At 44.7% G+C, this 142,304-nt stretch overlaps 4 protein-coding genes and 1 pseudogene across 52 annotated transcripts; 1 reads left to right on the top strand and 4 right to left on the bottom strand.

The window, feature by feature from the left end:
- Gm14843 (predicted gene 14843) lies at positions 15,707-16,098 on the bottom strand (annotated as a pseudogene).
- Itgb1bp2 (integrin beta 1 binding protein 2) lies at positions 29,246-46,280 on the bottom strand. Of its 7 annotated transcripts, none has more exons than XR_003953009.1 (12): positions 46,132-46,280; positions 45,858-45,907; positions 45,707-45,763; positions 45,482-45,627; positions 43,687-43,781; positions 43,524-43,582; positions 43,344-43,414; positions 43,154-43,253; positions 42,781-42,894; positions 37,561-37,619; positions 31,289-32,228; positions 29,246-30,716 (listed from the first exon to the last, which is right to left on the bottom strand). XR_003953009.1 is itself a non-coding variant. In XM_030251354.1 (11 exons), exons 1-11 carry the CDS (start codon positions 46,193-46,195, stop codon positions 32,174-32,176), a joined length of 870 nt encoding a protein of 289 aa, XP_030107214.1. In that variant the 5' UTR covers positions 46,196-46,280; the 3' UTR covers positions 29,246-32,173. The 7 variants fall into 7 exon arrangements, 4 of the variants coding, with proteins under 4 accessions (XP_030107214.1, XP_030107215.1, NP_038740.1 ...); XR_003953011.1 differs by having other exon boundaries at positions 29,246-31,488; positions 32,066-32,228; XR_003953010.1 differs by having other exon boundaries at positions 29,246-31,488; positions 32,074-32,228.
- A 494-nt stretch (positions 46,281-46,774) lies between these two features.
- Nono (non-POU-domain-containing, octamer binding protein) lies at positions 46,775-65,808 on the bottom strand. 4 transcript variants are annotated; one of them, NM_023144.2, is made up of 12 exons: positions 65,606-65,717; positions 64,816-64,875; positions 57,991-58,159; positions 55,688-55,881; positions 53,551-53,852; positions 52,343-52,438; positions 51,877-52,073; positions 51,007-51,091; positions 50,578-50,680; positions 50,034-50,073; positions 49,140-49,249; positions 46,775-47,774 (listed from the first exon to the last, which is right to left on the bottom strand). In NM_023144.2, the coding sequence occupies exons 3-12, from the start codon at positions 58,148-58,150 to the stop codon at positions 47,640-47,642; spliced, it is 1,422 nt and encodes a 473-aa protein (NP_075633.2). In that variant the 5' UTR covers positions 58,151-58,159; positions 64,816-64,875; positions 65,606-65,717; the 3' UTR covers positions 46,775-47,639. The 4 variants fall into 4 exon arrangements, with proteins under 4 accessions (NP_075633.2, NP_001239447.1, XP_030107241.1 ...); NM_001252518.1 differs by having other exon boundaries at positions 64,816-64,872; XM_030251381.1 differs by having other exon boundaries at positions 46,777-47,774; positions 50,551-50,680; positions 65,606-65,808.
- An 8,174-nt stretch (positions 65,809-73,982) lies between these two features.
- On the top strand, positions 73,983-90,984 carry Zmym3 (zinc finger, MYM-type 3). 36 transcript variants are annotated; one of them, XM_030251413.1, is made up of 25 exons: positions 73,983-74,284; positions 76,416-77,095; positions 78,038-78,081; positions 78,393-78,459; positions 78,907-79,201; positions 79,430-79,607; positions 79,962-80,180; positions 80,470-80,620; positions 80,831-80,946; positions 81,107-81,193; positions 81,314-81,464; positions 81,707-81,879; positions 82,091-82,256; positions 82,893-82,990; positions 83,074-83,230; positions 83,411-83,523; positions 83,662-83,836; positions 84,009-84,155; positions 85,208-85,311; positions 85,588-85,756; positions 86,063-86,214; positions 86,777-86,891; positions 87,909-88,163; positions 89,349-89,463; positions 89,565-90,868. In XM_030251413.1, exons 2-25 carry the CDS (start codon positions 76,429-76,431, stop codon positions 89,755-89,757), a joined length of 4,107 nt encoding a protein of 1,368 aa, XP_030107273.1. In that variant the 5' UTR covers positions 73,983-74,284; positions 76,416-76,428; the 3' UTR covers positions 89,758-90,868. The 36 variants fall into 36 exon arrangements, with proteins under 36 accessions (XP_030107273.1, XP_006528228.1, NP_001171458.1 ...); XM_006528165.4 differs by having other exon boundaries at positions 74,113-74,284; positions 78,387-78,459; XM_006528162.3 differs by lacking the exon at positions 73,983-74,284 and adding an exon at positions 74,688-74,828 and having other exon boundaries at positions 78,387-78,459; positions 85,588-85,735; positions 89,565-90,984.
- Positions 90,985-109,738: 18,754 nt separating this feature from the next.
- Gjb1 (gap junction protein, beta 1) lies at positions 109,739-118,992 on the bottom strand. 5 transcript variants are annotated; one of them, XM_030251227.1, is made up of 3 exons: positions 118,009-118,096; positions 111,526-111,863; positions 109,739-111,216 (listed from the first exon to the last, which is right to left on the bottom strand). In XM_030251227.1, the coding sequence occupies exon 3, from the start codon at positions 111,198-111,200 to the stop codon at positions 110,349-110,351; it is 852 nt and encodes a 283-aa protein (XP_030107087.1). In that variant the 5' UTR covers positions 111,201-111,216; positions 111,526-111,863; positions 118,009-118,096; the 3' UTR covers positions 109,739-110,348. The 5 variants fall into 5 exon arrangements, with proteins under 5 accessions (XP_030107087.1, NP_001289425.1, NP_032150.2 ...); NM_001302496.1 differs by lacking the exons at positions 111,526-111,863; positions 118,009-118,096 and adding an exon at positions 118,956-118,992; NM_008124.3 differs by lacking the exon at positions 111,526-111,863 and having other exon boundaries at positions 118,009-118,133.
- Positions 118,993-142,304: the final 23,312 nt, after the last annotated feature.

The following is a 142,304-nucleotide window of genomic DNA, read 5'->3' as shown; positions in this document are numbered from 1 at the left end:
AAAAAAATGTTGGTAAGTTTGTGGAGAAAGAGGAACTCTCACTGTTGGTGGAATTGCAACCTGAAGAAGCTACTCTGGAAATCGGCATGGATAATTTTTAAATAACTAAGAATAAATCTACTATGTGAACCAGCTATACCACTCATTAGCATCTGCGCAAAGGACTTGACATCCTATTCCACAGACACTTGCTCACCCAAGTTCATGGATGCCCTATTTTAACATCGTGGAAATGGAAACAACCTAAATGTCCTTCAAGTGACAGATTGATAATGAGAATGTGTCTGTAAAAATTGAAGAGGCTGGAGAGATGGCTCAGTGGGTAAGAGCACTGACTGTTCTTCCAAAGGTCCTGAGTTCAAATCCCAGCAACCACATGGTGGCTCACAACCATCCGTAATGAGATCTGATTCCCTCTTCTGGAGTGTCTGAAGACAGCTACAGTGTACTTACATATAATAAATAAATAAATCTTTAAAAAAAAATTGAAGGGTTGGCGAGATGGCTCAGAGTACTGACTGCTCTTCCAAAGGTCCTGAGTTCAAGTCCCAGCAACCACATGGTAGCTCACAACCATCTGTAATGAGATCTGACGCCCTCTTCTGGTGTGTGCGAAGACAGCTACAGTGTACTTATTTATAAGAATAAATAAATCTTTGGGCCGGAGAAAACAGGGACTGAGCGAGCGGGGCTGACCAGAGGAAGCAGAGGTCCTAAAATTCAATTCCCAACGACATGAAGGCTCGCAACCATCTGTACAGCCACAGTGTACTCACATACATAAAATAAATAAATAAGGGGGCTGGTGAGATGGCTCAGTGGGTAAGAGCACCTGACTGTTCTTCCGAAGGTCCAGAGTTCAAATCCCAGCAACCACATGGTGGCTCACAACCATCCGTAACAAGATCTGACTCCCTCTTCTGGTGTGTCTGAAGACAGCTACAGTGTATTTACATATAATAAATAAATAAATCTTTAAAAAAAAAAAACAAAGGAGGAAAAAAAACCTCACTCTACATTTAAAAAAAAAAAAATTAAAAAAAAAATAAATAAATCCTTTAAAAAATGAAACTTGCAGGTAAATGGGTAGACATAGAAAGATCATATTGAGTGAATTAACTCAGAGACCTAGAAAGATAAATGTCACATGTTCTCTCTCATTGTGGTTCCAAGTTCCAAACCCTCAGATGTGAGTACACAACATGGAATACTGACAGAAACCAAGAGAGTATAAAGGGACCAAAGGGGTGGTATGTTGGGCTTGAGAAGGGAATATCAAGCCCGGCAGTGGTGGTGCACGCCTTTAATCCCAGCACTCGGGAGGCAGAGGCAGGCCGATTTCTGAGTTCGAGGCCAGCCTGGTCTACCTAGTGAGTTCCAGGACATCCAGCTATACAGAGAAACCCTGTCTCGAAAAAACAAAAACAAAACAACAAAAAAACAAAAACAAAACAACAAAAAAAAACAAAAACAAAAAAAGAGAGAGAGAAGGGAATAACAAGACACAGCTGATATGAAATATGAAACAAACACTAGGAGGATGAAAGAGGGAAGCCAATACAGAGGGGAAGGAGGAATGATGGACCAATAACACCAAAGCTGTTGATGAAGCCTCAAGAAGCTGGGTGGTGGTGGCAGTGCATGCCTTTAATCCCAGCTCTTGGGAGGCAGGGGCAGGCGAATTTCTGAGTTCGAGGCCAGCCTGGTCTACAGAGTGAGTTCCAGGACAGCCAGGGCTATACAGAGAAACCCTGTCTCGAAAAAAAACAAAAAATAAAAAAATTTTAAAAAGCATCAAGAAAACATGTAATTTTATATTTACCTAAAATTATAACCAATAAATATAAATATATTCTATTCATATATATATATATATATATATATATATATATATATATATATACACACATATATATACAAGAAAGGAGAGAGACAGATAGAGAATATTTTTTTTTCAGGATAGTTTTTATATATAGTCCTGGCTATACTGAGATTCACTCTGTAGACCAGGGCACTCTCAAACTCAGAGATCGCCCACCTCTGCCTCCTGAGTTCTGAGACTAAAGGCATGTGTCACCGCTGCCCGTTGTGTGTATATTCTAGAGGAAGTTAAGCCCCTAGAACTGACAACGTGCTAGGATCCATGAATCACTGAAGAATTATACCCCAGGGGCTGGAGAGATGGCTCAGAGGTTAAGAACACCGACTGCTCTTCCAGAGGTCCTGAGTTCAATTCCCAGCAACCACATGGTGGCTCACAGTCATCTGTAATGGAATTTGATGCCCTCTTCTGGTGTGTCTGAAGAGAGTGAGAGTGTACTTACATATATAAAATAAATACATCTTAAAAAAAATAAGGGGGAACCCTGTCTCGAAACCCCCCCAAAAATAATAATGATACCCCAGACTCAAATAGGGAAGAACATTCATTCCTGCATGTAGGGGCCCAATTCCATCAGGACAGAACTAGCCCAACTGAATTTGTAGATTCAGTTTTAAAGCCAAAAAGAGGAACATTAGAGAGGGGTAGATGATCTATATCTTGATTGGTGGGTTCTATCTCGATGATTCAGACTAACTACTCTTGTTTCATGCCCAGGAGGGGTACCTCTTGACCTCTTGGGTGCAAGTTTGGCTTACTGTCCTTTTACAAACTGAGGACAAGTTGCCTGTCATAGAGTCAGCCTGGCTCAGTCCAATTCACTCCCTTCAAATGCTCCTCACAAGAATTTAATTTTTTAAAAAATTATGGGCTGGAGAGATGACTCGGACATTAAAGAGCACTGGCCACTCTTCCAGAGGATCTAGGTTCCATTACCAGCACCCACATGACAGCTCACAACTGTCTGTAGTTCTAATTATAGGAGAATTTGGCACCCCAATTCACCTCTCCAGACATACAGTCAGGCAAAAACATCAAAATACATTAAAAATAATTTAAAAGATGTATTTTATTACCCTTAATTATGAGTGTGGGTATATGCACATGAGTACTGGTGTTTGCAGATGCCAGAGGCACCACGTCTCCATGGAACCGGAGTTATAGATGGTTATTAGTCACCTGATGTACGTGCTAGCAATTGAACTCAAGTCTTCTGCAAGAGCAGTATATGCTATTAACCACTAAGCCATCTTTCCAGCTTTAAGAATTTAATTTTGGGCTGGTGAGATGGCTCAGTGAGTAAGAGCACCCGACTGCTCTTCTGAAGGTCTGAAGTTCAAATCCCAGCAACCACATGGTGGCTCACAACCACCCGTAATGAGATCTGATTCCCTCTTCTGGTGCGTCTGAAGACAGCTACAGTGTACTTACATATAATAAATAAATAAATCTAAAAAAAAAAATTAAAAAAAAAGATTTATTTATATAAAAAAGAATTTAATTTTATAAATCTAGAACTAAAACTTCTAAATACTAGGTGGTGGCTGCACACAGCTTTCATCCCAGCACTTGGGAGGCAGAGGCAGGTGGATCTCTGTGAGTTTGAGGCCAGCCTGCTCTACACAGTGAGTTCCAGGACAGCCAGGATGTTACACAGAAAAACCCTGTCTCAAAAATCCATCCAACTGTGACTGGAGAGATGGCTCAGGACATGAGTTAAATTCTCAGAACACACATGGTAGCTCATAGATGTCTGTAACTCAAGTTCCAGTGGATCTGACTCTCTCACACGGAAATGCAAGCAAAACACCAGTGTACATAAAAATAAAAAATAAATTAAAACAAACAAAACCTCAAATGATTTTATAAAAACATTAGAAATGGAGAAGAAATTAGTGCAAAATGTAAAATCAACCACGAATCTTAGCTAGGGAATGGAAAAGACTATACACATAGAATAAATATTATGTACAGAAAAATATGTGGGTTTTTTTTTTGTTTTTGGTTTTTTTTTTTTTTGTTTTGTTTTGGTTTTTGATTTTTCCAGACAGGGATTCTTTGTATAGCCCTGGCTGTCCTGGAACTCACCTTGTAGACCAGGCTGGCCTCGAACTCAGAAATCTGCCTCCTCTGCCTCCCAAGTGCTGGAATTAAAGGTCTGTGCCACCACGCCCGGTGAAAAATATGTTTAAATGATTATTTTAGTTAGGGTTTCTATTGCTGTGATAAAAACCGATACCATAAAGCAAGTTGGGTAGGAAAGGGTTTGTTCAGCTTACACTTCCAAATTCTAGTCCATCAGTGAAGGAAGTCAGGACAGGAACTCAAACAGACAGGTACCCAGAGGCAGGAGATGATGCTAAGGCCACAAAGCAGTGCTGCTTACTGGCTTGCTCAGTACACTTTCTTATGGAACCCAGGACCACCTGTTCAGGGATGGCACTACTGACATCAGTCACTACTAAGAAAATTTTCAGGCTTGCCTATTGCCTGGTCTTGTGGAGGCATTTTCTCAGTTGAGGTTTCTTCATCTCTGATAACTCTAGCTTGTATCAAGTTGACATAAAACTAGCCAGGACAATTTTTTTTTAAAGATTTATTTATTTGTATGTAAGTACACTGTAGCTGTCTTCAGACACTCCAGAAGAGGGAGTCAGATCTCGTTACGGATGGTTGTGAGCCACCATGTGGTTGCTGGGATTTGAACTCCGGACCTTTGGAAGAGCAGTCGGGTGCTCTTACCCACTGAGCCATCTCACCAGCCCCCAATTTTTTTTTTTTTAGAATGATATAAAGGTAGTAATTTGTTGACTTGGAAGAGCATCTAAAACTAGAGAAAAAAAGGAACAAAGACAATTTGATCAGTCAAGCAAAAGTTAGGGGACAATTTTTTTTAAAAAGTCAGAGCATTGCTGGGTGTGGTGGCGCACACCTTTAATTCCAGCACTTGGGAGGCAGAGGCAGGTGGATTTTTGAGTTTGAGGCTAGCCTGGTCTACAGAATGAGTTCCAGGGTAGCCAGGGCTACACAGAGAAACCCTGTCTCGAAAAACTCAAAAAAAAAAAAAAGTCAGAGCATCATACACTGAAGATATGAGACAAGATGGTAATAAAAAAACAACCCTGTCAGGCAGTGGTGGCACACGCCTTTAATCCCAGCACTCGGGAGGCAGAGGCAGGTGGATCTCTGAGTTCGAGGCCAGCCTGGTCTACAGAGTGAGTTCCAGGACAGCCAGGGCTATACAGAGAAACCCTGTCTCGAAAAACCAACCAACCAACAAACAAACAAAAAAACAACCTAGACCCTAAACTGAGTCTACAAGATGGTCAGCAGTAGAAGCACTTGCTGCACAAGCCCAAATGCCTGAATTCAGCCCTCCAGCCTCATGTGCTGGGGGACTGACTCCTGCATACTGTCCTCTCCACCAGCACCCCATGACATGAGTTCAAACACCGACCAACACACGAACATAATTTGTAAATCTAATTATTATTTTTTATTAAAAATGTCAGTAGTGGGCTGGAGAGATGGCTCAGCAGTTAAGAACACTGGATGTTCTTCCAGAGGTCCTGAGTTCAATTCCCAGCAACCACATGGTAGCTTACAACCATCTGTAATGGGATCTGATGCCCTCTTCTGGTGTGCTTGAAGATAGCAACAGTGTACACACATACATAAAAATAAATAAATACATCTTTTTAAAAAGTCAGTAGCAACACACAACAAGGAAAATAGACTACAAAAGTAGTTTATAGCAGTCACAAATGGCTGTAACCTTAAGCAAAATCCATTAATACCTGAAGAAGAGGAGTTAGCTTTCCAGAGCTACTATAATAGAATACTTCCAACATCCAGATTTCAAAAAGAAAAGCAGCCAGACGTGGTGGCGCACGCCTTTAAGCCCAGCACTCAGGAGGCAGAGGCAGGCGGATTTCTGAGTTCGAGGCCAGCCTGGTCTACAGAGTGAGTTCCAGGACAGCCAAGACTACACAGAAAAACCCTGTCTCCAAAAACCCAAAAAAACAAAACAAAACAAAAACAAAAACCCACAGTGAAAAGATATGGCAGAATTTATAGCAGAGGCAACCTAGAAAATTGAGATTACAGTGAAACCTATCAAATCAACTGCCTTAAATGTGTTCCGTGAGCAGAAAGAAGCAATGGACATCAGTCAGGTCTGGTGGTACAATCCTAGTACTTGCAAGAGCTCAGAAGGGAGGCCTGCTACACAGCCAGAGTTGGTTTAAAGAAAGAAAAGGTAGAAGCAGCCATGGTCACGCCAGCCTATAAGCAGAAGACGGACCTGAATGAGCACTTCTGTAGAATCCCCTTGAGATTTCAGATGAGAAGCGACAATGTCTGGCACTCAAAATCCATTTTAATATGCCAATGGATTAGCCTGGAAAACATTGTATTTACAATAATCTAGAAGGGTAAGTAAGGGATGGGAGAGGAAGAAAAATTAGTCTTCTATAATGTTTTTGTGCAAGGTGTGTTAAGAATCAGAAACCAGAGCTTTGTACATGCTGGGTGACTCTCCTAGCCCATCTTCGTTCTTTGTTTCTCTTTCTAGGCAAGGTGTGCCTCGGCCCAGGTTGGCCTCAAATACCCTTATGTAGTCAAAGATGACCTTGAATGTCTTCTTTTTCCTGCTCCCTGTGCTGCAATTATAGGGGTACACCACCACAACGAATGTATGAGGCAGTGGGGACAGAACTCAGGGCTTTGTGCACGCTAGGCAAGCACTCTACCAACAGAGTACATTTTTTTTTCTGAGACAGCATCTCATTATGTAGCTCTGGATGACTTTGAACTCACATGCCTCTGCATCCCATCCCGAGAGTGCTGGGACTGAACATGTACCAATACGCCTACCAACTCTTGTTTTCTTCTGTGGAGGCCAGAAGAGGGTACTGTATCCCCTGGACCTGGAGTTACTGATGGTTATGAGCCACCATGTGAATAAGGTGCTAGGAACCAAATCTGAGTCCTCTGAGAAGGTGGTTCTTAACCACCGAGCCATCTCTCAAGCCCCACCTCTTGGTTTGTTGCTTTTTTGTTGTTGTTTTGTTTATGTTTGTTGGTTTGTTTTTTAGACAGGATCTTACCATGTAGCCCAAACAAGCTGCCCTCAAACTCAGAGACATTCAGCACCAGCCTGCCTCTGCCTCCTGAGTGCTGGACTTAAAAGTACGCACCATACACAATCTGCTTTTGTTTTGTTTTTTGTTTGTTTGTTTTTTCAAGACAGGGTTTCTCTGTGTAGCCCTGGCTGTCCTGGAACTCACTCTGTAGACCAGGCTGGCCTCAAACTCAGAAATCTGCCTGCCTCTGCCTCCCAAGTGCTGGGATTAAAGGTGTGCGCCATCATGCCCGGCACATAATCTGTTTTTTGTTGTTTAGTGGGGTTTGTTATTTTATGTGTGTTTCTGTTTTGCCTGTTTGTATGTCTATACACCATATATGCCTGGTGACCATGGAGGTGGTGAAAAGAGGGCATCAGGCTGGACATGATAGTGCACACCTTTATTCCCAGAATTTAGGAGGCAGAAACAGTTGGATCTCTGTGAGCCTGGGCCAGCTTAGTCTACACAGTGAACTTCAGGACAACCAGGGCTATATAATGAGATTCTGCCTCAAGAGGAGGAGGAGGGGGAAGAGAAAGGAGTGGGCAGAAGGAAGCAGTGTGGGTTTTTCTGGAACTGCAGTTATATATGGATGGCTGTACACTATCATGTGGGTGCTGGGAATTGATCTTGGTTCCTCTGCAAGAACAAGTGCTTTTAAATACTGAGCCATATTCCCCAGAACCCTTTGTTTTCTTTTCCTTTTTTTTTTAAGAGTAGCATGTGCTTTTTTCTTTGAGGTTTAATTATTTTATATATGTGTTTACACTGTAGCTGTCTTCAGACACTCCAGAAGAGGACATCAGATCCCATTACAGATGGTTGTGAGCCACCATGTGGTTGCTGGGATTTGAACTCAGGACCTCTGGAAGAGCAGTCAGTTCTCTTACCCGCCGCTGAGCCATCTCTCCAGCCCCGTATCCCTTGTTTCCTTAAGGCATAGTCTCACTATGTAGCTCACATTGGCCCTGAACTTGCTATGTCTCCCTGGCTGGCTTTAAAGTCGCCTTTATTCTGGTGAATTACTATAACATATTTTGAAGAGAGATTTTTTTGTGAACTGTACTTAGTACTTTAAAGATTTGTCCATTAGCGGAGCATGGTGGTGCACGCCTTTAATCCCAGCACTTGGGAGACAGAGGCAGGCGGATTTCTGAGTTCAAGCCTGGTCTACAAAGTGAGTTCCAGGACAGCCAGGGCTACACAGAGAAACCCTGTCTCGAAAAACCAAAAAACAAAAACAAACAAACAAAAAAAACAAAAAAGATTTGTCCAGCAGGACATGGTGACAGAGACACTGTCTCAAAAAAAAAAAAAAAAGATTTTCTTTTTTTTTTTTTTTTTAAAGATTTATTTATTATTATATGTAAGTACACTGTAGCTGTCTTCAGACACTCCAGAAGAGGGCGTCAGATCTCATTACGGATGGTTGTGAGCCACCATGTGGTTGCTGGGATTTGAACTCCGGACCTTCAGAAGAGCAATCGGGTGCTCTTACCCACTGAGCCATCTCACCAGCCCAAAAAAAAAGATTTTCTAAATAAAGGTATTTTCTCAGGCCTGTTTAATGCCTGTTTAATTTCTATTTCATTGTCATCTGTGCTAAGCGCTGCATTTCAGCAAGATGACCGCCAGAGGGCGTAGGCACACAGCCACGCTGAACAGCTGGCTTCAGGCTGAATTTGGCAGAGGGTAACAGTGGCAGAAGACTGGCAGGAAGGAGGAAGGCAAAGCAGCCTGTTCCTTTCTCTCCCCGTCTTCTTTCCTCCCCCCTCCAGCTGCAGACAAAATTGCTACGTGGTGCCAGCTCTTTCATTAATTCTTAGCTTCATTCGCAGTCCCCTGTTGGGCTTCTAGGTGCCAGTCACTAAGTCACCACTACAATTTCTCTGTGGTTCCTATTTTCTAGGTTGAAATCTGAGTGCTATTTCTAGTATCATGCCAGAAATTTACCAGTCGTTATTTCTTTTGAAGTAGATTGTATTGCCTATATTTTAAAGAAGTTACTGGGGACAGGGGGGCAGGGTGTGTGTCAAAGGACAGCGCACAAGAGTCAGTTCACTCTTTCGACCATGTAGGTCCCAGGGCCCACATTCAGGTCACCAGGCTTGGCAGTGAGTGAATTTTACCTGCTAAGCCATCTCATCAACCCAGTGCTCACATTTCATGAAACAAACTGCTGAGATTTAAGCTAAATTACTAGGCAGGTGCTGAGGCATATGCCAGTAATCCCAACTACATGGAAGGGTGAAGCAGAGGGATGAAAGATCCAAGTCAGCTTAGACAACATGATAGAGAGACCCTACATCCAAAAGCCAGGGTTAAATTACTCACCCGAGATAATAGAACAAGAACTTATTTTGTTAAATCTAAGATGAATCTGACATGATGGCACAAGCCTGTATATTCACATAATGGTTCAAAGCATCCATAACTCCAATTCCAGAGGCTCCACTAGCGTCTTCTGACCTCTGAGGACATCAAAGGCACATGTGGTATGCATACATATAGGCAAACACTACACATAAAAAATAAATAAAATGAGGGCTCAAGAGACGGCTCAGCTGGTAAGAGCACTGACTGTTCTCCCAAAGGTCCTGAGCTCAAATCCCAGCAACCACATGGTGGCTCATAACTATCTCTGTAATGGGATCTGATGTCCTCTTCTGGTGTGTCTGAAGACAGCTACAGTGTACTCACATATAATAAATCAATCAATCTTTAAAAAAATAAATTAAATTAAAATGAATAAATCTAATTTGAAGATTAAAAGTAAGCAAATCTCCTTTTTCTTTGAGATAGGTTCTCACCATGTAGCTCTGGCTGTCCTGCAACTCACTATGTAGACCTGGTTGGCCTCGAACTTACAGAGATCTGCCTGCCTCTGCCTCCTGAGTATTGGGATTAATAAATCTTTTTTTGGGGGGAGGGTTGCTGTAGTGATATCTCCCTAATTAAAAGAACTTACTGTAGGTCAAGTTGTGGTGATGGTGGTGGTGGTGACACACACCTTTAATCCCAGCACTCAGGAGGCAGAAGTAGGCAGCTCTCTGTACTCTCTATAGGCTCAAGGCCAGCCATGGTTGTAACACTAGAAAATCCTGTCTTCAAAACAAAACAACAAAACCAAACAAAAACCAAACCAAACCACTTACTGTTCTTGCAGAGAACCTAGGTCTGGTTCCCAGCACCCTGCCTCTGCTCCCAAGTGCTGGGATTAAAGGTGTGAGTATAGCCACACCTGTACCCTCAGCACTGGGAGTGAAGTCAGGAGAATCCCTGAGGCTTGTTGGCAGCCAGTCTAACTCTAGCTTCGGTGACAAAGCTTGATTCAAGGGAGTAAGTGATGAGTAATAGAACAGGACAACCAATGGCATCTGCACAAACATGGGTACATAAATACACACAAATGACCACAATGATGACGATAATCAAGAATAGGGCTAGCACCAGGCATGGTGGCGCACGCCTTTAATCCCAGCACTTGGGAGGCAGAGGCAGGTGGATTTCTGAGTTCGAGGTCAGCCTGGTCTACAGAGTGAGTTCCAGGACAGCCAGGGCTACACAGAGAAACCCTGTCTCAAAAAAACCAAAACCAAACCAAAACAAACTTTGGGCTAGAGAGATGCTCTTCCAGAAGTCCTGAGTTCAATTCCCAGCAACCACATGGTGGCTCACAACCATCTGCAATAGGATCTGATGCCCTCTTCTGGTGTCTCTGAAGACAGTGATAGTGTACTCATATAAATAAAATAAATACATAAATATTTAAAAATGATTAACAAACCTCATAACATACAGAATATAACAGAGTATGTGGTCAGCATGACCCTGCTCTGAGTCAAGTTATTTTTCTGTGTCAGTGACTGGCAGGCATATTACAGCAGAACAAGATGGTTACAGCTAGGATAGGTGGGCAGGCCTCAGCACAAACAGATAGATAAATAGACAGACAGACAGACAGATAGATGGATGGATTGACAGACAAATGGAATTAAAACACAAGAACTGACTGGACAGTGGCTCAGCATTAAAGAGCACTGGCTGCTCTTTAGAGGACCTTGCTTTGATTCCCAGTACCCATATGGTTGGTTGCTCACAACCATCTGTAACTCCAGTCTCAGAGAATCTGACATCATCATCTGGCTTCAACAGGCATGCTTGCACATTGTTCACAGACTGCATGCAGACAAGACTCCTGAACACATAAAAATAAAAGAAAATAATTAAAGCTTAGGTTTGACTCCCAGAAGTATAATAATAGCAACAAAAATTAACTGCAGATCAGATCAGTAGCGTGTACCTGCCACATACTCAGGAGACTGAGACAGGAGAATTGCAAACTTGAGACCAAACTGTAGAACTTAGTGAGATGTTAGGGATGTTTTGTGCATTGTGTATTCAATTGCTGATTTCTGTACCCAGAGATCTAGTTGCAGTCAGTAATTTGGTATTATTATTATGAGGCACCCCCAGACTCAGTATTTTGTAAAACATTTTTCTCTATCCCCTGATTGGTCAAATAAAGAGCTCAACAGCCTATAGCTGAGCAGGAGAGGAAAAGGCAGCACTTCTGTGCTTAGAGAAAGGAAGAGGGTCTCAGGTAAGACCAAATGAAGGAGGGGGACTAAGATGACAGGTAAGGGACCATGCAGCTGGGAAGTTGGCTAGCTTAGAATAGTGCCAGCTATAGTGCTAGCTTATTCATAAATATAAAGGTCTCCTTGCCAAAGCAAGGATGGGCATAGAAAAGCCTCTTACTTTTACAGTGAGGACCTGTCTCTCTCTCTCTCTCTCTCTTTTTTTTTTTTTTTTTTTTTTTTTTTTTTTTTTGGTTTTTTGAGACAGGGTTTCTCTGTATAGCCTTGGCTGTCCTGGAACTCACTTTGTAGACCAGGCTGGCCTCGAACTCAGAAATCCACCTGCCTCTGCCTCCCAAGTGCTGGGATCAAAGGCATGCACCACCACCGCCCTGCTTGAGGACCTGTATTGAAATAAAAAAGGGACCGGTAATGTAGCTCAGTGGTAGAGTGCAGGGCCTTGGGTTCACTTTCCAGTATTGAAAAAGATCAAATGGTAGCCAGGTGAGATGATGTTCACTCGGACATTCAGAAGACTATGGCACAATTTCTTGGGCCAGTCAGGGCCAAATATCTTTTTCTTGTTTTTAATGTTTTTTTAAAAAAGATTTATTTTATGAATGTGAGTACACTGTTGCTGTCTTCAGACACACCAGAAGAGGGCATCAGATCCCATTACAGATGGTTGTGAGCCACCATATGATGGCTGGGATTTGAACTCAGAACCTCTGGAAGAACAGTCAGTGCTTTTAACTGCTGAGCCATTCTCCAGCCCCCATTTTTAATGTTTTAAAACAAAAAAATTCTCACATTCATTTAGTGTGTGTGTATGTATGTATGTATGTATGTATGTATGTGTGTGTGCACACACATATGTCTACATTTGTGTTTCCACATACAGTGCACATGTTGAAGTCAGAGGGTAACATGTAGATTCTGTGTATCAAACACAGGTACTCAGACTTGGCAGGAAATGAACCAATATCCACTGAACCATCTCCCTGGCTCTGTTTTTATATGTTAGCATTACTTTGTTTTGTTTTTGAGACACGGTCTTACTATGTAGCTGTGGCTGACTAGAAACACAAAGCAATATTCCTGCCTCAGCCTCCCAAGTGCTAGGATTATAGTGTACAACCCTATGGTCACCTAGCTCAAATCCAGGCTCTGTATATACAAAAGTCTGTGTATATGTATGTTTGGTGGTATATGTTTACATAGGTTTGTGTATAGGATACACATACATGTGGAAGTTTTCCCCTATTGCCTTACACCTTTTCTTTGAGACAGGATTTCTCACTGAACCTGAAGCTCACTGATTGAACTAAACTGTCTGGCCAGTGAGCGAGCCCCAGGGATACAGAGATCTGTAACTCCAGCCTAGCAATGGGGCTCCAGATATATGGTGCTATCGCCAGCTTTACGCAGGTACATTTGACCCAGAGAACCATCTCCCTAGATCACAGATCCAGTTTCTTTTCTTTTCTTTTTTTCTTTTGAGACAGGTTCTCTTTGCATAGCCCTGGCTGTCCCAGAACTAGCTCTATAGACAAGGTTGGACTCAAATCCATAGAGATCCACCTGCCTCTGTCTCCCAAGTGCAGGAATTAAAGGGGTGTGCCATCATTGCCTGGCTGGATCCAGTTTCTTTTTTAAAGTGTGAATGCATTTCTATTACTGGCAGTGAAAATTACAAAAGCCAGGGGATCTGCTAGCCTCTTCTGGCTTACATGGGAACTTCAGGCACATAGGGCAGATACAGAGATGCAGGTATACATACATACACATGTAATATATATTAAAAAGATGCCTCATCATAGATTGAAAGGTAGTGTATAATGCCAAGTTCTGCTTGGTCATACGTAAGGGACTGCATTGCATGACTTGGTTCCTGTCCCTGGAACAGAGCAGCAGGACCCAGAACGATCCAGACCAGACAGGCAGATTCCTGAGTTCAAGGTCAGCCTAGGTCGAGGCGTGGTTGGAATGGTAATTCCAGGGCTAGGTCCCACTGAGCTCTCTAATTGTCTGTGTTTCGGTTGCTGTCTCTTCTTAACAATCAAGGGGCTAAGGTCATGGAATGCTGATTCCTGGGATGGTCAAGAGGGAACCTGGAATAAATAACCGGATTGATATGTATTTGAAAACTGGGCTTTTAGTCTGTGTTGGGATGAGCTAGCAGAAAGTGACGGCAGTTCCTGTTTAGAATTTGTTTCTGTAGAAAGCTGAGGTATCTGGGAAGCTCTGCAAACACGGTTCTTCACTATTTTTTTTTATAACAGAATGTCTGATTTTGGTCAGAAAAATCCATGGACAGCAAGCACAGCTCTTTTAGAATTTTTCAAAGCTCTTTTAGAATTTTTTTCTAATAGGATTTCTGACCTCAAATTCCAAGAATTACTTAGAGAGCTCTTTCAGAAGGTTTGCTAGCAGCTATCCAGAGAAGGCTGTCTGAAGACTGAACACAGATCTTTTAGAATGTTTTCTGGCTTTCTGATTTTGATTGGAAAACCCAAGAATTATGTTTAGAATTTTTCTAACAGGATTTCTTAATTGGTCCGAAGATTCAATTTTTTTTTCCTTTTTTGGTTTTTCGAGACAGGGTTTCTCTGTATAGCCCTGGCTGTCCTGGAACTCACTTTGTAGACCAGGCTGGCTTCAAACTCAGAAATCTGCCTGCCTCTGCCTCCCAAGTGCTGGGATTAAAGGTGAGCATCACCTCCACCTGGCAAAAGCCTGCTTTCTTATAGAACCCAGGACCACCAACCTAGGGATGGCACTACCCACAATAGGTTGGGCTATCTCCCATGGATAACTAATTGAAAAACCACCTTACAGTTGGATCTCATGGAGACATTTCCTCAACTGAGGCTCCTTCCTCTCTAACTTGTATCAAGTTGATAGAAAACTATCCAGTATACCCTGTCTCAAAAACATGTTGTTATAAAACCCACCCTAATAATAATACAGGGTCCAAAGGAACCGCAAGTAGACAACATACTACTAAAACAATAAAAACCAAAGAATGTTCAGAGGACTTACTTATGGATTTCAAAACTCACTGCAAAGCTTGAGTAATGAAAACTGTGGTCCTGATGCTGGGGATGTAGCACCTGTCAGTGATACAGTGTTTTGCATGTGACAAATCCATGCTACTAAAGCACTCCATCACTGTGCTACACTCTCAGGCCTCCTAACCATTTGAAAATGTACAGTACACTATTGTTTACTATATTCAACACACAATATATATCTCAAAGAAAATTAAACATATTCATTCTACTTCAGACCATTGCCTATCATCTCCCCACTTTCTCTATGCCTCGCAGAATCCACTTATCACCATTCTGCTCTCTGCTTCATCAAATTTAACTATAATTGAGAAAATCCAGTAATTGCAGCACTACTCACAATAGCCAAATTGTAGAGCTCAGCCTAAGCACACATGCACAGATGAATGGATAAGGGAAAAGGTAATATGTGTGCACAGAATGAAACCCTATTTAGGTTTGAAATAAGAACCTCTGGGGGCCAGTGAGATGGTTTAGGTGGTAAATGTCTTTGCTGACAATTCAGACAACCAAGTTCAGTCCGTCAGACCCACATGGCTGCAAGTGAGAGCCAACTTCTGCAAATTGTCCTCTGACCTCCACATGCATACTGTGGCACACATATGGTGTGTGTGCACACACACAAAATACATATGATAAAAATTAAATTTTGTCATTTGGAACAACAAAGGTGGCATTAGGGAACATGAATCAACCTTGAAACAGGCTAAGTGAATGAAGTCAGATACAAAGGAGTCCACTTAGAATAGGCAATGTCACATAAGAAGCTGCACTTTGTGGCACTGACTCCAACTTACTAAAACAGTACACTGCCCGAGAAAAACACTGTTTTATCAAAAGAGGAATTTAGGTTGTGTGTGGCACACTTTAATCGTAGCACTCAGAAGGCAGATGTAGGGAGATCTCTGTGAGTGGAGAGGAGTGGGGGAAGACATACAGAGACGAGACAGAAACAGGGGGGCAGGAGAGAAATATTCAGGAAACATTTCAATCTATAAAGGTCATCCTTAGAATTTTCCTAAGGATTTTTTTTTTTTTTTTTTTTTTTGCTTTTGAGTGTTGATTTATTCCTAAAGATCTGCATTTGGAGACAGGAAACTGTCTATCCACATATGTTTGAAAACTCCATCCATGGGAAGGAGCCCGGCATCAGTTTCTGGTGGGTGGGACATTCTTGTGGAGGCCCTGTAAGGCCAGGTCTGTCCACTTAATCTTCTGTTCTTTCACAGACTCTGTGGTGCCGCCGTTGTCTTGCTCGGGCTCAGTGAAATGGTGACATCCTCTTACGGCAGCTTATTTTCCCGCCAAGCATCATTAATCAGGTCCAAGATCCTTCCATCTTACTGTACCTCACTGTCCATCCTCCTGCAGCTTTGATCTTGTCAGGCCCACTGCCCACACGTCAGCTTCCTCCCGGCCCCGCCCTTCCTCAGGGTCACGTCGGATTTTTTTTTTAAGTAAACAATATGCTTAAGCATAAAGAAGAAACAAAACTGGACAGAGGTCATGAATGGCATATATACTCACACAGGAATGAAGTATGCATGGCTCTTCTCTGAGACAGGATTGCTCAATTATGTAGCTCTGGCTGTCCTAGAACTCACCATGCAGACCAGGCTGGCCTTGAATTCACAGAGAATGTGACACTGCCTGTCTCTACCTCCTGAGTGCTGGAATTAAAGGTGTGTGCCACCAAGCCCAGTCAGCAGTTTTTAAAAAGCCAGTCTCTCTGTTGACCTAGAGGTCACTATGTAGACCAAGCAGACCTCAAACTCATCAAGATCCATCCACGTCTGCCTGGCAACTGCTGGGATTAAAAATATGAGTATCACCATGTCTGGCATATAGGATTTTTTGCCCTGGCTGTCCTGGAACTCACTCTGTAGACCAGGCTGGCCTCGAACTCAGAAATCTGCCTGCCTCTGCCTCCCGAGTGCTGGGATCAAAGGCGTGCGCCACCACGCCCGGCTGCATATAGGATTTTAAATAGGTGAAATGCAGGGAGCAGAGCAAACTCGAGGGTGTGAAGTCCTGAGTGGATGTGTGTTGTTGACATGAACTGGCCATGTCAAGGACTCTAGTCTCCAACAAATGGCCACGCCTTCCTCCTGGGTGAGACTCAGCAGGATGACAAAGTTTACCTCTTGCTTGAGCTCAATTTTTTTTCTTTTTTGTATAGCTCTGGCTGTCCTGGATCTCACTTTGTAGACCAGGCTGGCCTTGAACTCAGAAATCTGCCTGCCTCTGCCTCCAGAGTGCTGGGATCAAAGGCTTGCGCTATCACGCCCGGCTTGAGCGCAAATGTTGATACTGTGTGCAGAAAAGCCTGCTGAAGCGCTCTCCTCCTGGATATGTATGGCCTGAAGGCTGCTCCCCTACAGAAAGTGCTCCTAACCCAATATTAGCTAAACCTGTCTCCTTGGTCAGCTGCATGCAATAGTCTGCTTCCCTGTTCAACTGTGTTATGGTTTGTATATGCTCAGTCCAGGGACTATAAGAAGGTGTGGCCTTGTTGGAGTAGGTGAGACACTGTGGGTGTGGGCTTTAAGACCCTCATCCTAGCTGCCTGGAAGCCAGTATTCTGCTAGCAGCCTTCAGATGAAGATGTAGGGCTCTCAGGTCCTCCTGCACCATGCCTGTCTGGATGCTGCCATGCTCCTGCCTTGATGTTAATGGATTGAACCTCTGAACCTGTAACTCAGCCCTAATTAAATGTTCTTATAAGAATTGCCTAGGTCATGGTGTCTGTTCACAGCAGTAAAAGCCTAACTATAAAGACAAAAGTGCATATATGAAATACACTGCGCTTCCGGGATGCTGCAGCTTCTCCTTTAGAGCCTCATCCACTAGATCCCAGCTTTGCCATGCATCCCTTATTCTCTTACAGCCCTGTTAGGCCAATCCTGGGAGCCATGAAGGATGGGGCAGTGAATACAAACAAACAGACCTGATTTTACTAGTCATCTAAAGATTATAAATTAAACACAAAACAAAACACTAATTTTATTATAAAAATGGTAGTATCAGGAACATCTCAAACACACCCCTCCCTCCAAGGCTCGGGGATCATTGAGGAAGAGAAGCCAGAAAAGACTGTAAGAGCCAGAAGTGGGCGATTATAGTGGCTATTCCTCGTTGTCAACTTGTCTATAACTCCAGTGAACTACAATCCAGAATTGGAAGGTTCACCTGTGATCCTGATCTGGAGGCTGGGAGATACAAGTTTCTGACCTGGATCTTGGCATGGAGATCTTGAGGCACAGTGGCTATGAATCCCAGAAGATTAAGACATGGCGATCTCTGAGTTCAAGGTCATCTGGGACAAAGCAAGTCCCAGATCCAGGTGTGGTAGCACACACCTTTAATCTGGGCCACACCTTCTGCTGGAGACCTACATAAGGCCATTGGAAGAAGGAAGGTTCACTCTCTCTTCTTCACTTGCTTGCCGTGTGGGACTGAGCAACTGCTAGATCCATGGACTTCCATTTACAGCTGCTGCTGACCATTGTTGGGGAGTTGGACTGCAGACTGTAAGTCATCAACAAATTCCCATACTATATAGAGACTACCCATAAGTATATAGAGTATAGAGAACTCTGACTAATACAGGGATCAGCACAGGGAAGCATATGCATATGAACTCACAGTGATTATGACAAAAAGCACAAGACTCTCAAAGGCTCAAACCAGACAAAGTCCCAGAAAGTGGGTAGGGTTTACTACTGCGGGTGGGCATTAAGTCCCATTCTCTACTGAGGAGTTATTGGATTTGATAGCTGCTGGACAAGGGAGAAAGGTCTACCATACTCCAGGGCAGGCCAGCAACCAAGAGTATTCGGGCAACACAAGCTGAAGAGGTGGGTGGAGAGGTGAGGGTGATCTGGGAGGGGTTTGGGGGAGGAGGTAAATAAGATCCAAATACATTGTATGAATTATCAAAGAATAAATATTTTTAATAGCAATATTAGAAAATATGGTAATATATTATTTGGCAAGAATATAGAGAAACAGACTTCCCTTCTGTTTTGTTGTTCAGCTGTTGGTATAAGTTTTGGAAAGGCAATTGTCAAAATATTTTAAAAGTACATATCCTTTTGCCAGACATGGTGGCCCATTCTTTTAGTCTCAGCACTCTGCAGGCCAGCCTGGCCTACTTAGAGAGTTCCAAGACAGCCAAGGCTACACAGAGAAACCCTGTTTCAAAACAAAACAAACAAAACATACAGAAGTACATATCCTTTTAAAATTAGTAAGTAATGAAAAACCCAATTCCAATAGGCTTCAGTGATAAGAGAATTTCTTGGTTCATTCAATTACAGACTTCAGAAGAGCAGGTATTGTGTTGCTTTGATTCCACAGATAGCAATATCAAAGACCCAATTTCCTTCTATCAGCCTTCTAAAGTATGTGCTTCATTTTAAAATGGATTCATTCCTTGGTAGCAAAAGGAATGAAGTATTTGAAGGCAGCCACCACACTGTCTAAAAGAAAAGGCTGGCTTCTTGTACCTCACCCGGGGGGGGGGGACAACTTCTACCCACAAATCCTTCAGCAAATCCCCTCAGTCATTTTATTGGGTCTTGGTGCATTCCTAAACAATCCCTGTGAACAGGAAAATGGTGCCATGGGCTCAGCCTGAGTTGCCTGAACCAATCTATGAGGCTTAGAGGCATGATTGGGTTTCACCCATGGTACAGCACTCTAGAAGCTGATGAAATCACTTTTGCTCTCTACCTCCAATGTTATATATATATATATATATATATTGAAGAATGAAGAAGATGTGAGATGAACTGGCCAAGGAATGAGAGCAGCTACTATGTGATATCCAGCAGTTCCTCTAGGGATCTATCCTGCATTATACTGTGTACATTAAGTGTGTTCAAGGGGATTTGCATGGCAGGAAACTGCAAGGAAATGAAATGTTGGAGACACGTTAAATTATGATATAGCCATATAGAAGAATAAGGTACTATGTGTATATTGGTGTGAAACAGTTTTAGAGATTTTAGTAAAAGAATGGATTAATAACATATAACTTTTCTGGAAAAAGCAGAAAGACATATTGATACAAGCACACATGCCAGCAGGCATGGTGGCACAAGCCATAATCTCAGCATTAGAGAAGAAGTTCACCTCCAGCTTGAGGCCACCCTGAACTACATAGTGAGTTTCAAGCCATCAGAGCCTAAACAGTGAGATCCCTTTTCAAAACAACAACAAAGACCACTAGCAATAGTGGTTGTCTCTAGAAAGAGAATTGGGGGACTGAGGTAATTAATATATGACTTTTAAAAGGGAGGGGCTGGAAAGATGGCTCAGTGGTTAAGAGTACTGGACTGCTCTTCCAGAGGTTCAGGGTTCAATTCCCAGTGACCATATGGTGTCTCACAACCATCTGTAATAGGATCTGATGCCATCTTCTGGTGTATTTGAAGGTAACAACATATTAAATAAATCTTTTTTTAAAAAAACCCAACAACAAAACTCTGTGTATGTGTTGTGTGTGGTGCATGCTTCTGTCAGTGTTCAGTACTGAGTCCTCTGGAGCAGAAGTTGCAGGTGTTTGTGAACTATACAACGTGGATGACGGGAGTAACTGCATTGCTCTGGAAGAGCAGTAAATGGGTTTTAACCACCAAGCTACCTCTCCAGTTTTCATATTTAACTTTTATTCTATTATGTCCTTTTATAATACCTGACTTCCAAGCCAGGCGTGGTGGCGCACACCTTTAATCCCAGCACTGGGGAGGCAGAGGCAGGCGGATTTCTGAGTTCGAGGCCAGCCTGGTCTACAAAGTGAGTTCCAGGACAGCCAGGGCTATACAGAGAAACCCTGTCTCGAAAAACCAAAAAAAAAAAAATAATAATAATAATAATAATACCTGACTTCCTCCCCCTTCCCTTCTCCCTCTTGCTCTGGCCCCCCACTTACTCTGGGCCCCCGCTCACTCCAGGCCATAATATCCGACTTTTAACTGACTTATATAAATGAACGTCTAGCTATAATTTAAAAACGTTTTAAGATCCAGGTTTCTAATTTCTACCTTTCAGATTGTCCATGGTACAAATATTTGCTAGCCTTGCCGCATACACAACCTTGCCTAGTGTTCTGTTTGTGTGTTCTGTTGCTGTGATAAATGTCATAACCAAACTCCGCCAGGGAGGAATGCAGTTATTTCAGCTCACAAGTTACAGTCCATTACTGAGGAAAGCTAAGGGCAGGAACTGAAGGCAAAAACTGAGACCACTGATAAACGTTCCTAACTGGCTTGCTCATGTTCAGCTAATATTTTATATAGCTCAGACCCACCTGCCTGTGGATGGTACTGCTCCAAATGAAAAATTAGCTTCTCCAACAGAGTCTCACTACGTATACAGTCCACACTTAAGAGCAGGCCCCAGGCCCAACAGTATGAACCCAATGGTATTTTGGAAGATACCTTCTCACAATGCTTTGGGCAAGTTTCACCATCTTTGTCTTCTGCTTATCTATTATGGCTTCTGGTTTTGTATTTGGGAAGTTACTGTGTACATTCCTGTGCATTCGTTTCCCGTGCTTATTTTTTATTTTTTCTCTGTCTCTTTGTTTTGTTTTGTTGCAGTTAGTTTGGATTTCTTTTTCTTTCTTTCTTTCTTTCTTTCTTTCTTTCTTTCTTTCTATTTTTCAAGACAAGGTTTTTCTGTGTAGCTCTGGCTGTCCTGGAACTCACTCTGTAGACCAGGCTGGCCTCGAACTCAGAGAGATCCACTAGCTTTTGTCCCCTAAGTGCTAAGATTAAAGCATTTACTATGCCTGGCTGAACACAAATTTATTTATTTATTTTATTAAAAAAGAAACAACCTAAGTGTTTATCAATAGGGGAGCAATCGATCTATAAAATATCTATACAATAATTATTATGCAATACACGAATGAGTGTAAGAGATCTTTACATATTGATTGACAAGGAAATACCTTCAAGAACTATGTGGAGCTGGGGTGTAGGCAATGATGGAGTGCTGGTTTGATCCCCAGGTGCACATATAATGGAATAGAATGTAATATAGTTAATGGCTACAGAACTTACAGAACACTATTATAAAATGACTCTAGGCTGGGGATGCAGCTCAGGGGTAGAGCACATAGTTAGCATGTTTAAAGCTCTGGGTTCAATCCCCAGTGCCAAAATATATTTTTTATTCCAAATTATCTGGAAAGGAAAAGAAACAAACTTTTGCATATTAGGTATTGTATTTGCTCAGACTTTTTCTATGCCTCTACATCAGCAGTTCTTTCTATGCCTCTACATTAGACAGGGTTTCTCTGTATAGCCCTGGCTGTCCTGGAACTCACTTTGTAGACCAGGCTGGCCTCGAACTCAGAAATCCACCTGCCTCTGCCTCCCAAGTGCTGGGATTAAAGGTGTGCGCCACCACTGCCCAGCACATCAGCAGTTCTTAACTGTCCTGATGCTGCCACTTCTTAATACAGTTCTTCATGTTGTGCTGACCCTCAACCATAGAAGTACTCATTACTACTTCATAATTCATTTTGTTATGGTTATGAATTGTAATTTAAATATTATTTTTGAAAAAGGTTTGCTAAAGCTGTCGTGACCCACAGGCTGATAACTGCTGCTCTAAATATTCCAGTGTATATTTGAAATGCTTGGAAATCAGATGAATCAGGGGCTATGGTGACACACGCCTATAATCAGAAAGAGCCAGGAAGAACAAGTTTACAAGTTCAAGGCCATTCTGGGCTACACAGCCACTCTTTCACATCCTTCTACCTCTACCCCAAAAAGGAAAAGGAAAGGGATAGGTTGTGTGTCAACTAAACTGTTAAATGTGACTTTCTATGAAGAATAAACTGGAAGAAAGTAACTTTTATTTCAATTTGACAAACTTGTTCCATTTTAGAAACGAAGAAGTCAGACTGGAGAGATGGCTCACAGTTAAGAGCACTGACTCCTATTCCGAAGGTCCTGAGTCAAATCCCAGCAACCACATGGTGGCTCACAACTATCCGTAATGAGATCTGACGCCCTCTTCTGGTGTGTCTGAAGGGAGCTACAGGTGTACTCACATTTAATAAATAAATCAATCTTTAAAAAAAAAGAAACGAAGGAGTCTTATATGAAAGTATTTCATACTATACACCGCGGAACATTCTCAGCACACAGAGCAGAGAGACAGGAGGATCTGACCAAGGCCAGACTCTGCTACGTGAGACCTTATCTTTTAATTTAATTTATTAACTTTGACTAAAGTGTATTTGTGTCTGTGTCTCTGTGGGTCTGTGCATGTTATTACAGTGGTGACTCACAACTGTCCTGTCTATGACTCATTTCCAGAGGATTCTGGTGTTCTTCTGGCCTCAAGGGCACCAGGCATGCACTTGGTGCACAGACATGCATGGGAGCAAAACACTCCTACACATTGCAAGTCTAAATAAGTAAATAGAGTTGAATATTTTAAAGTACCAAAATGATGCAGGTAATCCTCTAGAAAAATGCCTATTTTGAGTGCTGATGTTTTTTTACAAACGCCAGTATTCCTTACCAGTAAGTACCTCCTTGCCTTTCTGTTCCTATATGCCAATTTTCTCAAGCCCATTTCTAAAATAACATTCTCATGACAATATTCAAATAATATTAGTTCCCATTTATTGTTTTTCTGTTTTGTTTGTTCTTGCTTTTTTGAGACAGGGTCTCTTTATTATGTAGCTCTGGCAGTCCCAGACCTCACTACATAGACCAGGCTGTCCTTAAACTCACAAAGCTAGCATATGCTGATCAAAAGCTCCCAGAGTTCCACCTGTTTCAGCTTCCTGAATCCTGAAACCAAAGGCAAGTACCACACACTGGCCTTGTTTTCCTGTGCTTTTTAAGGTCTTAACTTTCAGGGCTCAAGGTGAGCTCAGTGTCTCGGAGAGTACTTGCTTAGCACATGCAAGACCTCAGTTTTAATTCAAGGCATAAGGGGCTAGATAGATGGCTCAGCAATTCAGAGCGCTGGCTGCTCTGGCGAAGAAGCCAGGTTTGATTCCCAACGCCCACATGATAGCTTAACTGGCTGTAATTCCAGTTCCAGGGGGTGTGTAATACACTCTTCTAGCCTCTGATATCAGATACACATGTGGGTCACAGACATACATGTAGCCAAAACATTAATAGACATAAAATTAAATAAATATTGAAAGTAAAATTTAAAGTCTTAAAAAAATTAAACAAAGGCTAGGTGTGGTGACTCAGGCCTTTAATCCTAGCACTAGGAGGCAAAGACAGGTTGATCTCTGTGAGTTCAAGGCTAGCATGGCCTACAAATCAAGTTCCAGGACAGCCAGGGCTGTTAACACAAAGAACTCCTGTCTCAAATGAAAGAATGTATGAATGAATGAAATCGCAGGCATAAGAAGAAAGAGTACTTGCTAGGTGGTGGTAAGAAGGTAGTCTATATTATATATGCTATCTTGGTTATGTTTCTTCATCTCAATATAGAACCTGAAGATGCCACCTCCTGTAACCAGGCAGAGATAACCAGAGATCTCCTGTAACCCCATGGAGAGATAAGGACACCAACCCACCCACAAAACTTTTGATCCAAAATTTGTCCTGTCTACAAAAAATGTAGGGAGTTGCCGGGCAGAGAAACCATGTCTTGAAAAATCAACCCCCCCCCCAAAAAAAAGAAATATAGGGACAAAGATGGAGCGGAGACTGAGGGAATGGCCAACCAATAACAGCCCAATTTGAGACCCATCCCATGGGCAAGCACCAATCCCTAACACTATTAATGATACTCTTATGCTTGTAGGCAGGAGCCTAGCATGACTGTCCTCTGAGAGGCTCCACCAAGCAGCTGACTGAAACAGGCTCCACCCACAGCCAAACATTGGGTGGAGCTTGGGTACTGTTATGGAAGAAGGATTGAGGGCCCTAAAGGGGATAGATATTCTACAGGAAGACCAACAGAGTCAACTACCCTGGACCCTTAGGTGCTCTCAGAGACTGAACCACCAACCAAAGAACATACATGGGCTAGAACTAGGTGCCTCCTCCACATACGTAGTAGATGTGCAGTTTGGTCTTCATGTGGGGGTCCCCCAATAACTGTAACAGGGGCTGTCCCTAAAGCTGTTGCCTGTCTATGGAATCAGTTCCCCTCATTGGACTGTCTTGTCTGGCATCAGTGGGAGACGATGCACCTAGCCCTGCAAAGACTTGATGTGCTGGACTGGGGTGGGGGGATACCCAAGGGCCTCCACCCTCTCAGAGGAGAAAGAAAGAATGGGAGGAGGAGCTGTATGTCGGGGTACTGGGAGGATGGGGGTACTGGGAGGACGGGGAAGCAATCAGGATGTAAAGTGAATAAAAAAATTAATGAATGGAGAAAAATAACAGCAGGGTGGTGGCGAATACATTTAATCCCAGCACTAGGAGACAGAGGGAGGTGGATCTCTGAGTTCCAGGTCTACAAAGCAAGTCCAGGACGGCCGGAGCTACACAGAGAAGCCCTATTTCAAAAGACAAACAAAAAGACTACTAGTCTCCTTACTATTTCAACTTGAAATCTTAGAAACATCATATATATTTTTTCATCCTTTCACAAAACCGTCATCTCCAGGGCCTGGGGAGATACTCTGCAGGTAAAAGCACTCATCATTCAAGCCTAAAGACCTGAGTTTAGTCCTTAGGATCCACAAGCTGGAAAAAGAAAACCAACTCCACAAAGATGACTTTTGAACTGCACATGTGAGCCATGGTGTTCACATGACTGTGTATGGGTGCACATACATATATACTTCAACATGCAGGAATTTCTTTTCTTTTCTTAAAACCCAGAGCCTCCCACAGGTGCAGCTATACTACAGCACTCAGTGCACACTGCGTTATACCTCCAGGCCCAGGATTTCCTTCTCTGTTATTACTCTACAAACCTCTTCCCACCTTTATTTTTCTGAGACAGGGTTTCACTGTGTAGGCTCCACAGGCCTGGAACTCCCTATGTAGACCAGGCTAGCCTCAAACTCACAGAGATCTACCTACCTCTGCCTCCCAGAGTGCTGGGGTTAAAGACCTGGCTCTGGAAGGTCTCATGCAATCCAAGCTGACTTGGATCCTCTTGTCTCAGCCTCTTGAGTAGCTAGGACAACAGCAAACATTCCAGGACCTGGCTCCTACCCATTCTTTGTCAGCTCAACTGAGATCACTCATTCAGCAAACATTTATTGATCATGTATTATATATACTAGGTCAAATTTGGTCCTGGGTATATTGTATTAATACAACATTTTATTTTAGTGGAAAATAAATAATATATAAATAAATGAATAATCATACAATAAGATAACATTAACAATGCGAACATTTAGATGTGTGCCCTGTACCAGGCTCTGACTATGCTGAGGGGTTTATATGTTCTTTTGTTTAATACTTCTAATGAACTTATGATGAAGTGGTTTGGTTTTTTTTTGTTTTTTTGTTTTTTTTTTTGATGAAGTGTTATTTCTGTTTCACACTTAGGTGTACTGAGGCATGCAGCTCCTAAATACTTTAAGGCCATAGAGCTCTATGACAACTTGAATTCAACTTGATGTCACAGTGTCCCCTTCCTTCTGTTCTACTGCTTCTCACTTAAGGAAACTTCAGGCTGACAAGGGTCATGGGAAAAATAATCAAGTCTAATGCCAACAGAACTGGACACTAGGTATTGATTTAGAGACTGTCTAGATGGCCTTTCTGTGCCAGGTGCTGTGGCACAGGCCTGTAATGTAACACTCCAGAGGGCTCCAAGTTCAAGGCCACCTTAGGCTTTGAGTAACTGAGATTACAGGCCTGCGCACCACCATATGCAGATTGATCTATCTGTCTATCTGTCTGTCTGTCTGTCTAACAGGGTCTATGTAACCCTGGCTTTCCTGAAACTCACTATGTACACTAGGCTGGTCTACAGAGCTGCCTGGTTCCCTGGTTCTATCTCCGTAGTGCTGAGATTAAAGGCTTTTAAAAGCCACCATGACTTGCTCCACACCTAGATTTCTTTTCTTCCTTTTTTTCCTTTTTTTGTTGTTATTGTTGTTTTGTTTTATTTGTTTTGAGACAGGGTTCTCTGTGTAACAGTTCTGGCTGACCTGGAACTCACTTTGTAGATTAGGCTGTCCTCAAACTCACAGCAATCTGATTACCTCTGCCTCCTGAGTATAGACTTAAAAAAAAAAAAAAAAACCAACCGGTAATATTCTAATTTGTTGGAATACTTTTGCGAAAAGACACAAATGGTATTTTGCTGTATAGTTCCCCTGGGAAAGATAGGTTAATGGTGGATTCTTTCCTTTTATTGGCCAGTTCTCAACTTAACTAATTCCTTATCATGAGAGGTCATCTGAAATCGGGACAGAAATTATTCTAGACAGGAGGAACGGATAGTACAGAGATGCTAGAGACTGAACTGTGCCGTGTTCAAGAACAGAGGAGAGGGCTGCAGTGATGGCTCAACCATTAAGAGCGCCTGCTGATCTTGAGTGGATGTAAGATCGATTCCCAGGACCCACAACAGGTGGACCATAACTGCCTGGAACTCCAGCTCTAGAGGGGTCTCCCATTTCTCACATCCAAGCTTGCCTAAACTGCACACACACACACACACACACACACACACACACACACACACACACACACACACACAAAGGTCTTATGTAGAAAAGAACAGAGAAGACCACATTAGTTCTATTAGTTCTTCACTTCCACCTACGGAGCTTTCTCTCAAGTTCATCCACATTCCTTCCATTCTCCTCAGCAGCTACTTAGTCTAGACCATGCTTTATTTTAATCCAGACATAATAGTACACACTGGTAGTCCCAGGTGAGAGTGCTGCAAAGCAGCTAAACTCAAATCTTAAGGCCATCCTGGCCATCACAAGCCTGTCTCCTTAAGAAAAGAGCAATCGGGCTGGTGAGATGGCTCAGTGGGTAAGAGCACCTGACTGCTCTTCCGAAGGTCAGGAGTTCAAATCCCAGCAACCACATGATGGCTCACAACCATCCATAATGAGATCTGACTCCCTCTTCTGGAGTGTCTGAGGACAGCTACAGTGTACTTACATATAATAAATAAATAAATCTTTAGAAAAAAGAAAAAGAAAAGAGCAGTCCCTTGTACCTGTCAAGATGGTTAGGTGGTTAAGGGAATATGTTATTTTCACAGAGGACCAGTTTGAGTCTCAGCACCCACATGGCAGCTCACAATGGTCTGTAACTTGAGTTCCAGAGGATCTCATATTCTCTTCTGACCTCCAGGAGCACTAGGTATGCATGTGACATACAGATACACATGAGACAAGACACTTATGCATGTAATAAGTACATTTTTAAAAGGGTTATGGTTGGGGTTGGAGAGATGGCTCATCGGCTAAGAGCACTGACTGCTCTTCCGAGAGTCCTGAGTTCAAATCCCAGCAACCACATGGTGGCTCACAACCATCTGTAATGGGATCTGATGCCCTCTTCTGGTGTGTCTGAAGACAGCTACAGTGTACTCACATATAATAAATAGATAAATCTTTTTTTAAAAAGGGTCATGGGTCCATGTCACCACTCTTTTTTGTTGTTGTTTTGAAACAGGGTCTCTCTGTGTAATAGTCCTAGTTGTCCTGAAACTTGTGTTGTAGACCAGGCTAGTCTTGAACTCACAGAGCTCCTCTTGCCTCTGCCTCCTGAGTGCTGGGATTAAAAGCATATACTGCCATCACCATATGGCTCCATGTACCACTCTTGGATACAGTATTTATTGGCAATTTTGTTATCTTAGTCTTTTCTTTTCTTGTTACGATGAGGTCTTGCTATGTAGCCTTGTCTGGCTTTGAACTTGTACCAATCAGACTGCCTCTGCTTCCTGAGGGTAGGGGTTACATGCACAAGCCACTACACCTGCTAAATAGGTAGGTAGGTTTGTTTATTGGAACAGAATTTCTAGTAGCCCAGGCTAGTTTTAACTTCCTTATAGAGGATGACCTTAAACTCGTCACCATGGTGCCTGCACATCTCAGTGATAAGATTGCAACCACTCCTACCTCATTAAATGAATCTTATACCATTGCATACACTAGCAAGAGTTTGCTGAAAGAACCCTGATATAGCTGTGTCTTGTGAGGCTATGCTGGGGCCTAGCAAACACAGAAGTGGATGCCCACAGTCAGCTATTGGATGGATCACAGGGCCCCCAATGGAGGAGCTAGAGAAAGTACCCAAGGAGCTAAAGGGATCTGCAACCCTATAGGTGGAAAAACATTATGAACTAACCAGTACCCTGGAGCTCTTGACTCTAGCTGCATATGTATCAAAGATGGCCTAGTCGGCCATCACTGGAAAGAGATGCCCATTGGACATGCAAACTTTATATGCCCCAGTACAGGGGAACGCCAGGGCCAAAAAGTGGGAATGGGTGGGTAGGGGAGTGGGGGGGGGAGGGTATGGGGGACTTTTGGGAAAGCATTGGAAATGTAATTTAGGAAAATACGTAATAAAAAAATTTTTTTAAAAATCTTATTTTGGTAGCAACACTATTATAAAATTTTCCATGTTTTCTTTCTTTTGGGGGAGGTTTTTTTTTTTCCAGCAGCACCAGCAGTGGGGAGGGGGAATGGAACAAGGTCTTTACACACCACTGGATGTCCTGAAACTAACTTGACAAGGTTGGCCTCAAATTCATAGATTCCTGTCTGTCTCTGCATCCTATGTACTGGAATTAAGTATGTGTACCACCATGTCTGGCTCATCTATACATTTTCACCAATAATTATGGTGAATTTAAAGATTTGATGACAAAGGGATTATTTAAAAATCTTTTCATTTTATGTGTAAGAGTGCATAATAATACATATTCTTCCTTTAAAATAACAAAGTACTTAGATGAGGTGACACACACCCTTAAACTCAGCATTCCACAGTTAGAGTTAGGCAGATCTCTAAGAGTTAAGCCAGGGTGGTCAACCTAACTACCAGACCCAGCCAGAGCTACGTAGTAAGTGAGACCCTGTCTAAGAAGCAAACAGAACCTTCAGCTGCAGGCTGGCAAGATGAATTATTGAGACAAAGTAACTGTCCCCCAGGACTGACTGACTCTGATCACCAGAAACAGCCTGGTGAAAGGAGAAGCAACCCACACAAGCACCATGGCATGCAGTAGAGTTCTCCCAACACACACAGAACAAAGAAATGTCATTTGTTAAAATGAGAAAATAAAAAACCTCAGACATCTCTAAGGGCTGTCTTAATGGCCTCTGAGAACATGCAAAGTCTAAGATCCTTCCAGGATCTTTGAAGAAGAGCACCCCCCAACCTCCTAGTCTGCCCCTTTGTCCAGTCTAACTGGGGTCCAGGAGCCTCTTGATCAGTGATATCACACACCAACATGAGCCTCTTCTAAGCCACTCTAACCACCCTATTGATGGCCTGACCCTTGACCTCAGTGGGACTGCAGCCATCACACCCCTGCTACCTCTAAATCAAGACACTCTCCCAGCTGTACTTGACTTCACACTCCCTGGCAGCAGCCACTCGTAACAGTGTTAATGCCTCAGGGACTCCCTCATCCACTGTCCTTTCTTTTTCTTTCTGTTCCCAAAGTCCCAGGTCACTGCTAGAGGGAGAACCAGGAAGACAAATATAAATCCGTGCTGTCCAGTTTCAAGTTGGCCCTTGCAGCTGCTCAGCAACCCTTTATTTGTCCCCTGCATTCCCTGGCACTCTCTCTCCCGCAGAGCTGTTCAGACAGCCCTCATCTTAATTCCCCTCCTTCTGGTCTACTCTTTTAGACTAATACAGAGACTTTCATCAGATGCTTAGAATTCCACAACGTTGTTATAAAACTTTTTTTGTGTGTGAAGAATTTCCAGCATGGACAAAAGTAGGCAGAATAGCATAAAGAATCATTTACCATGCACTCGGAAGAAATACCAATTTCTGGCCAATCTTATTTCAAGTATCTTTTCATTCATCTCTTTCCTCCTATATCATTTTGGAGAGAATTCCAGACAGTATACCATTCCAAATTTAAAGATTTCAGTGTGTGTCTGTAAAAGTAAAAATCCTAATTGTAATGTCATCAGCACAGAAAATAAATGACACGCAATACCAAATTGGTATTTGCCCATATCATAAATGTAAAAATTTAGCTTTTTTGCTTGAATTACTACCCAAATTTAATTAACACATTAATTATATATTATAATGGTTTTCGTTATGACATTTTCATATGTATATATGATATATTTGATCATATTCACACACACACACACACACACACACACACACACACACACACACACACACTACTCTTGTAACCTCTTCCACTTCTGCTAATCCCCTTCATCTTCCCAGTTGGTGGGATCCAGTCAATTGCATTAGAATTGTTACTGGAGTATGAGCACCCTATCAATGACTACATCTCTGAAGAACATGTCTCTCCTCCCTTTAACTATTTAAATGTATATAAATCCATAAGAGCCAGTCTGGTCTACAGAGAGAGCTACAGGACAACCAGGGCTACATAGAGAAACCCTGTCTCAAAGTAAAACAAACAAACAAACCCAAGGGGTGGGTCCATCATCTGTCACCTTCCATGACAGGATGATGGCAGACCTACCTTGTGGAGGTCATCTCAGAGTGTAACAGCCATGACGTGTCTGGGCACCAGTGAGCATTCCTTCATCTTCCCTCCGTCTCCCCATTCTTCCCACTGTCTGCTCCTGTCCTCCCTGATACAAGATGTAGCATTGATGACCAATCACTCCGCAGTCACTTCCTCTCAGTACTTGGACTAATCTCTGCAGTCACTGCTGACCACTGCAAAAAGAAGTTCTCTGATCAAAACTGACAGCATTACTGTTCAATGAGCATAAACATAGTTATTTAGAAGGTACTGGAATGGACACATGCCCAGTTAGCAAAAGAGCAGGAGTGGGTAGCTTTCCCTAGCCAGAAGCTGTTGACTGGGTTTATACTACCATGTTTGCCACTAAGAGTCCATAGTCTTCCTTTTTTTACTTTCTGGCAATTATTTTAAGAATCTTATTATGCAACTCAGGCTAAATTTGAACTCACTACTAGCTGAGGGTGGCTTTGAACTTGTTCTCTTTCTGCTTCGCTCTCCTGAATGCTGGGGTTAGAAGTGTACACGTGTAAGGTTTTTACTGAAGAAGCTAGACAGTTTCTGAGTAGTTTTGAAGCTTGGGGTTTATTGACTAACATGTCTGTTGTATAGTTTAATCTGTTCTTTTGACCTGCTTGTATTAAGATTTTTATAAAGGCGTCTCTTATATTCATTGTCCTGCTTTTAGTGGTATAGAGAAACTGTCCATGCAACAAAGGAAACGGAAGACTGCTCAGCGGCTTGGAGCATGATTCAGAACGGAACCCGGACCTCTTTACCAGGACTGAAACAGATGGTTGGGGGGTCAAAGCTCAATAAATAGTAACAGAGGTCCAGGGAAGGTAGGATGCACAAGGGGCCTCGGAGGATCCAATTTCCTCACAGCTGGTATGTGGACCAGTCCAGGCAAGGGACACTCAGGCTGAAGTCAGATCTGGAAAAGGAGAAGCAGCAGTTGAGGCAGCAGCTGGGATTATTGCTCTATTCACTACTCCTGTTTTCTAAATATATCTTAGTTCTCTCTGTGCCTTTGGCCAGGATGAGTCCTCTGGTGGAATACCTTTCTCTCTTATGTCAAACGACCAATGTACATTCTCTTGTTTCCGTATTTTTACCAGTAGGGTCATGAAATATCTAGGGATGAATAAATGAGAAAAAAGAATGTTGATCGCTTTTCCAGGAAGGGAATTGGATAGGTAAGGGGAAGGGCTGGAAGGCAGACAGATAATACTAATTTGTTGCAGATGGAACAGCTAATCTGATCAGAGTATCCAGCATGGAGTCTTTTGAAGTAGGAGCGACACAGGAATTTGTAGTTTCAGAAGACAACGAATGGTCTGAACAGCCCTGCGGGAGAGAGTGCCAGGGAATGCAGGGGACAAATAAAGGGTTGCTGAGCAGCTGCAAGGGCCAACTTGAAACTGGACAGCACGGATTTATATTTGTCTTCCTGGTTCTCCCTCTAGCAGTGACCTGGGACTTTGGGAACAGAAAGAAAAAGAAAGGACAGTGGATGAGGGAGTCCCTGAGGCATTAACACTGTTACGAGTGGCTGCTGCCAGGGAGTGTGAAGTCAAGTACAGCTGGGAGAGTGTCTTGATTTAGAGGCAGCAGGGGTGTGATGGCTGCAGTCCCACTGAGGTCAAGGGTCAGGCCATCAGTAGGGTGGTTAGAGTGGCTTAGAAGAGGCTCATGTTGGTGTGTGATATCACTGATCAAGAGGCTCCTGGACCCCAGTTAGACTGGACAAAGGGGCAGACTAGGAGGCTGGGGGGTGCTCTTCTTCAAAGATCCTGGAAGGATCTTAGACTTTGCATGTTCTCAGAGGCCATTAAGACAGCCCTTAGAGATGTCTGAGGTTTTAATTATTAGCCATGTCACCTCAAGCAACCTTGTAACCCATTTCTTTCTTGTATCTCTTGTGTGTGTGTGTGTGTGTGTGTGTGTGTGTGTGTGTGTGAGAGAGAGAGAGAGAGAGAGAGAGAGAGAGAGAGAGATTGTAAATGTGAGAGAGAGAGAGAGATTATAAATGACTTTGGGTACACTATCTTTTCTTCCTTTTCCTTCTGTTTTTTGAGCGCCTCATGTAGCCCAGGTTGGCCCTTGTGCTCTCTGTCTTCTGTTCCTCATCTTCCTGCATCCAACTCCTGAGTGTTGGCTTTACAGGTGTGTGCCACCATACGTGGTATTTGTGGTGTTTGTACTAGAACTTAGGACCTCCCAAGGTAGCTAAGTATTCTACCAATGGAGCCACAGCTCTCACCCCATTTCCTTCTTTATGCCTTGGCTACTTAATATGTAAGCAGTTGGGAAATGGTGATAAACACATGTCATTCTAGTTCTCAGGCTAAGCTAGGAGGATCACAAGTTCAAGGACAGCCTGTGCTAAATAGTGAGATTTTAGTAAGCATGGGCTACCATATGGTAAGATCTTGTGTCAAAAAGGAAACAATTAAAAATTAAACAATGAAAAACAGGCTACTAATACCTAAATCAGAACAGTTCCAAGGATAAGGTAAAAGAATTTGAGTAGAAGCTGGTAACACAGTGGGCAAGCAAATGGCAGCCCTCTCATCTTGAAGCTGATACAGAGCTTCAGTGAAAGCATCATCACCTCATAGAACAGTAAAACCTGACTGTCAAGAGATTGAACCTTTCTCTTTTCCTTCCTGGGCTTTTTTTCCCCTTTTGCGTTTTGAGACAGGTCACACTGTGTAGCTCTGGCTGGCCTGGAACTTGTTATGTAGACCACACTGGCCTCGAACCCAAAGGTACATCTGCCTCTGCCTCCCTAGAACTGGAAATTAAAGGGATACACCAACATGCTAGCTCTCTGGGTTTTTGCTTGTTTGGTTTTGGGTTTTGTTGTTGTTTGTTTTGTTTATTTGTTTTTTTGTGTTCTGGGGTTTTCTTTTTGTTTGTTTGTTTTGTTTTGTTCTGTTTTGTTTTTTGAGACAGGGTTTCTCCGTGTAACAGCCATGGCTATAGTGGGTTTCATATTCAAGGCTATCTTAGATAGCGTAATAAGACCAAGCCTCAATAAAAATCAGAAAAAAAGGGCTGGAGAGATAGCTCAGCAGTTAAGGGCACTGACTGCCTTTCCAGAGGTCCTGAGTTCAATTCCCAGCAACCACATGGAGGCTCACAACCATCTGTAATGGGTTCTGATGCCCTCTTATGGTGTGTCTGAAGAAAGCGACACTATACTCACATATACAAAATAAATAAATTTTTTAAAAATCAGGAAAAAAAACTCAAAGTCCCAGAGATCTGAGATGTGAGAAGCTCCCAGGACTCAATGGGGGTAACCTTACTTGAAATGCCCAGCAGTGGGGATATGGAACCTAAAGACACCACCTCCAGTAGATAGACAGGGATCCCAGTGGAGGGATGGGGACACCCACCCATCTTTACAATTTTTGACCCAGAATTGTTCCTGTCTAAAGAAAATGAAAAGACAAAGTGGAACAGAGATTGAAGAAAAGGCCACTCAGTGACTGGCCCAACTTGGGATCCATTCCATGTGCAGGCATCAAACCCTGACACTATTACTGATGCCAAGATAGATGAGCTTGCAGACGTGGCTGTCCTCTGAGAGGCTTTACCAGCAGCTGACTGAGACAGATGCAGATACTTAACAGCCAATTATAGGACTGAGGTCAGGGACCCCTATGGAAGAGTTAGGGGAAAGATTGAAGGAGCTGAAAGGCATGGCAACCCCATAGGCAGAACAACAGGATCATCCTGAACTCCTGGGAGCTCCAGGAGACTGAGCCACCAGCCAAAGAGTGTACCTGGGCTGTCCTATGGCCCATGGCACATATGTAGCAGATGAATGCCTTGTCTAGCCTCAGTGGGAGAGAATGAGTAATCATGCAGAGACTTGAAGCCCCACAAAAGGGAGATGCTGGGGGAGATGATGTGGGGGTGAGAGCATCCTCTCAGAGGCAAATGGAAGGGAAGATGGGGTGAAGAACTCTGGGGGAGGGAATGGGAAGGGGGCAATGTTTGGAATGTAAACAAATAAAATAATTTAATAAAAGGAAAAGGAAAAAATCTCAGTGAATATTTTACATGGTGCTTATTAGATTTGTCACAAAGGATGCTCTGGGCCAGAGATAACAGGCTGAGTGAATGCTCAGCATGAGATGTCTGTCGGAGTTCACAGGCAAAACTGGACATCAGGAAGAGGAGTTAAGAGAAAGGCTAGGAGCTGGGCGTGGTGACGCAAGCCTTTAATCCCAGAATTTGGGAGGTAGAGGCAGGCAAATTTCTGAGTTCGAGGCCAGCTCGGTCTACAGAGTGAGTTCCAGGACAGCCAGGTCTGCAGAGAAACCTGTCTCAAAAAACAAACAAACAAACAAACAAAAAATAGAGAGAGAGAGAGAGAGAGAGAGAGAGAGAGAGAGAGAGAGAGAGAGAGAGAGAGAGAGAAAGGCTAGGGTTAGAAGGCCAAGTAGAAAAAGAAGCTAAACTGTGAACTGGGGTGGGCAGAGTGGTAGGATGACAATGAAGAATGGTCCTGGGAAGCCTGTGGATGAAAGGGGCTTCAAGGAAGAAACCAACTTCAGTGTCACAGTTCGCTTCTTAGGTCAAAGAACATGAAGACTAAACATATCCATTGGATTTAGTGACTTGGTAACCAATTCTGACCTTATCATAAACTGAGATTTGGAGGCCAAATTCAAATGTACAGAATGGGAGTGAGCAAACAAGCAGCCAGACCCAATGGCAAACATCTGTCATCCTAGGGCTTGGAGGCAGGAGGATCAGTCTACCTTGACTCAGCTACATAGCAAGTTTGAGGCTTACCTGAGCTACACGAGACAGACAAACAAAAAGGAACAAAACAAAACAAAAATAAATAAAGACAGGAAAGATGTATGGGTGGGGGTGGTTCTGGGGAGATTTGACCATGTTTAGACACCTCAATGAAAGGGGAAGGCTGATGAAACAGGAGATAAAATAGATAGTACCAGAAGGCTTCTAGAAAAGTATAAGGGGATCAGATCAGATACAAGCATAATGGGTATCAGAAGTGTAAGGTCCAGGGCTGTAGCTTAGCAGTAAAGTACTTGCTTAGCATTCACGGGTCCCAGGGATCAGTCTACACACTGGCCGAGATTAAAGACCTTACTCATAAAAACAAGTGTAAAAGGAGGTAAGGAAGGATTGTGCTCCTGTGACCAAACAGTTGATCTGATGGTAGGAGAGGAGGCTTGAGATGGTCCACACAAAGCACTTAGCATAAGGCCCGGCATGTTAGTGTTGTGTGAACCAGAAGTGTTACCTATGGATGCCACTGTAGTCAGGAGATTGAAAGGAAGAAATAGGCCTAGCTGGAGCAAGTAGGTGACAGGGCCATAGCCCTCAGTGGTATACTTGATGAAGGTCCTATTACTATTTCTCTGCATCTGGTCTGTCAGGAGGTAAGCTGCTTTTCTCTTCTGCATCCTCCCTCCCTTTCCACACACGGAGAAGAAGCAACAGAATAATCAAGAAACAAGGATGGGGACATATTCGGGAAGGTATGTTGTATAAGGACATAACCCACATAAAAGCCATTCCAAGCTGGGTGAGGTAGCGCATCCCTTTCATATCAGCGCTCAGGAGGCTGAGGCAGGAGAATCTCCATGGCTTTCATATCAGCACTCAGGAGGCTGAGGCAGGAGAATCTCCATGGCTTTCATATCAGCACTCAGGAGGCTGAGGCAGGAGAATCTCCAAGGTTTTCATATCAGCACTCAGGAGGCTGAGGCAGGAGAATCTCCATGGCTTTGAGACCAGCTTGACCTACTTTGCAAGTTCCAGGACATCCCAGGTGACAGAGTTAAGAGCTTGTTTCAAAACGATAAATAATAAAATAAAAGCCATCCCAGCATTGAGAAGGCGGAGGTGTGTGTGTGTGTGTGTGTGTAGGGGTCCCTGAGGCTGAAGCTCCCTAGCCAGTCAGACTGGCCAAATAGTAATGCGTTATATGGTCAGCAAGACAGTCTTTAAAAAAAATTAAGGCGAGAAGACACTTGATGTTGACCTCTGGCCTCCACACACATGCACACACAACATGCATATGCATGGCATGTACACACGTACACACGTACACACACACACAGAGTAGCTGTGTGGCTACTGTTTTTACTAGGCAGATCACACAATTGGAAATTTCTTACACTTTATGCTTTGGTTTTATAAAATGGACAAGGACCATACTTTATTAACACTAAATATTTGACATTTTATACATAAATTTTATATACAAGAATTACCTGGAATTTTTTTTTATCCTCATCTCCTTTCTCTCCAGGATTTCAGAACAGTTGTTATCCTGATTTTGAGAAGATAGAAAAATGTTACAGTCAAGATAAATGCATATTATGTATCTTTCTATAGTCATTTTACTTCCCTATGAAACCAATACTAGCCTTGAACTTATTATCTAGCCCACAATGGTCTCAACGTTGCCATGTAGCTCAGCTTGGCCAGGAACTCATGATCTTCCTGCCACAAAGTCCCAAGTACTAAGATTACAGGTATGTACTACCACACCTGGTTGTAGAGGTGGCAGGGGGGGTTGTTGTTTTGATGTTTTGAGATAGCGTCTCATTACATAGTCTCTCAGTGGCCTGGAACTCACTCTATATACCAGACTGTTCTTGAACTCACAGAGCTCTGCCTACCTCTGCCTCCTATGTACTAGGATTAAAAGCACACACCATCACATCTAGCCCATACCTGACCGTTTTACTTCTTTGTTTCTGAGACAGGCTCTTGCTATGTAGCCTGTACTAATACTGAACTCATATTGATCCTACTATGTCAGCCTCATGTGTTAAGGCTAAAGAGAGGCATTAACACACTACCATGCCTGGCTGATACCTCTAACTTTCAAAAATATTACCAAATCTATCTATGTCAATTCACCTCTACAAAGATAACGCAAAGAGTAAATTTTGGACAGGTAAGGGTGAGATGGATCAGAGGGTAAAGGTACTAGCTCCCAGGTCTGAGTTCAATGTCTGGAATGGACACAGTAGGAGAGCACTGACTGTCATAAGGTGTCTTCTGACCTCCACGTCATTACATACACACCACCCCATGCACATATACACAAAAGAAATGAAAATGTAATAAAAATAATTCTTTTAGCTTTTGTGAGACAGGGTCTATGTAGCTCTGGTTGGCTTAGAACTTGCTACGTACACCAGGCTGGTCTTCAACTAGAGATCCACCTGCCTCTGCCTGTTAAGTGTGAAGATTAAAGTCATATGGCACCACACCCATCTAAAAAAAAAGAATGTAATAAAGAAATATTTAGGGCTGGAGAGATGGCTCAGTGGTTAAGAGCACCGACTGCTCTTCCAGAGGTCCTGAGTTCAAATCCCAGCAACCACATGGTGGTTCACAACCATCTGTAATGGGATTTGATGCCCTCTTCTGGTGTGTCTGAAGACAGCTACAGTGTACTCATATATATATATAATAGATAAATCTTTTTAAAAAGGAAATATTTAAAAAACAGCCAGGTGGTGGTGATATACATCTTTAATCCTAGCACTTGGGAGAGTCAGGTGGATCTTTGTGAGTTTCAGGTCAGTATGGTCTACAGAGTGAGTTCCGTGACATTTAAGGCTACATAGAGAAACCTTGTCTTGAGAACCCAAAAAGAAAATAATAAATAAATAAATAAAAGAGTAAAGCACCTTGCTTTACTCTTTTATTTATTTATTTATTTATTTATTTATTTATTTATTTATTTATATCCCAGCACTCAGGAGGCAGTGAATCTCTTTGAGTTAGGTCAGCCTAGTCTACATTTTCCATTTCAGTTTTAGATTAGGTGCGGTTACATAGTGAAACCCTGTCCCACAGAAAGAGAGAGAGAGAGATAGACAGACAGACACAGAGACAGAGACTGAGAGAGGAGGAGGAGGGAGAGGAAGAGGGGGGAGGGAAAGAAAAGAAAGGAGGGAAGGAAGAAGGGAGAGAGGAAGGAAGACAGTATTCTTGAGGCTTTAGTTCAAAGGAGAAACTTTATTTGCCCTAGAATCCACAGAATGGGAGCAATGGGAATTGATGTGTATCCTACACATCCAGGGAGTCCCTCGGATCAAACTTCTTTGTGGGTGGTACTCATGTCTTTGGAGACATCCCCTGCTCTCCTCTAAATTCCCACAGCCTCCAAATCCTCATGGTTGCTAGTGCCCACACTTCATTTTACCCAATGTTCCCAATCATATCTTAGCTTCCCTCAAGAGAACTGAAAAGATACCAATTAAAGAGCTTGATGCAGGTGTGCTGGCAAGAGCATGTCCACAAGTTCAAGGCTCACCTGGTCTACATAGTGAGTTCCAGACCAGTCAGGGCTACATAATGATATCCTGGAGAGAGGAAGAGAGGGAGGAGAGAAAGAAGAAAGTGGGGTGGGAAAGAGATGGATCTGAGAGAAAGAAAAAAATTTAGCTTCCCTGAGGTTTGAAGGGTTTCCTTGTTGGGTATTTCTTGGAAATTTATTATTAGGTGTATGTGTGTTATACTGTGTGTGTGTGTGTGTGTGTGTGTGTGCGCGCGCGCGCGCGTGTGCACATACACATGAAGGCACTCATACAATAGCACATGTCAGGAGATCCAAGGACAACTCCCAGGAGTTGGTTCTCTATCACAGGTTCTGGGGAAGGCCACTTGTCTTACATAGCAATTGCCTTTCCAGCCTTGAGCTGCTCCTGTTTCTGGAATTTGTTTCTCAGATTATTGATCATTATGCTGAGGAAGACTTAAAATAAATTACAAGTCTATATTTTCAGCTGGGTGTGGTGGCTCATGCCTGACACCCCAATATTCAAGAACCTAGGTAGGAAGATTATTCCAAGTTTGAGGCCAACCTGACCTATATCTAATGAGTTCCAGGTCATCCTGAGCTTCAATCACAAAACCAAAAAAAAAAAAAACCAATAAAACAAAAATAAAATTAGATAGAAAGGTCTCCACTGTCATTCCTTGTCCTTTAATGCCAGTAGGAGGGAAGGAGGTCCACCCAGGAATCTTCTGCCTCTACCTTGGAAGATGCTCAATCCTTTATATAAAAAGGCATAGAATTTACACATGACCAACACATATTCTCCTATAACTATTCCTCTCTAGATCACAGCACTACGTAAATGCTTTGTGAATGGTTTCTATTTAAGGAACATGAGAAAATCTATAACCACTCAGAATCCATGTATGCGGAATCTGCAGACACAGTGAGCTAACCATTTATTTTTGAGGGCTTTTTTGGTAAACTTTTCCAGCACACAATTGTGTTGTTGTTGGTTGTTTTTTAAAAGACAAAAAAAAAAAAAAACCCCGAGCGTGCGTGCGTGCATGTGTGTGTGTGTGTGTGTGTGTGTGTGTGTGTGTGTGTGTGTAGGTAAGTGCATGTGAGTGTGCATGCTCACAGAGGCTACAGGAGTTGGACGCCCCAGGAAATGGCATTACAGGTGGCTGTGAGACACCTGATGTGGCCACTTGGAATCAAACGTGGCTCCTTTGCAAACACAGCACACATTTAGCCTCCATATTATTATTTTTTTAAAGTTCCCTTTTAGCCGGGGTTCCGGCTTAGTGATAGAATGCCTGCACATCACATGGCTTTAAGTATCCCCAGCAATACGAAACAACAAACAAACAAAAGTACCCCCAACTATTTGGGTATGGGGACTTTCACCTGTAAGTGCAGCAGTGAGGAGGCTCAGGTGAGAAGATGCTAAGTTTGAGGCAAGCCGGGGTCATATTTTTAGGACTTTCTTTTTTCAGTCTAGCCACACTCCACTAACTTTTTTTATCTTCTCCTTTACACATGCACACTCTGATATGCAATAGTAAAAGCACTATGGCCTCCAAGAATCTCATTATGGCCTGGCCTGGCCTGTCTATGTGGCATAGGCTAATCTTATACTTGCAATCCTCCTGTTTTAGGCTCCTGACTGCTAGACTTATAGGAACAAGCCACTACTCCTGTCCAGAATGTCTTTATTTGAGACCAACCTAGTCCAGGATGGCCTGGAATTTACTATGTAGTCCAGGCTAGCCTCGAATTCATGACTCATGGCAATCTTTCCACCTCAATGTGGGGATTACGGGTGTATAAGCCATTAGCTCCAGCTTAGAATATCATTTCTTTTTTTCTTTTTGTTCCTTTTATTCAGAGGGAAGGTTGGAAGACAAGCATGTAACCCAGGCTGGCCTCCAATTCACTATGTAGGAGGATGACCTGACCTCCTGACCATCTGTCTTCACCTCCTAAGTAGTAGAATTCCAGGCATGGACCATGCCCAGCTGGGGTCTTTCTCTGTAGAGAAATGAAGAAGCCCTGTTTCTCAGCTCTCTGGAAACCATGTAGCATGGGGATGGCTGCAGAGGCAGTGCTCAGTGAGTGCCTGGTGGTTGTGAGAACATACATGTACTTGTTTCACATGTGTGTCAAACACACAGACAAGACAGGGTGGGCTGGGGCTGAATGCACTCTTCCATGATGAGGAGAGATGAGACGTAGGTGAGACTGTAGAATAGAAGGTTTATTCAGGGGAGCAGAGGCACATTTGCACATTTTGTTCTCTCCTCCTTTAGCTTCCTGCTGCCCAGTGACACCACACGGTCAACCATATCCTGGTCTCTGAGATTCTAAGGCGGTCACTGAGGGCCTACCTAGAAACTCAACTGTCTGCTGTTACTATTCCCCCATAGCTTCTTCCTCCTCTTCATCTTCCTCCTCTGTCCAGCTCAGGTCATCATCTGAATCCTCAGATTCTTCCTCATCCATCTCTAGTAAAACCCCTGCCCTAGCCTTCTCAGCTAGTGAATCAGGGTGCTCCAGCTGGGCCCAGGATCCTGGGTCAGCCTTGACCAGGGAGATTTCAACCCGTGATGGCATCAAAGAGACAGAGCTCTGCTCCACGTTTATGACCTGAGGAGGAGGGAAAGACAGAAAGAATGAAGAAATCATAGGCTTGGGATTGGAGTGGTGACGAATAAGATCAGAAAAAGAAAGCGAAGACAGAGGAAGGCAGTGGGGAAGGACAGATAGAAAGGAGGAAGAAGGGAAAACCAAAGCAGTTAAAGAGAAACCCTTCATCTTTCAGCATCCCCTCTATCTGGCCCTCTTTTTAGTCTGTCTCCCTTGTCTCTGCCCACTTCTCTTCACTTACCCCCCAGAGCTTCATCTGTGCTTGGAACACACGGTTACCATCAAAGACAATGTGGACATGAAGCTGAGAGAAAAGAATTATAAAGGTAGTAGCAATCCCAGAAGGTCGGAAAGAGTTATTAGTACGGAACCAGGTCAGAGGCAAGATCCACAGGCCAGCCAGCCAACCCTGATGTAATAACTTTCCATTCCTTTCTGGGGACTGTGGAACCTCAAGAATGACAACAGTCAGCATTTCTCCCTGTAAGAGTGCACTACTCCCAGGGTTCACTAGGCTCCCATGCTGCCATGGAGTGTTCCTCACCTCAGTTTGACTGGCCTTCACCCAGTTGAATGCAGGAAGCGGAATCTGGCCATAGACCGTCAGCACTACTACAGAGTCTGTCTGGTGCCAATCATGGCGGCAAGATGCTGGCAGCTAAAGAGAAGCAAAATAAGGCTGGTAAAAAGCAACTTTTACCCCAAGAGGAGTCTCACCAGGGTATAAAGAAACAAGAAAACTCAGAAACATCAACTATTTCATATGGCCTAGACTCTGGGCTATGGAGTGATAAGAGCAGAATCTTACTTGATTTGTATCAAAGAAGAAGTTAAGGAGGTCAGCCATGAGATACTGGGAGGAGAGCTTATCTCTGGAATTGGGTCCTAACCGAGTGTTGAGGAAACATGGGGCTTACCTGCTTTGCCCAATCATGTCTACCAACTCTACATCCTGGCTGTGCCAGGAATGCCCCAAAATCCAGAGTCTGGATACCACAACAGCTCCAAGACTTCATCCTGAGGGAGGAATAGAGTGTATTTGAATTCTACCCCCAAGCCCTTACTCTTGTCCATATTGGGAGAAGCCTGCCCAGTCCCTTCTCTTACCCCTCATGAAACCGAGGTGCCCCTGGGTGATAGGTACACGGAGTAGCATCACTCTCAGGACCTTGGTAAACCTAAGAAGGCCAAAAGTGAAGTAGGTTATTCACATTCTTGCCTATAACCCAGGCATCCCTCTGGTTATCTCTCAGCCACATGCTTGAGCCCCGCAAAACTCTCACTCACAGCATCACATCCTGGGTTCTGGCAGCTGGAACCAGTCCAGATCAGACTATTGTCAAGTCCTGGGCAAAGGAAACAGTCAGCAACCTGTTTTATTTCCCCCACCCTACTGGCATTTACATGAAATTGCAGTCTTTGAGATCTGTCCTATGAAAGACCTACCTACCTGCTCCCGGTTCCTGGTCTAGTTCCTTCTGTTCCAAAGCCACTCCCAGGGCTTGAGATATAAGAAGTGGTAGCAGTTTGGGAGGCATCTCAGACCTAGAGGTTATAAGCTGGCATTTAGTTCCGACTCATTCATCAGAGTGACCAGCTCTAGCACTCTTACCCATGAGAATAAAGTCAAGTCAGTTTGGTGAAAATGAGCAGGGTCAGAGAAGTCATGTAGCAACTCCATTGGCAATTTTCCTCTCTGTGGACATTCACATTCTAGAACCCTGGGAAAGTACCCAGGGCTTCCTTTCTGGCTGGATGCTTCTCTTCCACATTTCCCCACAGAACTGTATCACTTTCTCTTCCTCTATTAGACTGTGGACCTTGTATTGTTCTCTGGAGCCTCGTGCCTTGCTAATATTACTTCCTTTCTTTGATGGAAGATGTAGCTTTTTATGTTTTTGTTTTGAGTCAGGGTTTCTCCATTTAACCCTGGCCATTCTGGAACTCACTCTGGAGACCAGAGCTTGCCTCAAACCCAAGAGATCCACCTGTCTTTGCCTCTTGAGTGCTGGGATTAAAGGCATGCTCTACCAGGCCCTGCAAGGTGCTTTTTTTTAGGGGGTGGAGAGATGGTTCAGCCAGGGTTGGGGGGTGGGGAGAAGACCTGGATTCGGTTCCCAGCACCTACATCAGGTGGCTCACAACTGCCTGTAACCACACACATACATATAAATAAAAATGTAAAAAAAAAGTTAGCCAAAAATAAAAACAAAAGTTGAGATCTCTGATTTCCTGGCCAGCCAGGGCTACTGTTTCAAAAGGAAATTCAGTTAGAAAACTGAGTTTTTGAGTTTTATTAGTGTGACACACATACTTCAGCACGTGTGGAGAGGTCAGATGACAACTTTGTAGAGTCAGTTCTCTCTTCCAGTCCTAATGTAGGTTTCACAGACCAAACTCAACTTGACAGGATTATGTAGGAATCACCTTTTTCTGTTGAACTATAGACTACTGGTTCTTTTGTTGTTTTGAGATAGGTTACCACTTGGTAACCATGACTGACCTCCAACTCACTGTACAGAATGGAGTAGCCTCAGACAAGTGGTGATCCTGCTGCCTGCCTCTGCAGTGTTGAAATGAACCAACATTTGATTTTTTTTTTAATTTTCTGTAGCCCAGGCCAGCCCAGTATCTACAGCAATTACTGATTCGGCATTCCTGGGTACCGGTATTAACAAGAATGAGCCAACAAAACACATGGCTGTAAGATTTCTTAAAGTTCTTCCAAGATCTTAAGAGATCAATACAGGTGTGTTGGTGGGGGCGTGAGCAAGGTACAATGATACACATGAAAATGTGATAATGAAACCCACCATTTTCTATACTAAATAACGATCATTAGAAACTAAAAATACACAACAAAAATAGCACTTCATTCTCAAGTAAGTGTGGTAGTGCCCACCTGTAATCTCAGCATTCAGGAAGTTAAGGCAAGAGGATTGCCTTCAAGACTGAGCTGACAGCTTATTTCTCAACAAAACCAAACACTGCTCTGCTGTATACTAAGCATGTATCTGAGGGGCTCTCTAGTCCCTAGAATAACACTATCTATTCCATCTTCCTTTCCACTGTCTTATAGCAAAGGACTTTTCTTGATACAAATTTCCCCCACAACAAAAGATGCATCATCCAAGTCAACACATGGCCCTCCTCAGATCCCTAGCCCCTAGTTTCTGAACCCCAGTGAGCCACTAATTCCTAGGGAAGCTACATGGACATAGATCAAAGCCCCCAGGTCTCTTTACTTAGGCCTTTCTCGGAACAAGGTCTCTGCTGACTTTGGAATTGTATTTAGAGGTTTTTGCTCCTGAAGTGAACTTGTGGCAGGGCCCTCAGGCTGAGGAGGGACCTCAGGCAGCTTCTCTGCACAGTGTAGTCCCACAGTACAGCCCTAGGACAGATTAAGGAGAGAAGAGTTAGAAGTACAATTCTTCTATAGGGAGCTGAATCCAAGGAAGTAAAGGGTTTACCTTGATGTTTAAGAACTCAGAGAAATCTACAGTTCGCTTTCGGCAGCAGGACCAACCCTGGGAACAAGAGACCCAGAAATCAGCTTAGATTTTCTGGGCATATTTCCTTGTAGAAAATGTTCTTGCTAAGCCCGCATCGCCCATTCCTCACCTTAAGTGCATCATGAAAGATTGGCACCCCAGGGTGATAGCGACAGGAATCTGTAGATAACCAGCACAAACATCAAGGCAGAAAGGTAACCAGGCCAAATGCCATCCCAGTTCTCTCCAGGTTCATGTTAATGGCATTTCATGGAATGTGGAAAGTCAAGATCGTCCAGACCAATTCAGTTAAGCCCAATTTTTGTTCTCCCTGTTCCCAATGGCCAGCTACACAGCTGACCCTAAACACCTACCCAGAACCCTGAGGTAAATAATTTACTCACCAGGGAGATTGGTATTGGGGTCAAAGTGTTGCCCACAGCCTTTGTTATAGCAGAGCAGAGACATGGAGACACTGAAGCTCACTCAAAGGGTATTTCAAGGAGTCTGGCTGCAGAGTGGGGAACACCTCTTAGCCTGAAGGCTTTTAGCTGCTTAGAAGGGCCAGCTGGTTCTATCTTTAGTTCAGGAGGCGTCCACCTCCAAACATGGGCAAGGGAACTTGAGTTGGGCTTCCCAGCCAATAGAAAAGTGTCCCAGAGCTGAGGCTCAGGAAAAAAGGATCAGGAAGAGCCCTTGGAACTTGGGCGAGGTCAGTTAACTACAGCAGTTTTAGATGTTGCCAATTCCAAGCCTCTGACATCCCAGCAGCTGCTCAGAAACAAAATACTAATTAAGTTCCCCACTCCCTGTGTGGGTATGGGTACAACCCCCTCCATTTTCTGCCATTACCTCCAGGTAGTGCCAATAGCACTGGTCCTAGCCATTCCACAATACGTAGCACCTTCCCCTGCCCAGGTTTGCCTGATGTTTTAATATTTCAATTCAAAGGTCAAAGATCACCGCTATGTAGTCTTATTGTATATACCTCCCAAGACAGAATTTCCTCCCCTCCCTTTTTTTTAAAGAAAAAAAAACAGCACAGAAAATGAAAAGGCTTCAAATGTATTTTAATAAGGTGATGCTGCATGACGTCTCCATTTCTCAGAAAACTTTCCAAACTGAAGGTATCTGGAACAATTCATAGTATACCAATAAAAATGCACAGCGTAGCTACCTAAGATAGGCAAGACTAAGAGCTACTGTCAGACCTTCACCACACAGCAACCCTGTTCCCAAGATTGTACTAGGCCTATCAAGAAAAGCTGTGAACAGCAACATCAGAGACACAAAGTGTAGTCCTTACCCAAGAAAAAGATGGAGGCAAGGTAACACAAGATTCTTTTAAGATATACTAAAATGAAAACCTCTAAGAGAAAATGTCTTCCTTAGGACATGAAGGGGTCATATATGAGATATAACACAACCGTACGTATGCTGTAACCTCTGTGGACATTTGTCTGAATTCTTACCTGGGAGTGAATGGAGGGATGGGGCTAGGTCATTGGAGGATGTTTATGGTTTGTGGTATATATGGCAGTGTCTCAGGGGTTGAGGGGAATAAAGATGAGAAAGTAATTAAAACAAGAGAGAGAGAAAGAGAGAGAAGGAATGATCAAGATTAATGGAGCTCTGAGTTCATTTTCCCATGGTTCTCCAGGCCCTCAACAATCAATATAGTTCAGGAATGCACCAGACAGTCTTGATAAAGCAATATACCACAGACTTTGACTTGTTGAATACCACCCCTCCCTTGCCCCTCTGCCTTCAAGCATGCTCCCTAGAGTAGTACAAGCAGGGAAGGCCTATCTATTGGGAAGAACCCCTAACACTTTTCCAGGGTAGAATTCTGGCTAGTCCAAAAAGGGCCCTTCTTTTAAGGGCTGCAGGAAACTAGACAATGCAACTTTATCTAATATCGGCGGCGTTTATTTGGAGCAAATTCAGCTCCCGGAGCTGGACGGTTGAATGCAGGAGGAGTTCCACCAATTGCTCCAATTCCTTCCATTGTTGCAGCTTGGCCAAAACGTTCAGTTGTTGGTGGGGTCTTAAAAAAGAGAAAGAGAACAATGTTACAGTAGAATCTATCTCTGCAGGTTCTAGCTCATCTAAGGTTTCTTCCCACTACAGGCCATTTCTACTTAACTACTCAAGTCTCCTCCTGACTGTTAGGAGACAGGCAACCAAGTCTGTTTAGAGCTCTAATGGAGAACCCTGAGAGGAAAGGCAGGCTTTACTAGTTACGGCTCCAGTCAGTCATCCATCCATCTTTATTTAGCTTTCTATCCACATTTTACATACAACTGACATTTCGAGGTTGCATAGGTTCTAGCCAATTTCTTTTTCATGAGCCAGGAAAAACAGACTATTGTTCTTTAGGAACCTTACATCTATCCAGTTTTGGCCCATTCCATTTTGACATTACAACCAGAACAACTTCAGGACTTTATGAAGCACAAGGCCCTTGGATTCACATCTGTTATATATACATCATAATATCTAACCTTCCTTGACTTCCCCCATGTAAAGAACAACCTGCTGGCCAGACATGGTGGTATATGCAATGGGAGGGAAGAGGCAGGAGGACTGAGGCCAGCTGGTCTAGACTACAGAGACCCTACCTTAACAAACAAAACCCAAACAACAAAGCAACTTGTTTGGGCTGGAGAGATGGCTCAGCGGTTAAGAACACTGACTGTTCTTCCAAAGGTCCTGAGTTCAAACCCAGCGACCACATGGTGGCTCACAACCACCTGTAATGAGATCTGATGCCCTCTTCTGGCATATCTGAAGACAGCTCCAGTGTACTTACATATAATAAATAAATCTTTTTAAAAAAGCAACTTGTTTACAGAGGATAGCAATAACTAACAATTAATCAGATCACAGTCAGAGGCTATAGTTTAACCCCAAGGCTAAAACAGCATATACTAGATTTTCTCAAGAGTAAAAACTGAAAGACCAAGGATATGGGATAGTGGGACAACACTTGTTGCCTAGCATATATCACATCCTGTCTTCAATCATCTGCACCATTTTATGAATACCAATAGTCAGTCCTGAAGATCAGCATCTGTACCAAAGTCAGAGGGAGGAAATGCTGAGAAGATAGCTTAGTTGGGTAAAATGCTTGTTCTGCAAGTTTGAGGACTCAAAGAAGGGGGAGAGGGGCAAGGCATAGTGGCATGTATTTGTAATGGCAGCAGCACTGGGGAAACCAGAGGATTCCTGCGGTTCACAGACCAGTCAGCCTAGCCTAACTGGCAACTTCAAGGCGGCATTATGCTCATGTCATTTATTGCTCAGATGGCACCTGAGCAATAAATGAGACAAGCAGCTGACCTCTAGCTCACCTATATGTACACGTGTACACACACACACACACACACTAGACATCCCTGAAATTTATTACCAATCCAAGGGTTCCATCTGGCATCATAGTGGCAGGTCCTGGAGGAGCTGGAGTACCAGGTGGCACAGGAGCAGGGGGCATCGCGCCTCTATTGTTTATGCCCATAGCACCTAAAGTAGAGTAGTATGGTCACTATAGGGGGAAAACATTAACACTCTCTTCCCCTACCAAAGGGAGCAATTCAGTATGTAGTCAATCCCCTACGCCCAGCCTATAAGCCCTAATATTCTTGGAAATGTGATGTCATTTAAATTTAGACTAGGTGGAAGCTCTATAACGCAGATTAAGAAAGAAGAGAAAGGGGCTGGAGAGATGGCTCAGCGGTTAAGAGCATGTCTGAAGGTCCTGAATTCAAATGCCACATGGTGGCTCACAACCATCAGATCTGATGCCGTCTTCTGGAGTGTCTGAAGACAGCTACAGTGTAGTTATATATAATAAATAAATCTTAAAAAAAAAAAGGAAAGAAAGAAAAAGAAGGCTCTGCAAGCATGAGAATCCAATTAAAAACCCAGTCTGCACATCAAAAGCTGAGCATTGTGGCTCAAGCTTTTAATCCCAGCACTTAGGAAGCAGAGGTAGGTGGATCTCTTTAAGTTAAGATCAGCTTGGTCTACATAGTGAGTTTCAGGACAGCCAGGGCTACACAGTAAGAACATGTCTCAAAAGAACAAAAAAAGAGCTGGGCAGGGCTGTACATGCTTGCTACCCCTGGTTTTGAGAGGCAGAAACAGGCAGATCACAATAACTGGCCAGCCAACCTAAAAACCAAAACCAAAACCAGACAGGCAGTTCTTTGGTTCCTGGATACTTGCTGCTCTCTACTTTTTAACTACCTTTTATTCCCACCCCCAAAAGGCACCAGAACTATTTCATTCTTTCTTAACTCCTTACCTCCCATAGCCATTTGGCCCATCCGTATCTCTTGTTCTCTCTGAAAAACAATATACACTCAACACAGTCCAAGACACCATTTACTCTATTACAATGCACTGATGACAACAAAGGGAAGTAAACAGTGATGACATACTAATGCCCTCTTGCTATTTGTACAGTGATTTCAGGTAACAAATTATAATTTTCTATTAGAAAATTATATTAGAGGCCACAGGAGGAAGAAATAGTTAACTTCTTAGAGCTGCAAACCATGTAATTACAAGGGTAGCAGTACATTAGCAGAAGTCTGCTCCAGGACTCAAATTTCTCTTATCATCACTGGAAATAAGAAACAAAGTAGTCCCGGATTTCCATCCTAAATTTGTTATATATGGCAAGAGCTCTCTCTCCCTCAAACCTTACCTCACCTACTACCAACATTTTTTTCCTAAAAGGAATTTCATAATATAGAAAAGTTGCTCATAACCTAATACCCTTACAGACATTTCATAATCTTATATGATGACTGGCCTACCACATCATAGGCACATGGGAGATATACCGCATCAGGGAAGGTTCCCTTGAATCCTTCCTGCTGTCGGCGCATCATTTCCTCTTGCTGTCGCCGCATCTCTTCCTCACGGCGCCTGCGTTCCTCTTCCTGCCTATAGAATCATCAAGGTATTTTAAGATAAGACATACCGGAAAAATGAGTAGACCAGTTGAATAGGAAGAAGATTAAAAGCTAGCACAGCTTGCCAAGAATAAGGGCAATATTCAAAGAAATTAAGAGACCAGCATTGAGTTCTTTCTCTTTAAGGAAGCCCTTAGGCAATTCCTAGAACCAATGCAGCTCTAAGTGAATAAAGGCATTTGCTATTAAGGCTAATGACAAGTTTAATTCCTAGGACCATTTGATGGAAGGCCTCCACACATTGTGGCATGAAACCAGGCCCAAAACAAATAAATAAATGTTTAAAAAAAAAGTTACCTGAGTTCTAACTGCTTTCGCTTCTGAACCTCTTGGTTATGCAGCTCCTCCATTCTCCGAAGCTCTTCTTGACGTCTCATCAAATCTAGCAACAGATTGAGAATTTTGAACTCTCTTTACATATATACAATTTCCCATAAATATCCAGAAAGCAAAGATGCCAAGCAAGATACAAGATATAGTCAGTCTGGAAGAGGAAACCTTGATTGGCCAGTGGATAAGCCTACGGTGCAATTTCTTGGTTGATGTGGAAGGGGCCAGCTCATGGTGGGTGGATGAGCAGGCATGGTGGTACACACCTTTAATCCCAGCACTTGAGAGGCAAAGGGCAAAAAGGCAGGCAGACCTCGAGTTCAAGGCCAACCTGCTCTACAGACTAGTTTCAGGATAGCTAGGGCCACACAGAGAAACCAAGGAAACCAAGCCACAAACAAACCCCCAAAAACATCAACATCCAAAAATAAACAAAGGGGGGGATGGACAAGCCCTGGGTAACAATCTAATCAACATTAGTTCCTGCCTTAGCGTCTCTCAGTGACCTAAATTTTAAGATAAAATAAACCTTTTTCTCCTTAAACTGCTTTTGGCCATGCTTCGTGTATTATCACAGCAACAGAACCCTTAACTAAGACAATATATAATCCCAGAAGGATCATGCAAGTAAACTCAAACTTAACCATTTCTTTCTTCATTGACTCTTCTAGTATTCTATACCCATCTCCAAATTCATCTCCCTACTAGGATAAACAAAGTATTTCAGGGAATAAAAACAGAGACTTTGTCTTTTTCTACTAAGAAATAAAGAAATTACTGAACAAAACTGGTATTTGATATGTATTCCACTTTCCCTACTTACAGGCCTCTACTCACCCTGCCTCATTAGCATAACCTGGTGCTCATGACGTGCAGCCTCCATCTCCATCTCCAGCTTCTCACGAGCCTCCTTGATGTTCCGATCCACTTGATCCTGCTGTTGCTTCTCCATCTCAATGAGTGCCTTCCAGCGCATGGCATACTCATACTCAAAGGAGCCAGGTTGTGCAAATCTGGGTGGCTGTTCTCTCTCCCTATAGACAATACACATTATGTATGATAATACTTTTGTCCAAGATTCCATAGAATCACTCTCTTTTAAAGGCCAAGCAAACACAGGTATACAGCAAAGACATGCCTCTTTTAACCACCCCTTCAAGTTTCAAGAACAGAAAAATAACTACGGGATGAAGTGTAAGACAAATATGTTAAGGGTCTGGGTTCAACTACCAACACCACATATATAAACACACATCCCACCCCTCCCCAGAAATGTATAAAAGTCAACTACTGGACCACACACTTGTGGAATTGCTGGTTTTTTATAACCAGTTTCTCTGGAAGTCCCTCTTCATCATCTAACTGGTCCATAGGCTCCACAGTCACAGGCCGAGGAAATCTGGGTGATAGAAGAAAGTTAGTGTTAATGAGGCCATACCCTAACAAGTATGCTCCCGACACCTGACATTGGCACGAGGAACTACTTAGGAATAAGACTGGACAACTATCATACTTTAGACAGGAAATGAGAAGTTGGCAAGGATTCAGACTGTAAACTGGGCCAGTCTGAGGTTAATGACACTCCTGCTTTAGCCTCCCAAGTACTGGCTGGAATTATGGATATGAACCACCACATCTAAACATATTTCTAAAGAATTTTATACCTAGCCCCAAGTAATCGAGTCCCTCTTACCAGCATTATGAATAATTTGGGGATAACAGCCCAGATGGAGCCAGGTTTCAGATCTCTGTAATAGTCTCAAAAAATGTTAAAGGAGTAGGTCGAGTTATCTAATGTACTTGATAACTCTAGAAAATGAAGGAAAACACTAAGAGAAAGTACATTCAGTACATTTAACAGATTCTAAGAGGAAAACCTTTTTTTTTTTTTGCTTTTGGAGATAGTTTCACCTATCCCAGGCTAACTTGCAACTTATTATATAGATGAGGACAATTTAAACTCCAAGTGCTAGGATCACAGGCATGGGCTACCATGCCCAATGAAACCATGTGCGTGAGTTTTTCCCAGATGTATATCAATGTACCACTTCCACACCCGGTGCCTATTTAGGCTGGCATCAGATCCCCTAGAACTGAAATTACAGATGAGCCAACATGTGAGTGATGGGAATCCAACTCAGGTTCTCTGCCAAGAGCAGCCAGTGCTCTTAACCACTGAAGTACTTTTCCAGCCTAAAAAGCTATCCTCGTACTATACCATGATGGATACAGACACATGCAAGCTAGATACCCTGAGCTTGGTCCTGGAAGACATGTAAAGGTGGAAGGACAAAGCCAACTTCCCAAAGGTGTCCCGACTCCCCAATGTACACCATGGCATATACATGCACTTGAATACCTAAGTATTTAGGACTATAGTGAAAACTACATTAGAAAAGCTGAGTTAGCACTAAATTTTTAAATGAAAATAAGAACATGGTTATTAGATGTTAATGTTCCATGCCAAAGAAAGAATAAGGGACCCCAAACCATTGTCTGAAAATTACTTACGTAGTCAGCAAGAAGGAGCCTTCACTGCATCTGTCCAGAGCTTTCCGAGCAGCTGGCTTCCCTGAGAACTCAACAATGCCTTTCCCTGAGGGCCTTCCTCGGTCATCCACAATGACTACAGCCCTCTCCACCTGGCCGAACACAGAAAAGGCTTCTTCCAGCAGTTCGTTCGACACGTACTGAGGAAGGTTGCGGACTGTAAGGGATGCACTGTGACAGGCAAAGCGCACTCGCAGCTGCTTCCCACGGAGGGGCATGTTGTCCAGCTCCACTTTGGCAATTTCCGCTAGGGTTCGTGTTTCCTGGGGAAAACAAAAAGAAAATTAGAATTTGACAAAAGACCAACCAAGCAACCATCAACAAAATGCCTCTCAAAAAACGTGGGTCGCTGACACCATTGCATACACTAGCAAGATTTTGCTGAAAGGACCCTGATATAGCTGTCTCTTGTGAGACTATGCCGGGGCCTAGCAAACACAGAAGTGGATGCTCACAGTCAGCTATTGGATGGGTCACACGGCCCCCAATGGAGGAGCTGGAGAAAGTACCCAAGGAACTAAAGGGAACTGCAACCCTATAGGTGGAACAACAATATGAACTAACCAGTACCCCGGAGCTCGTGTCTCTAGCTGCATATGTATCAAAAGATGGCCTAGTTGGCCATCACTGCAAAGAGAGGCCCATTGGTCTTGCAAACTATATATGCCCCAGTACAGGGGAATGCCAGGGCCAAAAAGGGGGAGTGGGTGGGTAGGGGGTTATGGGGGTGGATATGGGGGACTTTTGGGATAGCATTGGAAATGTAAACGAGGAAAATACCTAATTAAAAACAAAAACAAAAACGTGGGTGTGGTGGCACACATGCATTTTAATTCTAGCACTTAAGAGGCAGGCAGGTAGATCTCTAGGCCAGCCTAGTCTACATAGTGAGATCCAGGGCAGAGTCACAGCTGCATACTTAACAATACAGCACTTGCATTTTAGTTTCCACTAACATATCAGAATTACTTGTCCTCAATGAAGAATCCTTATTTTATGAGAATAATGTTTTGATTGCATGTCCATTTATGCACACCATATGTACCTGGTGCCTAGAGAAGTAAGAACAGGGCATCAGATCCTGTGAGCAAGAAGCTTACTCAGAACCAGAGAACACTGACAGGACATCTCTTCCCTACTTCACAGAACTAAGCAAGGAGCTTGAGAAAAATGACTTGCTATGGTATTAAGTGAGCGGGAATGAAAACTAGTTCCAGCCATCACTTTGCGCCTCATTTAGAGATAGATTTAGCATCTATAAAATGCTTCTTTCTTATGTACTATTCCCAAACACAATCAGATTTTAGAAATAAAATCTACATTTTAAATTGGAAAAACTGTTGAGTACTGCTGAGCAGTAGTTCAGTTATCGAATGTGTCCCCAACTACCTGTCTCAGAAAAAAAAATTCACAAAAATAACTTGTCCCCTCCTCAAGGTTTTGAAAAGTAAAATAACACACATATAAGAACTTTGGAAATAAAATATGTATGCCTTGGTAATCACTAAAATAAGCTTCATTTTCTCTTAAATCAAGCATGGTAATGAATGCCTGGATCATCCAAAGCCTCGAAAGCAGAGGTCTTCAAGTTCAAGGATAGCCTGGGGTTAAAAAATGCGATCTGCTGGGCTGGTGAGATGGCTCAGTGGGTAAGAGCACCCGACTGCTCTTCCGAAGGTCAGGAGTTCAAATCCCAGCAACCACATGGTGGCTCACAACCATCCGTAACGAGATCTGACTCCCTCTTCTGGAGTGTCTGAAGACAGCTTCAGTGTACTTACATATAATAAATAAATCTTTAAAAAAAAAATGCGATCTGCAACTAAAAATCACCCGCCAAACTATTTTAGCCCTTTTATTCCAGGCAAGTAAGGTCAGGTGATGGTGGTGCATACCTTTAAACCCAGCACTCAGGAGGCAGAGGCAGGCAGATCTCTTGAGTTCAAGGTCAGCTTGGTCTCCAAAGTAAGTTCTCAGATAGTCAGACTCCAAAAATTATTACCATATAGACAATCCATTCTTTTCACTGCTATTTTTCCATATTCACTCCCCAGGTTTCCCTATCTCTCAAAGCATATGCCCCAAAGCTCACACTCACCAAGCGAATAAAGCCAAAGCCTTTATCCTTATGAATGAAAACTTCGCCTGCTTTTCCATATTTCTCAAATAGTTTCCTCATTTCCTCCTCAGTGATATCAGGGGGAAGATTGCCCACAAAGAGACGGCTACGCTGTGTAAAGGTCTTCTCTCCTGGTTTCCTAAAATTCTTCAGGTCAATAGTCAAGCCTTCATCTGAAAGAAGACAGTCAATCAAAAGACTGGGTAGATAGAGAATTAGTCAGTCATACCTTCAACACTGTTTCTATGAGGGGAGACAAGCACCACTTTCCAATGTATCCTACTCAACCAGCAAACTGCACCTCAGAATGTGAAAGCAGCCATGAAGAGATCAGGGGACTTCTTAGCAGCCCTACTATAATCCAGAAACTAAGGTAGCTAATCAGAGACAAACAATCACATGATATAGCAACTTGGCACTACTACTAAACTGGTCTATGCCCTAAGGAATCAGACTTTTAAAACTGCTCTTTCTTAACCAGTTACCAACCTTCACAACCTTGACAGGTTGCACATAAAGAAATGAGTAATATAGTTTATTTAAGACACAGGAAGGGGAGTTGGGAAGGGGGGAGAAAGAGGGAGAGGAGGAGGGAGAGAGGGAGGGAGAGAAGAATAGAGGCTGGCCATGAACACGTGGAGAGAGGGGGGAGGGGAATGGGGAGAGAAGGGACAGAGAGGGAAGAGGGTAAGAGAGAAGAGTAATAACTATTTTTGTACCATGTTTTGGTATTTATCATCAGGTATATATGATATACATGAGCATGCACGTGTATGGCACACACGTGAAGGTCAGGGGCCAGCTTTTAGGAGTTGGGATTTTCCTTCTACAGTGGGTTCCAGGACTCGGGTCCTCAGGTTTGTACTTTTAAGAGGCTCATCTGCTGAGCCCAATTGTTTGGCTTTTTAAAAAAAATAATGTGTATGCATGTCTGCCTGGATGAATTATATGCAGCAGATCCTCCTGGAACTATAGTTACAAATGGTTGAGTCACCTGAGGAGTATCAAGAACAAATCTGTATCTTATGAGTATATATATGTGTTAATTGTCACTATGTGCCACATGTGCCTGGGTACGTACCCGTGGAGTCAGACAAGGATGCTGGATTTCCTGGAACAGGAGCTACAGTTGGTAGTAAGATACCTCATGTAGGTGCTGGGAACCCAACTCAAGGCTGCAGGAGATGCTCTTAACCACTGAACCATCTCTCTAGTTACCCTCACCTCACCAGATTGTTTTTTTAAGTACTCAGTTTCCTGAATAATGACAACATACAAAACCTTTTTGCAGATTAAAAGTGGGCTGGGCACGTGACACCAAGTCTTAATGGAGTTAACTCTCCATTAAACCTTAAAAAGTTCTCCTATATTCTCTGACGACTAACTATATATAAACATTTGTTTGGGAGTAAAATATGCCAACATGGCAGAATAACCTATACTCCGCCAATATCTGCTCCTTTGTTTCAAGTGATCAATTTCTTTCCTTTATAAAATACAGATTAAGAACCAAATAGAAGAAGCTAAATAGAGCCGGGCGTGGTGGTGCACACCTTTAATCCCAGCACTCGGGAGGCAGAGGCAGGTGGATCTCTGAGTTGGAGGCCAGCCTGGTGTACAGAGTGAGTTCCAGGACAGCCAGGGTTACACAGAGAAACCCTGTCTAGGAAAAAAAAAAGCAGCAGCAGCTAAATAAAGAGCTGGCTGAGCAGTTAAGACTACTTCTCAATCTTTCAGGACTCACTGATCCCCAGCATCAACATGGCAACTGACAACAATCTTAAGAAAAAAACAAAACACGCTCTAGACCCAGGAGATCCAATGCCCTCTTCTGACCTCCATGAGCACTAGGAATACACATATATGTAGGCAAAACATCCATACATATAAAATAAATCTTGCTAACTCAAACCAGAATAATGAAACATGGCAGCAACGCCCTTAATTTCAACACTCAAAAGGAAATTAGAGGAAGTTCTAAGCCAGCACCCAGGGTTAGACATTGAGACCCTATCTCAAAAAGTTGGAGGGGTAGTACCCAATCCCAACACTGGAGGCTGAGGCTGGTGGAATTCTAAGGAACCTGCCTACAGAGTGAGTTCTATGATAGTTAGGGATACACAGAGACCCTGTCTTGACGCTCTCTCGGAAAAAAAAAGTAAAAACAAAAGTATGCTACCAAAGGCCTGTTCACTTATAATCCTAAGAGATTTGCCTAAAAACTATAAAATCATTCCCAGGGGAACCTGTTTGCATCCTCCCATCACCCAGCAGCTACTTACTCTGGCTGCTGGCCTGCTGGCCATTTGCAGGTATTGGTGGGGGTGGCTGTTGCTGCTGCTGCTGCTGTTGCTGCTGATGGTGCTGCTGGTGGTGATGCTGATGATGCTTCCTTGGAGTATGATTCTGCTTCTCCAAGTTAAAGGCTTTATTGCTCTGCATTTTTGTACCCTAAAGGAAAATGTGGAATGTCAAAAACCCAGGATCAGGATTCAGTCAGTTACCTTCCTGATGGTACCCATCATTAAAACTATCTTGGGCCGGGCAGATTTACTAGTTTTTACTAGTAAAAGGGTGGTGGTGATGCACACCTTGTTAACGCCAGCACTTCAGAGACAAAGACAAGCAGGGAAACCTATCTTGAAAAACCAAATAAATATATAAATCAACCAAAAAAAAAAAAAAAGTCAAGACCAAGCTGGCCTTGAACTCAAAGAAAAATATATGCCTGCCTCTGCTGCCTCCTGAGTGCTAAGATTAAAGGCCTATGCCACCACTACCTGGCCCCAGTAAGTCTTTCAAAAATTACCTATTTTTGTATTTTATGTGCATTAGTGTTTTGTTGGTGTGTATGTCTGTGTGAAGGTGTCAAGTCTTAGGAGTTACAGGCAAGTATGAGCTGCCATGTAGGTGCCAGGAACTGAAACCCACCCAGTCCTCTAAAAGAGCAATCAGGGCTTTTGACCACTGAGCCACCTCCCTAGGCCCCAGTAAATAATTTTTGATTATGCTAGTAAAATATATGATTAGCCAAATAAAAGAACCAACACATCACAGGCACTCAAGGGGGTCAGCCTACCTCTGCCTTCCAAGTGCTGGGGTTAAAGGCATGTGCTACCATACCATGTAAATTCTCACATTTCAATCACAGTTCTCACCAATGTTACAGAAATTGTAATAATATAATATACTTACTAACAATTCAAGTAGTTCGGCCCCCTAAGACCCTTATACTTGAAGCAGAGAACTGACTCTCACACTTTCTCCTCTGACCTCATACATACATACATATACTTAACTTTTTTGAGACCAGGTTCTCTATGTAGTTCTGGCTATACTGGAGCTTATTGTGTAGAGCAGGCTAGCGCAGAACACAAAGACTAATTCATCTGTCTCCCAGAATGCTGAGATTATGGACTTACATGCCCAGCTGTTTAAGTTTGAAACAGGGTCCATGTAGCCCCAGCTGGCCTGGAACCCACACCTGGCCTCTAAATTAAAAAAAAAAAAAGCCACAAACCCAAAACAGCCACTATGTGGCACATTCCTGTAGTTTTAGCACTCTAAGAGGCTGAGGCAGGAAATTATGAGTTTAGGGGTAACCTGGGCTATAGAGACCAGGAGGGAGAGAGAAAACAAAAAAAGCAACCCTGGTCTCAACACCCACTTTGGACAATTCACAAATACCTGTAACTCCCACTCTAGGGAATCAGAGGTCTCTGACCCTCTTGGGTACATAACCACATAGAGATATACATTAAAAATCCTCACACTAATAATAGCTACTGTTAACCTTCCAGTATACCCTTTGTGATGGATATTTTGGGTTGTCAACCTGACTACATTTGGAATTAACTAAAACCCAAGAGGCTGGGTATACCTGTGAGGGATTTTTGCTAATTAAATCATCTGAAGTGGAAGATCCACTTTTAATCTGGGCCATACCTTCTGGTGGCAGCCTATGTAAAGGATACAGAAGAAGGAAGCTTGCTTTCTTTGCCTGCTTGCCCTCAATCTGGATGGCAAGTCCATTCCTTGACTAGTATCAAGGTCTACTTCATCAGGATTCCAGTATTTACTGAAGATCAGCTGAGACACCCAGCCTCATTAGCAGAGAAACTACTAGATTCTTGGATTTGACATTGGTAAACAGCCACTGTTCAACTATATGGACCACAGCCTGTAAACCTCTCTAATAAATCTCCTTTATATCTATCTATCTACCTACCCGTTTTCATCCCATCAGTTCTGTTCTTGTAAAGAACCCTAATACAACCTTCTAATCAGTAATACATATTCCATTTTCATTATATTTATCTCTGTGGTTTTGGGTATGAAAGTATAGTGCCTGAAGACTGAAGAGAGCACGGCAGCCCCTGGAGCTGGAGTTTCAAAGGAGTAATGAAGCTACCTGACATGGTTGCTGGGAAATGAACTCAGGTCCTCTGCAAGAGAGTACGTGCTCTTAACAGCTGAGCCACCTCTTCAGTTCCCTTCAGTTTCTATCTGAAGTTGTACATTAAAAGAAACCAGATTTGCAAACTTTATATGCCCCAGTACAGGGGAACGCCAGGGCCAAAAAGGGGGAGTGGGTGGGTAGGGGATTGGGGGGGTGAGTATGGGGGACCTTTGGGATAGCATTGAAAATGTAAACGAGGAAAATACCTAAAAAAAAAAAAGAAAGAAAGAAAGAAACCAGATGGAGCTAGGCGTGGTGGCGCACACCTTTAGTCCCAGCACTTGGGAGGCAGAGACAGGAGGATTTCTAAGTTCGAGGCCAGCCTGGTCTACAAAGTGAGTTCCAGGGCTATACAGAGAATCCCTGTCTCGAAAAAACAAACAAAAAAAGAAACTAGTTGGGCTGGAGTGATGGCTCAGTGGTTAAGAGCACCGACTGCTCCTCCAAAGGTCCAGAGTTCAAATCCCAGCAACCACATGGTGGCTCACAACCATCCATAATGAGATCTGACGCCCTCTTCTGGTGCGTCTGAAGACAGCTACAGTGCACTTATAATAAAAAGAAAGAAAAGCAACCAGCTATGGGAGGCTAATGAGATGCTTTAGAACTCGTTGTTCTTACAGTTCAGTTCCCAGCACGCACATGGTACGTCACAACCACCTGTAATAACTCTAATTCTTCCATTCTCTATGGGCACATGTGATGTGATGCAGACACACATGCTGCTGAAACGCCCTCACAGAAATAAAAAAACAAACAAATATGATTTAAAATAGGTATATGCCAAGCAGTGGTGGTCACACTTTTTATCCCAGCACTGGGGAAGCAAAGACAGGTGGATCTCTCTTCAAGTTCTAGGTTAGCCATGGCTACACAGAAACCCTGTCTCAAAAATTAAAACAAAACAAAAATTCCCACCCCCAATTTAAAAAAAAGGGGGGTTTATAACCTTTCTTTTTCACAATACATAATGAGCAATTTTCATGTAACTAAATCTTTAACAGTGCCAGGCATGGCGGTGCACACACACTTTTTTTTTTAAGGATTTATTTATTTATTATACATAAGTACACTGTAGCTGTCTTCAGACACACCAGAAGAGGGAGTCAGATCTCGTTAGGGATGGTTGTGAGCCACCATGTGGTTGCTGGGATTTGAACTCAGGACCTTCGGAAGAGCAGTAGGGTGCTCTTACCTGCTGAGCCATCTCACCAACCTCGCACACACACTTTTAATTCCATAATTAAGGAGGCAGAGACAGGTCCATATAGCAAGCTAGAGGACAGCCAAGGCTAATAGAAATCCTGTCTTTCCCAGTCACCCCTCCAGAAATGAAGGCTAACATGAATGGATTAACACTGTTAGCCAAACTCCTATTGTGTTGGACACTTTAAGTTCGAATTTTCACTATTAGAATCAACACACATAGATATTCTCTTTGGGCTCATCTCCATTCAAATAATCCTTTTACCACTTCCAACTCTGCTTATTTATATCCTGAGATATTTATATCCTTTGATATACCATTTGATGTTCAGATTTTCCTCATTTCTGCAATGTCAACATAATTGTAAATGCCCACACAAAGTGTGTGTGGCTAGACACTAATTTATTAAACTACCATTATGATTTAGCTCTCATTTTTCCTAAGATTTTGTTTACTTATTAGGAAACAGAATCTAGCTTTGTAACTCTTGACAGCATAGTTTTTCAGGACAACCATATTTTTAAATGTTTTCAACGGGTGGAAGTGATTTAATGACAAAGCATTTTCAAAACAATTTTTTGAGACAGGGATTCTCTGTGTAGCCCTCGCTATCCTGGAATTCTAGACCAGGCTGGCCTCTGCCTCTTGTGTGCTAGGTGAGTGTACCACCACACATGGCTCCAGGAAACTGAGTAAGGCGGGTTATTCCTGTAATTCTAAGTAGCCTTTGCCATTTGAAGTCAGCACGGGCTACAGCATTAACCTGTCCGGAGGTGGGAAGATATACAAGCAAGATGTGATGGCATACACCTGCACTTTCCGAGCTGTAGAGGCTGAGATAAGACAGTTTCAGAAATGCCTTGGCTACGTAGCAAGACTCAACACCCCCCTCCAAAAAGACAAAGAAATGAAGGCCCATCCCAGAAACAGGTTGAGTCAAAGCTTTTCATGATTTAAGTCCAGATATTACATGTCTCCGTCTATCCCCAAGTAGTGAGTGGCAGGTTTATCATCTTCACAGCCATTTATCCCACAGAATCTTACCTTTTCTCAGATTAAGAACCAAGAAACATTTTTCCTCCAGTCTTTAATTACAAATGAATGGACCCAGCCTCAGTGGCTTCTATCACTCAAAGGAATCCACATGTATCTCCACATTAATAGAAATCTTTATAAAAGCTGAGCTTAGTGGCTTGGGCTTCAGTGGATGACCCAGGTTTCAGGCCAGCTTGGGATACATCTTAAGGCCCTGCCCCCTAAAACAAAACCCTGGGCATCCTAGTTTACTTATTTTATTCCAGCACAAGGAGGCAAAGGTAGGTGGATCTCTGAAAGATGTAAGTCAACCCGGTCTACATGGTGAGTGCCAGGCCATCATAGTGGGGGAGACCCTGACTCCAACAAAATTCAGACAACTTGCTACACCTGCATTATTTCATTCAGTGTCCCCAGCTGTTCTTTTAAATGAGAAAACAGAAGCCCCAAACCTGCTTTACCCACCCAAGGCCACACCACTATATGGAATGGAACCCAGATCTCTTGACCTCTAAAAGTCAAAACCATCATACATCAAATGAGCCTTCAAGTTAAATTCCAGCAAACTTATTGGCTAAGACACCTAATTTGTGCACCCTGTTATGATGGAGATGATGAGGGTGAATAAACAGTTATTGAGCTTACAGAGGTGGTTAAATCTAAGGCCTACGTGAACTACTACTACAAAGCATCATTTAACTGTCACTCAGGAACGATGAAGCGTTTGCTCCAAAAAGGAAACTACCATTCCTAGTCTCAAGAAATAGGAATGTAGTAGGGCTGGAGAGTGATCAGCTCAGCGGCTAAGATCACTGATTGCTCTTCCAAAGGTCCTGAGTTCAAATCCCAGCAACCACATGGTGGCTCATAACCATCTGTAACAAAACCTGACGCCCTCTTCTGGTGTGCCTGAAGACAGCTAAAGTGTACTTACATATAATAATAAATAAATCTGTGGGCCAGAGTGAGCAGAGGGCCTGAGTTCAATTCCCAGCAACCACATGATGGCTCACAACCATCTGTACAGCTACAGTGTATTCATATACATAAAAAAATAAATAAATCTTTAAAAAAAAAGAAATAGGAATGTAAAAGCTGGACAGTGGTGGCGCACACCTTTGATCCCAGCACTTGGGAGGCAGAGGCAGGATTTCTGAGTTCAAGGCCAGTCTATAGAGCGAGTTCCAGGACAGACAGGGCTACACAGAGAAACCCTGTCTCGGGAGGAAAAAAAAAAAAGAAAAAAGAAAAGAAAGAAAAAGAAACAGGACTGTTAAACAGAATGTCATCATCAGATTCTCCCTAACTTGTCAATATAGAAAAAGTATAAACACCCAACAATTGAATCTTTCTCTTTCTTTCTTTTTTCCTTCCTTTCGACCCAATCTCGCAGCATAGCCTTAGCTGTCCTGGAACTCTGTACTCCAGGTTGGCCTTTAACTCTCAGAGGTCCATCTGCCTCTGCCACCATGTCTGACCATGGAGAACTTGTTTTCTTTCTTTCTTCCCCCCCCCCCCCACACACAGGGTTTCTCTCTTTCTCTGTGTAGCCTTGGTTGTCCTGGAACTCAGAAATCCACCTGCCTCTGCCTCCTGAGTGCATGGATAACGTGTAACAACCAAATTTATTTTATTTGTTTTTGAATAAAAATCCCCATGGTGACAGATTTCAAAATCTTTCCCTTCCATGTAGTCTTCTCCATAAGTTTCCATTTACCAAGGAAGGTTAGCACTGCCCAAAGAATCTAAATTACCACTGTATACACAGCAAGTACCAAGCATGAAAGAAATGTTCCTATGTTAAATGCAATAATATAATTTTGCAGAAATAAACTTACCAAACCCTAACTACAGAGATCAGCAGTTAGGATTTCTGTCTCCTATCACGTCCTAAGATTAACCACAATGAAAGAGACTATAGCTACTGTGTGTGATATACCTGCAGACATGTTCAGGACCATATTAATCACAGGTATCTGAAATCTAAATCAAGGTCCTCTCAATTTTAGAAGAGTCAAATTACTAAATGAAAAACTGCTAGAGAAATCCAGTGTGAACTTGCTAGGCTGATATGGTTGCCTGGTGGGCGACTGTTAAAGCTGTAGAATACAATCACGGTAAAGGCGGCTGAGTTTCTTAGGACTTTTTATTTAAAAAACAATGAAGTGGACAAACATAAATTTAAGCACTAACCCCTATTAGAACAGCCATAATTAGGGGTTATAAAAACAAAACAACAACAAAAAAAAAAACCCACACCACTCAGTCACATTTTAGTTTCAGATTCTAAAAACGGTTTAGCTTAAATAACATGAAAAGTGCCCCCCAAATTAATTTCTCATCTGTAAAATCTGTATTAGTTAAGCATCCTGCACTTTACCTGATGACCCTACCTCCTGCACCTACCTTGACTTGGATTTGAACACAGCAAAGTGTCTGCCTCGCAGTCCTCACTAACCTCGACTGCTGTTAAAAACACAAAGAAAGGTGTCAGCTTACAGTAAGACGTCCGCAAAGTGAAAAATACTCGAAAGTAATGCCACAGAAAGCAACATTTTTTTTTAATTTAGAAAAGCGATGCCTACAAATGCCTAGGAAAAGCTTAAGGAGCAAGGGGTTCGGAAAAAAGGCGCGCGCGCGCGCGCGTGCAAGGGTGGGGTGGAGGGTGTTTCATGAACTTAGCACCAAAAGCCAAGGGGTCTGAACTAGCAAACTTCCCACTTTCGTTTCAAATAACAAAACAACAACAACAAAAAATCCATAGCTCCAGGGGCCCCACAGGCCCTCTAGGAATTAATGGCCTTGAAAGGCTAGGGAGGAGCATCCGACAAAGCAAAGCGCCTCCTCCTCTAACCTCGACTTCAGGGCCTTAGTATAATAGACCCCACACCCTGTGGCCCAGGGCGTTCAAGAAGCCAACAACTTAGGGCCACTAAAATTGGGGGTGAGCAGCACAAAGAGTCTGGGCAAGGAAGCAAGAAAAGCATTGGCTAATGCCCGCGGCGGGGAGCAGGGAGCGCTCTGGCCCCCATGGGTGGGCTGCGAAGGCCTTGTGCGGAGGGGGAAAGGCCTCCCGGGCCTTCGGAACCCATAGCCCGTGTGCAAACTCGGCCTCGCCCCAACCCCTCCCTTTCCAGAGTGTCGCAGGAAGCCCCACCGCATCCCTAAGCAACCAAAGAGCCATCCCCAAACTCACCCTCTGGCCACAGTTCTTTGCTCGGAGTATGGGCGACGCTGCACGGCCTCCACCGTCCCGAGAAAAGAGCGCGCGACCGCCGGAAACGAGCCGACGGAGCTCGGTACCTCCCGAGGGGGGGGGGGGTCAATTTTGGATTCCCGATTGGCTATGTGAACTGCCAGTCAAAGTTTATCTCCCGAGAAAGTCTCATTAGTCCGCCATTTCTTAACGTTTATTGGCTACCGACTGTCAAAGCCTTGGGTTCGTGTGAACGACAGATGGGGACAAAGAGCGAGGCTTCGTAGCTTATGCGCATGCACTAGAGGCGCCGAGCACAAGACGGAAAAGGAAGGGGGAGGGGGAGCCAGCAGTGGAAGGTAGGGGGTCGGAAGGAGAGGCTCACCCGGCCCTACGGAAGGACTGAAAACCTAGCGGTGGGAGGAGGAGAGAAGAGAACTTGTGCGAGAGGAAGATCGGAGCGAAAAGGGGGGAAAATGTGCACGTAGGCGTGTGCTGAGAATTTATGCACTGCGCCTGTGCAAAATTAAGACTAACAATGTCATTGTATTCTATGTGGTAGAGCTAGCCGTTTGCTACTGAAAAAAAAAAATGTGCCCCGCCATGTTTCTTTTTTTCCACACTTCCTCAAAGCGTCTACCCTGACACCCTATACAGTTTTAGTTTCCTTTCTCAGTGCTGGGTATGTTTGGGAAGTGTAACTGAAATGGACATGATTGTAGAAACAGGCAGGAGGGCAAACGATTTTGACACTTTAAGCTCAGTGATTACCCAGAACTGTGACTAGCACCATTTCCATAGTAACCAGAGAACCCGATAGGCCAAACAGACTAAGGTTCCCATCGCAGAGAGACTCAACAGGTTGGTCGGCGGTGCCTGAACCAGTATGTTGGAGGTCTTCACATCAGACCTACTCTTTATCCCATAGGAGGCCTATCAGGTAATAATAACCTTCGTTATTCCATAATGCCTAGCTCTCCCAGGCGGTTAACCAAGGATTACAAGGTTCAATAGATAGGCACCAGTAGTTAATCCTCAGTAATTAATTCATACTCCTGATGGCAGATTATCTCAATAGGCATTACCTATACCTTGTATGGGGATACAATGATATGGAACTGTGCTGTCTAATAAGCCTCTTACAATGTTGGGAAGGTTCTGTGGCACCATTCAATACAGTAGTAGAGACTAGCTATATTCTACCCAATCCACCCCGTTTGCGTGTGCGTGTGCATCAACATATGGCTACAACTTACTATAGTGGGTATATTTATCCCAATGGTTCCCAAATTCTTTGAGATAAGATAGCACATTATTATGAAAAAAGAAAATGGGGGGGATCAAGATCAGATAATGCCCTTCAGTATGAAGTTTCAGCCCTACTACTGATCTCCTATATCCACTATCCAATTATGACAGCTGTTTACTACGTATGACTGTCACAATCAAACAGAAATGATTAAGCCTTTAACTTCTGTACTCAGGAGGCTGAAAAAGGAGCCTCCTTGCCCAGAAGGCCACCCTGGACTACACAGTGAGTAGCAAGGTATCCAGTACCTAAGACTCTGTCTCAACACAAAACAATAACAACAAAATTACACATACATGTATATGTATACATGATTTAAAAGGTGAATACTTTCTAAACCATGACCCTTTCTGTTTTCAAAAAAGATTTAATGGGGACTGGAGAGATGGCTCAGCAGTAAAGAGTGCTGACTGTTCTTCCAGAGGACTAGGGTACCTACCCCAGCTCCCATTGGTGGCTGGCTGGGACTCCAGTTTCCAGGAGATCTGACGCCCTCTTCTGGCTTCTGATGGTAATACATGCATGTAGTCCACAGACACATGGACTGTTTTAATTATTTTATGTGTGTATTTTGTCTGCATGTATGTAAGTGCATGTAGTGCCTAAGGAGGACAGAAGACAATGGTGGATCCCTAGAACTGGAGTTACAGATAGCCACCATGCAAGTTTGGGAATCCAACCTAGGTCCAGTGCTCTTAACCTCTGAGCTATCCCTGAAGCCCCAGCTGTGACTTTTTGTATGCAATGATTTTCTTGGAAAAAATAGTAACACGGGGCCTGGAAAGATGGCTTAGGAGTTAAGAGCACGTACTGCTTTTGCAGAGGAGCTGCTTACATTCCTAGCAGACACATGGCAGTTCACAACTATTTGTAACTAGTTTCAGGGCATCTAACACCTCTTCTGACCTCTTCAGGCTCCTGCAGGCTTGCGATCCACAACATACATATATTCAGGCATAACCCAGTTGTGGTGTATGTCTTTAATCCCAACACTTGGGAGGCAGAGGTAGACAGTCTCTCAGTTTGAGGCCAGCCTAGTCTCAGAGTGAGTTCCAGAACAGTCAGGACCTACAGAGAAACTCTGCCTTAAAAAACAAACCAACCAGACTAGACCACCAACCAAGGAGTATACCTAAAGGGATCTTTGGCTCCAGATACATATGTAGCAGAGGATGGGAGGCCCTTGATCCCAGGGAGATTTGATATCCCAGAGTATGGGGATGCTGGAGTGGTGTGGCAGGGAGAGTGTGGGTGGGTAGGGGAGGACCCTCATAAAAGGGAGGGGGAAGGCAGATGTGGGATGGTGGGTTGGTGGAGAAGGTAACCAGGAAGTTGGATACCATTTGAGATGTAAACTAATGGAATGATTAATAATAATAAAAGAAAAAACAAACAACCTCAGATACATGCTTAAGTATGCACACACATGCTTCAATAAAATAAACATTAAAAAAAAACTTTAGCAATGGTGAATGCCTCTAATCCTAGTACTTGGGAAGCAGAAGTAGGCAGATCTCTGAGTTCAAGGCCAGCCTGGCCTACAGATGGAGTTCTAGAACAGCCAGGACTATACTGAGAATCCCTATCTCAAAACAGACAAACAAAACTAGCAAAGTTGGGAGGCTGAGGGGGCTGGAGAGATGGCTCAGTGCTTAAGAGCACTGACTGTACTTCCAGAGGTCCTGAGTTCAAATCCCAACAACCCACATGGTGGCTCACAACCATCTGTAATGAGATCTGACACCCTCTTCTGGTAGCTGTCTGAAGACAGCTACAGTGTACTTAGATATAATAATAGATAAATCTTTTAAAAAAACCTGCAAAAAATAGTTGGGAGGCTGAGGAAGGAGGCTCTTCAGTTTGAGGCTAGATTTGGATACATAATGAAACTATTGTTTTGTTTTTTAAAGCTGGGCTTGGTGGCTCCTGTTTTTAATCTCAGCATTCACTCAGGAGTCAGAGGCAGGAGGATCTCTGTGAGTTTGAGGCCAGCCTGGTCTAAATAGTGAATTTCAGGCCAGCCATAGTGAGACTGTCTCAAAACAATAATAAAAGAAGACAAAATATCAGGGCCAATAAGATAACTTAGCAAATAAAGGTACTTGCCACTGCCCTGACAATTGAATTCAATCCCTGAGACCCACATGTTGAAATGTGCTGTGGCATTGCATACCCACAAATATACACATATATATACATACACATACATACACATAAATATATTAGAAAATTCTTTCTTTTTTTTAAATTAGGTATTTTCCTCATTTACATTTCCAATGCTATACCAAAAGTCCCCCATACCCTCCCCCCACTCCCCTCCTCACCCACTCCCACTTTTTGGCCCTGGCGTTCCCCTGTACTGGGACATATAAAGTTTGCAAGTCCAATGGGCCTCTCTTTCCAGTGATGGCCGACTAGGCCATCTTTTGATACATATGCAGCTAGGGTCAAGAGCTCTGGGGTACCGGTTAGTTCATAATGTTGTTCCACCTATAGGGTTGCAGATCCCTTTAGCTCCTTGGGTATTTTCTCTAGCTCCTCCATTGGGGGCCCTGTGATCCATCCAATAGCTGACTGTGAGCATCCACTTATGTGTTTGCTAGGCCCCGGCATAGTCTCTATATCAGGGTCCCATCAGCAAAATCTTGCTAGTGTATGCAATGGTGTCAGCGTTTGGAGGCTGATTATGGGATGGATCCCTGGATATGGCAGTCTCTAGATGGTCCATCCTTTTGTCTCAGCTCCAAACTTTGTCTCTGTAACTCCTTCCAAGGGTGTTTTGTTCCCAATTCTAAGAAGGGGCAAAGTGTCCACTCTTTGGTCTTCGTTATTCTTGAGTTTCATGTGTTTTGCAATAGAAATGTATTTTTTATTGTGTGTGGAATGTGCCACACAGAGTTACAGCTGCCCAATTTGGGTGTCAGGAACCAAACTTGGGTCCTTTAGAACAGGAAGTTCTCTTCACCACTGAGACCCCTGAGTTATCCTCCAACCATAGAATTGTTTTTTTGTTTTTTTGTTTTTTTTACGATTTATTTATTTATTTCATGTACGTGGGAACACTGTTGCTATCTTCAGATACACCAGAAGAGGGCATCAGATCTCATTATGGATGGTTGTGAGCCACCATGTGGTTGCTGGGAATTGAACTCAGGACCTCTGGAAGAGCAGTCAGTGCTCTTAACTGCTGAGCCATCTCTCCAGAATTATTTTTAAGAAAAGACAGGTTATGTCACACATGTTGGACCCTAGTCCTTCTTGCCTCAATCTCCTGAGTACCTGAGCCTATAGGCTGTGTCGCCTTAGTCATTTAGCTGACTCACCTACTAGAACTCCTTTTCATTTGAAAGGTGGGGGTGAGACACAACCTCACTTGTATAGCTTCAATCTCTTCATCCTCCTGGTTTGACCTGCACCACCACATCCAGTTTCTAGTTCATTTTAATTAGTTTAACTTTAACCACATATTGCTGGGTCTTTGTATAGACCTAATTCCAGCACTAGAGAGGCCAAGAGTTTGAGACCATAGCTGTCAAGCAGCGTAGTGAGTAAAGACACCTACTGTCAATTCTTTTAATCTGAGTTTGATTCCTAGACTGACATGAAATGAGACTAGACTCCCACAAGTTGTCCTCTAGACACAGTGGCATATGAATGCCCCCCCCCCACACAAATTAGTACTGTGGCTAGAGACATAGTTCAGTGGTTAAGAGCACTGGTTGCTCTTGAAGAGGACCTGGATTTGAGTCCCAGCACCCATGTTATGGTCACAACCATCTGTAACTCTAGTTCCAAGGGTATCTTGTGTTCCCTCTGGTGTCTTCAAGCACTGTATGAAGGTCGTACACATTTATACATGCAGGCAACTGATGTAATATAAAATTAAGAATTCTTTTTGGGCGGGGTGGGGGGGGTCGAGACAGGGTTTCTCTGTTTAGCCCTGGCTGTCCTGGAACTCACTTTGTAGACCAGACTGGCCTCGAACTCAGAAATCCGCCTGCCTCTACCTCCCGAGTGCTGGGATTAAAGGTGTTCGCCACCACCCCAGGGGAAGAATTCTTTTAGACATAAATGTTTAAGAGAGGCCCATTGGACACGCAAACTTTATATGCCCCAGTACAGGGGAACGCCAGGGCCAAAAAAGGGGAGTGGGTGGGTAGGGGAGTGGGGGTGGGTGGCTATGGGGGACTTTTGGTATAGCATTGGAAATGTAAATGAGCTAAATACCTAATAAAAAATGGAAAAAAAAAAAAGAAAAAAAGAGTATGAGGCCAGCCTGAGCTACATAGCAAGACCCTAGGTTACCACACACACACACACACACACACACACACATGTTCACACACATATCAATAAATCTAATTAAAAATACACTGGCCATAGTGGTACAAGCCTTTAATCTCACCACTTGAGAGGCAGAGGCAGGAGGATCTCTGTATGTTTGAGGCCAATCTGATCAGCATAGCAAGTTTCAGTCCAACAGGAGCTACATAGTGAGAAGTGCCTCAAAAAAAAGAACAGAAAAGTGCCTAAGGTAGCTCATCGCAGAGCAAGTACTTCTCACATGCAAGGTCACTACATTTGATATCCATTGCTAAAATGCAATAAAAGGGAAGTGTTTTTCTTTAAGTGGTTGGCATGACATTTAAAAATCTTTTACATTTTATTTGTGTGTGGTGAATAAGGGGGTGCACGCACAAGTGCCAGAGGACAACATGCAGAAAGAAGTCAGTGCTCTCCTTCTGCCATGTGACTCACTATGTAGATCAGTCCTCCAACCCAGAGAATCTCCTGCCTCTGACTCCCAAGAGCTGGGCAGGAGCCAAGTGCTGGGATTAAAGGCGCATACTCCTGCCCAGCTCTCTTGCTTTCTTAAGGCTTTCTGTGATTTCCAAAATCTTTACAGTGAATGAGGAAACATTTATAGATAGATAGGCAGATAGACAGGTACACAGACAGATAAGGCACAGTATTTATTTGCAGGACTGGATGTGTGTGTGTGTGTGTGTGTGTGTGTGTGTGTGTGTATGTTTTGTGGCTTTTGAGATAATGTATCTCTATGTATCTCTGGCTGTCATGGAACTCCCTCCAGACCAAGCTAGTCTTGAACTCAGGGGTTCGCCTATCTCTTTTAGTTATGTTGTGAGTCTTCACTCCCAGCAGCGCTGGGGACTGATCCAAGAACTTATGCTCTAGAACTGATCCTCTTTTTGTCTTTTATTTTCAAACAGTTCCCTCCTTCTTTGAGATGGGGTCTCACTATGTAGCCTAGGCTGGCCTGGAACTCAATATGTATACTAGACTGGCCTTGAACTCAAAGAAATCTACCCCTCCCACACTAGGCACTGGGATTAACTGCATCTACCACCAGCCTTGAATTTAACTCTATAGCCCAGACAGGCCTTGAGTTTTCCATCCTTCTGTTTCAATCTCCTGAGTAGCCTAGTTTATCATCTATACTAAGAGGTCTGGCTGAGAAATTCTCTTAATATATAGTCTAGGCTGGCCTTGAACTCAGTAATCTCCTGTCAGCCCCCTAAGTACAAAGATTACAGACCTGTGTTTCCATGACTGACATATTTATACGTTTGTAATCTGAAAAAAACAAATAAAATGAGGGCATGCAGCTCAGTTATATAGCACGGACATGTGTAAGGTGCAGTCTTAAGCTCCAGCACTGCAAAAAAAAAAAAAAAAAAAAGAAAGAAAGAAAGAAAGAAAGAAAGAAATAATATGCTGGACTAGGTATGTAACTTAGTTGGTCAAGTACTTACCTCCTATTCACAAAGCCCTGGGATTGTTCCCCAGCATAATACAGGCATTCTGACACAAGCCTGTAGCACTAGGTGGAGCCGGTTGTGGTGGCGCACGCCTTTAATCCCAGCACTTGGGAGGCAGAGGCAGGCGGATTTCTGAGTTCGAGGCCAACCTGGTCTACAAAGTGAGTTCCAGGACAGCCAGGGCTACACAGAGAAACCCTGTCTCCAAAAAGCAAAACAAACAAACAAACAAACAAAAAAGCACTAGGTGGAAGCAAGAAGATCAAAAGTTAAAAGTCATCCTTGGCTACTAAGGGGGTTCTAGGCCAGCCTGAGTTACACAGCAACTTCAAAACTACCACACTGGGGCATTAAGACCCATACCCAAAACAGGAAATAAAACACCAACCAAACAAACAAAGAACAAAATCTCACCCAAAACCAACTAATCAAAGATTTGGGGTGTGTGTGGGTGCGGATAGAGTTTTAGTTTCATAGTAAAATTATGTAGACAGAGCTTTCCTGTATATCCATGTCCCCACACACTCATGGCCTTGCCTATTATCAACATCCAGGACAAGATAGGTACATTTGTTTCAATCCATGAATGGGCAGGGATGTATCATTACTAACCAAAGTCCGTAGTTTATATTAGCACTTACTCTTAGTAGTTTACATTGTATTTGAATAATGTGTCTACCATTATAATATCATGCAGAGTGATAGTACTATTGTAAAATCCTGTGCTCCTTGTTATTAGTTTAAAAAACATACTTATTATTTCGTGTGCCTGTGTATGCATGCATGCTACATCACAGGTGTGCTGGTCAGAGGACAACTTGCAGGCCTAGGTTCTCTCCTATTATCTGGGTCCTTAGACTTGGCAGCAAAGGCCTTTCCCTGCTGCACGTCTCACTGCCCCTAGTTGTTGTTTAGTGTGACTGAAGTTTTGTTTTAGTTTGCATTTGTTCTTTTGAAACAGGGTCTTGCTATGTAGTCCAGGCTGTCTTCACACCACAGGGAATCCTCTCGCCTCAGGTTCCCTGCACACCACCACACCCAGTTTTTGGTTTTGAGACAGGTGTTTCACTATGTAGCCCAGGCTTTTCTCATGGTCATAATCCTGATACAGCCTTCTAAGTGCTGGAATACCAGACCACCGTGCCAGAGCAGAAGTCACCCCTCCCTCTTAGATGCTCTTCACTCCACTTGAAAATTCGTGATCTGCCACCAAATTAGACATTCTACCCCCAGAACAGCCAGGGGGCCAGGAAGAAACAGAAAATACAAAGAAACAGTAGAAACAGAAAGAGGCAGAAAGTGGGAGATGGCTACAGAGCATACTGATTAAGACACAGAAAGCCGGGTTTAGGCAATCTACACCGGAAAAAAATTACATTTATCTCTGATGTAGGAGAGAGCAAAGACAACCTCAAGGCTGAGGGGGGGTAGGCGGAAGGGAAAACAAGGCTTCTGTTAAAATATGGGTAAAATTCCCAAGGACAAGGGTGGGCAGGCTTTCTATGGGAAGGAGGAAAGGTCAGAAGCACATTAGAGGAGCAATGGACAACACTGGACGCTTCTTGCCTGAGTTTCTAGTATCTAAGTCCGGTAAGTGCTGTGCAGCCCTTAGAACTATCCTGGGAATGTGGAGAGAGGGATTGTGAAGTGTTCTGTCATGAGGCCTGAGAATGAACACTGCCACCTATTCTTTTAAGGCAGTAGACCTAGTATTAGTGACCCCTACCCCTACCCTACTTCTCAAGCCTTAATCACAGCCACGCCCACCATCTAGTACGATCCCTGGAGGCTGTGTTTGAGTGCTCTCAGGAGGCAGAGACGCAAAGAGACTGTGAGGGAGAGACCTACAAGAACAGAAAAAGAGGGAAAAGGGAAGGACAGTGTTTGTGTGTGTCTGTGTGTGTGTGTGCAAGTGGATGGGTGGGTGGGGGGCTTCTGATGACCAAAACTATTCAAGAGAAAATTCAAGCTCCTACAGGAGGATTCAGTGCAATGATCCCAGAACTTAACCGAAGGCCATGGAGGGAGACGGGGGTGTAGCCTTGCAGAACCTGCTTTGGGGGGGGGGGTCACCAGGCAGTAACCGTTACTGCATAGGCGTTGTCACTAAGCCAGAACCATTTAACTGGCAAGGGTAAGCTTAAGACACCCCATAACTACGACTCTTAGACAGGTTGGAAGTGGGGGCTGAGGTTGCAGACAAGGGGAGGAGGGGCACTTGAGGGTTGGGTCTTTGCCTCCCCCATTCTCCGCTGTCACTACCCCAACAGTCGCCCGGGGGGCCGGGCCCCGGAGAGGTGGGGATGGGGGAGGGTAATCTTGGCAGGCGTCTGCTGCATGGCGTAGGTAGGGAGTGCTGAGGGGGGACGCTGGGGGGAACACGAGTGGGAAGCGGAGAGCCACGGGGAGGGGGAGGGGACCGGGAACCATTTGAATGAGAGGAGGGGATCACGGGTAGAGTGGGCTCTGGAGATAGGGCGGGCACGGGTGTGACGGGGCCAGGCTCTTGAGCCAGGTAAGGAAAGCAGGTGCGTAGATGTGGGGTTTTTCTTCCTTTTTTTGTGTATTTAGTGTACTAGGCCCTTCGGTGGAGAGGGGGCGCCGCCTTCCCCGGGGGCGGGCTCCAAAGCTCCAGAGGCTATCTTTTCCTCAACTAACGGGGCCCCGGGCGGGGGCTCACGCTCCATCCCCAGTGACGGCACTCCACTCCGCAATTTCCAGGCGGCCACTGGGCTGGGAGTCTCGCGCCGGGGGCCGGCGCTGTCTCGCGAGCCCCCTCCTCCAGCCAGCCAATGGGATTGGTCGCTGGCACCGCCCGCCTGCCTGGTGCAGAGCGCTCAGCGCTGCAAGCGGCGCTGCCATTTAAAGGGGCCGCGACCCCTGTCCCGGCTGCTAGGGAGGGAGGTGGAGAAGGAGCGCGGGGCCGTTGCTGTCTGCAGTTCTAGGCTTGTAGCGGTTACTCTAACCCTGCCTCAGGTAGGGGTCGGGTCTGTTCAAGCCGAACCGAACCTGCAGGCGGGATCTCGCAGTAGCCGGGAGGGGGGTTTGAGCAGGAATCGTAGCTCCAAAATGTCTTCCTGTAAATGCCTGAGGTGGGGGGTGGGCAACAGGAGAAGGGAAGGACTAGGGGTGCAGTAGGAAAGGGGGGACGGGGCTGAGGAAGTGGTCCACCCTGAAAGGTAACCGAGTGGGGGGGAGACGGTTAGGAAGAGCAGTTTGTGGGGGCGGGGAAGGGCTGAGAGAGGACGGGCTCCGCGGGGAGGGGCGCTGGGGCTGGAGAGGATGGGGAGAGACTGGAGACCTGGGGGGCTTTTGGGGGGGAGTGAGAAGGGACCAGGGGCTGAGGTCGCCGGAGCGGGAAAGGTTTCTGGCTGCGGCAGGCACGGGAAAATGTGAGGGGGCGTTGAGTCTGAGGTGGGGGGTGTGTGAGAGGTAGGGAGGAAGGAGCTACGAGTCTCCGTGGGGGGTGTCGGGCGGGTTAGAGACCAACTGCCTGGCGAGTGTGGGCACGGGGCCAGGGCAGGGAACGCCACTCCCCACAGAGGGCGCTGTATTGGGGGGGGAGTGGACATTGAGCCTGAAGCCTGTGGAAATGCCTATCGGCTGTGGGGGGCGGCTGCTAATGAGAAATCCAAGTGGATGACGGACGGGGTGTGTCCCACAGCCGACATAAGAAATTCAGGCTAAGACCACCTCTACTGCCCCCTCTTCCGATCTGCAGCCCATACCCAGCCATGGACCCCAGTGATTTCCCCAGTCCATTTGACCCATTGACCCTGCCAGAGAAGCCCCTGGCTGGAGACCTTCCAGTAGACATGGAATTTGGAGAGGATCTGCTGGAATCTCAGACTGCCCCAAGTCGAGGATGGGCTCCCCCAGGTCCGTCTCCATCCTCTGGAGCCCTGGACCTGCTTGATACCCCTTCTGGCCTGGAGAAGGACCCTGGAGGAGTTCTGGATGGAGCCACTGAGCTACTGGGGCTGGGGGGGCTACTCTATAAAGCCCCTTCTCCCCCAGAGGTGGACCATGGTCCTGAGGGAACCCTTGCATGGGATTCGGGGGAGCAGACCCTAGAGCCTGGACCAGGGTGTCAAACCCCTGAGGTGATGCCACCTGATCCAGGGGCTGGGGCTAGTCCCCCTTCACCTGAGGGGCTACTAGAACCTTTGGCTCCAGATTCTCCAATAATCCTGGAGTCTCCTCATATTGAAGAGGAGATACCCCCCTTAGCTACAAGGAGAAGGGGCTCCCCTGGGCAGGAGGAGGAGCATACCCAAGGGCAGCCACAGAGCCCCAATGCACCCCCTAGCCCTTCAGTGGGAGAGACTCTGGGGGATGGCATCAACAGTTCTCAGAGCAAACCTGGGGTATGTACCCCTACTGCACATCCTTCGTTGCCAGGTAGGTCACCTAACCGTTTGGAGGGGCCTGGGGAAAGAAAGGGTGGTGGTCAGGAGGGCTGGCTCTGTGCTTTGAGAAGTGGAGGAGGAGGGGACAGGAGGCTGGGAAGATTAGAGCAGGGCTCTGTGTGCTGAAGGAGGAGTGGGGTGTGGTGAAGATTGTGGAAAACAGGGGTGGGAGGCATGGAGGGGCTGCGCAGGATAAATGGGGTAGTGTGAGGGAATGGATTGGATGGCAGAGGTTCCCTTTCTCATAGCCCCAATGGGTTTCCAGTACCAGGGTCCTTCCTTCAGGGTTTGAAGGAAAATAGCAGGCTTCTAGGCTCTATGATTTTTCCAGCTGTTTGATTCTAAATAGGAGTGGAGTTTCTGGGATTGATGGATGGTAACTCCTCTCTGAAGCCCCCTAACAGCATACCGATTTCAGGGTAATGGTAGAGAGGCAGGATCTAGGATTGCATCTCTGATAGGGGAGGGGCGATCTAGACTTGAAGCTCTAGTTTCTCCCTGAATCTACCTAGTGCTATATCTCCTCTAGCCTGTGATAAGGGTCTTCAGATAGGTAAACTGATATATCTTATATCTCACCAAAGTCCAGAGGGACCTACCCATACATTGATGGGCTTTCCCCTTCTTGCTCCTTTTAAGTGGTTACATTTGTTTTTGTTGGTAAAATATAAATTCTTCATGCACAGTGGGACAGAAATGATTGGAGGGGTAAGAGAATACGTTTTATCTCATGGAGAATAGCTGCACACATACCCTCCCCATTTTCACCATAGTACCAAGTCTGAGGTAACCCTGAAAGGGTTAGAAGCCACAGGCACTCAAGTTTTCCCATTCAGTTTGGAGTAAATTGTTCCCCAGGAATGGAGGTGGGGGCCGGCCCTGGACGGCCCTGGACAGGCTCAAGACTTAGGCTACCTTCTTGCTTCCTTTGCAGGAGATGGCCTGACTGGGAAGGAGATTGAGAAGCCGCCTGAGAGGGTGAGGGGGGAGGGGATTGGAAAGAGTCTAGTTCCCCCTATAGCTCTAAGAAGGAGAGAACCCTCATTTTCCTCCCAGATGTTGGGGGGGTGCTGTCAGAGTCAGAGAAGGGAGGAACTCCCGTGTTTACTGATTCTTAGAATGAAGTCCAGCTCCCCATTTTCACCTTCTCTTTAGGGCTGGGCCAAGGGTCCCAAGTCTCTCACCTCACCTTCCATCTCCTGTCCCCACCCCAAACCTCGAACTCCAGTTAGCCTGCCACTAGTGTCAGCTTTCCCCCCCAACCCCCCGCCCCTCTTTCCAAGGTACAGAAGAGAAGCGAGCGCGTTAGAAGAGCAGAACCTCCAAAGCCTGAGGTTGTGGACTCCACTGAGAGCAGTAAGTAGGATTGGAGGAAGCGGGACCTGGGAATTCCAGGTGCACAGAAGAGCTTGAAGGTGGGATTAGGACAGGGCATGGGTCTTCTGGCCCCTGTAGTTCCTCTCTGCAGAAAGAGAAGTGCCTGTCTCTGCTGTGGGTTGGCATGGGAACCAAATGGTAGTGGGGGAAAATTGAAAAGAAGAACAGTAAGAATAGTAAGTTTCAACTATACTGTCCCTGTCCCCAGTCTTCTCTCTTAGAACCTCCCTTCCTCTCCTGAATATTGTAGAAAAACCATGAGTAGCTTAAGATCCAGTGTAATGGGAGAGGAAGTCTAAGGGCCAGAACAAGAGGGGAGTACCAGAGATCCCAGGATCAGTATTTGAACTTACTATGGATCTGACCATCAAATGGCTGGAGATCTGCTCTGGTGGTCTTTTCTCACTGCCCCGCCTACTCCCACAGTTCCAGTGTCAGATGAGGATTCTGATGCCATGGTAGATGACCCCAATGATGAGGACTTTGTGCCATTCCGGCCCCGGCGCTCTCCTCGCATGTCCCTGCGCTCAAGTATGGCACAAAGGGCTGGGCGCTCTTCAATGGGCACCAAGATGTCTTGTGCACATTGCCGGACACCACTGCAGAAGGGGCAGACGGCCTATCAGCGCAAGGGGTTGCCTCAGCTCTTCTGTTCTTCATCTTGTCTCACTACTTACTCCAAGAAGCCCTTGGGCAGAAAGACCTGTACCTTCTGCAAGAAGTGCGTTCAGATCTTAGGGTGGGCGGGGGCAGGGACTAGGGGAGGGAGTTATGGGTGAGAGAGATTATGTTGGCAAAACCAAGCAGGATGGAGATGATAGGGTTAATTTTAAGGAAGTGGTTAGAGTATTTGAGTCTGTGGTCATCAGTAGGCATCCTAGGGAGTGCAGGGGTTACTGCTGGAATAAGAGGGTGATCCTGGATTACTGAAACCTATTCCCACCTCCAGGGAGATCTGGAACACCAAGGACTCAGTTGTGGTACAGACTGGTCCAGGAGGCTCCTTCCATGAGTTCTGCACATCTGTCTGTCTCTCTCTCTATGAGGCCCAGCAGCAGCGTCCAATCCCCCAGTCTGGGGATCCTGCCGATGCCACTCGCTGCAGCATATGCCAGAAGACTGGAGAGGTGAGGGTACTCACCACAGGCTAACTTAGGAGCCTGCTGGCTCTGACCCACCCGCCCCTCTAGTTCTTGAGCTGCAGGGGCTGAACCCTGGGAGAAAGGGATTTGGGAGGAAAAGGTAGCTAATGTGAGGGAGTAAATTCAAGGCTAGAGCTTCTCCCAGATGTATGCAGCTAACCTCCTTACCTCCCAGGATCTCGTCATCAAGTCTACAGCCTGAAGCACAGGTTGGGGGGTCCTAGGCCCATTGTCTGCTGTAAAGGTCTAGGGTGAGGTGGGAGTCCGGTCCTTGCATTGATTGGGGTGGGCGGTGGTGGCCTGGCCTCAGCTCAGGGTGTGTATATATATGTGTGGCAGGTTCTTCATGAGGTCAGCAATGGCAGCGTGGTACACCGACTCTGCAGCGATTCTTGCTTCTCCAAATTCCGAGCCAACAAGGGACTGAAAACCAACTGTTGTGACCAGTGTGGGGCTTACATCTATGCCAGGCCTGGGGGCCTTGGCCCAGAGCTCCTGTTTCATGATGGTCAACAAAAGCGGTTTTGCAACACAACGTGCTTGGGGGCATACAAGAAGGTGGGGCCGAGGGAGTAGTGCATTAGAGGGCTATGGAAGGGGGTGTGGTTCTTGGGTGATAAATAAAGGTGCCTGAAGGGTCGAGGGCTGGGAAAAATAAAACAAATAAAGGGGGTTTCAATTGTATCTGTTATGTTTTATTTTTGAAGCTGGCTGGTGGACACACAGGTCTTTGTTATATCATCATTATACTTTTTTGTATGCCTGAACTATTTCATGTTTAAAAAATTTTAAAAATAAAAGTGAAGGGACAAACCCAGCCTCAGCCTCTCCTTCCCCATCCTCACAGAAAAACACACGTGTGTACCCATGTGTCTGGTGCAAGACCCTGTGTAAGAACTTTGAGATGCTATCACATGTGGATCGTAATGGCAAGACCAGCTTGTTCTGTTCCCTGTGCTGTACCACTTCTTACAAAGTGAAGCAGGCAGGGCTCACTGGTAGGTGCAAAGCCCTCTTCTCTGAGATCCCTGCTGGCCTTCCTTCTGCTTCCCATATTTCCCTCTTGTAGAGTAATTTCTGCTGCCCAACCTCGGCCCCAGCCACATCTTCCCATGGACTTTCTATTCCATCTCTGCCCTACCTTACACCTTCTATGTGCTCTCTCTTCCTCTTTTCTCTCTCTTTCTCTCTTTCTTTCTATGCCCCAGGCCCTCCCCGACCCTGCAGCTTCTGCCGCCGCAGCCTCTCTGACCCTTGTTACTACAACAAAGTTGATCGCACAGTCTACCAGTTCTGCAGCCCCAGCTGCTGGACCAAGTTCCAGGTACTCCAGGCCCTGGACCAGGGATAAAGGGAGTGGCAACAGGGAAAGGGTAGGAGAACTGGGATAGGTAGGCCTGGGTAGAGCAAAGAGCAAGCCCGACCCCCCCTCTCCTCCAGCAGTGCACACATCTTGCCCCCTTATCTGTCTTCCTTCCCTCCAGCATACTAGCCCTGAGGGGGGCATTCACCTGAGCTGTCACTACTGCCATAGCCTCTTCAGTGGCAAGCCTGAGGTCTTGGAGTGGCAGGTAAGATCCCCCCCCCCCGCCCCACCTACATCTTGCCACATGTTTGAAGAAGTCTCAAGTTGTGCCTGTCAGGTGCAGATGTGGTAGCTCTGCCCTCCGTGCCCTGTGTTTCCACCTCAGGACCAGGTCTTCCAGTTCTGCTGCCGTGATTGCTGTGAGGACTTCAAGCGGCTTCGGGGTGTGGTATCCCAGTGTGAGCACTGCCGGCAGGAAAAGCTCCTGCACGAGAAGCTTCGATTCAGTGGGGTAGAGAAAAGCTTCTGCAGTGAAGGTAAGGGAGCGAGCTAGGCACCGAGGGAGGCCCTGTCGTCTCCTATGACCAGGGAAGAGAGCAGAGCAAGGAGCAAGGATGCAAAGTAGGCCCTCGTCAGGATGCTCTACCACATTTATGCTAAAGCTTTAGGTGTAGGACTCTTTTGAGGAGGTTTCAGATGTTGCACTTTGGAAAGACTGGGTCTAACACCGATGAGTAACTCTGTCTCTGGGCTCTCTTGCCTGTTCTCTCCTTTCTAGGCTGTGTACTGCTGTACAAGCAAGATTTTACTAAGAAGCTGGGCTTATGTTGTATCACCTGTACTTACTGTTCCCAAACCTGCCAGCGTGGTGTCACTGAGCAGCTGGATGGCAGCACCTGGGACTTCTGCAGCGAGGACTGTAAGACCAAGTACCTGTTATGGTACTGCAAGGTAAGGAGAGTCAACAGGGCAGAAAGAAGGCAGCAGGGGGATGAACTGTGGCACTGACATCAGCACCAGCTCTCAAGGGAGAGAAAGCTGACCTCTCCAATCTCTAAGCTGGTTGAGTCTCTCTCACCAAAGAGAGGAACGTGGCTTATCACAGAGGAGGGTCCGGCACATTTTCAAGAGGCAAGTCTAACCATTCTGTCAATGCCCTCAGGCTGCCCGGTGCCATGCCTGTAAGCGCCAGGGGAAGCTGCTGGAAACGATCCACTGGCGTGGGCAAATCCGTCATTTCTGCAACCAACAGTGTCTGCTGCGTTTCTACAGCCAGCAGAACCAACCCAACTTGGATACCCAGAGTGGGCCAGAAAGCCTCCTGAACAGTAAGTCTGGGACAGGGTTCCACTACTAGTACTGGCCTGGGCTTTCTAATTTTGGGTCCAGCCCCTTCTTCCTCAGATTGCAATTAATTACCCTGGCCAGAGTGCCTGGTATTGTGCTCCTTTTATCTTTTGGGCTCTTCCAGGTATTCTCGTTTGAATCTTCTCGGAGTGAGAAGTCTACTGGTTCTCTGTATGGATGTATAGTTTAAGGTGTACCCAGATAGGATGGGACTTGTGGATGTGGTTAGTGTTCAGAGAAAGGGAAGTACCAGTGTGAGCTTTACCTTTAGTGACACCGAGACCATTTCTAGAATGTTAGCCTTGTGCTGATATCAGCCATTCTACTTAACTCCTGAAGGCTGTCTAAATAGAAGGTATAAAGTGAGGGGGAGGAGGTGGTAGTATTGCTTTCTAAATGCAGTGTTTCATTCTTTTTGGTAGCCAGAAGAAGAGAATCGTCTTGGCTATTGTTTCTGGGGCCCAGAGAAGACTAGGCTTGGGGTAGGAAGGAAGAGAAATCCTAGACTTCCTAGTTCTCTTTAGTGTGCTCTTTCAGAAAATGCTCCTAGAAAAAAAAACTGGTGAGGTGAAGACTTAGTCCCTCCAGCAAGAGCATTTCTTTGTTTGATTCCACAGGTCAGTCTTCTGAGTCCAAGCCCCAGACACCCTCTCAAACCAAAGTGGAGAACAACCACACAGTGAGGACCCCAGACGAGAATGGGAATTTGGGCAAGGTCAGGACAGAAGTCAAGAAGGGAGGGCTATCTCAGAGGAGGGGACTGTGATGGACAGAACTAACACTCCTTTGATGCTGTAGACTCCTGTGAAGAGAGCAACTCCAAGTGTGCCCACTCCTCCACCCCCACCGCCCCCGGCAACACCCCGCAAAAACAAAGCTGCCATGTGTAAGCCGCTGATGCAGAACCGGGGTGTCTCCTGCAAGGCGGAAATGAAGTCCAAAGGAAGTCAGACAGGTGGGTGCCACGATACCTCTATTCCACAAACAGGATTCCTGCCTTAGGCAGCTCGCTCTCGATTGGTTGTTGTGCTACTGAATATGTTTAGAGCTTTTGGGGATAACAGATGAGCATCAGGTCCTAGGTCAGATGTTCCTCACCTAGAAAGGGTGCTAACAAGACTTTTCCTGTCTGCAGAAGAGTGGAAGCCACAAGTGATTGTGCTGCCCATCCCAGTGCCCATATTTGTGCCAGTGCCTATGCATCTATACTGCCAGAAAGTCCCGGTGCCTTTCTCAATGCCTATCCCGGTAATTGTCCTTGCTCTTCCCGACCCGTCCTCCTTTACCCTTCTAGGATTGAGGCCCACCCTCTCTGGCTTTCTCATAAGCTGGCATCCTTATCCACTGGTACGATTCTTGGCGTTTAGTTGGGATTTGTGCCTGCAGGTGCCTGTGCCCATGTTCTTGCCCACTACCTTGGAGAGCACAGAGAAGATCGTGGAGACCATTGAGGAGCTGAAGGTGAAGATCCCTTCCAACCCCTTGGAGGCTGACATCCTGGCCATGGCAGAGATGATTGCAGAGGCCGAAGAGTTAGACAAGGCCTCCTCGGATCTTTGTGGTATGCAGTAGACTGTGGTCATGGTGGAAACAGTGCTTACAGCCCATCTGCCTAAGAAAGTGGAGGGTGTGGTCTTGGTGCTGAGTGGGCATTGGCTGGGATGAGCCCCTGAAAGCCTGTGTGGGGATTGGACAAGAGCTGCAGTGACTGAGCTGACTTCTCTGCCTTCCAGATCTTGTGAGCAACCAGAGTGCAGAGGGACTTCTGGAAGACTGTGACCTGTTTGGGACAGCTCGGGATGATGTCCTGGCCATGGCTGTTAAGATGGCTAATGTCTTAGATGAGCCTGGGCAAGACTTGGAGGCTGATTTCCCCAAGAGTAAGTAGGATTTAAGGCAGGCCCACTGAGTATGGTTGCATTTGTGTCATTAGGGAAGGAGTGTTTCTTGTGACCTTGAGTATGACTTTAAACCATACTCATTAAGACAGGATGTTCTTCTTGTTTTGCTTACATTTTTTTTGAGGTAGAGTCTCATATAGCTCAGGCTATCCTCCAATTTACTCTGTAGCTGAGGATGACCTTGAATTTCTAATCCTCCTGCCTGGATTTTAGGTACTAACACTCCTGCTTTCTATGGTACTGGTGTTTGAACTCAGAGTTTCACATATACACTAAGCTACATCCCTTAGCCTTTGTTTTTTACTTTTAGGTGTGTGTGAAGGTGTGTGCATATGGGTATGTGTGGATGTTCATGTGTGTACTGGTCTATGTTGAGGCCAGAGGAAAAACTTGGGTGCCATTCTTCAAGCACTGTCCACCGCCTTCTTGACATGGGGTCTCCTTCACTGCCCTGGATCTTGCCAACTAGTCTAGACTGGCCAGTCAGCAAGCCTCAGGGCTCCACTTGTCCTTGTCTCTCCAGTGCTGGAGTTACAAGTTCATGTCACCATGCCTGTCTTCTCCTGTGTGCTAACTAGGGCATCAAACTCAGGTCCTCATGCTGGCGAGGCAAGCACTTTATCACCTGAGCCGTCTCCCTCGTCCCCATTGTCTGTCACCATTTTTATGTGTCCAGTTGAGTCATGTTACGTATTTTCATATTGCTTGGGTTTGTAGGAATCAAATAGGGCCCTATGTATGTTAGGCAAGCTCTACTACTGTGCTATCTCCCAGTCCTATTTTTTTGCTTTTTATTTTGAGAGAGGGTCTGAGTTGTCCAGGTTGGCTTTGAACTCATTCTGTGGCCCAGAAAGTCTTGTGTCTGGTGTGTCTCTATCTTTCATATCACTTTACCTGTTCCTGTCGAGTTCAATGAGACCAAGCAAGTGGTTCCTCTTGATTTGAATGACCCAGTAGCAAGGGTGGGATAGGAGGACTTCCAAGTTGAGACCCTAAAGAAGTTAATTTCTTCTTTCTGCCCCTTCTATTAGATCCTTTGGACATTAACCCAAGTGTAGACTTCCTCTTTGATTGTGGCCTTGTAGGGCCTGAGGATGTATCTACTGAACAGGACCTTCCTAGAGCCATGAGGAAGGTGAGAACTGGGGTTACTATATCCACAAAAAGAAAACGGGCTGCTTTCAGAGCCTCGAAAGAAAGCTTAATGTGACCTTCCCTGGCCTTCTTCCTCCGACGCTAGACATACTGAGACCTAGCCACCAAAGTTTGCCTTTCTCTCAGTAAACAAGAGCATCAAAGTTACTCTGGGGCTCTCTGCCAAGGACACTTTCTGTTCTTATACCAGTGCTCCCATTCCTGATGGTGCCCTGGCCTTGGTTCAACACCTTTCTCCTTTTGTCTTCCTTTCCAGGGTCAAAAGAGGCTGATGCTTTCTGAAAGCTGTTCCAGGGACTCTCTGAGCAGCCAGCCTAGTTGTACTGGTCTCAACTATTCATACGGTGTCAATGCTTGGAAATGCTGGGTACAGTCAAAATACGCCAATGGAGAGACCAGCAAAGGTGATGAGCTACGCTTTGGCCGTAAGTACTTGGGAGGAAGAGGGCACAGAGAGGGAAAGAAAAAGGGTCTATACCCAGGATCAGCTGATGAGAGAGAGCTAGGAGTAGTGAGGGCATGATCACTTACGGCTTCCCCATCCAGTAAAGACAGCTAACAGTTGTAGACTAAAGGGAGATCCTGTCTCAATCCAAGGCTGAGGAGTCCTTTTGTAATTCATTGTTTTTTTCAGGAGCTAGTTAGAACTGAAGGGTTGTTGGTGGAGCTTAGTCTAAGTCTCCAAATGAAGTTTTCTTAACCCTGTCCTCCTCTGCTGCATGCCACTACAGCCAAACCCATGCGTATCAAGGAGGATATTCTCGCCTGTTCAGCTGCTGAGCTCAACTATGGTCTGGCCCAGTTCGTGAGAGAAATCACTCGGCCCAATGGTGAACGATATGAACCTGACAGTATCTACTACTTGTGTCTTGGCATTCAGCAGGTAACTCTTGCACACCACCTGATCTTCTCTCACTTCCCACAGTATGCAGAATTCTACTGGAACGGTTTCTAACCTGTTCCTCCTTGTCCCTTGTCTCTGACCCTGACTAGGCAGCTTGCTTAAATTCCCTATGACAAATAGACACCAATGACCTCCTAAAACCGGAGCTTCATTCCAAGACTCTTGTTCAAGCATCACTGTTGATTGCTCTCTTGATCCTCTAGGTCACCCTTGAATCGTGTTTTGAGGAAGGATGTGGGGGCTGAGTTCCTTGAGTAGTTAGGTAGTATTTAGTTCTGCCTAGGAGAGGTTAGTCGTTCTGACTTGATAAGGGTATCTGAGCTTGTGAGGACCATCTCCAAGCCTCTGCCTCTTTCAGCAAAGCCTCAGTACATCAGCAATGTAGAAACACCTTCGGGAAAGCACACTGGGTTATCCACTCAAGCAATTGGTTGGCATCAAGGACCATGACTGCAGCTTTCGTCATCGAGCTCTTTCCTCTAGGTCCTGGAGTCTAGGACCTACAGCCTAGCTTTATGTATGTCTGTTTTTCTTTCTTTAGTATTTGCTGGAAAATAACCGGATGGTGAACATTTTCACGGACCTTTACTACTTGACTTTCGTTCAAGAACTCAACAAGTCTCTGAGTACCTGGCAGCCCACACTCCTCCCCAACAGTAAGGGGCAGAACTTAGCAATCCCTTCTCCCTCTCTTCCCTTCTTCCAACACACCCACCGCAAGATTTCTGTACTGGCTGGCCTGTTACTCCTCACTAAGGGTTTAAGGGGAGGAGTGTGTACCTGGATGCCTCAGGGTCTCAGGCTAATGGAGCCAGAGTCCCTGCCCTTGAGCGTGAGGAGGAGAACCACTGTGGTGATGCATGCCTAGAATCCCAGCACCAGGAAGGCTGGGGCAGAATTGGGAGTTCTTGGCCAGCCTGGACTATCTACTAAGATACTGCCATTTTTAAAGAAAAGAACATGAGTTGGACTTGGTGATGCATGCTCTTAATCCCAGCATTTGGGAGGCAGAGGCAGGTGGATCTCTTTGAGTTTGAGGCTATCCTAGTCTACATAGTGGGTTCCAGACTAGCCAGGGCTACATAGGGAAACCCTATTTTGTTTTTTTTTTGTTTTTTGTTTTTAATAGAAACACCAAAAAGGAAGATGAGGAAAGGGTCAAGACTTCATCTTATCTAGGAGCATATAGATTTTGTGCCTATAGTTCAAGCTACTCAGGAGACTGAGACAAGATCTTAAGTCTCAAGTTCAAGGCTAGCCTGAGCTACTTAAGGGGAACCTTTTCTTAAAAAGAAAAAGAGAAAAAAAGACTCAGATCTATAGACTTCTCTCTGGGACCAGAAATAGTCCAGGTTTCGGTGATAAGTTGATAAAAAAGAAAGCAAGATGTGGGAATTATAAGCTTCATGTCTACCTGCATATAACTTAGAGGTAGTCAGAGAAGTGTGGCATGGAGGTGACAAAGTATATAAAAAGTGCCCAGGTCCAGGATAGGCAAGGTCACACAGAAAAACCCTGTCTCAACACCCCCAGGCTCAAATTTCCCAGTCCTACTATGTAGGTCAGGTGCCAGGATTTCTATGCAGTGAGAAGCCCACAGTTCAGTGTATGCATGTTAGGAGCTCAGGTTTGGGAAGCCGACCCTGTTTGTTTTTTCTCTTTGTCCATCACAGATACTGTATTCTCCCGTGTGGAGGAAGAACACCTCTGGGAGTGCAAGCAACTGGGGGTTTATTCTCCCTTTGTCCTCCTCAATACCCTCATGTTCTTCAACACTAAGTTTTTTGGACTGCAGACAGCTGAGGAACACATGCAACTCTCTTTCACTAATGTGGTACGGCAGTCTCGCAAGTGTACCACGCCTCGGGGCACCACCAAGGTGGTGAGCATCCGCTACTATGCCCCAGTCCGACAGAGGAAAGGGCGAGGTATGAGCTCTCCTCTCCTCCTCCTTTGCTTTTTGTACTTTATGTTCTTTTTCGTGGCATCCCCACCATACCCCTGCTTGGTCACTAGCTTCCCTCTGCATTTGCAGGAAAAATGAAAACAGGCCTTCTGCTAAGACACTGGCTGGCTGCTTCCGAATTGGAGGGCAGCTACCTGCCTGTTTCTCCCCTTTGACATTTCTAGGCAATTTATTTGCTTGCCTTCTTTTGAGAGGACGAGGGTGAGCCAGGGAGTAAGCTGTTAGCTGTCTCTGCTCATCAGGGAGTGTTGAGAGTGAATAAAAAAACTTTTCATGATTCAAAACCTGCATACTGAGGACTGGAAAGACTCAGTAAAACACATGTCTGAGCCACATAGCCGTGAGTTTGGATCCCTAGCACCCAGGTGAACCTAGGCATGGTGGCCTAGGCCTATAAGCTAGAGCTAGAGCAGGCAGGGTGGAGGCAGGCAGCTTCCCCAGAGCTCAGCATCCAGCTAGTTAGTGAGCTCCAGGCTCAGTGATAGACGATCTCAACATGATGAAGGGAGGATAGAGGAAGGCACCAAATGTCAACCTCTGGCTTCCACATGTGCACACATACAACACAAACACAAACTCACACATGCACACAAAAATAACAATTGAATAAAAACTGTACAGAGGAAGAAAAAAATCCTACATTTTGATTCCCATTCTCTTTGGCACTGGAGTTCTGACCTGTCTGTGAGTGATTTGCCAAGTCCCTTCTGTGGGCCTCTGTTTGACCTGATGTACAAAGATTGTGGCCATCATTTGGAAGGCAAGCCCAACCTTCTGTTTTACCAATTATTTTGTCTACTTTCCAAGATCACCTCTTTAATATATAACCTTGGGAGTGAGTGGAAACACTTGGACAGAGAGACCTGGGGAAAGGCTAACTCCTTCTGCTTTCCTTCCCTCCCTCCCTCCCTCCTTTCCTTCATTGTTTCTTTTGTAACAGTAGAGGTAGAACCCAGAGCCTTTTCTATGCTTGGCAACCACCTTCTACCTAGCTACCCTCCCAGCCCTTCGCTGTTCTCCCTTTATTTCGTTATAAAGCTGTATTTGGCAATCCTGCAGCCTTATCTCAGTGTCCTTGATTGTGCTCTGGGAGATGGCTCATTGGGCCTGTTTTCTAATGAGTCTGGGTCATTTCTCCCCGCTATAGACACAGGTCCTGGGAAACGAAAGAGAGAAGATGAAACTATCTTAGAGCAGCGTGAGAATCGCATGAATCCCCTCCGCTGCCCCGTCAAGTTCTATGAGTTCTATCTCTCAAAATGGTGAGTTGGTGAGTGTGTAAGAATGACTTACCGTGTGGACCTAAGAGGCCTGCTTTGCCTTGGTACTACTGATGTCTGTCTCCCCATCCCCACTCTTACAGTCCTGAAAGCCTCCGAACTCGAAATGATGTGTTCTATCTGCAACCTGAGCGCTCCTGCATTGCCGAATCACCTCTCTGGTATTCTGTGATTCCCATGGACCGAAGCATGTTGGAGAGCATGCTCAATCGCATTTTAGCTGTGCGTGAGATTTATGAGGAACTTGGTCGTCCTGGGGAAGAAGACCTAGACTGAGCCCATGTTGTACCTTGTACCCATCTATCACATCAGTGTCTGTCCTGGAACCAATGCTATCCATTCTGAAGGGCCCTAACTGGCTCCTTCTATTCTCTCCTTCCCTGCCTTTCCCAGGAACCCCTGCCTTTAACCTTCTTTCATACCACTTGATAATCATGGGCCCCCAGTGTACTCAGGGGCTAGTCCCCCAGTGATGGGTGTGAACCTGGTAGCCCATTTTGTTTATGGAAACCCTTTCTGCTGGGGCCTGACTCTGATGGAGTGATGATAGCTCTGGTGATCCTGTTGGCTTTGCGTTTTCTGACCTACATCTATGTAGGTGAAGCCCTGTGGCCCTAGGTGTGACCTAGGGAAGAACCCAGCTGCCTTCTCTGCCCTGTATCCTCTCTCTCTCTCCTCTTCCCCTGTACCATGTGAAAGGGTCTTGTCTGAGAGGTCTGAAAGTGAGGGGACCATTTACCTAAAGCACAGAGCTCAGACACTCTTATCCCTCCTGAGAGAAGTGATTGTCGACACCCTGCACTACCACATCCATTACCTGACCGACCCTTCCAGCACCACACAGTGCTACAGTTTCTCAAGGGTTCCAGATACTTTCTTTTTCTCAAAGGCAGAGAATGACTCAGTATGGAGAGCAGACTCCTATTGTGCAGATGACTCCTGTCCCCTTGGTTTATGTGTTTGTCTCTCTCTGCCATCTTAAGGTGGCGTGAACCATGGTGTCAACATGCTTAACCCCTCTGTAAGCTGCCTCCCTTTAGTTCCATGAACAGAGCTCCCAAGGTAAAAATGACCTTCGCACTTAGACTGGGGCTGGGTTCCCCAATGTTCTACCCCTTCCATCAAAGCCAGGCCCACAGTATGGGGTCCTAGGCCATCTAGGATGGGGTTTGTGGTCAAAAGATAGGTGAGGAGCTGTGGGCCAGGGTCCTACACCTACTGCCTACTGTCTTCTCTTCCCCATCTTACCTTTGTGGGCCCAGAAAGGTTAGTGTCTGTCAGAGGGAGCACCCAGTTCTTTCCCTGTTGGCTTTGCTGTTCCCCAGCCTTCTTTTTGTGTTTTTATAACTGTCCTCAGTTTAGCCACTGTTAAAATGTATATATTGTACTGAGGTGCCTGGCCTGTTCCTTCAGTGAGCCATGCCCACCCTTGTGTTGTAGTGAGAAACTGTTGTCACAACTAACTTGTCTCTGGAATTGTTTCAAATAAAGAGTTAAAATTGTTCTTTGCTTTCTCTGGGGGAGGTAGAGCTGGCGTTGAAGAGTGGAAGAGAAGAGAAAGAGCACCCACTGTGGGTCCCTGAAGATTAGTCTTCCCTCAGTCAATGAATATCACAACGTTGGTCCTCTTCTCATACATTTTCAGATACATCAGAAAAAAATATTTTTCAATAGCCATTTATTGAGCTAGAGTTGCTTATGTCTATAATCCCAGTAGTTGGGAGGTGGAGGCAGGAAGTTAGGAATTCAGTCATCCTTGGCTACATGTGGAGTTCAGAGCCAACCTAGGTTATGTGAAACCCTGTCACAAAATGGGGACAGGGGCTGGAGATGTAGTTCAGTGGTAGAGTGTTTGCTCAGCATGCACAAAGTCCTGGATCCAGTCCTTAGCAACACATAAAACTGAGAGCAAGTCTGTCATACCAGCATTCTCTCAAGGTCATCTTTCGTTACTTAGAAAGTTTGAGACCAGCCTGGGCTACATGAGACTCTGTCTCAACAACAACAAAAAATCCAAAAACCGAGATAGTAACCACTTAGATTTAAGAACTTAGATTACATATGTATTTCAAGAAAGACATTGGCTGAGTGGTGATGATACATGCCTTTAATTTTAGCACTTAGGAGGCAAGCAGGCAGATCTCGAGTCTAAGACCAGCCTGATGGTACAGAGTGAATTACAGGACAGCCAAGGGCTACTCAGAGAAACCCTGTTTTGAAAGAACTAAAAGAAAAAAGACATTGATTAAACCTGTTACCTATATGCAGTAGGCTCCCAGTCTAGTGGACCAACAAACATAATCAGTACAAGCTAAATGAAATAAGACCTTTCAAGGCTAGAGTGAGGCTTAGAGTTCACTGGGGAGGTATCATTTGGCCTAGGCCTCAAAGACAAAATAAGAGAGATTGGGAAACCACAGGCTTCGAGGTGGGAGTGCAAAGCTGGGCATTTTTTGTTTTTTGTTTTTTTTTTTTTTTTCAACTAGGGAGTGGCAGGCTGGATCTGTTCAAGGAGAAGATCTCTAGAGCAATGAAAGGATAAGGGGAAGGCCTAGAAGTCTGCAAATTGATCCAAGGAGTATGTCTAAGATACTGTGCACCTTCCCAAGGGCAGCAGTGATGGGGAGGATAAGGTGGCACACACCTTTAATCCCAGCACGTGGGCGGCAGAGGGAGGTGGATTTCTGAGTTCAAGGCCAGCCTGGTCTACAGAGTAAGTTCCAGGATAGCCAGGACTACACAGAGAAACCCTGTCTTGGAAAAAAATATTTTTGGGGGAGGAGGAAGGGAAAACATTAAGTACAATTTTAGGCCCTTTAGGTAAAAGTAATTGTAACCCAAAGCAGGAAAATGAAGTTGATCCCTAGAGCCATGGTCAAAGGAGAGAATCCACCGATTTCCGCTGGCTTCAACTCATGTGCGCACACACACCACTAATAAAATATTTTAAATAAAATACTGGAACTACAGAAATAGGTTGGTGGTAAAGAGCACTTGCTGTTCTTTCAGAGGACCTTGGGTTTGGTTCCCAGCACCCACAGGCTGGCTTACAACCATCTGTTAATTCCAGTTCCAGGGGAATCTAGTTTTCTTTTGACATCAGAGGGTGACAGGCATGTATGTGGTGCACAGACATACATGCAAGCAAAACATACATATAAAATAAATCCCAAATAAATACTTTAAAAAAGATAGAAACACAGGGTCTTACTTTGTAGCCCTGGCTAGCTTGGAACTCACAGAGAGCCTCCGCCTTCCAAGTGTTGGAATCCCATGCATGTACCTCCATGCCTGGCTTCAAAATAAATGTTAGACATCAAACTTAATTCTGCAGGATAAGGCGAATGAGTGAAAGTGAGAATTGAGCATGGAGCTCGGGTTTCTAGCCTTGGTGATTGGGAGAGGGAGACACCCTTAACCAAAACCAGTGTGGCCAGGCTGAGAATCATCCCAAATTCCAGGCCAGCCTGGACTACAGAGAAAGATCCTGTCTCATTACAAAGATAATAATAACAAAAAAGAACCAAAACTGTAGAGCAGAGAAGATGGGTCAAGAGTTAAAAGCACTGGCTACTCTTCCAGAACACCTGGGTTCAGTTCCCAGCGACCATATGTTGGCTCACAACTGTCTGTAACTGTCCCAGAGGATCTGATTCCCTTCTTCTGGTGTCTGAGGGCACCCAGGTATACACTGGTACACAGACATACATGTGGGCAAAACACTCATGCACACTGCATAAAATAATAATAAACATTTAAGGAGTGCATACTAGCCTATCAGAGGGAGGACACAAGTTCAGACACACAGGTGGAATAAAAATACCTATAACTCTAGCTCCAGGGGATAATACATACTGCCTCTGGCACACTCACTCACACACACACACACACACACACACACACAAACACACACACATCTTTTTTTCAAAGATTATTTTATTTAATGTGTATGACTGCTTGCATGTGTATATATATGTGCATCAAATGCCTGCCCAGTGCCCACAGAGGCCAGAGAGGGCCTGCAATCTCCTGGAACTAGAGCTAACAAATGGTTGCGAGCCACCATTTGGGTTCGGGAAACCAAACCCTGGTGGTCCTCTGCAAGAGCAGCAAGCAGTGCTCTTAACTGCTAGGCCATCTCCTCACTCTAGAAAATGAATCTCTAACATAAAGTGAGACATACTGTGGTGACTTGAATGAGGATGGCCCCTGTCTCAGTCAGGGTTTCTATTCCTGCACAAACATGACCAAGAAGCAAATTGGGGAGGAAAGGGTTTATTCAGCTTATACTTCCACGTTGCTGTTCATCATCAAAGGAAGTCAGGACTGGAACTCAAGCAGGTCAGGAAGCAGGAGCTGATGCAGAGGCCATGGAGGGATGTTACTTACTGGCTTGCTTCCCCTGGCTTGCTCAACCTGCTCTCTTATAGAACCAAGGCTACCAGCCCAGGGATAGTACCACCCACAAGGGGCCTTTTCCCCCTTGATCACTAATTGAGAAAATGCCCCACAGCTGGATCTCATGGAGGCATTTCCCCAACTGAAGTTCCTTTCTCTGTGTTAACTCCAGCCTGTGTCAAGTTGACACACAAAACCAGCCAGTATAGCCCCTATAGGTTCATATATTTGAATGTTTGGTTTTCAATTGGTGGCACTCTTTGGAAAAGTTTAGGAGCTGTGGCCTAACTGGAAGAGGTGTGTCACTGACTGGGCATGGGCTTTGGGGCCTCAAAAGCCCATACCATTCTCAGTGTTCTCTTTCTCTCTGTCTCTGTCTCTTTCTCTGTGTGTGTATGTGTGTGATTTAAACTCTAAGTGTCTCTCTCCCTTTCTCTCCGTGTGTGTGTGTGTGTGTGTGTGTGTGTGTGTGTGTGTGTGGTAAACTCTCCGCTACTATTCTAGCACCACACTCCATGCCTGCCTGTCTGTTGCCACGGGGCCCACCAATGCAACTCTCTGGAACGATTAGCCTTCAAATTAAATGCTTTATCAGTTGCCTCGGTCAAGGTGTCTCTTCACAGTAATAGAACAGTGACTAAGACAGATACCCTGAACCATGATAGCAGGTTCTTTGTTGTTATTTGTATTTGTTTTTTGTTATGGATAGGAGGAGACTAATAATAAATGCTGAGTTTGGGACTTCATTGAATGCCATGATGGGTCTTGCAGCATGGCATTGTAAAACAAAAGCACCAACTTGAATTCCTAGTTTTAGCTGTGCCAGGAAAACATGCGCAGATCTCCCTTCTTGAGATTCTCTTTTTAAAAAATGAGTCCATAGTCCCCTTTGGCTTTTGTTATTGTTCTTTTTTCTTTTTCTTTTTCTTCCATCTCTCTCTCTCTTTCTTCTTTCTTCTTTCTTCTTTTTGTTTGAGTTCCACCATGTAGCACAAGCTGGCCTCAAACTCAACCGCCCTGACTTGGCCTCCTAAATATTGAGATTATAGGTCCACACACCAGCAGACCAAGATCCTCCTGAGTTTTCTCATAGAATTGTTGAAATGATCAAATAAGACTTTGGAAATGGAACTGGCAAGATGATTCAGCCAGAAAGGGTGCTTTCTGCTAAAAGGAAGGAGAGAACCTACACACGAAAAATTTCTTCTGACTTCCACAGGTAGGTTGTTCCCAGTCTCCTTCAACTTGCCTTCTTGAATCACACACACACACACACACACACACACACACACACCCCAAAATAAGTAAAAATAAAAAATAAGTAAAAGAGAAGAGAGGAAAAGAATATGATCTAGGTATGATGGCTCACACTTGAAGCCCCAGCACTTAAGAGGTTGAGGCAGGAGGATTGCTTTGTGTTTGAGGTCAGTCAGTGGTGCAAAGCAAGGCCTTGTCTTGAAAGAAAAATAAGACATGAGAAAAATAATTGATACAAAGAGCAAATAATGATGTTACTGAATATACTAGGCATTTAGAAATTCAGTGATAGGGGTGGGGTGGGCTGCTGGCTGGCTGGCAAGATGCTCTGCAGGTAATGGTACCTGCTGCCAGACCTAACAGTCTGAGTGTGATCCCTGGAAGCCACTGGGTGGAAGGAGAGAATTGATTCCCACAAGTTGTACACACACACACACACACACACACACACACACACACACACGGAGGGGGGGATGGTATGCACATGCTCAGGGTCCTAAATTTGATGGGCCATGCCTTTAATCCCAGCACTTGGGAAATCCAGGCAGATGGATCTCTGTGAGTTTGAGGTCAGCCTGGTTTACAAAGTGAGGCCCAATCCAACTAGGACTACCAAAGGAGAACCTGTCTTAAACAAAAGCCAAACTAAAACAAAACAGAAACATCAACAATGTTTCTCATTAACAAAGAAAGAGAGGAGAGAAGAGAAAAACAAGAGGCACTGCAAGTCTGAGATGCTGAAGGCATGAGCAGGTGAAGGAAGAACCTAATATTTATGTAGCTAATTTTTTACCTGGTGCCCAACCTTGTCTAGTCACCAAGAATAGATACAGGGCTAAATAACCACTTGGGTTCCTCATGTTTAAGTCTCTAATCTGACAAAGACTAGGCTGGATCTAGGCAATGGAAGGAAGTTAGAAAGCTATTGCTCTTGGGGTCGCAGAAGTTGAGGGTTGGCATCCGTGTGACCCCCGAGAGCGAGTGCTTCCTCTAAATTTGCATTCCACAAGAAACTGCTCAATCCCATTCTAACTCTGGGAAAGACACTCAGATCTACAAAATAACCAGGCTCCAGAGCTAGGGTTTCACATTCTCTCTCCAGAGGTGTCAGGAGAGTTGGGTTTTTCTGTTTCAAAAAAAAGAGTGGCACTTATTAGAGCAATCAGTGTGAACAAGGCCGAGGAGGAGGCACAATACAACATTCGTGTGTGTGTGTGTGTGTGTGTGTGTGTGTGTGTGTGTGTGTGTGTTTGAGGAAAAGAGTAGTTGGCTGTAGGGAAATAGACAAGAAGATTCCCTGGAAAGAATGAGGGCAGTGTGCAGTTCTACTGGGAAATGCAGCTCAGACTGGAAAAGGCATTCACTGTTATGTCCTGTCCTGCCCTGCTAGGATAGATTTCACCCAAAATTTTCCCTGTTTTGGCACTGAAAAGTCAGCAAGCCAAGAAAACCCTCACTTTTGACAAGGTGGGGTGCTCCGACCTGATCCTAAGTAGTATTCTTTCTATGCTTTACCCCAGAAGCAGAGGAAAGCCATTACAAGACTATCCCAGTGTTGGCATGGTGGCACAGGCTTATATTCCCAGCATCCAGAAGACAGAGGCAGGAGGCTCACAGAGTCAAGGCTAGCCTGGGCTATAGCTTAAAGAAAAAAAAAGCAAGAGCTGAGGATGTAATTCAATGGTCCAACATTGTCTAACATGTACAAGGCTCCGGGTTTGCTCCTCAGCACCACTAAATAAATAAATAAATAAATAAATAAATAAATAAATAAATAAAATTAGGACTTTCACAAAGAATTGGAAGCACAACACAAGTCCATGGCTGTGTTTGTGTCAACATAGAAATGCACATAAGTAAGTGAGCAGAGTGTGTATTTGGGGGCTAGAGGTCAAGGGCTGGTACCTTCTTCACTCATCCTCCACCTTAACAGGGTCTTTCTTTGAACCTGTAACTCTTCACTGACCAGTATTGTCTCCAGGGAGCCTCCTGTCTCTGACTCCCCAGTGCTGGGATTACAGGCACACCCCAATATACCCTACTCTTGTATGTATTTATTTATTTAGAGACAGATTCTCACTACATAGCCCTAGCTAGCCTGGAATTCACTATGTAGTCCTGCCTCTGCCTCCCCAGTGCTAGGATTAAAGCATATACTACTATGCCTGATGTCTGTACCCTACTTTAAAGTAGCTGCTGGTGTTTGAACCCAGGTCCTCATGCTTGTGTGTGCATGTGTGTGTGTGTGTGTGTGTGTGTGTGTATGTGTGTGTGTGTGTGTGAAACATTTTACTCACTGAGACATCTTCCCCAGTTCTGTGGCTTCATGCTTTTTTAAAAAATTATTTTTGCCGGGAGGTGGTGGCGCATGCCTTTAATCCCAGCACTTGGGAGGCAGAGGCAGATGGATTTCTGAGTTTGAGGCCAGTCTGGTCTACAGAGTGAGTCCCAGGACAGCCAGGGCTACACAGAGAAACCCTGTCTTGAAAAACCAAAAACATTTAAAAAAAAAATATGTATGGGGGTGGGGTTGTGAAGTTGTATGAGCACACATGTACAGTGCCTATGGAAACCAAAGGAGGATGTCAGAGCCTCTGAAGCTGGAGTTGCAGGCTGCTGTGACCTGCCCAAAGTGAGTGCCTGGGATTGAACTTGGTTCCTCTGTAAGGATAGCAAGTAAGCACTCTTAACCACTGAGTCATTTTTTAGCCCCACCATAACTTCATATTTTGTCTGTTTGAAACAAGGTCTCACTAGCTATCCCTCGTTGGTCTAGAACGCAATATGTAGACCAGTTTGGCCTCAAACTCAGAGATCCACCTGCTTTTTAGTGCTGGGATTAAAGGCGTGGCCTGGTGGCTTCATGTTTTAAGGTAATTTTGTCATATGTGAATGAGATGCACAAAGACAGGTCACTAAGGAAGCCTAAGGGGCAATATATGGCCCAGAAGAAGGTAATGTGGTTTGCCTTCAGCACCTGGCTAGCTGGAATTCCAGTTCTACAGCTTGGTCCCTTCTTTCCTAGCCGAGTGATGTGGATGAGTTATTCTACATGGGCCTGTTTCCTCATCTGTAAAATGGGAACATCTTGGTGCTCACCCAAAGGAAGGGTGAAGATTAAAGGAGATAATGTTCAACACAGTGCCCCGCACAGAAGGAGCACTGTAAGTATTAAGTCCCGAGCTATTCCTTATCAGTTAGGACTCTTTGGCTACGATAGAAAAGAGAGGAGGAGGAAGAAAGGGATTTGACAAAGATTTGAAGAGAATTACCAGCTGCGTGTGTCTGTCCAGCAAATTGCCTGTATTGTTGTGGGAATGAGTTCAGGTTGAAGCTAATTCTCCCAGGTCTTTTTGTTGGAAGTGTCAAGTGTCAAGGTTACTGAGGTTGAAACCTAGGACCTGGTACGCGCCAGCCGCTCTACCGCCCAGCGACAGCATCCTTAGCTGCCCGCTCCCCCGCCCCTCCCTGCCCGTCCCTTTAACCTTTCTGTTGACAGAGAGTCTTACTAAGTTTGCGCAGGCCAGTCTTTCTTGAACTTATCTGCCTAGGTATTTTGGGGGAATTAAAGGCTTTGTCCCTTGAAGGGAGGCCAATGGGGAATCAGAGAAAGACAAGAGGGAGGCTGGAGGTACAACTGAGCAGTAGAGCACTTGATTAGCATGATTAAGGACTAGGTTCCTTTCCCAGCATGGGGCCGAGAGGGCGGAAAAGCAAAAAAGGGACCTTAAGAGGTCATTGCTGGGTTGAGTAGAGAAAGGATGGATTTCAAAAGATTATCTTGAGAGAAGGCCCAAGGCGGCCGGCGGTGGCGGCGGCGGCGGGGGTGGGATGGGGTGGGGTGGGTGTTAAGAGCACTGGCTGCTCTTTTAGAGAGGGGAGGTTTAATTCCCAGTTTACCTATTGACTCCAATTCTAGGGGCTCTGAGGCCCTCTTCTGGCCTCTGGATACTAGGCATGAAAGTGGCGCCCCCACACCCAGCCCAAAACACCCACACACATAAAAATCAAATCAACGGTTAGAAAGCGCGTCTTAACTTAGGCATTTGAGAGTTGGGATTTTGAATGAATGTCTCTCTCCATCCTCCCTGCATCGCTGAGTGCCTCACTCGAGAAAGGATGATTTCTGCATCCCAGAATGGCAGCTTCCTGCATCCTGGACTATCTCACCAGCTCTCTCTTGAACTCAGGGACTCACACGCACATTTTCTTTTTCCATCAGGTTAATACTTAAGGATATTTTACTATAGTGAACTCTGCGTGCTGCCCGCCACACACTACAGTGCCTCCTCAAGCTCAAAAGAACGGTTTCTTTGGGACAGAGACAATGGTGCAAAAGGGTTCTCACTGGTAGAGCACTTGCCCAACAAGTATAATGCCTTGGGGGTCCATCATCTGCACCCCTTCTCTCCCTACAGAAAAATTTGTAGAAAGGAAATAATACAAACTTGGGTGTGGGATAGCCCCAGGGCCTTGTTGTCACATTACTTTGGAACAGTGCCTTGCTATAGTTCAGGTTAGCTATAACACCTCTGTCCTCTGCCTTGGCCTCCTGAGAGCTGGGATTACAGACAGGCTGCCTGGGTTTCAATTCTAGTTCCAAAGTCTTGAACTGTGCGAACTTTAGATTGTTGTTTTATTTTAACAAGGTCTCACAATGTAGCCGTGGCTGGAACTTGGTAGGTACACCAGGCTGTCCTTGGATTTAGAGGTATTTATCTGCTACTTTCTCCCTAGTACTGGGATTAAAGGGTGTGCCACCATGCCCAGTTTAAACTGTGCAACCTTAGAAAATATTATATAACCTTTTGGAGTCATCATTTCCTTATCTACATGTATTGGGATAGCAATAACTCTTTTGCCAGCACTGAAGCTCTGAGATGATGTCTATCAATGTTTAATTTAATACCGAATGTGGCACAGGCTTACACGCTCATGGCCTTGTTTGGTTTTGTTTCTGAGACAGGGTTTCTATGTCCTGGAACTCTTTTTTTTTGTTGTTGTTTGGTTGTTTGGTTGTTTGGGTTTTTGTTTTTGTTTTTGTTTTTTTTTCAAGGCAGGGTTTCTCTGTGTAGCCCTGGCTGTCCTGGAACTCACTCTGTAGACCAGGCTGGTCTCGAACTCAGAAATCCACCTGCCTCTCTCTGCCTCCCAAGTGCTGGGATTAAAGGCGTGCTGTTTGTTGACCTCAAATCTTCCTGCCTCTGCCTCCTGAGTGCTGGGATTAAAGGCATGCATTACCATGCCCAGCTCGTGTCCTTTTTTTTTTTTTTTAAAAAAAAAAAAAGCAAATCTTAATTTCTTTTGCATGAGTGACATGTCTCATGTACTTTGGGAAGTTGATTCCTACCACATGGGTTCCATGGATGGAACTCAGTTTAAGTCTGGGCAGCAAGAACTTTTACCTACTAAGCCATTTTACCAGTACTCAGTCTCCTTTTTTCCTTTTTTTTTTTTTTTAATCTACCAAAGTCATTCCTTTGTATTTTTAAAACGATGGGTTTTTTTTTTGTTTTTGTTTTTGTTTTTTTACATTTATCTATTGTGTGTATGATTTGATACAGAGCACCTGTGGAGGTCAGAGGACACCTTGTGGTGAGGGAGGCTTTTGTTTTTGTAGGAGTTGGTTGGTATGTTTGTTTTTCCAGACAGGGTCTGAGGTATCCCCCGCTGATTTCAAACTATGTAACAAAATGACCTTGAACTTCTGATCCACCTGCCTATACCTCCCAAGAGCTGGGAGACACCACAATGCCCTGTTATTTGGCCCTGGGGTTTGAACACAGGGCTTTGTGTATACAAGGCAAACATGTTTGAGCTATATCCTCAATTCTTTTTATTTAGTGACAGTTTTTTTTATATGTTGCATTTATTTATTAGTGTGTGAGGATTGCAGATTGTACCACAATGTCTGGAAGTCAGAAGACAACTTGTAGAAATCAGATATCTCATTTCTGCCATGTGGAGAAGTCTCTTTATCCTCTGGACCATCCTGACAACATGATCTTATGTAAGTGAGGCTAATCTTGAACTTCTGACCCTCACTTCCATATTCCATGAACAGCAAAGGCAAAGGATGTAATTCAGATGGTAATGTGTTTGTCCAGCATATAGGTGTTATGTAGCAGTCTTCTCTGGGAGTGACCTCCCAAACTCTTTAAGCCAGAAGGTAAACAACTCAACACTGTTGCAAGAAGTTCCTGAAACTGACCAGGTTCACTGGGTCTTTTCCTCACAAGAGTAAACAATAAAGGCTGTTGAAGGTCACTCCCACACAAACTAAGTTTCAAAGAAGACTTTGAGGATACACCAGCTGCCTGAAAGAGACTGTCAACTGAGTCACATGGAAAGAGGACACTCTCTGATCTGCTCAGTGGCCTGCAGGATGTGCTCCAAGTTCTCAGCTTTTGTGAGCTGTCATTGGTGCTGAGCTTTGGTCATTTCTGCAGCCATAATTAACCAACCTTTTACCCACATTCCTGTAAATAACCCTAATAACATTCATTGGTTCATTAAGTTGGACTTTGCTGGTGTCTGACACTTTGGTCTGTCGTGGGCTCCCTGACAGAGGTGAATAGAAAACGTAGGTTGCATCTCCCCATGTCTTAGTCACTGTTTATCTTTGAGAAGAGACACCATGACCAAGGCAATTTTTGTGAAAGAATGCATTTAATTTGGGGCTTGTTTATAATTTCAGAGGTTTAGTCCTTTTTGTTTGTTTGTTTTATTTCTTGGGTTTTTGTTGTTTCTCTGTGTAATAGCCCTGGTTGTCCTGGAACTTGCTTTGTAGACCAGGCTAGCCTTGAACTCACGGAGACCCTCTTCTACCTCCTGAGTGATGGGATTAAAGGTGTGCATCTCCACTGTCCTGAGGTTTAGTTCATTTTCATCGTGGCAGAGAACATGACTGTGGACATGGTGCTGAAGCAGTACCTGAGAGTTGTATCCTAATGAGAAGACAGGGAGAGGGAGACTAGGCCTGGCATGAGCTTTTGAAAGCTCAAAGCCCTCCCCTAGTGACACTTCCAACAAGGCTACACCTCCTAATTCTTCTAATCTTTTCAAAGGATTCCACTTCCTGGTAACTACACATTTAAATATATAAACCTATGGGGGACATTATTCAAACCACCATACCCCAGGAAATAGTTTTGTCACACAACAACATGAAGCCCTGGGTTTCCAGTACCACATAAAAGTGGGTGTGGTAGTACAGGCCTGTAATCCTATCATTCTAAAGGCAAAGACTGGAGGAAGAGAAAGACCATCTTTGGCTACATGGGGAGTTTGAGTACAGCCTGGGGAACATGAAATACCTGCTTCTCATAAGTAAGTAAATACTTTGACACCTGCCTGGTCTACATAGAGAGTTCCAGGCCTGCCAGGGCAACATAGTAAGGCTTTGTCTGAAAAAAAAAAAAAAAAAAAAAAAAACCGGGGCTGGTGAGATGGCTCATTGGGTAAGAGCACCCGACTGCTCTTCCGAAGGTTCGGAGTTCAAATCCCAGCAACCACATGGTGGCTCACAACCATCCATAACAAGATCTGACTCCCTCTTCTGGATTGTCTGAAGACAGCAACAGTGTACTTACATATAATAAATAAATGAGTGGTCTAAATCCAGATTCCCTGTCAAAAAAAAAAAAAAAGAAAAAAAAAAAAGAAAAAAAAAAACCAAGCTAACATATAAAATATATTAAATAATTAATTGAAAAAGAATTCTAACACTCCACCTCTCCTCCTAATTTATATACAATGTAATTCTACATATCACTACATACGCAATTAAATATGCCAGTAATTATAGTACTGAAAAGGCAAAGACAGGAGAATCAATCAGCTTGAGTTACGGAAATTACTAACAACAAAACCCCCTACACAAGTTTATGACGGCTCCAAGACACAGGTTATCTCTGTTAACCTAAGGCATAGAGTGGCTCTATGATGAACTCACACAGGTAGGAAGTGATGGGATCATGAGGGAGCACTAACTTTCCATAGACTTACCTGAAATGGAGAATGGTCTGCTATCTTCTCTGTCAATTTCCTTTCTTCCTTAAGTCCGCTGTCAAACCATCCTGTTTTCTTCCACAGCTTACCTTCAGTTTCTGTTTTACATTTTATTTGTGTGTGTGTGTTTGCATGCCCTGATGCACATATGGAGGTCAGAGAACAACTTACAAGAGTTGGCTGTTTTATCATGTGTGTTCCAGCCAGTCTCAAACTTAGGTTTTTAGGCTTGGTGGCTGGGACCTTCACCCATGGAACCATCTTGCTGACCCAGCTCACCTTCATTATTTGTTTGTTTATTTATTTATTTATTTATTTATTTATTTATTTATTTATTTATTTATTTATTATATGTGCATGCATGTGCACACATGTGTGCAGAAGCCTGAGAATGCCAGAATAGGGCATCACATTTCTTGGAATTGAGGTTACCAGCAGCTGTCAACCATCATGTAGGTTCTGGGACCTGAACCTGGGTCTTCTGCAAGAGCGGAGTGCTCTTAACCATTGAGCCACCTCTCCCATGCCCTCCCCTCCCCCAACTTTAATACAACTATTTGTACAGAGGTCTACACTGACCCAGATCCCCACAGTCTGTGTATCATCAGGAGTGTGCAGGTGTCGATAAGGGGTTGAACTTTTAACCTTAGGAAGGTTTCTACGTGTGATTGCTAAGAGTCCATTTTCCTGACCAAACTGTGATGCAGACTTGAATGAGACCAGTTAACTGATCAGCCCCAAGCTCTTTCACCATTTAAGGTGCCAGCCATCCGCTATAGCACTAACTTTAGACCCACATAGTCTCTGCTCTACCCATAGTCTGCATATTCTGCCAAGACTCAGCCTTTGCCCTTGCCTGTGCCACGTCTGCTGTGCTCTCACTTGCACAGGCTAGGAAGCACCTAGTGTGTGCCAAACATGTGCAAGTGTCCATCCTAGTATGTGATAAATCCTCTCTTTATATACACCACCACACACCATGGGAATTCAGAGAGGAGGCAGGATGTGATGGTGAAGTCCTGTAACCATAGTATTCTATAGCCTGGGACACAAGGATCAGTGTTGAGGGCCAGCCCATCTCAACCTACCCTCACCTGCTAAAAATAATTCCCAATAAGAACAAAACAAAAACAGAACGAAAGCGAATACTTTCTTTCATTTATTTTTGTCTGTTCATTTCTTGAGGTGGAAATTGAACCCAGGGCCCTCCACAACCTAGGCAGATGCCCTGCCCTCAGCTTCTTGCCCAGGCTTTGCCTCTGGCCTTTCTCTTCCCGAGTCCACTCTCCATTTGAAAGTGTGACTACTAGAGTGAACTTACAAATATATTCTGAGGTTTCACTCCTGTTCAGAATGTTTATTCACTCCCTATATATGGCTTTTTAAAAAATTATATTTGATTTATTTCCTGTGCTGTGTGCGTGTGCATATATGTGTGGCTGCCTACATGCCATGGCATGGGTGGGGAGGTCGGAGGAGGACCTTGAAGAGTCTGTCCTCTTCCTCCTTCATGTGGGTTCCAGGAATGAACAAACCTCAGGCCCCCAGGCTTGGCAGCAGGCGCCTTTACCAGCTGAGCCATTTCACCTGCTCTCCCTTCTTTTCTTCTTTCTTTCCCCTCCTTTCTTCTCTTTTCTGTTCTTTGCTTTTTTTTCAACAGAGTATCAGAAAGCCTAGGCTGGCCTTAAACTTCATTTGTAGATGAGGCTGGCCTTGAACTCCTGAGTCTCAAACCTATACTTCCAGCATTCTGGAATTACTGGTAGGCACCACTACACCCAGTTTTGTGCAGTTCTGGGTATAAATTCAGGGCTTTATATAGGTTAGTCTACATTGAACTAAAGCCACTGGTCAGACCCCGCCCCTTTTGATATTTTGTAACCCAGCTGACCTCAAACTGAGGATGACCTTGAACTCGTGACCTTCCTTTCACCACGCAGGTCTTACAGATCTTCTTAGAGTGTTTTTAGAAAGATTTATTTGCTTTATTGTTTTGCTTGAGTGTGTGTCTGTGTATCACATGTGTGCCTGGTGCCCATGGAAGTCAGAAGAGGCTCTTGGATCTCCTTGAACTGGAATTATGGACACTTCTGAGATGTCACGTGGGTGCTGGAAATTGAACCTAGGTCCCATGCAAAAACAAGTAAGCCATCTCTCCCACTCTCTTATATTGTTTTTGCTTTTTGTTTTCTGAGACAGGGTTTCACTGTGTAGCTCTGGCTGTCCTGGAACTCACTGTGGAGACCAGGCAGGCCTCAAACTCAAAGAAATCCACCTGCCCCTGCCTTCCCAGTGCTGTGGGATTAAAGGGGTGTACCACCATACACCATACCCATTGTTGTTTCGAGACAGGGTTTTCTGTGTAGCCCTGGCTGTCCTGAAACTCACTCTGTAGATCAGGCTGGCCTCGAACTCAGAAATCCTCCTGCCTCTGCCTCCCAAGTGCTGGGATTAAAGGCGTGCACCACAACTGCCGGGCTTAAAGATATTCTTAACCTCTTAAAGAGACACAAAGATTGTCATAACTTAGCCATAGTTTATCTTCCCACTTCCCCTGTAGCCATTCCATTCCATGAATCCTTCTTGACAGATTGATTCAGAGGACACAAAGCCTTTCAGATGTCTGCCTCCTGCTTTGTTCCCCCTCACTTCAATGCCCCGATTCTTTCTTTGCTTGACAGTATAGGTTAAGCCTGGTCTAGTCTGGGACTCAAAGGGAGCCCAGATCAGCAGAATTATGTAGCCCCTTGAATACTACAGGTCAGATCTGGCATTTAAATATCGTAGAATCTGTAAATGAAGTGAGCATTCCCTTCCAGCCCCCACTGTGTGTGCCCAAGCTATCTGATTGGGCATCTGAGCCAGTTTGTGGTTGCCATGCCAATTCTCTATGGATACTGCAGCTTGCTCTGTAATCTCAATTGCGTTAGCTGATGCTGTGACTACTCTCTGTAGTTCAGCTAGCCTTCATCTACGAACTGACTCTGTCTTTTCCCTGCAGCTGCTGGCATCTCTGCACAGACACCTTTGAAAGAGCATACATTCCCCTGCCTCCCACCCCACAAACAGCAGACAGCGAGTGTGCCAAAACCATCTGCTCCTTGGCCTTTCCTGTCCCCACGTTAGATCTCTTGAATATTGACCCTTCAATGGGTCATGTTCAAGTTTGCAAAATCTCTTGGACTTTGTTGTTTGGACTGCTGGCAACTCCCTGAAGAAGCCTTACTTTTGCCAAGATTTTGTTTTTCTTGATAAGTAGCCCAGCCTTGAAGCCCCACTCCTCCCAGCTCAGCATCCAGGGTGCTAGGATTATAAATGGGTGCCAAATCTGACCTTTACTGTCAAATTCTTCTCCTCCTTTGGGACAGCATCTCTCTGTACGCCCAGCTGTCCTGGAACTTACTGTGCAGACCAGGGTGGCCTCGAACTCATAGAAATCCACCTGCTTCTGCTACCTGTATACTAGGATTAAAGACCTGTGACACCATGACTGGCTAATAGAGTCAAATTCTTTTTTTTTTTTAAGACTTATTTATTGCCAGGTGTGGTGGCACACGCCTTTAATCCCAGCATTTGGGAGGCAGAGGCAGGTGGATCTCTGAGTTCGAGGCCAGCCTGGTCTACAGAGTGAGTTCCAGAACAGCCAGGGCTACACAGAGAAACCCTGTCTCAAAAAAAAAACAAAAAGAAAATTATTAAATTATTAAAAATTATTTATTATATACACTGTAGCTGTCTTCAGACACTCCACAAGAGGGAGTCAGATCTCATTACGGATGGTTGTAAGCCACCGTGTGGTTGCTGGGATTTGAACTCAGGACCTTCAGAAGAGCAGTTGGTCCTCTTAACCACTGAGCCCTAGAGTCAAATTCTTTACAGCAGCTTCATCCCCAGTAGAACTGAATTTCCTGCCTTCTGTGTCTGGGAGAGTTCTAGTACACCTGGTGAGTGCCTATGAAAACATCTTACATTTATAACTTATTTCTTTTAACTTTTTTTTTTCCTGACAGGGTCTCATGCAGCCCAGACTGGCCTTGAACTCCCTGTTTGGCCAAGTCTGGTCTTGCACTCCTGCCTCCATCTTCTAAGTGCTGAGATCACATGTGTGCCACCATGCCTAACTCCTTATCTTTCTAATTACTATTATTTAAACTTTTTAAAATTTTATTTCATGTCTATTGAGGTTTTTCCGGCACGCACGTCTGTGAGGTTGTCCGAGCCCCTGGAACTGGAGTTACTGTCAGGTTGTGAGCCACCGTGTGGTTGCAGGGAATTGAACCCTCGTCCTCTGGAAGAGCAGCCAGTGCTCTTGACCACTGAGTCATCTCTTGAGCACCGTTAGCTTTATAATTTATAATCAGTTTTTGAACACCACTGTTTGATTCTCAGAGAAGCCCTGTAAAAGAGAGAGCAATTATTATGTAGTCTAAACTTACAGATTCCAATGCTGAGACCTAGACGGGCCAAGGTTAAAGTGTAGAAGGGGCCACCTGGGCCAAACTCATCTCCTAACTCCTAACACCCTGCTTGCTCCGCACATCACACTACAATACGTACTAAGCTCTCAGTACATTTCCCTCAAATGAAAAGGTCTGTCCTGAGGCAGCCTTTTCTGCTACCTCCTTGAGACTTTGCCTCCATGGAGCGCCCCTCGAGTTTCCTTCAGCCATTTTCTACCTGGTTAGCAGGACACAAGAGTTATGTGTCCTGTCCTCTCTCTGGCTCCTAATGCCTGAGAGCTCTGTTGTCCCACCTTTATCCCGGCCTTTACCCATTTTGATCTGGAATTGGAGTCTTCTTTTGTGTGTGTGTGGGGGGGTGGGTGGGGTGGGGGGGTGGACAGGTTCTCTCTATCTAGCCCTAGCTATTCTGAAACTCTCAACATAGACTGGGCTAGCCTTGAACTCATAGAAATGTTCCTCCTTCTGCTTCTCAAGTGCCAAGATTAAAGGCTTGGAATTGTAATCTTTGAAGACAAGTAGATTTCTGAGATGGCCAGCACTTGGGAGAGGGTACAAGGCTCCCTCAAGGACTAGGGTTAATTAATTGGGGTGCTGGGGTGGAATCCAGGGCAATTAGGAACCCACTCTACTTATGAACTGAGCTACACCCCAGGTCCCAGGATGAAATTTCGAAACAGGAAATCTTTCTCTTGAGAACAAAGAGGAGATGGTCTATGCTTGGTGTGGGAAGGCAGGGATGGATTTCCACAGGAAAAGGACTTTGCAGCCCACTGTCAGTCACATAAGAACCTCTTCTCTGACAGAGTGTGATGTCCATGTCTAAGAAGAAAGGAAATTTCTCACAGTAAAGGAGTGGCTTGTTGTTGCTGAGGCTGGGTCTCACATTGTATGCCCCAAGCTGCCTTAGAACTATGTAGCTTAGGCTTTTAACTCAGGTACCATTACACCCAACTTGTTTTCTCTCTTTTATTTTATGCTTTCTCTCAGAAAGGAAAAAAAGTTATTCCAGCGGGAAAACGATTCTGATGAAACACACCTGATTTTCTTCATTTCTGGTACATTTCCTCCACAGACTCTGAGATGGGGTGGGGATAGTGCTCTGTCCAGCTCAGAGGTGGGATGGCTGAGAGGGAAAACTTGCTGGAGGGTGGGACTTGGACCCTGAGGCACTTTGTGTGGGTAGTGTCAGTTGGGGAAGGCTCTGTAGAGCTGGGGAGGGGTCCTCTAGAACCACAGACAAGTGTAGGAGGGAGCTGGGAGAGGTGCTAGGCCAGCCCATGTTTACACACAGGGAGAAAGGCTTGGGAAAGGGCACACCTTGCAAACAAGTGACACAGCTAGGCCTGGACTCTGCTTTGTCAAGTCCCAAGCCTGGGACTTTTCCTCCAGTAGCTGATACACAGGGGTAGGGGTGGGGGTGGGGGCTGGCTGGACGGCTGCTGGTTGTGTGGCAGAGTCCTGGGGAGTCGAGTGTTCAGAGAGTACCAATGATCGTTTCTCGGCCTTTTGGCTAAGATCAAGTACAGAGTGTACCAAGGGAGGTGGACTGGGGAGGCAGATGGAATTTGGGGTCCTATACAGAGGAGGGAGAGAAGTCAGGGGCATCAGATGCTGAATACCCAGGGAGGAGATGGACAGTGATGTCAGTATAGGGAAGAGCCTAGCTGAGGTAGCCAGGGAAAGTGTCAGTCAGTCTCTCTCTCTCTCTCTCTCTCTCTCTCTCTCTCTCTCTCCTCTCTATCTCCCTCCCTCCCTCCCTCCGTCCCTCCCTCCCTCCCTCCCTCTCTCTCTCTCCTTAGAAATTTCTCTAGCATTTTCTCTGTCTCTCCAGAAGAGGCTGTCATTTATTTTTAAAATCAAAGGAAGGACGGATGTGAATTAGCTACCCATAGACGGACGATAAACAATGGGAAAGACATAAGTAAATGACCAATCAAAGCAGAGCAAGGAAAAGCGGGAGAGGAGGCTCAGATGGTGGCTTTGCCAGGCTCCTGTTTGCAGCTTCAAGTCACTCTTCCCTCTGCCCTTTTCTTTTCCTGATCAGCAAAATGCCAACCAAGGCCAGCTTATCCTGGGGGAGGCCACAGAGGAGGGTTCCAGAGAAAAAACTTCAACACTCAAAACACCTCTTCATTTACTGTAAAATCCTGTTTAATGTGTAACACTTGCAGAGAGAGGGGCCTTGGGAACTGGGGACTGGGGGCAGCCCTGACCAATCCCCACTCCGATTTATCTGCCTGCTTCTCTCTCCATAACTCCCTCACCCTAGATGTGTCCTCTTCTCCCCCGTGGCAGGCAGCAAGGCAAGCTCCCATCCCTTCTCCATCCACAAGGCAGAGCCCCTCCTCCACTCTGCTTGCCCACATCCCTCCCCACCGACATGACTCCCAAAGTGGGGTACCAGACAGCATGGGGGTTAAGATTAGTTTCCTAATTGGAAACACCTTCAGAACATCTCATCCCTCGTTTCAGGGAGAGGGAAGAGGAAAGGGTATAGGCAGAAAGAATTGCCCACACCATTAATAACCTTGAGCCCTGTTGTAGAAGTGGCTCCCCACTCCCCAGCCGGCCAGGTCTTTGACAGAAGGCTCTCTGAGGAAGGGGAGTAGGAAGGGAGGGAAGGTTTGATGGAGTAATAATCCCTATCAGGCAGAAGCCTGCTCACCGGCATAGGAGAAGGAGGGGCAGGTCTGGGCAGGGTGAGGGAGGGGTGGGATGGGAGGTTGCCTGGTACTGGCATCAGCAGGCTGAGCATCGGTCGCTCTTTTCAGCGAGCCCGGCCCCTGTGCCAGGGCTGCGGCGCAGTATGTCTTTCAGAGAGCCATCCTGCTCGCTCAGCAGCTTGTTGATCTCATTCTGCTTGTATTCAGGTGAGAGGCGGTGGCCGAAGCCCGAGCCCTTGCGGGAGGGCGGATTGGAGCGGCGCTGAGCACGGCGGGCACAGGCCCGGATGATGAGGTACACCACCTCCGCCACGTTGAGGATAATGCAGATGCCGGAGGCTGCGAGCATAAAGACAGTGAAGACGGTTTTCTCGGTGGGGCGGGACACGAAGCAGTCCACTGTGTTGGGGCAGGGGAAGGCTTCACACTTGACCAGCCGCACCATGGCATAGCCGGGGTAGAGCAGATAGAAGACATACATGAAGACAGCCTCGAACAGCAGCCGGAACACCACACTGATGACATAGGTCCACCACAGTGTCCCTGAGATGTGCACCTTGTGTCTCTTTACCTCTTCCAGGTGAAGGGGGTCCCCATGCCCCTCAAGCCGTAGCATTTTCTTTTCTATGTGCTGTTGGTGAGCTACGTGCATTGCCACGAGGAGAGCTGGGGTGGAAACCAAGATAAGCTGCAGGGACCATAGGCGCACGTGGGAGATGGGGAAAAAATGGTCATAGCAGACGCTGTTGCAGCCCGGCTGGAGGGTGTTACAGATGAAAGAGGACTTCTCATCCCCCCACACGCTCTCAGCAGCCACCACCAGCACCATGATTCTGAAGATGAAGATGACAGACAGCCATACTCGGCCAATGGCTGTAGAGTGCCGATTCACGCCACTGAGCAAGGTGTATAGACCTGTCCAGTTCATCCTGCCTCATTCACACCTGTGAAACAAGAGGCAGGAAGCAAGCCGTCAAAAGGTCAGGGCAGGAAGCTGGGCATAGTCATGCTGCCTCCCCTGCCCCCATCTCTTCTAAGGGCAAGGAAGGATGATCATTGCTCCTTCACTTGACTTAACCTCTCTGAGCTCCATCCCCTTTCTTCACATACATCCAGCATTCGCTCCTCTTGAGTCCCTTTCTTCACCAGGCCTATCTTGTTCTGCTATTAGCCTGTTCTTCGTGCACCACCACCACCACCCCGCCCCAGCTCCTTTACACCTGACTTATGGCAAACCCAGATAGCCCGGTTACCTCGGGGAGCGCCTATCCTTGAGGCCACCCAGACAGCTCCCCTATGGTCTCATGTCTGTGTAGGGGGAGTGGTCCCTGTGGTCGCGCCTGCGTCCCAATTCATCGCCTCCCGGTGCTAGAGAGTCATATGCTGCTTTATACCCAGTGTCTGTACAATGGGACCTTTGTGGGGCGCTGAACAACACCCTTTAGAATTCAGATCAAACGCCCTGACTTCCGCCCACCCTACACACAGAGCACTTGTGTCCCAGCGCCGGACACCCAGCCTGCACCCACCTGTTCTGTGCCCGCCCGGTCCATCGCCGCACCCGCCCCATGGCCCCACCAGAATAATGGCTCTGGGGGAGGGAGATAGAACACAGACAGGTGCAAGTAAGCCAGGACCCCAGGGAATCAGGGTCCTCTGGACTAAGGCCTTCCCCTATATTCTACCAGAAACGGGGTCAGCAGCAGGTTTTCTAGGGGTAGGTCCCTTTCCAGGTATGGATGAGCCAGAAGAGAGGAAACCAGGGTACCGAGTTTATCAAGCTAGGAACTTTACTAATCATTTCCCCAGGCATTCTTTCTTTTGAGCCATTTAACAATCCTGTTATCCACTCAAAGTCACCATGGCTAAAAATGACGAAGCACAAAAGAGTCTGAAACAGCAGACCTGACTCTTACAGCAGCAGACTTCTTGTGCTTTTGCCGATGAAGAAAGAGCTAGCCATTAAAAAAAAAGAAAAGACAGCTAATTTGATGTCACTTTGTATTTTACAACACAAAAATCAAGGAAGCTGTCTAGCTGTGAGCACGGTCCAAATCGAGCGAGCTATGAGTATCTCTTCATCTCTTCGTAGGCTGTAGGAAAGGGGCCCTCTCCAGGGGCTTAGCAGGTGGGCACCTGGTGAGACTAAGCCAGGGAGATAGTGATAAAGCCACCAGGAAAGTAGCAGGTTGGTTGGATGATGTATTATGTAAGGGTTACGTAGCTTCTGTTTATATCTGATTCTTTACCTAAAGTGACCTTGGGTTAGTTACTGACTTTTGATGAGCCTGCCTGCTCATCTGTTAATGGGACCATACCATACCCAGGGTTGCACTGGGAGCCAATGAAGATACCTGCTCCAGCAGGTGATCAAGGGGTTAAGAGAGCCATCTCTGGAAGAGGAAACAATGCTGCCTTAGGCAGCCAAATGATCTGCCAAGCCCAAGACCTCTCCTTTCTCTCCCCACTACTGTGTGGTTAACCTAGAGTGTCTGCCATACAACAGACAGCTCAGTTGCTGCTGCCCTGGCCCCCATGTCAAGTGCGTTGTAATCTCCTGCTTATGAGCATGCCAGTGACTCTGGGGAGGAAATTCTCCTCTTTCCCTTAGGCAGACAAAGAAAGCCTCTCCCCACCTCCCACCACTTCAGCCATTGAAATTGAAAAGAGGTTTGCTAGCAGCAGCTGGATGAGAGCAGAGCGCCATAAGCCTGAACCTACAGAAAAGCAGCAGAATGCAATGCATTTTCTCCCTTACCCAAGTAGGCACCGCTACAACAGGGTGGTGGGCGCACAAGAAGCTTTCTACGCATTTCTGGATGGCTCTCTTGGTTGGAGAGGAAAGGGGCAGTGAAATAGGCATGGGAAATAATTGAGACTGAGAGGAAAGCAACAGGAGATCAGGGCAGATGGCACACACCTGTATCCCGGCTGGCTGGGGCAGGGTGGTTAAAGCAGCAGGCTCACTTGAGCGCAGAAATTTTAGACCCAGAGCAGGCACGCTGATGTACACTTGTAATCTCAGCATTTGGAAAGTGAGGGGTCAAGAAGCCAGGGGCAGCCTCAGCTACATGATTTCAAGGTCAACCTGGGTTACATTTGACCCTGTGCCGCACCCGCACTTGACATGGGGGCCAGGGCAGCAGCAACTGAGCTGTCTGTTGTATGGCAGACACTCTAGGTTAACCACACAGTAGTGGGGAGAGAAAGGAGAGGTCTTGGGCGCACGCGCACACACACAGATAAAAGTTCTAGACCAGTTTGTGTGACTTAGTGAGGTTCAATCAGAAAAATATAGCAGTCAGAGGAAGAGGGTGCAGGCTACAGGACATAAGTCACATCTCTAAATGATGTTTCTTCATTAGTTTTTATTGTTGTTGTTGTTGTTTTTTAAGGCACTGTCAGGCATGGTGACAAACATCTTTAATCTCACCACTTGGGGAGGCAAGGACAGGCAAATTGCTTTGAGTTCAAGGGCAGCCTGGTACATATAGTGCGTTCTGGACCAACAAGGGCTACAAAGTGAGACCTCCTTCCCCTGTCTCAAAAAATAAAAAATAAAAAATAAAAAAAGCCAGTTGTAGTGCTGCACACCTTTATCTCTAGCACTGCAGAATCAGAGGCAAGCAAGATCTCCAGAGTTCGAGGTCTGCCTGGTCTACAGCGTGAGTTCCAGGATAGCTAGTGCAACACGGAGAGACCCTGTTTCAACCCCTCCCTCTTAAAAAGAAAAAGAATAAGAAAAAAAGAAAGAATGAAAGGAGGGAATAAGGAAGAAAATGATGATTTTGCCAATGAGCTATATTAGGCTTCACAAACTGGACTTGGCCTTTGGGTCACAGTTGGGGACTTGCTTTGTGTGTAACCTGGGGTAGCAAGGTGGCTCAACAGGCAAGGGTGCTTGCTGTTAAGACTGATGACCCGAGTCTGATACCAGAATTCACATGGTGGAAGGAGGGAATTGACTTCCATAAGTTGTTCTCTAACTCTACGTACACATGCGCGAGCTCACATGCACGCGCGCGCGCGCGCGCGCACACACACACACACACACACACAAATGTAATAAAAAAACAACTCCTGCAGAATAAGCATTTGCCAAGTGTATACTGGACTGTGCCAAGCCCTTGAATATGTAGTCTCCTCTGTGAGCCTAAGGAGGGGTGGGGGTGGGGGACATTGAGATGACTCAGCAGGCAAAAACACTCGTCATGCAAGCCTGATGACCCGAGGAGAAAACCAACTCCTGAAAGTTGTCCTCTGATTTCCACATGTACTGCATGACCCTGATGTGCTCCAACACTGACACACGTACACATTATAAATACACACACAGATGCGCTAACAATAAATAAAAGGGAAAAAAATTAAAGAACAACCTAGGGAGAGAGGGTGTTAGTTGTTTTTGTTTGTTTGCCTCCTGTCACTGAGGAGGAAACTGAGGCGAAAAGAAAGGTCATCCCTGCCAAGTAGTGGTGGCACATGCCTTTAATCGCAGTACTCAGGAGGCAGAGGCAGGAGGATCTATGAGTTTGAGGCCAGCCAGCCTGGTCTACAGAACTAGTTCCAGGGCAGCCAAGGCTACACAGACTTTGTCAAAAAAAAAAAGAAAAGAAAAAGAGAAAAGAAACAACAAAAAAGGTCATTCCTGAGGGTCATGCAGTTAGCACGCATGATGGGCTTTGAGAGAGGTAAGGTTGGTGGGAAAGCCCATCTTCTTTCCATAACTTCTATGGCACCTGAGAGAGTTACCACTTGTCTTTCCCCGTTTGCTCAGGATTGAGGCACTTTGACGCTTCCTTTCTCTTTCTTCCCAGGGTTTCTCTGACCTCCAGATTCGGTCCATTTTCCTTTCCTCAGGATGTTCTCATGAACTTCAAAGGTGTTCTCTCTTTTCCCCTTCGAGGTGCCCCATATACCATCCTGACCAACCGTAAGTTTCTAGGTCCTTCGAAGAAGTTCTCTGCCTCTTTCTTGTGTTTTCTGGGCCACAGCCAGTAGCTCCCTTTAGGGTCTCTGAGAGCCCTTGTGTGGGCACTGGGATTCAAGTTTTGCTTTGTCTATGTCAACACCAATAGCTCAAGGGCACACTTTCAAAACATTCAGGGAAGTGACCTGATTTTGAAATCCAAACCGTTTCCCTGACTTTAGGTTAAAGTCCAGCTATTGATATGGCTTGGGTTGCACCAGGCATACTTTGTTTCTGTGTTTAATTAGACAGGGTTTCTGAGGTTGTGACAAGCTCTGAGTTCAGGTTTGCACAGCACTTGAGCATAGTACCAAAATAGGACATCACCAACAGTTCTATAATGTTATCTCCATTTTTCAGACCAGGAAGTTGAGGCTCAGAGAGGTTCACTAACAGATTTCACAGACAGTTGCTCTGCTGCCAACTAACAGAATCAAATTCCAAAATGATTTTCCTCAAAGCCTTTGAACAGAGCACTGCTTTTGATCGCTGCTTATTTTTAAAGGAGCATTTGTTCGGAGACAGGACACACAACTCAACAAAGCTGTACTCCTGTGCAAGTTGGCATATATGTGCACATATGGTCCTGTCATCACCCGGGCCTTCCTTCCTACCCTGTCATTCCTTCCAACTGCTTTCGAATCTTTGTGTTCTGTGGGTTTGGGCAACAAGGCCCTGTTGGGGCTAGATGAGGTTACTCAGGCCCAACACCAGGGTTGAGGATCTGCCTCAGTTGGTAGAGTGCTTGCCTCATTAGTAACATGAAGCCCTGGGTGCCCAGAAGTGGTAGGGCATGTATTTGCTTTCTGGAGGTGGGAGCATGAGGATCAGGGGTTCAAAGTCACCCTCAGCTACAAAGTAGGTTTGAGGCCAGACTGAGCTATATAAGATCCTGATCAAAAACAAACAAAAATAAAAAGAGAAAAAAACCCCAACCCAAACTCTGTGTGCCATTCCTGACTCTCAGGCCACCTATGGTCAGGAAGGGATATGGGGCTTTCTTAGAAACTTCCTTTGGAGGTTTTGATCAGGTTGTGGTGGTTGAAGCCAATATCACCTGGTGCTTTCTCTTCCCTTGCTATCTCCTTGCCTCCACCCTGCGATGCTACAGTATCTCAAGTACTGGCTTTGTTTCCACCCTGTCATCCATCTGCTGTAGCCAGGCTTGCTTCCCATGACCAGTCTGATGGATTCACTTTTCTCTCTCCCTCTCCCTGCCAGGGCCTCTTCATCCGGCTTCGGCTGATACTCATTCTCTTATCATCACCGGGATTATTGCTACTTGCTCCTCCATCATCCACATCCCTTGCTAGTGTTGCTTGGGCTCAGTGTGACAGCCACCATTTATAGAATGCCTCCTGTCTATCAGGACCTACATGTTCATGAGCTGTCATCCTCCGGACAACCTTAATTCACACATGTAGCCAGGTTAGTCTGGATTTCACACACCTCTTGTCTCAAGACTTCCGAGTACTGGGATTACAGACATAGGCCACCTTGCATATGTCTGGAAAATGCTGTACCTTATCACACATCTGGTAAACATGTGCTAAAACTCAGATTGCAAAGCATATTGGTTCCTTACCAATGGTTTCTGCCCATTAAAACGTCTTTGTAGCCAGGCAGTGGGATCCCAGCACTTGCGAGGCAGAGGCAGGTGGAGCTCTGTGAATTCGAGGCCAGCCTGGTCTACAGAGTTCCAGAGCAGCGAAATCTACACAGAGAAACCCTATCTCATAACTCAAAATAAAATAAAATAAAATAAAATAAAATAAAATAAAACTTCTTTTGTGGTTGGGCTAGTTTGTACATTCTTTTAATCCCCTGTCTCATTCAGGAGATAGAGGTAAGAGGATCTCTGACTTGAAGCCAGCCTGGTTTTTATAGCAAGTTCCAGGACAGTTAAGGCTACATAATGAGACCCTGTCTCAAATAAATAATAAAATAAAGAAATAAAACAAACCCTTTTGTGTATATTCTCCTTTCCTCCTCTAATATTCTAAGTCTGTGGGTTCTGTTATGCCACTCTTGACAGCTGGAATGACTTTTGTTGTTGTTGTTGTTTTGTTTTTTTTTAGACAGAATTTCTCTGTGTAGCCCTGGCTGTCCTGGAACTCACTTTGTAGACCAGGCTGGCCTCGAACTCAGAAATCTGCCTGCCTCTGCCTCCCCGGTGCTGGGATTAAAAGCATGAGCCACCACACCCGGCTGGAATGACTTTTTAACAGCTGGGAGCCATCTTTCCAATACATCTTCTAACCATCAGTTACCCTAAGTTCATCTTGAGCCTGCCTGCTCCCCTCAAGCAAATGGAAAGGCATGTTCCCCCATCCTCTTGGGTACATGCCTGCTTTACCTTATAATCAAGAAAAGAAAGCAGCATCTGGCATTGTCTTGACAGTTTCATGGAACCCTCCCCACCCCACCCCCACATGCCAAAAAGTATCTCAGGAAGGCAACCTTAGTCACCTTATGTTGAGAGTTCTTCAAGTCTGCCTTCCTGGGAGTCTGACCCCCATGGACATGAGAAGAATCTTTGGCTGAGGAAAAAGAACGAGAAGAGAAGGAACTTGGAGTCTGAAAGAAGGTGAGAGTTGGAGGCTGAAGAGAGAATCCAAGCAGGCAGGTCACCTGGCAGGTGGACATCAGAGGGAAGCACAGAAAAGCCCTAAATGGCTGAATGCTGAAGTCAAGGGAAGACCCAGGCCTCTTTTCAGCACCATAGCAGCGCACCACAGCCCCCTCCCTCAGCTCCCAAACTCCTCACCTCCCTGGCACTGCCACACCTGGTTGCAACTGCCTTTTCCCAGGGAATGTATGCAGGCGTGTCTGCTCAGTGCCACTAGGTACTGTCAAAGCCCAACCCAGGGGAGGGACAACAAGCCCAGGACCGGAGCTTGACATGGCCCACAGCCCAAGAGGAAGCAGAGAAACATTAACCAGCCCCACCCCCCGTTCCACACACAATCATTAAACAAGATTGATCCCTGAGGTCCCAATGGATTTGGATCTGGAGTTCTTGCCCTGTCCCAGAGGAAAAGAAGCATCATTTGTCACTAAAATGCCATGCTGGGCCTATGTGGGGTACTGAACTAGACCTGGCTGCTTAATACATTCCAGCTATGCCCAACTCTTGGCCTTCAGTAGACCCACTTTGTGGGCAAGCAGCACAGAGGAGTCCCATGCTGCATGCTATCTTCTCTAGATCCCAGCCTCTAAAAACTAGGGACAATTGAGAGGACAAAAACACCTGAGGTCAAAGTGGGAGATGGTCTTGTTCCCTAGCTACAGAGCAATACCAGGCTATCATTTGCTTACTCTCCTTGTACTTAATCGCTGGAGATAGACTGCAGTAATTCTAGTTGTATCCCAGAATCATAAAACCTTCTTAGAAATTATCTTCTACTCTTAGGGCTAAGGCAGTTGATCTGTCAGATATAAGCAGGAACTCTTGGCAATCATTTAGGTAAACAGAATGTCAACCATTAACTGAAGGATCCATCTAGTTTCAAGGTCTCCACACTGAAGGCTCACCTGAGGACCCTGCTCATTTTGCAACCTGGACCACTGAAGAAACAAGTGAAGCCAGCAGAGCGGGTCTACTGCCATCTCCTTGATCTCACTGCCACAAACCGAGCCAGGGCCTCAGATTCCCTCGGCCAAGTCTGAGTTATGCCAGATAAGTCAGCAGATAAGCCTTTACTGGATACTTACTGGGAAGCCAGCATAGAGCTCCGTGCTGGGGTCAGGGGGACAGAGGAAGAAAGAACATGCTGACTCTTAAAAGAGTTTATTGGTCTGGAGGTGTGGCTTAGTGTATAAGTATTTAGCCTTGGGTTGAATGTCCAACACTCCGCACATCAACAAACTAACGGAATTGAACAATCTTTTGAGAATACACAGCCAGAACAAAAGTGATTGCTTTGTGTATTCAGGCACATGAATCTGCTTCAGACTGTGAAGGAGTTCAAAGGGGAAGAGAAGAAACTGTTATAGGATCAGGTGTGGTGGCCCGTATCTTTAGTCCCAGCATTCGTGAAGCAGAGGCAGGCTACCTGGCCTACAAAGTGAGTTCCATTCATCCAGGACAGCCAGGGCTACACAGAGAAACCCTGTCTCAAAAGACAAGAAGAAGGAAGAGGAGGAGAAGGAGGAGGAGGAAGGTATAGTCAGGGAAAGTTTCTTAGAGGAGGCAAGGTTTGAGCATAGAAGGGAAAAGATGGGTGGAGGAAGGAAGGGAGAGCTAGAATTCCAAAGAGGAAGAACTGTGTGAGCAAAGGCGTAGAACAGGAATGAACAAAGCATGCCTGTGGGACAGCAAGGAGCCACCAGCCAGTCAGCCAAGAGTTTCAGAGCACTGGCAGCCTTTCAAGTCAGATAGGGGATTCCTTTAGTGAGTGTCTGCAAAAGTTGGTATATGACACCATGCAAGAATTCCCAGGGAAGGAGTCAGGTAATAAATGTCATGGTTCTTTTTTTTTAATTTTTTCTCTCATATATTACATCTCAAGAGCAGTTTCTCCTCCCTCACCTCCCCCAGCCTCTGCCTCCTCCTGCCTTCCTCTCCCCCCACCCCCCACCCCCCGCAAGATCCACTACCCCCATCCTCCCTGCTCAGAATGAGCAGGTCTCCCAGGGGCATGTTTTGATTCTTAGTGATTCTTGCTCAGTACAGCTTGGAGTGGATGGAGAGGACTAGTGCTCCTCATTTCTCAAGTACTTAATGCCTGAATAGCAGTGTCCAAAGTGTTTTACAAGTATTATTTTGAGCCCCAAAGTCATTCTATGAAGTAGGCACTATTAATATTCCTATGTTATCTGAGGAGTTAAGGCACCAGAGAGGTTAAGTAACACATCTAAGGGCTCTCAGCTAGTAAGTAACAAAGCTGGATTTGAATTCAGACACTCCAGCTCCAGAACTTGCTGGTATCAGCACTACACCAGAGTTGATGAGCTCTGCAGTTCCCATTAGGAGTTAGCATATGGCGCAGGAAAGATGGCTCAGCGGTTAAGACCACTGGATACTCTTCCAGAGAACCTGAGTTTGATTCCAGCACCCACATTGCAGCTAACAAACATCTGTAATTCTAGTTCCAGAGGATCCAGTGCCTTTTTCTGACCTCCATGGGCACCAGAAACTCATATTCTTCACAGAGACATGCAGGCAAAATGCCAGTGAATCAATCATTGTTATTGTCATCATCTTAGTCATCGTCATCATCATCACTGGCATAAGGGGCTGGAGAGATAGCTCAATTGCTACTCTTTCACAAGACCTACATTTGGCTTCCATTACCTCCACTGGGTGGCTCATAACTATCTGACATCTAGGCATATATGACAAACACTTCTTAGACACATGCACATTAGTAAAAATTAATAATAAATTGGGGCCAGAGAGATGACTCTAAGGCTTAATTCCTAGCACTCTCGTGGTGGTTTGTGACTCCAGTCCCAAGAGAGATCTGATGCCTTCTTTCAGCCTCTACAGGTACCAGACATGGTACAGACATACATGCAGACAAAGCACCAATACACAAGATGGATAGATACATAAATACATAATAAATATAAATTAAAATGAAATTAATCCTTCTTGTTTTGTTTCTCAAGACAGGGTTTCTCTGTATAGCCCTGGCTGTCCTGGAACTCACTCTGTAGCCCAGTCTATCCTCGAACTCAGATCCATCTACCTCTGGCTCACAAATGCTGGGCTTAAAAGTGGGTGCCACCATGCTTGGCAATAAAATAAATTGAAAAAAAAGAAGGAAAGAACGAAAGAGAAGAAAAGAGGAAGAGGGAAAGAAAGGAAGAGAGCCATGCATGGAGATGCATGCTTATAGATATCTGTTTTTGAGAAATGGAGGCAGAAGAATCATGAGTGAATCTATAAGTGATATCCAGGCCTATCAGAGTTATACAGGGAGACCCTGTCTCCAAAACAAAACAAAGCAAAACCAAACAACCAAAGAGACAAAAAAAAAAAAAAAAAAAAAAAAAAAAAAACACCAAAGAAAACTATACAAGAGAATGCGAGTAAGAAGCTGAAAGGGGGCCGGGGGTGAACTAGGCAGAGTGACTAACAGCCAGGGAATAGCTCCTAGGTGTAGATTTCTCAAGAGGCAGAACTGTACTTGTCTCATTACAGAACACAGAGGGGCTGGCTGGACATTTCAGGTGACAGGAAGCTGTGAGATGTGTTTAAGGAACCGTGGGCAGACCTGTTAGACGAGCATGCAAGCAAGTTAGCAAGCAGAACTCCAGGAAGGAACCTCCAGGTCAATTATCAGCACACTCAGGGTTCCTGGAAGAGCTGGCGGGGCTTCTTCAAGAGACTCGGAGTTCAGGCCATGGGAAGTCCAAGAGTAGAAAAGATAGTAAACAAAAAAGGGGGGTGGGGTGGATCAAAAGTAAAATATCTCAAAAGATACTGCTATGGGAATCAACTTGTCAGAGGCCTGTTTACCATTCTGCTCATTTCCTTACAGAGTTGCTGAGCAGTAGAGGCTGAAAGGCCATCAGGGAAAAGAGAGAGGGGAGGAGCAGAGTTGCTGCAGCAGAGAATTTGTCTATCAGCTCCCACTAAGCAGCTGAATGCAGCGGCTACCTTGACTCCTCAGCAGGCTTTCGTCTCATAATGAATGTTTGGGAGCAACATTTAAGCATTTTACATCAGCCTGTTGATTTCCCAGAATCTACTTAAGGTGCTCCCTGTTAGACTGTCTCTCATACAAGGTAAGAGGCCCTGAAGAAAATAAGCATGCTGTCTCCAGCACAGCTCCATTGTCAGCCCAGACAAGGGCACATCATTCCTATTCTACCTGAGACTGGGACAAAGAATGGAGAAAACTGATCACGTTATATAGGGTATATTTGACCAGCAACACTTCTAGTTCAGAGCCCCAGGCTTCATAAACAATATTAGCAAGCCTGGTGAGAGAGATCTGCTCATGCCATCACCGGAGCATGACTGGCTGCCTTAGCAACAGCAGGCTCAGATGGCAGGCAGACGCACGGTCTCACATGTGGAGTCCATCATCTGGATGTCCCTGAGCTTCATTACGGAACAAAATGAGCCATTTTGGGTGACTTTGGTCAATGAGACAGGAGTCAAGGGACAGTTTTCAATACAAATGACAGCTTTCAATACACATAGGCAAAATTTTCCTAAGTAGGTCCCAGGGCATAAGGGAGATGGTTAACCCAGAAAATCTGCACACCATTTCAATAGTACCCAGCTCAGGCCAGGATGAAGGGATACTGGGCATTCCCAGTGAGGGCTGCTTGGGAAGATAGAAGTGGCTGTGTCCTAATCGCTATTGCTGTTTGTTTGTTTGTTTGTTTGTTTGTTTACTTGTTTGCTTTTTTACTTATTTACAAACCCTCTCAAAAGGCTACATAAATACATGGATGAATCTGTGGACCAGAAACTCATATTCTTAGGAAAGAGGCCAGCTAGAGGCAATTATCAGTGTTTTTCTAGAGGTTTGCTAGAGAACTGTGTTAGTCAGATTTTCATCACTGTGACTAAATACACAAGATAATCAACTGATAAGATGGAAAGGTTTATTTTGGCTCTGAGTTTAGGTCTAGGGTTGGTGGGCCTGAGAGGAGGAGAAAGCCACTGAACATGATAGGGCAAAGCTGTTCACCTCTTGGTACCTGGGAAGTAAAAGGAACAGGAAAAGGTAAGGGGTTCAGTATCACCTTCAGGGACATTTCCTCAGAGAGCTAACTTCCATTAAGCTCCATTCTCTAAAAGTACATCAGTCTCAACCTTGCCCCAGGAAGAACACAAACTGTACCAACAGAATGTCCCAGGTGACTTGACCTTGACCACTGTACATCTTTTGCTCTAAGGACATCTTAGAGGATGGTTTGGACTTGGTATTATTATTTTGTCACAGTGACAGAAAGCTGGTCAATGCAAACAGGAAAGAAAAATAAAGTTGTTTCAGTCCTCATCAAAGCTTAGTTGCAAGACATCTCTTAAACCCAGATCCATGTGTCAGAAAGGCACATTCCTCCAGCCAGCAGTAAAGTCTAGTGAGGTCCTTCTCCATGATGACACATTGCTATGGGTGAGGGCCTTCACAGAATGATAGCTGCCCTTTCCAGTGTGGAATTCATTTGCCCCTGTTCCTGCATTCATGAAGATTTGAAGCATGTTACTATATTTCATTGATGACTGATAACTGGATAAAAAGACGATGCTTGCAAAAGATTCCAGAGAGTTTCACATCTATTGGCCAGATCAGATAGTCAAGTGAAAAATAGAGAAATGGGGAGCTCGAGAGATGACTCCGTGGGTAGAGATGCTTGCTGCCAAGCCTGATTATTTGAGTGGGATACTTGGGAACCATGTGGCAGCTCTCTAGGTTGTCTTGACCGCCACACATACATGTTGTGGCACATATGCACAAACACTAAATAATCAAATAAAATGTAAGAAGGAAGGAAGGAAAATGGGAAATTTGGAACTTTTGGCCTCTTATAATATTGCTTGAACATGGAGTCTATAGATTAGTATCCATATCCTATTCTTTGTGCCCTTAGTGGAATAAAACATGGTAGAAATGGTGGAATGACACAGGGGTAGGAAATACTACCCAGATTAAATTCCACATTAGATTTTCACCCAAAGACTTGGGAGATAGGGGTAAGGAATCAGAGAGAAGTCTAAGTCTCAGACCTAGGGAAAAAATGAAGAATGAGGCCAAGTGTCAAACTTGAAGGGCGAGGCACAAATGACACAAGAATTAAGCTTGTTCAGCTAATCGTCTGCGTTGGTCACTCAGCTGATAAGCTGATGTCCTGCCCATGGAATTGTTCATTAGTTAAAGCACAATCTCTTCCAGTTTTCTGTCTTTGTGTGCATATTCATGATTTAAATCTATCAACCATCTATATGAGAGGTCACTCCTATAGGGTTCTTTTCCCCTAAGTAGAAATGTGCTCATTTATTACCCGCACCTTAGGCTGATGATTTAATAAAGCCCGTGGGGCTGGAGAGATGACTCAGCAGTTAAGAGCACTTGTACTTGCAGACGACCTGGGTTTGATTCCCAACACCTACATGGTGGTTCACAACCTATCTGTAACTCCAGTTCCATGGGTTCCAGAGGATCCAAATCTGCCTGCTGGTCTCTGTGAACACCAGGCACATATGTGGTAAATGGCCTGCATGCAGACAAAACACACATTCACATAAAAAATTAATATTAAAGCATGTAAACTATCCCCTAAATAGAGCCCTGCTAGTCATCCTTCCTGTTGAAAGAACCTTTGGACTACCCTACTCCCTGTTGATTAGCCAAGTTTGCCAACAATAAGCCACAAATGCCTCATCCAGACTCCCCCAGCCTTGGGAAGAACAAGTACCGCCCCTGATACTTCCATGAATCACTCAGAGTTGCAGCACTGCCGGATCAATAGGCAGGGCAGGACTGGCAGCACCCTTTAAGCCCAGGCCTATGCTGGCAAACACTGTTCAAGGGAGGGATGGTAGAATGTCCAGGTAAGAAAATGAGGGCAATTTTCTTCTGTTCTACGTGCTCCAACCAAGACTATTACAAATCAAGGATTGATTCATAGGGTCTTTTGACCAGCAGAAAATAGAAACTCTACTCCCCTCGGCTAGAAGCTCCCCACCTCTTTTTTCATACATGGCTATCAGTTTTATTAGGGACAGAGAGCCAGACCACGTTGTTTCTGAGGCCCCTGGACAGCTCCAATATGGAGGATTTCAGCATCCAGGTTAGAGAAGCACCCCTAAAAGACTTTGTCTAACGTTAATGCTTCATGTCCTCTGTAATGTTTGGTGCCTTCCATAAAACTAGTTCAGCTCTGCCTGGCCTATATAGTGCATGATCAACTCAAAGGCAAATGAAATATAGCTTTGTATGTTTTTGTTTTTGTTTTTTTTTTTGGTTTATTCAAGACAGGGTTTCTCTGTGTAGCACTGGCTATCCTGGAACCTACTCTGTAGACCAGGCTGGTCTCGAACTCAGAAATCCTCCTGCCTCTGCCTCCCAAGTGCTGGGATTAAAAGCGTGCGCCACCACCACCTGGCTCTTTTTTTTTTTTTTTAATTATGTTGACTTTTTGAGACAGGGTCTTAACCCCAGCCCAGGCTGATATTGAAGTCACTGTTTAATGGATGATGATCCTGAACTCCTGGTCTTTCTGCCTTCATCCCCCAAGTGCTGGAATTACAGGAGAATGCCAACCACACCCAGCTTCCATAAGCAATCTTTAAGATGGCCTTGAATTCAGGATCCTCTTGCCTCAGCTTTCCAGGGGCCGGGCTATAGGCATGTTCCATCATACCCTATTTATACCTTTTTTACCTTTAAAACTGATTGTCCTTAATGTTCTCCTTGCCCCTGGATGGGAAGTACTGCTTTCAGGCCTGCAGACCAAAGACTATCTCCATCCTTCTACCCCAATCCTTGCCTCAGCCTGTGACTGAAGATTGCTTCTCCTTTGCTGCCCCAACTCTCCTCAGGTGAAATCCTCTTCTAGTGGGATGCCTCAGGATCCTGTTCTCTCTGCTTACTCTAGAAGCGGACTTATCCAGAAGTCTCTGGGGACCTCCCTTTCAGGTAGACGGGGTAGGAATATAGACCTTCTGAAGATACCTCCATTTATGTAGCTTTTCTTCCTCAAAAGTCGAAGATGACTGAGCTATTTAGTTGTCTCCTAAGAAATGTGTGTTTAGTGGCACTTAGTTTGCCAGTCTGGGGGCGTTCTGCAAAATGTCAAGCCGTCATTGATTTCTGAATCAGACTGAGTGGTTTACAATAAACATTAAGTGCTCTTTGCTGACATTTCACCTTGCAGTGTCAGAGCTCGCCTGAGTCACAGAGTGCACTGAGCCTTGGCTCATTCCTAGAGAAACAACATCAGCAACGGGACTGGGCTTCCTGTATTGACAAGAGAGCACTCACTGCTGCAGTTATGAGTCACAAGTATTTCCGTAGCTACTTCACACTCATCACAAGCTTTCGGGCCTCCTTCTCTGAAGATTAGCTGCCACGCTAAATTATGCAGCATGTTAGAGGGGTTTATGTTTGCTTTTGTTTTGGTGTTGGCTTTTTGTTTTGTTGTTTGTTTCTTTGTTTATTTTGCAAGGAAACTTCATTCAGAAGTTGAGTGATGCCACCGATCAGACTCACTGCGAGTGAACAGCCTGCTCTTTCAGTGAGAATAGTCAGGGGCCAGCATTGGAGTATTTTCCTCAGTTTTAACAATGACAGGTTTGTCTGAGTGTGGTACAGCCATTGTGGATGCTGGTGCCCTGAGTTGACCACTCTTCCAATTCTGTACTGTGCTGAACGCCTTACACTGACAAGCCAATATTGGAAACCCATCACTTGTCTCTCTTCAGCACCTCCAGGATACCGTGCATATGTGAGCCCCAGTCTGCGTGGTAACTGAACCTGAGCAGCTACCCTTCTTGTGCTTCCTTGGGGCTTCCTGGCCCTGACTTGGTGTTGGGGATGGAATCTGGGTCCTTGAGTGTGTTAGGAAAACATTCTACCATTGAGTTACTTCCAAGCCTCCTCTTTTGCTTATTTTTCAGAAAATAATTATTTAATTTAATTTTATATGCATTGGTGTGAGAGTGTCAGATCCCCTGGAACTGGAGTTACAAACTGTTGGGGCGCTGGGGATTGAACCCAAGTCCTCCGGAAGAGCAGTCAGCACCCTTAACCACTGAGCTGTCTCTCCAGCTCCCCTCTTTTTTTTTTTCTTTTTTTTTTTGTTTTTTTTTTTTTTTTTGTTTTGTCTTTTGTTTTTTGAGACAGGGTTTCTCTGTGTATATCCCTGTCTTTCCTGGAATTCACTCTGTGGACCAGGCTGGCCTCGAACTCAGAAATCCGCCTGCCTCTGCTTCCTGAGTGCTGGGATTAAAGGCTTGCGCCACCACTGCCCGGGCACCTCTTTTGCTTCTTGACTGTATTTTTAAAAGACAGTTTTTCCTCTGCTTGATGCTGCCTCTATTTCTTTGTTTTTTTTTTTTTTTGACTATTCAAATTTTATTACATTTTATTTATTCATTTGTTTAGTGCATGTATGAGCGTGAGCGTGTGCGTGTGCGTGCGTGTGTGTGTGTGTGTGTGTGTGCATATGGCAGTATACAGGTTGAGGTGAGTAGATGATCTGTGGGAGTCAGCTCTATCCTTCCACTGAGTGGCTCCTGGGAATTAAATTTAGGCCACCAGGCTCTTGGGAAAGTGCCTTTGTCCACTGTACCATCTCACTGGCCTGAGATGGCTCTATTTCTTTAATCTCCCAGCCATTCATTAATTTGACCCCCACATGTCCTATTCCCCACTCCACTGAGCTCATGGTCAGCAGCCTCCTGGTTACGAGGTCGGATAGACGTACTTTAGAATGAGATTGCTTAGCCCAAGACAGTGTTTGACCACTCATTTCCTCAAAACCTTCTTCTTTCTTTTTTTGTTTAAGGTTTTATTATTCATTTTTTCATTTCTATAGATACACTGTAGCTGTTTTCAGACACACCAGAAGAGGGCATCATCAGATCCCATTACAGATGGTTGTGAGCCACCATGTGGTTGCTGGGATTTGAACTCAGAACTTCTAGAAGAGCAATCAGTGCTCTTAACTGCTGAGCCATCTCTCCAGCCCACTTTCTTGTTTCTTAAGGTTTCATTTTAATTTAATTTTTTAAAATTTACTTATTTATTATATGTAAGTACACTGTAGCTGTCTTCAGACACACCAGAAGAGGGCGTCAGATCTTGTTACAGATGGTTGTGAGCCACCATGTGGTTGCTGGGATTTGAACTCCGGACCTTCGGAAGAGCAGTCGGGTGCTCTTACCCACTGAGCCATCTCACCAGCCCCTTAATTTAATTTTTAAATTGTATTTTATGTGTAGGAGGGTTTTGCCTTTCTGTATGTCTGAGCAACACGTGTATGCCCAGTGTCTGTAGTCCAGGAGAGGGCACCAGATCCCTGGATCTAGTGTTAACAGCCAGTTGTGAGCTGCCATATGTGTGCTGGAAATTAAACCTGGGTCTGCTGGAAGATTAGTCAGTTTTCTTAAGTGCTGAGATATCTGTCCAGTGTCAATTTAATTTTATTTTTGGCACAGAGTCTAATTATGCTAGCCTCAAACTATTTATGTAGTCCAGGATAGCCTTAAACTTATTATCTTTCTGCGACAGCTTCCTAAGTATTGAGATTTTTAGAAGTGCAATCACCATACCTAGTAATTTTTATCCTTTTTAAAAAAATAACTTTTGACATTGGTGGCGCATGCCTTTAATCCCAGCACTTGGGAGGCAGAGGCAGGTGGATTTCTGAGTTCGAGGCCAGCCTGGTCTACAGAGTGAGTTCCAGGACAGCCAGAGCTACACAGAGAAAACCCTGTCTCAAAAAAAAAAAAGAAAGAAAGAAAGAAAAAAAGAAAGAAAGAAAGAAAAGAAAAAGAAAAAGAAAAAGAAAAAGAAAGAAAGAAAAATAAATCAAAAAATCAAAAAAAGAAAAGAAAAAACAACAACAAAAAGTCTTTTGATGCAAGAACTCATGTCATTCCTGCTGTCTTGGAACCATTATGCAGCTAAGGATTATCTTGAGCTTTGATCCTCTTGCTTGTATCTCCAAAGTGCTGGTATCACAGGCATGGGCCACTATACCCAGATTGTGGGTTGCTGGGGATAGAACACGGCTTAAGGTGCATGCCAAGCAAAAAATTTACCAAATGGTCCAGATCCCAAATCCTTTCCCTTCCCATTCATTTATTTTAAAGATTTCATTTCATTTTTAAATTATATGTGTGTGTGTGAATATGCAAATGAATGCAAGCACCCACGGAAGCCAGAGGTATTGAGTCCCCTAGAGCTGGAGTTACCCAAAGTGAGTGCTAGGAACTAAACTTGGATCCTCTGGAAGCAAAATATGAGTTCTTCACCACTGAGCTGTTTCTATTTTTTTTAAATAAAATTTTATTTATTTTTAGGCCAGACATGGTGGTGCGTAATTCTAGTACTCACACGAGAGGCAGAGGCAAATGGATCTCTGTGAGTTCAAAGCCAGCCAGTAGTGAGTCCGAGGCAAGCCAGGGTTGTATACTATGACTCTGTTTTTAAAATTTTTTTCATTGGGGATGACCTTACCTGTGACTTACTACATTTGGAATATGGAACCTCAAAAGGCCACCTCCTATAGCCAGACAGGAACCCCAGTGAAGTGATAGGGACACCAATCCACCCACAAGACTTTCAACCCCAAATTGATCCTGTCTACAAGAAATGCAGGGATGGGGAATGGAGCAGAGACTGAGGGAATGGCCAAGCAATAACTGGTCCAACAATAACTGGTCCAACTTGAGACCCATCCCATGGGCAAACACCAGTCTCTGACACTATTAATGATACTCTGTTATGCTTGCAGACAGGAGTCTAGCATAACTATTCTCTGAGAGGTTCTACTAGCAGCTGACTGAAACAGATGTAGAGACCCACAGACCAACAGTGGATGGAGCTTGGGAACTATTGTGGAAGACCAGGAGGAGGGACTGCAGGCCCTGAAGGGTATAGGAACTCCATAGGAAGACCAACAGAGTCAACTAAACTGGATCCTTAGGGCTCACAGAGTCTGAACCACCAACCAAAGAACATATACGGGCTGGACCTAGTCCCCCCCCCCCCCCACCTTCCCCGCCTCCCCCGCTCCACACATATGTAGCAGATGTGCAGCTTGGTCTTCATGTGGATTCAGAACAACTGGAACAGAGGCTATCCCAAAAGCTGTTGCCTATCAGTGAGATCTGTTCTAGCTGGGCTGCCTTGTCTGGCCTCAGTAGAAGAAGAAGCACCTAGCGTCACAGAGACTTGAAGTGTCGGGGGTAACCAGGGGCCCCGCCCTTTCAGAGGAGAAGGAGAGGGGGAGGATTGTGGGAAGGGGTGACCAGGAAGGGGGGCAGTGATCAGGATGTAAAATGAATAAGTGAAAAAAATAAATCTAAATTTAAAAAAAGATTTATTTTTATATTATGTATGTGGGTGTTTTGCCTGCATGTATGTTTGTCTACTATATGTGTGTCTGGTGCTGACAGAGACGGGAAGAACGAGTTGCATCGCCTGTAACTGGAGTTACAGATGGTTGTGAGCTGCTATGTGGGGGCTGGGAACCAGACCCAGTTCCTCTGCAAGAACAGCAATTGCTTTTCAAATGGTTTCTTTCTTTTAGAGATTTTATTTTATGTGTATGGGTATTTATCTGCATGTGTGTCTGTGCATCATGTATGTGTACATGCCATCTGACAGGAAGGTGTCTTGATTAAGAAAATGCCTCCATAAGACCTGACAGCAGGCAACCCTGTCAAACAGTTTCTTAATTAGTGATTGATGGGGAGGTTCCAGCCCATTGTGGGTGGTGCCATCTCTGGGCTGCTGGTCCTGGGTTCTATGAGAAAACAGGCTGAGCAAGCCAGGGGAAGCAAGACAGTAAGCAGTATCCCTCCATAGCGTCTGCATTAACTACTGTCTCCAGGATTCTGCCCTGCTGAAGTTCCTGTCCTAACTTCCTTCAGTGATCAATAGCGATGTGGAAGCATAAGTCAAACCAACCCTTTCACCCCAACTTGCTTTCAGTTGTGGTGTTTCATTACAGCAATAGAAAACCTGACTAAGACAAATGTCATTAAATATTTCTTTTAAACATGGATTTTAGTGGTTGCTTACTTTCTTATGATTTTGTTTTTGAGAGAGTCTTGTTATGTAGCCAAGGCTGGCCTTGAACCTGTAGATAGTTCTCCTGTCTCTGAGTGCTGAGATTGCAGGTTTGCAGCCACAAGCAGTTAGTTCCCTATGCTCTAACCCGGCTACATCTTTCTGATGTCTTTGCTCCATGATTTCCTTTCACTCTGACATTTAAATGCTGATGTTCTTCAGAGTCCCAGGCTTTCTTCTCTGCTCTTTGTTCCTATTACTTTTTATACATTTGTGGGGCAAGGAGGATGAGACAGGGGTTCATTATTATAGTGCAAGCTTGCTTAGAACTCTAATCCTCCTGCCTCAGTGTTCTGAGTAGTAGGATTGCAAGCATATACCACCATATTCAGGTTCTTTTCAACTCTTCCTGAGAAGTCCACTCATGACTTCAGCTATTCTTCTTCTTCTTCTTCTTCTTCTTCTTCTTCTTCTTCTTCTTCTTCTTCTTCTTCTTCTTCTTCTTCTTCTTCTTCTTCTTCTTCTCCTTCTCCTTCTCCTCCTCCTCCTCCTCCTCCTCCTCCTCCTCCTCCTCCTCCTCCTCCTCCTTCTTCTTCTTCTTCTTCTTCCTATTATTACTATTATTGTGAGGTTTTGCTGTGTAACCTACACTGGCTTCAAGCTCTTGACCTTCCTGACCCGGCCTCTTGAATAGTTGGTATTCCAGGCAGACACCACTATTTTAGGTGCAACTCATTTGTAGGAGGGTCAGGGATGGGGACTGAACCCAGGGCTGCTCATATGCCAGACAAACACTCTGCCTTATTGATAGCTTTCTCTACTTATTGACACAAGTGCCCAGGCAGGCCCTGCACATGCGGTCTTGTTGCCCAGATCTGCCTTCGAAGCAGCTAGAATTACTAGGCCCAGTTCTTAATTTTTGTTTGAGAAGGGGTCTCATATATCTCAGACTGACCTCCAATTTGCTCTGTAGCCTGAACCATTCATTTATCCTTCTACCTCCACCTTCCAAGTGCTGAGAATATAGGCATATGTACCACCACACTAGGTGCTGGTGTTAAGGGTCAAACTTTGGGCTGCTTGTATGCTAAGCAAGCCCTTTACCAACTGACATACATCTCCATCCCTTTAACTTTTTTTTAATGCATTTGGAGACAAGGTCTCTCCATGTAACACCACTGGCTGTCCCAGAACTCGCCCTGTAGACCAAGTTAGCCTTGAACTCACAGAGATCCACGTGCTCTGCCTCCTCTGAGTAGTTTTTTTTCTACTCATTTCTTCTTTACTTTTTACATTTTTCTTTTAAGATAATTTGTATTATCTTTATTGATGTGCATGAGTGAAAAACTCATGTGTGTGGTGCCTTTGGAGGCCAGAGAGTGTTAGACCCGTTACAGGTAGAGTTCCGGGTACTATAAGCTGCTCAGTGCAGGTGCTGGGAACTGTGCTCAAGCCCTCTGGAAAAGCAGTACACAGGCTTAACTGCTGAGCCATTTTGCCAGCTCCTAAACAGACGTTGTTCTTGTTGTTGTTCTGTTTTGTTTTTTTTTTTGAGACAGGATCTCATGTAGCTGAGGCTGGCCTCAAGCTCAGTATGTAGCTGAGGCTGGCCTTAGATTCCTGACCCTCCTGCCACTATATCTCAACGTTGGGATTATAGGGCTATTCCACTGAGCCCTGCTTAAAATTCACTTTTTTTTGCATGTTAATTTTTATTAGGTGTTTTCTTCATTTACATCTCAAATGCTATCCCAAAAGTCCCCCATACCCTCCCCCAAAATTCACTTTTTTAATTGACTCTGCACTACTCAGTTTTTCAACTATTACTGTAATAAAAACCTAAGGTAAATCAACTTTTTTTTTCTTCCTTTTTGGGAGTTTTTTGGGGGGGTTGTTTGTTTTCTTTTTCTTTTTCTTCTTCTTTTTCTTTTCCTTTTCCTTTTTCCTTTTCCTTTTCCTTTTCCTTTTCCTTTTTCTTTTTCTTTTTCTTTTTCTTTTTCTTTTTCTTTTTCTTTTTCTTTTTCTGGAAAGTCTCATACAGTCCAGGGCATTCTCAAACTTGTCTTGTAGTCTACGCCTAACCTAGGTAAATTAGCTCTGAATGAGGAATGGTTGATCTCAATTTGCACTGAGTTTAGAAGGTTCAGTCTGAGACCAGTGTCACTTTTGTCCTGTGGCAGCACGCCATGGTGAGAGTGCCTGCACAGGAAACCAGTTTTACATCATAGCTGGGAATAAGACAGATGGAGAGGGAAAGAGAGGGCTGGGGGGGTCCCATTTTCCCTTTGAGGGCACATTCTCAAGAGCCAGAAGCCAGGCCGGCCTTCCAGTGGATAAAGTTTGCACCAAGCTGGGGACCAAGTGTTAGCATATGGACCTTTGGGGTTATTAGAGACCAAAACTAAAACAAAAATACATACTACAGGAGACGAAGAATAATTGTTTGTGTTGATGGGATACAGTGTGATCTTTTACCACATTACACATTTATGATTATTAAACAGGATGTTGAACACATTTGTTATCTCATACATTTATCATTTTATGGTAAAATCATTAATATTCCTTCCTTCCTTCCTTCCTTCCTTCCTTTCTTTCTTGTTTTGTTTTTGTTTTTCGAGACAGGGTTTCTCTGTATAGCCTTGGCTGTCCTGGAACTCACTTTGTAGACCAGGCTGGCCTCGAACTCAGAAATCTGCCTACCTCTGCCTCCTGAGTGCTGGGATTAAAGGAATGCGCCACTTTTGGAAGTTTTATTCTAGTTTTAAAATGGGTCTCACTAAATGTAGGCTGGTCTGGAACACGTGAACTCAAATGTTCCTGCTTCAGCCTCCTTAATACCTAGGGTTACTGACACCAAGCTATTCTGAAATTTAAGTTTTCTTTCTTTTTTAAAGGCAAGGCATGGGGGCTCATGTCTTTAGTCTCAGCATACAGGAGACAGAGGCATGAGTTCAAGACCATCCTGGTCTACATAGGGAGTTTGAGGCTAGCCAAGACTGTAGCATGAGTCTCTGTCTCAAAAGGGGGGAGGGGTATCTTTTGAAAATTAAAAACAAGTGGGGCAGTGATGGCATATGCCTTTAATCCCAGCACTCAGGAGGCAGAGGCAGGTGGATTTCTGAGTTCAAGGCCAGCCTGGTCTACAGAGTGAGTTCCAGGACAGCCAGGGATACACAGAGAAACCCTGTCTCGAAAAACCAAAGAAAGAAGGGAAGAGAGAGAGAGAGAGAGAGAGAGAGAGAGAGAGAGAGAAATGGTTGTGGGCAGAACAGTGACATGGCCCAGCAGGAGGGACCCTTGCTGAGTCTGAATCCCAGAGCACATATGATGGAAGGAGAGAGTCGATTTCTACAAGCTGTTCTCTGCCCTCCCCCATGCAGCACAGAACTGCCGCAGACCTTTTTGGTCCCTGTCTGTGTAGAACGGGTCTCTGGTTGCAGGTGGACAAGGAGTCGGCGAATGAATGACAGACAGATCAACACGAGAGATTATGTAGAATCTGAATGTATTATCACAAAGTGAACACCAGTCACATAATACAGAAAACAAAGGGGTAGGATGTCACAGCAGGCAAAGTACCTGTGAAGTTACCTGACACAAAACAAAGGAATGACTTCAAAAGGACTTACAGGAACCAGGTAATATTTACAGTAAAGATAAAACAGCCCTGCCTAGGGTCAGCTAATGACAGGTAAGGATTTCATACCCTAGTCACAATTTGTGCTACTCCTTTGAGCCTTGTGAAAGCTAGAACCAGGGGTTTCTGCTCTAGCAGACCTTCTCATGAATAATGCAATACCACAAACCCCCTATTTCCTAGGCCTTGATAAATTCTTGTATGAGTGTAACTTAGCTGTTCTTTTAAGTATCTGTGGTGAATCTCCATTTGTCAGAAGAATTCACCAACTTGTTTCTAATATGCAATATAGCCTGCTCTACCTGGCTGTAGTGAAGATCCCTGTCTCAGTAGAATTCCCTAACTCTTTCATGGTAAACCCACCTATTAGCTAGGCCATTGTGTATCCCCTTGTTTGGGTGAGACTGGCTACTGTCCTAAGTAATCACTCTGCATACTAGCCCTGAGCTATTCTAGCTCCGTTCTTCGTTCTTCGTAATGCCTAATTAGTTTCACCATCTCTACTAGAAGTAAATTTGAATGTTACTAAATAGGTATAACATTCTTACTGAATTCCTACTGAATTCCAAGCTTGTCGGCTTCAAGCATTTTCTAGGATGTTGGAACACTGGTGGAGGCTTACCTATGTCAGAATTCAATCTTAAAAGGCACTTATAATAAAATAATACTAAAAGAGAGCACGTGCATCCATACACCAGACTAATGCGGGGATAGGGTATGAGTATATGGGTTATGAGAATGCCAAGGTTCCAGGAGGTTGAGTTTCCTTGAAACTCCCTGCCTTGTGAGTGCTTCCAGGCCTCTTGGCCTGCCAAGCAGACTTCACTGGAGTGTGTGTAGCAGCACAGCACACAAATATTCACATCCATACAAACACATGGTAAATGAATACAAAACAAATAAAGGGAAAGAGGAAGAAGGAAAAGCCACCATAACCACAAAATCATAGAAAAAAATCTAATTATACTTCATCTCGAGGTAGGATAGGTGAGTAAGACACATTAGCAAGAAAGGGAAAAGGAACCCTCACCCAGGACTCTTGTCAACATCCCTTCCCAACTGAGAAGCAAGAATTCCAGCACAATTGCCATTTGCTTAAGGCCTTTCTCCCTTCTTGGCTCTCAATTCAGTCTTATCAGAAAGCCCATGACAGTAACTAATGTGTTTTAAGCCCCTTGTGCAACCCTGGTGGCTTCTGGAATCTCATTCAAGTCACCTCTAGAGTTATCCTATAATTTTACAAAAGAGAAAAAATAAATAGGAAAAGGATCTCAGAAATCCTTTGAGATGTAACATGAGAGCAACGGAACAACACATATGGCTACTGGTGAGAGACACTTCAGTGAGACTCTCCAAGAGAAGACTATACCAACACTTAGGTGTGTCTTGTTTCTCCCCTGAGCATTTCAACTTCTTTCTTTAAAAAAAAAAAAAAAAAAAAAACTTGCCGGGTGTGGTGGCGCACGCCTTTAATCCCAGCACTTGGGAGGCAGAGACAGGCGGATTTCTGAGTTCCAGGCCAGCCTGGTCTACAAAGTGAGTTCCAGGACAGCCAAGACTATACAGAGAAACCCTGTCTCGAAAAACCAAAAAAAAAAAAAAACTTTATTTATTTTTATTTCATATTTTTTGCCTGCATGTACACCATGTGCGTGCAGTACCCATGAAGGCCAGAAGAGGGCACCAGATCCCCGGATGGAGTTACTGGTCCTTGTGAACTGCTATGTAAGAACCAGGAACCAAATCCCAGAATCCCAGATCCTCTGCACTTAGCTACTGGGACATCTTTCCAGCCTTCACATCTTTCCTTCTTAATCACCATGCTCTAGCCAATTTAGCTGAAATGGAAATTCCAAATTCAATGAGAGACCTTGCCATGCATATATTCATACACACACACACACACACACACACACACACACACATATATATGCTGGGTGGTGGTACCTCACTTGGGAGGCAAAGGCAGTCGGATCTCTGACTTTGAGGCCAGCCTGGTCTACAGAATAAGTTCCAGGACAGCCAATGCTACACAGAGAAACTCTATCTCAAACACACACACACACACACACACACACACACACACACACACATTCAGCTATTTTAATAAACTGTGACTCCCCTTTGAGAACTCCACAACTACGACTTAGGTTTTCCTTAAGTGCCTTTCGTTCCATTTTTAATAAACTCCAACTTTGCATCATACTGGTTCACCCTGAAATTCTTTTTGTGTTGAAGACAGAAATCACTAATTCAAGGTCATTAAAAGGTTAAGTAAGTCACCAGGCTGATTCAGGCGACAGTGAAGTTGTGCTTCAGTCCCGGCTGCTGCTGCTGCTGCTGCTGCTAATCCCATCCCAAATACGGTTTGCTTTTCATCAGCTTAAAATTTTAACTGTAGAGAGGGGTGGCTAAGGATATAATTTGTTTGACAGAATATTTGATAGAATGTATGAGACCCGAGCATTTTCCTCTCCAGCACTGCATAACCTGATGTAATGGTGTAAATCAAAACATTTGAGAGGAGGAGCCAAGAGGGTGAGAAAATCAAGGTGTTAGGAAGGTCAGAATCAAGGCCATTCTTAGTTGCAGAATGAATTATTACACAGCAAGTTCAAGGCCAATGTAGGCTATGTGAGACCCTGTCTCAAAATCAGTTTGGATTTGGGAGACTGTAAGATGGCTCAGCAGGTAAAGGTATCTGCCACCAAGTCTGATGACCTGCACTCCTCCATCTCTAGGACCCAAGTGGTGGAAGAAGGCCAGATCCCACAAGTGTCCCCTGACCTCAACACATGCACTGTGACATACACACAAACAAAATTTCAAATGTAAAGAATTTGTAAATTGTGTGTATATGTGTGTGGTGTGGTGGATCCATGCTAAGTGTTAACTATACAATGATTTTGTTTTGTTCTTTTGAGACCAGATCACATGTAGTTCAGGTGAGTCTCAAATTAGCTACATAGTGGACCCTCATCCAGCATGTGTGAATCCCTGGATTTGACATCCTGTCCTGACAGACAACCTGCCTAAAACATTAAGGCAAAGGAGTAGAATGTGTTGTCTCATGCCTTTAATCTCAGCACTTAGGAAGCTGAGGCAGGAGGATCACAGTAAATTTGAGGAAGATCAGGTCTAGAAAGCCCAGGCCAGCCAGGGCTACAAAATAAAATACTGTCTCAAAAATGAATAAGCAAATAATAGTGTATTTTCTCAAACACTGGCTTTTAAAACTTTGCCTGTCAAGTGCATATACTCAGACGTCAATAAACCTACATCCGAATCCCATTTCAGTTCTTTTCTCTCTCACCTGGGCAAATCATCACTCTGATACCTGGTGTGAATTTTCATGTAATATCTGTAACGGTTAATCTTAATTGTCAAGTTAAAGAGATCTACATCCATTTGGGAGATGAGCCTCAAGGGATGTCTGCAGGGAAATTTCTTAAGAAGTGGGTTAATTGAAGTAGGAAGCCTGGGGGTGGCTTCATCCCCCGGGCCAGGACCTTTCACTGCATAAAAAAGGAGCTGAGAACACATCTTTGTTGCTCTCTTCTTTTCCTCCTCCTATAACATGATCAGCCTTTCCATTTAGTTATGTCTTTAATATTTCTCAAGAAATGTTTTGATTTTTGTATATAGACATTAAACATCTTCATTCATTTTACTTGTTGATAGTTTTGATTATTTAATGTAATTCTGTGTATATGTGATGACATATACTGTGTATGGTATTTATACTGTTCGCATCTTTGACCTCATGTCTCTTTTACATACAAAGACTTTTTTGTTTGTTTGTTTGTTTGTTTTTTTCTGGACAGGGTTTCTCTGTGTAGCCCTGGCTGTCCTGGAACTCACTCTGTAGACCAGGCTGGCCTTAAAATTCAGAAATTCGCCTGCCTCTGCCTCCCAAGTGCTGGGATTAAAGGTATGTGCTACCACGTTCGGCAAATTCTTCATTTCTTTTTTTTTTTAAGATTTATTTATTATATGTAAGTACACTGTAGCTGTCTTCAAACACTCCAGAAGAGGGCATCTGATCATGTTAAAGATGGTTGTGAGCCACCATGTGGTTGCTGGGATTTGAACTCAGGACCTTTGGAAGAACAATCAGTGCTCTTCCCCACTGAGCCATCTCTCCAGCCCCAAATTCTTCATTTCTTAAATGACATTTATTTTATTTGTGTGTGTTTGAAGTATGCCCAAATGTAAAGATCAGAAAACAATATTCAGGAGTCATTTCTATCCTTCCTTAATGTAGAATTCAGGGACTGAACTCAGGTGGTCAGACTTGGCAGCAAGTATCTTTACCTACTAAGCCATCTCACCAGACCTTTTATTTATCTATTTTACACCTGTTTTTATAAATTAGATTTGTTCTTTGACATTTTCATGCATGTATAAAATGCATTCTAATTTCTCCCATTCGAATCCCCCCTCCCAGTCCCTACAAATCTTCTTCCCACGCTCATGTCTTGTTCTGTTTTGACACAAGGTCTCCCTATGTACATCAGGCTGGTATCAAACTCACAGAGACCACCTAACTCTGCCTTGAGAGTGCTGACACTAAAGGTGGGCCACCATGCCAACTAAGTGTCATCTTCAACTCCATCTCCATAATAGTAATTCTAGCGATCCATAGGCATGGGAAGTCCTTCCATCTTCTTTAATTTATTCTTTCAAAGTTTTAAAGGTTTCTCTGTATAGATATTTGCCTTGTTGGTTAAGTTTATTCCTAGCTAAATCTTAGCCTGATATTTTGCCTTGGACCATTTTGTGTATAATGCATTCTGATTACTCTTATCTCACCCTCTTTAATTTCCCTCTGTTCCTTGCTCTCTCCCTACAAGTTCTTTTCCAATATTTGTGGTCATCTGGTGGCCTTGTGACTGTGGCATTGGAGCTCGGTAGAATAACCAGTGGATACACAACAGAAGACAAAGACTGCCCCTCCTACAGTCATTCAGTATCCAAGAGTTCAGCAGGGACGGGTGGGGTCTCATGAGTCCCTTTCCTACCCACTCCTGATTGTTGACAGGGGCCCAGTTGAAGGCCCAGTGTGGTAACCTATTGCTGCTGTGGTTTAGCTCTTTCTTTCTTTCTTTCTTTCTTTCTTTCTTTCTTTCTTTCTTTCTTTCTTTCTTTCTTTCCTTTTACTGATTTTCATCATGACCACAGATTGATTTTTGGAAAAACGAGCATGGTGGTGTTTTGTTTTGTTTTGTTTGTTTGTTTTTATTAGGTATTTTCTTCATTTACATTTCCAATGCTATCCCAAAAGTCCCCCATACCCTCCCCGCCACTCCCCTCCCACCCACTCCCACTTCTTGGCCCCGGCGTTCCCCTGTACTGAGGCATATAAAGTTTGCCTGTCCAATGGGCCTCTCTTTCCAGTGATGGCCGACTAGGCCATCTTCTGATACATATGCAGCTAGAGACACGAGCTCTGGGGGGTACTGGTTAGTTCATATTGTTGTTCCACCTATAGAGTTGCAGACCCCTTTAGCTCCTTGGGTACTTTCTCTAGCTCTTCCATTGGGGGCCCTGTGATCCATCCAATAGCTGACTGTGAGCATCCACTTCTGTATTTGCCAGGCACCGGCATAGTCTCACAAGAGACAGCTATATATGGGTTGTTTTTTTAAGATGTATTTATTTTATGTATATGGGTGCACTGTAGCTGTCTTCAGACACACCAGAAAAGGGCATCAGACCCAATTAAAGATGGTTGTGAGCCACCATGTGGTTGATGGGATTTGAATTGTGCTCTTAACCTCTGAGCCATGTCTCTAGCCCAGCTCTTTGCTTCTTAACTGTGAATACAAGTGACCAGGTACCTCAAACTCCTGCTGCTCTAACTTCTCCACCATTATGGATTGTGAGCCAAAATAAACCCTTTCTACCATAAGTTGCTTTTGTAGGAATATTTTATCACAGCAAATTGGGAAACAACTGAGATGATGTCTGTAGAATGTTATAAATTTGTTCCACAACACTTATAAGAAATGTGTGCATTTATAGAAATTGAGTTCTGTTGCTGAAGATTGAGCCAGGGCCTTGTGCATACTAAGTATCCTGTCCACTACTGAGCTGCATCTCTAGCCAGTCTCATAAATGAATAGACTCATTTATTCCTAAGGATTTTGGTAAGCAATTTTGCTTTATTACTTAACAATATGTTATAATCAGTCTTCCAAGGTAGTATGTGTAAACCAATCCCATTAGTTTATTTTTATTGATTAGTTAACATATTTAAACTGATCTAGAATTGTCTTAGTTAGGCTTTTATTGCTGTGTAGAGACACCATGACCAAGGCAACACTTATAAAGGCAAACATTTAATTGGGGCTGACTTACAGTTTCAGAGGTTTAGTCCGTTATCATCATGATGGGAAGCATGGCAGTGTGCAGGCAGAAATGGGGCTGGAGAAGGAGCTGAGGGTTCTACATCTTAATTCAAAGGCACCAGAAGGGGACTGTGTCCCACACTGGGTGGAGCTTGAGCATGTATGTATGTATGTATGTATGTATGTATGTATGTATGTATGTGTGTGTGTATTTTTTGAGACTTCAAAGCCTGCCTCCATAGTGACACATTTCCTCCAACAAACTACATCTACTCCAATGAGGCCACACCTCCTAATAGTGCCATTACCTATGGATAAGTACTCAAACAGTTGAATCTATGTGGGCTATACCTAGTCTAACTATCGTAATAATATTTGTACTTTCTTGGAATACAGTATGATGGTGTCAATTCCTGTTTTCTTTTGTTACTGTTAGGTTTGTATACAAGTTTGGTTTTTTTTTTTTTTTTTTTTTTTTTTTTTGGTTTTTCGAGACAGAGTTTCTCTGTATAGTCCTGGCTGTCCTGGAACCTGGAACTCACTTTGTAGACCAGGCTGGCCTCGAACTCAGAAATCTGCCTGCTTCTGCCTCCGGAGTGCTGGGATTAAAGGCGTGCGCCACCACACCTGGCACAAGTATTTTTTTTAAAGTGGTATCTTTATACATAGGTCTTAGGGTTACCACTGCTGTGATGAAACACCATGACCAAAAAGCAAGTTGGGGAGGAAAGGGGTTTATTTGGCTTATAATTCTACATCACTATTCATCATTGATGGAAGTCAAGGCAGGAACTCAAACAGGGCAGGAACTGATACTGAAGCCATATAGTAGTGCTGCTTCCTGGCTTGCTTCTCATGGCTTACTCAGTGTGCTTTCTCATAGAACCCAGAACCAGCAGGCCAGGGCTAGCAACACCCACAATGGGCTGGGCCCTCCCCCATCAATCACTAATTAAGAAAATGCCCTACAGATTTGCCTTTCTTAACTGAGGTTCCCTCCTCTCCAATGACAAGTTTGTGTCACATTGAATAAAATCAGTACACATACGTATCTTTTTGTTGTTGTTGTTTTGAGACAGGGTTTCTCTGTATAGCCCTGGCTGTCCTGGAACTCACTTTGTAGACCAGGCTGGCCTCGAACTCCGAAATCCGCCTGCCTCTGCCTCCCAGTGCATGTGCCACCACGCCTGGTTACACATATGTATCTTTATACAAATGTCTCACTCATTCTACTCCGCCACTGCCTTTCTCCCTGACTCTATCTTCCCCTTCAAGTGCTTGACTTCATTTCCTCTTCTGCTTGTTTGATAGTTTTCCTTCTTTCCTTCCTCCCTCTCTCCCTCCTTCCTTCCCTCCCTCCCCTCTC

This window comes from Mus musculus, chromosome X, assembly GCF_000001635.26.
Source record: "Mus musculus strain C57BL/6J chromosome X, GRCm38.p6 C57BL/6J".
NCBI classification, from domain to species: Eukaryota; Metazoa; Chordata; class Mammalia; order Rodentia; family Muridae; genus Mus; species Mus musculus.
Note: the sequence above shows the minus strand (reverse complement) of the source record. Positions and strands in the feature narration are given on the sequence as shown.

Bases quoted from the DNA above. Each gene is read 5' to 3' on its own strand.
- Itgb1bp2 (NM_013712.2), bottom strand. From the start codon at position 46,195: ATGTCTCTGCTCTGCTATAACAAAGGCTGTGGGCAACACTTTGACCCC. The intron at 45,628-45,706 runs GTAAACCCTTTA...AATCTGTCCTAG, and splicing joins CTGAGTTCTTAAACATCAAG to GGCTGTACTGTGGGACTACA. The intron at 42,237-42,477 runs GTAAGTGAAGAG...CCTCCTCCTCAG, and splicing joins CACAGATGAAGCTCTGGGGG to GTCATAAACGTGGAGCAGAG.
- Nono (XM_030251381.1), bottom strand. From the start codon at position 58,150: ATGCAGAGCAATAAAGCCTTTAACTTGGAGAAGCAGAATCATACTCCA. The intron at 53,853-55,687 runs GTGAGTGTGAGC...TGTTTTCCCCAG, and splicing joins GCTTTGGCTTTATTCGCTTG to GAAACACGAACCCTAGCGGA. The intron at 50,681-51,006 runs GTAACTTTTTTT...ATGATTCTATAG, and splicing joins CGAAAGCAGTTAGAACTCAG to GCAGGAAGAGGAACGCAGGC.
- Zmym3 (XM_006528160.2), top strand. From the start codon at position 74,713: ATGGAGGGAGACGGGGGTGTAGCCTTGCAGAACCTGCTTTGGGGGGGG. The intron at 80,947-81,106 runs GTACTCCAGGCC...CCTTCCCTCCAG, and splicing joins GCTGCTGGACCAAGTTCCAG to CATACTAGCCCTGAGGGGGG. The intron at 82,991-83,073 runs GTCAGGACAGAA...TTGATGCTGTAG, and splicing joins AGAATGGGAATTTGGGCAAG to ACTCCTGTGAAGAGAGCAAC.
- Gjb1 (NM_001302496.1), bottom strand. From the start codon at position 111,200: ATGAACTGGACAGGTCTATACACCTTGCTCAGTGGCGTGAATCGGCAC.